Raw genomic sequence first — 111,569 nt, 5'->3', positions numbered from 1 at the left:
TTTAATATGGAATTATCAGTCAATCAGTCATATATAAATATATAAAAAGTGTATATATGTATAAAAAGTTTTTCAGGTAGTCAATACTGCTTTATAACAACACTCTATAAGGATATTACAATTTTGAAAGGAGAGTAGAACAATATAACAGCTTTGTTTGATTTTTATATAAGACAATCAAGTTATGTCAGCTGTTTGAGTGTAAACCAAGATGGTTTGCATGTCAGTAGAGATGGTATATACTATAATAATCACTATATGCTAGTGTGGGTAATTTTGATTCAATCTTCTTGGTGTGCCAGTTACTCAATATTTACTATAATAAGAGCTGTGTCTGTCTGTCCGTTTGTCCACTTGTCCGAAGCCAAGCATAGATGTTAGGAATTAGATTGGTTCTAACAGGATTTGAACTCATGACTATAAGCATGGTAGACTGATGCTGTACCCTCCGCACTAGTGTGGTACGGTGTACTACCTACTTTCGAAAGGTAGGTAGTACTTCCTAATTTCGGGAAAAATTGTGCGCTTACTTATTACAGTCGACGGTTTTTCATGACTGCCACTTGTGTCTTATTAAAGATGAACCTGCACAAAACTGTAGTAAATTTTATCACAAACTTTTTTACCATTCAAGATTAAAATCAACAAAACTTGATCGCAGTTAAAACGCTTCGACCAAGCAAAAGTGCGATTATGACATTTATAGTTGCTAAGAAACTAACAGAATAGAGAGCTTCAACTTAAATGCAATATCAACTATTTTTAACCTTTTTTACCGCGATCAAGTTTTGTCAACTTTAATATTGAAACATCCTGGCAGTCAGATCACCTCAAACATCAAAAACAATTGCAAATAATAGAAAAATGCTGATACTTTCTGATAGAATACACTAAAATTTTGTTTAAGTTCATCTTTAAAACTGCTTGTATATTTCCAAGAAATCGTCTGCATGCCTTTAGGTTGATTAGTGTTCATCTTTAACTGAGATAAAGGAAGTGTAATCGGAATATGCAAATGGCTTGACCGCTCTTAAACAGTATTCAACCGAATAAAAATCACAAAGAATTAAAGAGTTTTTAATCGTTTTATGGTGTTCTCAGCAACTGCCTGTACGAGTTGGTACAATAATATTTACATAGAGGTAATTATTTTATCTAGGTCCCGCAGCTATTTATTTAAAAGGAATAGTTCCGTTCTAGCAGTTCCGTTCCGTTCTAGCAGAATATACATATTCACAGTGGTGACCATAACCATGGGATAGCTGTACAATAAAAAATTTTTATTCTCCTATAGGTTATCTATTTACAAGTTCAAATCCCACGCAATGCAATCTTTCTTTTCAACATACAACTGTAGCTTCAAGCAGACAGCCATGGCTCTTATCGGATTAGATAGATTTATAGCAATATGCTGAGGAGAGTCAAGAATCTTCTACACACTAATACTAGTACCAGTGATTATTTTCGTGTTCATTGTCATTTAGGGTATAAAGTTATAGGCTATCCTTATTATGTCATAACATACAGACTATACATAATTTAGAAGAAAGTTTTGCAGACACACTGGCTGTCACTAAATATTCTAAAAATTACCATCAACTTATTTTTCAGCCATTTTATCCCATCCTCTGATTGACAGTAAGAGCTGAACAACTAGATATTAAGATGATACTATTACTATAAAGGTTACCAATTTACTTTCATATAGTGATGTGTGTTCATATGTTTAATAACCGTGTTGAGCTCGGCCAACTTGGTTGGTGAATATAGACTTTGTTTTTATTGAATTTGTGTCATAATATGTAAATAGAACTGTTACACAATAACTAGGATAAAAAGGCAAATGGAAGCAGGTATTTAAGAATATTCACATGTAGAATATCCTTAGCTTTCCATTTTTGTACATATTGCCATAACTCATTTAATAAACACTTGACAAACTATAAATTAATAACAAATAACATGTTTGTTGTTTGTGGTGGTCCCATAATTACGATCACCATTGTGTATGAGTGTCTTCATATGAAAATCTCCAAGTTTAGCCTGAGCTCCTTAACTTAGTTAAGACGAAATAAGATATTTCTGCATGAAAAAATAGTCTTTTTTAGTCTAAGGCTTCTAACCATATGCAGTAGGATACAATCGATCGTATATATATATTCTCACTCACCTGTTCTGGACCTTGAACCACTAAACGCGGGTAGCAGCTGAGCCCTCGTACCTCTACACCACACCTGCTCCTTGAAAATAAAACCTTCAATAAATGGCAGTTATGGCTACCTCTGCTTCGTGTTGTGTCTCGCTCCCGCTTGCATCGATGGGTCGGGATAAAATAGCAAACGCAGACTTTGCACAAAGCTTCGAGCAGCAATATATCAATACTCGAAGGAGACAACTGGATCTAACTGGTTTTAGCTGGTTCATACGTTCATTGCACTGCAATTAGCTGAACTAGGTGCTGTCAACCTCCAATAGTAATAGACAGAGATATATATACAGTAGCTAGTGTTGTTTGCATTGAGTCTTTATCAATATCGGCGAGGAGGTAAGACAAAGAAACAGCTGATCAAAAGAGTGTCTGATTGGCCATGGGATCGAATGAAAGCAGCTATAGAAACTCACTGGTTCTAGAATTAGATTTACTTTGTTCTGTAGGGTTCAGAACTGGGTTAAAATTAAGAACGGTCAGTCTCTCTTGAATGTTGTGATTCTAGTTATACTAAGACCACAGATATTAGTTAACGTAAACCCTCTATTTGAACCCCACCTTTATTTGAACGCCACCTTTACTAAACCACCAATATTGGGAAAGGGATATGAAATAGAGCACCATGGCATTCAAATAGAGGTTTTACGGTAAGTATCAGATCTGGAGAAATTTCTAGGAACCACAATTGTAATAAAATTTCTTCAAATTTCAACTTAACAAAAACACAGCAATTTTTCGTCAGATTATTATGACTATATTGGCATCTATTTTAATAGTTCACTGAGCTTCGTGGCTGTTCGCTTCATCAAGTAGTTACACAATTCTTGTTATACAGTTTTAACATTGGCTTTTGCTGCCACAGGCCTATTTGTTTAACCAATCATAGCAGTCCTGAATAGGCCTACTGAGTAGGAAAGTAATGACACAACCCTGATCTCCTAATTTCAAACTTCATGACATAATGTGAGTTTGATACGACTTCACCATGATGTACAGTACTGTTGCCATCAAATATTTTTTGAATTAAGTAGAGGCACATTTCAGTATTTTATTTCTTTTCTATAACATTTTGAATATTTTTTTAATTATGCTATTACAAGAATTGTTTAATTCATTTGCTGGCTAATATTTTGTGATTTACAGAATTAATTGTCAACTGATAACCAATTTTATAGTCACAGGTTTCACGGTGTGTTAGAACATTTAAAGGATAAATAGAAAACTCTGATTAAACCTACTTGTAAACGACCTCACTCTAATCCTTAAAGATCGTTGCAGTTTGTTTAAAACTCATGATAGTAAAATTATAAAAATGATTATCAAGTTTTCTCCAGCAAATCTTTTTTTAGCTTGTAACTCCTTTGTCTTTTATATTGTTAAAAATTACCTTGCATAAAGTTTTTATAGATTTTACCAAAAAGTATCAGTCCGTTTCTATTATTTGCGATTGTTTTTTATTGTTGAGGTCATCTGATTGCCAAGATGTTTCAAGATTGAAATCAATAAAACTTGATCGCAATTAAAACGCTCAGATTCAGGCGAACGAATATAATTGCAATATTCGGTCTGTCAGTCTGTCGGTCTGTCGGTCTGTCAGTCTGTCGGTCTGTCAGTCTGTCGGTCTTGTTGCAATATAATATCAGCGAGACCGGCAGAATAGAAACATTAATGCTGCAACTTGAACACAATATCTGATATCAACTATAGCAACGATAACAACTAGCGACATCGTTTTACACATAACTTTTTTCTAAACGTTTTAACTCGATCAAGTTTTATCGATTTTGATTTTGAAACATCCTGGCAGTCAGATCACCTCAAACATCAATAAACAATTGCAAATGATAGAAAATATTGATACTTTCTCATAAAATCTATGAAGCATTTGTGTAAATTCATCTTTAATAACTGATAAAAAGCTATAAGAACATTGTCTGTTTTATGTTCCAGCCATCTTAGTTGCTGTTTGTTTCTTGATAATTGCACCATAATTTTTATGCTTTGATGGCTAGATTGTCCTATTTATTGCCTTTTGTGATATACATTATTTGCTTTTCTCTGAATGGTTATAGGACATTATTACATCACATAATGGACATTTTTTTAGTAATTCCATGGTACTAACCTTTTTGTTTCATTAAACGTAGAGCTGCATTCAGAGTACATGTCCGCATACGAGTGAATTTAGGCCAAGGATAGTATTTATTAAATCCAGAAAGAAATAAAAAGAATGGACACAAAAACAATTAAACATGAACGCAGGTAATTTTATTTTTAAATATATGTAAGAGTTGGCTAATAAAACAATTTCTAGTAACTAGTAGCTATGTGTAGCCTAAACTCCTGTTCTCTCCCAAGTGCTGACCCAATTGAGTTTGGACAATTGGCTTCCAACTCGGGTGAACTTGAAGGAACTTCCGGAAACGGTTTATTGCAATAACAATGCTATTACCTATCTCTTTCGGCCTAGTTATTTCTTGTGCAAATCTCGATCCTCAGTGTATTATTTTATAGGCTTTTGTAAATTTATTCTATTTGTTAGGAAGTTACTAGCTCAAGTTTGTTTTTAACTAGTCAACAGAGAAGCTTCTGTTATTATGGATGCTTTCTGATTCCGTTCTATGCGTACCTTACCGGTGTGTGTCCTTGAAAAATATTGATTTCTGAAGACGAGATGCAGTGAGCACAGTTCAAGCCTACTCATAACCATAAATGTGGAGTTATCTTCTACACGCTCTTTTGATGACAAGCTAGACACAGTGACTACTTTATTGATTGGAGAATGACCTACAGATGAATCTAATACTAGCGTTCTAACTTGCTGTATCTGTTATCATATCAAATATTGACCAAGATCTCATCCAATATTTTTAAGACTGTGCAAAGAGACATTTGCAAACCCATTGTTAATGAGGTCATTGTGATCCAGCTATCGCGCCCTAGTGTGTGCTCTCATTCATTGTCAAACTATATATATATTACTTTATTGGCAATATTTTCATTTTGAACAGCGATTTTGTTTAAATTATGTCGTACAAGAAATGTAAAATAAATAATACACAGCATACGGAATCTCACCTGCAAATATAAGATGGAAAACACCAAAATCCTAAGACGGTCCGGCCTTCCATCCATTGCAGACATCTTGATGGAAAAAGGCCTCAGATGGCAGGGACATGTGCACAGGATTGGTCATGAGTGATTACCAAGACAACTACATGTACTATATTCACAACTCTACGAAGGAAAGAGGAATCAGGGCAGACCTAGACTGAGATACAAGGACATGTAACTTTTTGTTCAGCTGTGAAAGTATGCAATTGCAAACCGATAACCATTTTTCTCATCACCAGAAAAAGGATGGAAATTGGAAAAACCCCACAAAGAAGAATTTATAAGGCAAACAGTCCACTATCCCTGAAAGGATGCTCCCACTATCCATGAGTGCTCTCTGGCTGTGTTTTAGCATCTAATCTTGTGCTCTGTTTATTATGAAAAGCTGTTGTAATCCTGTTACAGTTGTGAGAAATGACTGAAATCTGATTTTCATTCATGTACATGTACACTTCACGTATACCCTTCAGAAGTACTGTATGCTACTCTTTTGACCTATTAACCTTTTGACCTGTGAAATAGATTGCAGCATAAAAATAAAAGTACGACATTACATCTACAACAAAACAATCTTCTGCTGGGGAGCATTCTTAGCTTAACATCATTCTATAGTCTTAGTTCCTTGACCATTTGAGGAATTATGTTACCAGACCTTACGATCTACCAACATCATTCTATAGTCTTAGTTCCTTGTCCATTTGAGGAATTATGTTACCAGACCTTACGATCTACCAACATCATTCTATAGTCTTAGTTCCTTGTCCATTTGAGGAATTATGTTGCCAGACCTTACGATCTACCAACATCATTCTATAGTCTTAGTTCCTTGTCCATTTGAGGAATTATGTTACCAGACCTTACGATCTACCAACATCATTCTATAGTCTTAGTTCCTTGTCCATTTGAGGAATTATGTTACCAGACCTTACAATCTACCAACATCATTCTATAGCCTTAGTTCCTTGACCATTTGAGGAATTATGTTACCAGACCTAACAATCTACCAATATCATTCTATAGTCTTAGTTCCTTGACCATTTGAGGAATTATGTTACCAGACCTTACAATCTACCAACATCATTCTATAGTCTTAGTTCCTTGTCCATTTGAGGAATTATGTTACCAGACCTTACGATCTACCAACATCATTCTATAGTCTTAGTTCCTTGTCCATTTGAGGAATTATGTTACCAGACCTTACGATCTACCAACATCATTCTATAGTCTTAGTTCCTTGTCCATTTGAGGAATTATGTTGCCAGACCTTACAATCTACCAACATCATTCTATAGTCTTAGTTCCTTGACCATTTGAGGAATTATGTTACCAGACCTTACGGTCTACCAACATCATTCTATAGTCTTAGTTCCTTGACCATTTGAGGAATTATGTTACCAGACCTTACGGTCTACCAACATCATTCTATAGTCTTAGTTCCTTGTCCGTTTGAGGAATTATGTTACCAGACCTTACGATCTACCAACATCATTCTATAGTCTTAGTTCCTTGTCCATTTGAGGAATTATGTTACCAGACCTTACGGTCTACCAACATCATTCTATAGTCTTAGTTCCTTGACCATTTGAGGAATTATGTTACCAGACCTTACGGTCTACCAACATCATTCTATAGTCTTAGTTCCTTGTCCATTTGAGGAATTATGTTACCAGACCTTACAATCTACCAACATCATTCTATAGTCTTAGTTCCTTGTCCATTTGAGGAATTATGTTACCAGACCTTACAATCTACCAACATCATTCTATAGTCTTAGTTCCTTGACCATTTGAGGAATTATGTTACCAGACCTTACAATCTACCAACATCATTCTATAGTCTTAGTTCCTTGTCCATTTGAGGAATTATGTTACCAGACCTTACAATCTACCAACATCATTCTATAGTCTTAGTTCCTTGTCCATTTGAGGAATTATGTTACCAGACCTTACGATCTACCAACATCATTCTATAGTCTTAGTTCCTTGTCCATTTGAGGAATTATGTTACCAGACCTTACAATCTACCAACATCATTCTATAGTCTTAGTTCCTTGTCCATTTGAGGAATTATGTTACCAGACCTTACAATCTACCAACATCATTTAAATAAAACAAATAGAAGCAAGTTTATTGCACAGTATTTCGCTTCTGTGTGAGCAAAATACTTATATACTGAAAATGTATGCCTAAAAATATTGTTGTTATAAAATTGAGCTTTTTACAATCAAAACATTTAAAAAAATAAGCTTTTTATTTGATTGCAAAAAGACGTTAATTAAATAATAATAAGAGTTTTGTTTCTGATGCAATAACGGCAAGAGAATATATGACAATATATAACAATAAAGAATATAATATTCAAAATAATGGAAGCATGTTTATGGTGATGAAAGAAGTAAATGCGTATATTTCTACGTACAGCTTGGCAGACCAGTTATATCCAGTTATATCCAGCTATATCCAGTTATCTGCAGCAGTCTGTTATACTGGCACGCTGGGACTTATAAGTAATTGCAAAAATAAATATTTTAATCGCATGACTGCGTCTAAAAATATCTTGAGTAACCGCATTAATTACTTGACATATTGATTTCTATCAATAGCATCGTTAAGGATGAGTATGACCTCGTAAAAATCATCAATGTCATGTAACAGAGAAAAATTGAGGGGTATTTTTAAAGGGACTGTTGTGCTTTGCTACAAGTGTGAAAAACTTTGCCTCAATAAAAACATATTCATTAATTTTTTATTCGACTAAAATGAAATACGCCATCATTTTAGAGATGTTGAATGAAACAAAAAACAGTCAATCATTTAATAATTCTTAATCAATACATGCTTTGCAATAGTAATACAAGCTAGTAATCATAATAATGTGTTAGATGGAATATCAGTTGATTCAACCTCTACATTATTGAACTAAAACAAACCAAAACTTGTAAATTCCCGCAAAAACCTCTAATTGAACGCCACCTTTATTTGAACATCATCTCCACTTGACTGTCACTTTGTCATTCTTTGATTTTTACGAACCCATAATAGCAGTAGAAAAATGTCCACAAAATCATATTAATAATGACTCAGTTGCATCAATGAAAATAAACACTTTCGTGGTTGCTGTTCGTATTGAAGTTCGTTTTCCAACTTCAGAGCTTATCGTTTTTCCGTTTAAACTTTGAAAGCAACACTATAGACATAATTAATAACTGTATCAGGCTAATAGTAGTTCTTTGTTCAACGCAGTCTTGATACTTCGACATATGTGAAAAACGGTTCACATTTATGATAGTATATGAACAACTAGTTTTAGGCTAAAAATTGTGCTCAACTCCCATGCAGCTAAAAGTTTATTATTTGTGCAAAATGCATTGCATAAAAGTTTTGCTCGGCTCAAAAAATTGTTTGAATGCTAACATCAACTTGTTCAGCCGTGCAGAAAAGGAATGTGGTCAGAAGACATTGTGGAAGGTATTGAACAGCTATAAGATGTTCATTCTATTAAAAGCAACAACCAGAACCCAACAGGCCGAGCAAACGATGTACATATTTGTATTTCAAAAATGTCAATCTTTGCTTCTGCATGTATTATGATTATGGTTTGTTCGTGTTGCTTGTTCTTGAATATATATTTGTAGCATTTGATAGATTATTATTGTATAACTTATAAATTTGCATGCATATAAAATAGCATATTATTTGATAGCATCCTTGCAATTATTTTAACATGGCTTACGATGGGTCGATGCTCATAACTCCTCTTCTATTGCACATAAAAAGCCAGTTTTTCTGCAAACTGTAGCAAACATATCAATGAGTGCAATGAGTTTTTATGTAACATTATTAGATATAGTTATAAAATTATGCTTTTAAATTTAGAGTAAAATAAAAAAACTGAAAGTTACTGAATTTTGCAGACCAGGGCGCAGGCTATAATATAGTCTGTCTTGACAAACTGTTGGTTTTGCGGAGTTGTCCCTTGTCGAGCGGAGCGAGCAAAACAACAGCTTGTCACAATACGCACTGCAACTGATGCATCAGCTGTACTGAAAGGAAGTTGTTCTCTTCTGTCTATGCGGTTTGGCTGCGATGTTATGTCGGTCGCTACATTGGTAATCATAACAGATTTAGCCAAAAAATTTATGTGAAAAAATAAGATAAAAACGTTTAACCAGAGACCAGTCTCTGAGGTAAACTTTAGTAGAACTTGAAGGTGACAATAACAACAATTTTGTAGTAACTCCTTCTTAAGGCATGATGATAGCGTTAAGTTATATGTCAGTGTTAAACAAGATATCATGGATATCGTCTGCCGCCACCTTACCAAATTATTCACGTAAGCAAAGATTTTAACCAAAATTTAATTCTTAATATACATAAACAAATAGACCAAATTCTGTCTCTGTCTGTTCATAGAACCTAGTGATTGAAAACAAACAATGATATAATATATTAAGTGTTCTTTATAGACAATTCCATAGACAATTTTTATAGAAAATTATAAGAAGTTTCCTGCTCAAAAATCATTTTATTAGGTAATATTGTTTTTCAAATAAAAAACATTTACAAGTTATTCTACTAAATTTATAAAAGAAGAATAAACAGTATTGTAATTTTTGTTTTCTTTCTTGATAACTATTTAGGTCTGTATGAATATACTAGAGTAACATACAAGTTTAGTGAATATTTACAAGTGCGGATGGTCTGAGTGATTGTTGAACTATTTGGAAATCCATGATGCGGTTTTCCAAATTTTTGGTCATGCTCAAATCAACCAGGCAAAATTAAGTATAGTTTCATTTCTATTTAGCTCAAATTAGGAAAAAAGCAGTTTGCATTTGCAAACTGCAAACTGCACTATTTGCATTGTGCAGTTATTAAATGTTTGCTAGACGTGTCACAACTTGTCATAACTTGTCGTAACTTGTAGTAACTTGTCACAACTTGTCGTAACTTGTCGTAACTTGTAGTAACTTGTCACAACTTGTGTAACTTGTCGTAACTTGTCGTAACTTGTCGCAACTTGTCGCAACTTGTCGCAACTTGTCGCAACTTGTCGTAACTTGTCGTAACTTGTCATAACTTGTCATAACTTGTAGTAACTTGTCACAACTTGTCGTAACTTGTCGTAACTTGCCGTAACTCGTCGTAACTCGTTGTACCTCATTGTAACTCGTCGTAACTAGTCGTAACTTGTCGTAAATTGTCGTAACTTGTCATAACTTGTCGTAACTTGCTATTCTAAAATTTGTTTGGTTTAAACATAGAACAAACAGGTAATGAATTTTAGTATTAGTATAAATCGTAATTCAAAGAGTGTTTGCAATATCATTTATTATTTATGAATGACATGATACCAAGAAAAAAGACTATACTGGTTACTATAGAATTACTTAAAAACAAAATAAAAATTTTTGCAAAACATTTAAAGCTGAACAGATAACAGAAATGACTGACATTCTTCACTTTTCTTATTCGTAGGTCGCTATTATACGTACTTATCTATCCTGAAACAACAGACTATAAACATCACACAGAGTTTATCACGATCTCCCAAATTACAGTTTATAGACTGAAATTATCTATAAGTTTTAAATAATAAAAAAGTTAAAAACAAAATCAAAAATTGGTACATGACAAGTTTTCATTACAAGTTACCATCAAATTCATTTCATGTCTTTATAGACTTTTATAGCTCAAAAAGTCGCATAAACTAGTTGTACTTCAATAAATAAATACCTTAAATAGATAACTATTTTATAAGTAAACAAAATTTTGGAAGACATTTCGCTGTAGCAGAGATAATGTTTATGCAAATTCATAATTTCAAAGTTATTCATATTATTGTATATCAGCATTATAATGGAACACGGCGGAACAGAAGCTACCATATATTTTAGGCGCTTTCATCTTCTTTCGCGTATTACTGATGATGACAGGTAGAATGGAAAGACAACTACATAGACCAAAACAGCCAGCTATAATGATACCGATCTGGTCCGTAGTCAGCTCCGAGATGTACACTACAAATAAATGATATCATTGATTTATATTAGATTTCAGTTTATACTTTAAATTTAGCTTCTTTAAATACTTCAGATTTTAGAAAACTTTGAATCTATTGGCAACAGTAACTTATTTGGGAGTTGTCGGCTCTCTATCAATGACCCACTCAGCTTCTGATACTGCTGTATGTCATAAACAGGTAAATGATACATTCACATACAACTACAAGTAATAAAGAAATTTAAACTGTTGTAAGAATGGTTCATTTATTTGTTTTATTCTCTCATATTTTTCAAGTTCAATACATAAAATTTTTAAATCTGTATACAAGCTTTAAAGGAGGTGCAGCACACAGATTTTATAATGTCTCTATGCAGTAGTAACTCCTTCATGCTTGGACTTATGCCAAAACCGGTTATAGATTTATCTCCCCTGGTTTGCCTTCTTTTGAAATGGTGAAAAAGGTATGGCAGGAAGTTTCTGCGCATCCGTCAATGGCAAAGTAGCTCAATGGGACCACTTTCAAATTAATTCAACTATCCGTCTAAACAGATCAAGGAAGTTTCGAATTTAGAAGCATTTTTATTACTCTGAGCAACATTTCTACTAAAAGATGCTTTATAACTTGGAAATTTTATGGTCAGAATCTTTTGTAAATTGAGTTTCTAATGCAGATATATAAGATATAAAACACCATGTTAAAGTCAATAACAATATAAACATTTTGCTGTGGCTTGGGATAGCAAGCTGCTAATTAAATGAATTATTTGAATAAGTGCGTCTTCCAGGCCAACTTCCAGGCCGACAGAGTGTCGATAAATAGAGTACAATATAAATATATTTTCTAAAAATGTTTTTTGAGGTCTCTGTTTCCTTCTCAATATCTCAGTATATCTCTCATCTTGGCTATATCATACAGTGCGATGTCTCTAACTGGTGTTAAGTATATGTGGGCTTCTTAGTAGTCTTTATAAATGCGACTACAACCGTCAGAATATGCTGACACCCAGACCCCACTGGTTTAGGCAGTATTGAGTCAAAGTTCCCACATCAGAGAGTCAGTAACCTGAACTGACTAAGTACTGAGCCACTGAGAAACCTGTTTTAGTTGACATATTGTTACATCCCCAAGTTTGAGTTTTCCTCCTCCTGCTTCGCATTATATATTTATACCTATAATTTATGCCTGTCAAGTGTGGTTAAAACTGCCCAATAGCAACTAGGCCATCAAAACAAATGTCTTAGTGACGAATCTCAGAAACTCGAATGCTACTTTTATTTTGTTGTTATTCGTGTTCTTTTGTGTCGTGGTCTCTCTTATTATAGCAAGATATTAGCAACCCTTGGATCACAAGCTATGTACAGAAACTCAACAAAGTAATTAGAGAGAACAACACATTACGTGTTCAGTTAAAAAGCTCAGTTATAAAGCTATGAAATTTACAAGTCACACTTTGTCAATGTCATACCTATGAAAGGAGGTGCCAAGAGTGCTGATATGCTTTCAGAGAAGAGATGAAGAGAAAAGAGAAACACCAGGCTGCTTTGGGAGCAGAAATTATTGACAGCTGAGACTAGGTTACCATTACAGCTTCCTGATCCATAGCCCCAGATGCCAGCCAGCAGGTAGAACATTACCTACACATATGTCATAGTTAGATGAGTAACATGATTTGAAAACATCGTTGAATTCCCTCTGCTAAAGGTAAAATGATTATTATATTAATTTTGATTAATAAAACTTTTATCTTTGTAGACTAAAGAGTCTATTAGCCAAACTATGCTGTTACTAAAAAGCATTTGCTTTGCAAATTGATGTATTTCATAAACACATTTGCTAAAACTACAAAAATTATTTGCATGAAGTAAAACCATATATAAAATCCATATTGATATACAACTATTAGCTGTGCTACTCGAGGTTGCCTGGGTAAAAAAAGTCTCTGGACAAAAAATTAATTTGTATTTAACATATGACAACCTTTCCCGTTCTAACTTTCATATTACATATCATGCGATAAGTGTTCTGTGTGGTTGAAATAAATTGAGAGAAAAAATAAAAACAACTGTAAAGGTGTTCAAACTTTGTCAAACAACTTTTAAACTTCATATCATGAAGAAAATTTTTCATGCAGGACAAATAAATTAAAAAAAATAAAACGACTATAAAAAGGTTTAGATGTAAATGCAAAATAATTAACAATTAATAGATAAATTAAGTCAGCTTTGCTGCAATTACAATAAAAAATGATTCGGTAATAATACAATTATTACCAACTGAGAAAACAAAATAAAAATCCTGAATATGTAGAATTAATAATTACAATTCTTGTCTAGAAGTGCGTGTGTATAAAAAAGGTTACGGTTCCACCAGAAGCTATCCATCAAAACCTTGAATACGATGATACTGGTACCTCTCAGTACCGTTATCTCTCGGTACAAATGTAAAAATGAGATATCGTACTGTTTTTGTTTGACCGAACGGAGAGATAATGTCGAGGCTCTTTCCACAGAGACGATATAATTGTCTTCGTACGAAGAATTGGCCTTGACATCAGATATAGTAAGTAAAGCTTACGAAAAATATTTCTCAACAGGGGCATTGTAACGAGTGGCAGCATCGGTAAAATAATCAGCGTGCGCTATAGCTATTGCCAGAATGACAGACAGATCCACACACACAATTTGAGAAATATGTATATAGATATATATATATATATATAAATTTAGGTGTTTGTTTGTCTTTGTATGTCCAGCTAATAGTGAAGGGGTAAAAATTTACTGATTATTAAAATATTGTTTCAGCATTGTTTTCACAGCATTGCATCTGTTCAGCATATCAGGACTGTATTACCACTTTTACTTAAAGCCGCAATTCTAGGTTGCAAGCTACATAAGTAGCTTACATTCTTTCAAATATTTCAAGTATTTCAAGTATTTGAGTTATGCATTGGCCGGAAGTACACAGAAATAAACAAACACCTTCATTTAAAAGTTAGAATAGTAAAAGCTTCATATGCTAAATAAAAATAAATTTTCTCTTCAAAAAACTTTGTTGTTACCGGTGCAATGCTGGGCAGTCAGTAGTACATGCATACATTAAACGACATGAATAGCCTAGTCAGAAAGATAGAAAATTTGATAAACTGATGTGTGGATTTGTTTATGTAAATGAGTTCTTATAGCTAATTTTAGATGGTTAAATCCTAATGTTTAGTGTTTATAAATCATGAAAACAGCACCAATGTCTAACTAGATCATAATCTATATATATTTACAAATAAACTCCTTGGAAAATGTTGTTTGATAAGTAAACATTCTGCCCATATAACTTTAAACAATAAGTAAAGTGATATATGTACATTTCAAAAATACTTTTCAACCGTCCATTAGAAATAAAATCTTTATTCACATAAGAAAGAACTGTTATTTTGAACGCTTCAGATTTTAACTACATGTGATCAAGTTTATTAAAGAATATATGGAGGTGCCTGACTCACCTTTCCGTTGGTGAAGGCCAAGGCTATTGTAGCACTCGCAATAATCAGCACCGTGAGAACATGAATAACAACCCGGTCTACCCTGGTCAAGCTTAGAGCTATTACTGAAAAGCATCCTATGAAATTGCCTGCACCTGTAATGAACAAGTTAACTTAAGGTAATTGTTCTTTGTTTAGTTTGGCTTAGTTTAGATTACTCTAGTTAAGTTGAGAACTGTTAAGTTAGGTTGTAATAGGCTAGTTGACTTAGGTTAGGTAGAATTAGGTCAGATTTGGTTAAACCTGGTTGAAAGTTAGGTTGTTAGGTTGAAGCAGGTTATATAGGTCAGATTGGTTTAGGATGCATTAGGTTTGGTTAGGTTAAAAAAGGTTTAGTTATAGTTACTGCTGAACTCTACAATAATGTTGTTATCTACTCAAGTACTTCCACTATGACCTACATATCCCTAAGGAATAACTGTGCATCTAGAGCTAAACTACCATTCCTTGCTCAGTAGTATTTCCTACTAATTGTTATGATAGAAGACAAAATAGAACAAAAAATTCATTCACCATGTTTTAGCTTCTTATTACACGCAGAGTGAGAACAGTGACTACGTTTCCATACAGCAAAAGCATAGCAACATCTGGGTGCTCCAGTGCCGAAGCACTATGATGGGCCAACAAACAGATTATGTTTTCATAGGGTGTTGTTGTAGAGCGATGGTTGTTCCACGTCTAATGTCAAGGTTGTATTTAGGTACTTTATATTTAAGTTGTAAGCAAGACCTGTGAGCATGCGCAAGTGCGACGCTGTTGGTCGCTAAAGTTGTTTCTATGTTGCCGCTTCCAAACAGCAACGCTAAATATCGACAGAATGATATTGACACGAATGTTTCTGTGATGTCGTTGCAGAGCCGTATGGTGGTGTTTGCTGTATGGAAACTTAGTGATAGATAAAGGCTTGTTAGTTAAAATGTCAGAACAACTTTTCGGGTCATAACTTTATGATTGGGCGCCACTCCAACATCTCAAACTGACACTTGTCAACTGACACTTGTCAACTGACACCTAACACTTGACACGCTGTTTAGTGTAAACATACAAAACAAGTTGTGTAAACTAAACAGCCGAAATGTTATTATAACTAAATTAGAAAATTACCTGAAATAGTCACACCCTTTGCAGCTTCTTCCTCAGTTATATTGTTCCTTCTGATCACAAAATCACTGACAAGGACATAAAAACTAGTGATGTTGCCAGCCCAGAACATGGCATTTAGGAGAAGTGCCCAAATCTACCAATCAGACAAGTTTACAATAAAATGTTAGCCAATAGCTGATAAGGACTCCACGAATCTACCAATCAGACAAGTTTATAGTAGAATGTTAGCCAATAGCTGATAAGGAACACACGAATCTACCAATCGTCATGCAGTTTTGGCCAATAGCTGATGTTAGCGTATAACTCTACTGCTAAGATGGTATTTTACTCTACTTTTGGATCATGGCCAATCAGGAACATCCAAATTCACCAATCAGAAAACGCTGGCCAAATACCAGCCAGCAAATAGTAGGGCACATGTAATAAGGTGGCAGAACAGTACTGTAGTTTTTCACTCTTACCAATGTTCCACCAAAGCAGTAAGTATGGTTGGGAAACAACATGCTGGAAACTAAATTAGTATATATTGGATTATTACTACATGTATATTAATAACAAAATTCAATAATAATGTATAATGCTATATTATTTATTATATAATAACATTCATAACATATACAGTATAATGATAAACAAAGTTGTGAAAAAAATTTTTATCACAGGCTTTTTGTGAACTCAAGTTCATTCAGTGGTATCTGTTTTCAGGGGGAGTTATTTGTACAGCGCTAGTACATAGTGACAAGAAAAGAAGCCCTTTTTATGCAAATAGATCTTTTTATACTATAGAATATTGCTGCCTTGTAACCACAAGCAATATGGTTTAGCCAGGTAATCATTTGGATTGTTGGACCACAGCAGCTAAGTTACCAACAAAGGTCAGAATGGAGCTTTTTGGCGCAGCTGTTCCGATGCAGGACTTTTTCGGCACAGGTTGAAAGTTCAGAATTTATACATTTTTGTTGTGTTTTATTGCTCAATAAATTTTAAGTGAAAGTGAATCACATTTTCTTATTATTTTCCGTGTATTAATAACATAAATAATAGCAGTTAATAAATAATAATAATAATTCTTTTGGTTTAAAATAGCAGCGCTAAAAAGTCTGGGCCAAAAATGTTTTTTGCTCATCGGTTCACAACCAACAATAAAATCATATTGAAATTTTCCTTCAATTTTGTTCAATAAAATTCTAACATCTAAGCAAATCAACAGAACAAGATAACAACAAGCAAAAAGTTAGTTAAATTTAACTTTAATCAAATTAATTAATTTTAAATAAAGTTAACCTTAAATTCCAGCGCTTTTTAAATCAATAATTGTTTAATAGATAAAATTACATAGCAATGAGAGTTTTAGCTCTTTGCAGTCTCACTTCTTGTTATCTCATTTCACCCGTTCCGACTAACCTTAGGATCTCTGAGCAGGCTGACAAACATCTGTCTAACACTCAGTCTACTCTCACTATTTGATGGCACAAACTTCTCCTCCTCAAAGTCAGACGAAGAGCCGTCTTCAGTATCAAGTTTCTTACTGACTTTGCTCTCAGATACCTTTAGAATTTCTTTACTTTCCATCTTTAAAGATAAAAAGACTTGAAATGAAATTTGTTTTCAGTTTTTAGACTTTAGTTGTATTGTGGAGGTGATTTTGAAAACGGTGGCTGTTCGATCTAAAGTAATATAAGACATTCAAATGCATGAAACTAGACATGCATGTGTAAAATCTATTTCAAATAACCTGAATGAAGCTTCCTACACGTCTACTAAAACTCGTTTGTAAAGAAATGGTTTAACCAAAAAAAGTTGAGACTTGAAATAAATTTACTTAGTTTTGAAATAAATAAGATTCCTAAAAAAATTTCATGCAGAAATAAATATAAAAAATATCATGGTTTTTCATAAAATTCCTTCAATATTAATATTTTGTTAAATAACTAAACAACGAGAAATAAGTTTCCCTTTTATGCATTTGTTTTAATGTAATTACCTGTAATACAGTATAATAGTCACATGTTTCAAGCTAAGTGTTAAAGTCCAAATTATTTTTCGAAATGATGCTGAGATGTGGAACGTATCAAGGAAGATAGTATGCATTCTTATGGTAATATTTGCTCAAATGTATAACGATTTTCAATTGAAAAGACGCCTCAAAACAAATTCAGTACATCGAGGTTTACATGTAGCTGTATTTTTAGCGAGCTTTTAAACTGACTGGCTACCTCTCACTGTACCTTATATGTTTCAACTTGTTTTTAAACAAAAGTAAAGATTTGAGTGTAACTTACATTCACTTTTGATTTCTCTTGATCCTTTTCAAGTCTTAGCCCAGAGCTAGAGGGTGAATGAGATTGTGATAAGGAAAATTTCCCATATTCACTCAGTCTGTGTGACTCATCACTCTCATCACTCAGTCTGTGTGACTCATCACTCTCATCACTCAGTCTGTGTGACTCATCTGTAAAGTTCAAAGAGAGTTGTATGAGAATAGAAAACTCAAGTGTGAAGAATATTTTGAAGTACCGTATCAAGTTTAAAATTAAAAATCATTGAAGGTCTAGATTAGACCAAAGAGAAGGGAAATGCAAAAGTGTACACAGCAGTACTAGAGCTTGGAAGCCTTGCTGACACGCTGACAGGCTGATTTGCTGATATGCTGACATGATGACTTGCTAATATGCTGACATGCTGATATGCTGACTTGCTGATGTGCTAAAATGCTGACATGCAGATATGCTGACATGCTGACTTGCTGATATGCTGACTTGCTGATATGCTGACACGCTGACATGCTGACATGCTGACTTGCTGACACGCTGATAATCTGACACTCTGACACGCTGACATAGAGCATGATAAAAAGTCTTCGTAGCTAACCTTAAAGACAGCATCAGATTTCCAAATTTGGATTGTTTACGTTCTATACCCATAAATAAAGATTTTCTTTATAACTTTGTTGTAAAGAATAAATGTGAATACCTGTATTTGTAGAGCTTGAACCATTTTTATTGGAGTTGTATGATCGATCAAAGAATGAAGCTCCAGAGATAAAATGGAATACTTGAGGAATAGACATTAAGGACATAGCTTTGGAGTATCCATAGACATCGATAAGTTTCTGTGATGCAATGGGCCACGCAACTAGGCCAGCGTAACACCCCAACACAGCGGTAGAGAAGGCAAAGTACTTGTATTTACTAAAATAGAGGGAGATAACTTCCGTAGATGCTATATAGGTTTGTGATACTCCAGCGGCTACAAAATAAAAATGTAAACATTTTTGTTATCACAAAATAAACCGAAAATAATTTTCATGCCTTAGTCAAACGGTAGTAAAATGAATCCTTAGAATAAACTGTTGTATTTCTTCGTATACGCGTTTACATGTCGAATGATCCAAACTGAATGAAAGAAACTATTTTGCATGACATACTGCAGGTTGAATAATCATGGTTTACAGCTAGGTTTAGTACAAACATAAAATTCAATTGTTATTTAAATCTTTAAAAATTCTTTATAAAATTCCAAACTATTGATCTGTAATTCAGCGGACTATAATATAATATGTTATACTACCTTATAATATAAATGATCCATTCCAAGAATGTTTACATTATAGGAATTTTACATTATACAAACAGTAAAATACATATAAATTACCTAATCCAATGTTAGATTATTTCAAGCTTTTCTCTTACAAAAAAAACTACACATAACTTTTGAATTTGTCTGTATCGTAACTGTAATATCATTAGTTTGCATCAACAACTTGTCTCCCTTTTCTTGTCACTCATTTAGTTGTCCATAAATATGGTGATTTTACGTTAAGGAGAGCGCATGTCTTCAATGTCACTTTAGATCAATTTTTCACTTTTTACTAAACAACAAAGTCAATCCAGCAAAAAAATAGTGTATGTGTGAAATGAAAAAAGATTTTTAAAAATATTTCAATTGTAATAGGAGCGGTGTCTGTCTGTTTGAAGACAGTTTTAGAGGGATAAAGGATTTCTTTCAACGAGACTCCAACTCGTGACATTCAGTTTAAAAGACCGACACTCTAACACCTGCTCCAATCGACACCTTGAAGTATTTCTGATTAACTGTGCCCACACTTATTCTCTGTTTATTGGCACACCCAATGATCTACCACGGGGAACTAGACTGTCAGGCTACTAGTACATATGATAGAGATAATCCTTTATGTGGTTTCCACTCTTAAGTATGGCAGGAGAAAAAGTATTTTTAAGTCTAGCTATGGAACTAAGGCTAACTATGGAAGTTTGATTATGCAAATCGAGTTTGAGAACTTGCACTGATTTGACGGTTTATGTTATATAGAATTTTCTAAATAATGTAAAAACAAAGATTTTACCTAAGTATTTTATGTTAAGTGGGATTTACGCAAAAGGAGGCGTACATTATAGGAGTACCTACTGCATGGTCAACAGTCAAAAAGAGACTTACATTATACGAGTACCTACTACATGGTCAACAGTCAAAACTCATTCCAGTAAACTATGATATGCACATTATTTTAAAACTTATCAATTTTCATTTAATTTCATTTTCACACAGTCACTCCAGGAGTAACCGAACTCATTTTAGATATAATTGATAAGATTTCTGATATTCTACTGTATCTTGTTTTAATGTATGTCACTCAGTATTAGTTTTAACTTATCACACAGAATACTGAGAGGAAGAGATATTAATCACCAATCAGTCTCTAACATTGAGCTCAAGAAGTCCATGACTTAAGGCATATATTATCAATAATTGTAAACTATAAATAACTGATATCATCCCTTTAGATGCCAACTCACCACACAGGATACTGAAGAGGAGGACTGCGTGCCAAGGTTTAGTAGCGAGGGAGGATGTATTTAGTGATGCTATTATAAGTAGTCCACCTGTTATAGTTGTCCACCTGCATCCTATCTTCTTCACTAGAACTGATGATAGTGGAGCTGAAAGAATAGGAAACAGAACACGTCACCTCATCATTCTTTTTACATAGCTATATATATATATATATATATATATATATATATATATATATATATATATATATATATATATATATATATATGCATATACATATACATATATATATACATATATATAAATATATATATATATTTCTATATACAGTCAAACATGGATAACTCGTCCACGGATAGCTCGAACACATGGTTAATTCGAACATTTCCTTTGGTCCGTTCCCACGTAATGATAAATTGCTATAGATAACTCGAACTCAACACTGTTAATTCGAACTGTTTTTTTGCCCAACGGCTACCGAAACGGTTGTTATCGCTTTAGAAAATCACTTTATTCAAAGCCATAGAGGTAAACTTCATCTTTTCGTAATTCATAAGCGTCGTTATTACCACCATCGACAAAATATTTTTGTCAACGACTTTTCTAAAAGTTTGGTGAAATTTGATTTATACTGCGATACGATGAATAGCACGGGCTAGCCGGGTCACGCGCGCAAGGATTTTCGCCACGCACATACAAAACAAAAATCGCATGTTGTTTTGTATGTGCGTGGCGAAAATCCTTGAGTGCGTGACCCGGCTAGCCCGTGATGAATAGTTTTCCGACGTTGATTCCGTGTTGAAGCAACGTCGGAATGTTGAATGTTTAAAACGTCTTAAAAAATGTTGTAATTAAACGTATACGTTGTCTGAGCTACAAAACAACTATTCATCGTTTAACCTAAACACAGAATACGTGTGTACATTCAATAAGTATCTATTAAAAAAGCGTGAGTGATATAGAATGTACCGTAAAACCTCGTAAAACTTCTAATTGAACTGCCTCGGAGTGTTGCTCTTAACGAATCCCAGGTAAAGTAAGGTAATCTGCATAAACTTCAAGAAAAAACGGCAAAATTGATCGTGGGTAAAACCCCAAAAGAAAAAAATGTCTTTTCTTTTGAGCATTTCAACAACGATCAAGTTTTGCCAATGTCAATCTGAAAAACGTCCTGGCAATAACATCACCTCAAACAACAAACCAATCTCAAGTGATAGAAAAATCTCTATACTTTTTCATGAAAACGTTTTAAACTTTACATTAGAAGCATTTAATTTAAAACAAGCCATTTGTGCTTTTGATTTATATTATAGTTTGTATATGTACATGTATCTACTAATAAATAAGTAAATATATGGACTTGTGACAGTGCTCTGATAACTTGAACGCTCTGATAATTCGAACACTTTTGCTCGGTCCCTTGAAGTTCGAGTTATCCATGTTTGACTGTATATATATATATATATATATTTCTATATATATATATTTCTATATATATATATTTCTATATATATACTGTATATATTTCTATATATAGCTATATATATATATATATATGGAATGAAAAAATATATTCACCTTCTATGTTTGACCTTCAGCAGCTATTGCTTAATACTTTTGAAGCCAACAGAAAGATAAGTAAAAAGCAATTTCAACTTTGACCTTTGACCTCTTTACAACAAATCGATGTTTATTCTTTCGGCTATTGTCTACTACTTGTCTAACACAGAGAATAATGCTTGCCCGAATTATTCACTATGTTTCCATGATGCGCAGTGCTTCGGAGTTGGGCCCTCTCCGAATCAAGGAAACGGCGTCTTCGCACTGAAATCACTGCGTACTGATCAGTGCGAAGCCAGTGCAAATTCGCAGCAAGGAAACCGCTATTGCGCAGTGGCTGCGCATGGCTCTCTTGTTGTGGAGGCAGATTCATCGAGCGCCATAACCACGTACGAAGGTTTTCTCGCGTATATTGTTCTTTCTATTCTTCTGCTCTTTTTTCAATTAAATAATGGTTTGCACTTATGAGGATGATGAAGTGATTACTTTTTTGGACTTTATTATTGATACCAACACTTTTCGAAAGATAGATGGCAAGTCCCAAAGTAATATTAAAATATTCGATATGCTGGCTGCAAAGATGGCTGAGCAAGCTGCGGATGGTGAAGGGAAGTCGTGGAGTCCAAAGACAGGGGCTCAGTGGCGTATTAAATGGAAATCATTGAAGTCGAAATATCTACGCTACAAGGCTGAAGCATCAAAGTTAGGTAAGTAAAAGTTTGGTCAAACAAAGCACCAGATACTCTTTCCTATCACGTAAAATTAATTCTATTTTGCAGATAGTCGGTGATTGACTTACCTATTATGTATTACACGATGTATTATCATTATTTTTGTTAAAAATAATTAACAAAGATAGTTGTGATTAGTTGTGTATGGCATATCACAAAGATAAAATAACATATTGACAAAATGTTACTATTGTACATTACATGTTTTATTGCTATTAGAAAATAATTATTTTTGTTAAAAATAATTATTTTCTAATAGCAATAAAACATGTAATGTACAATAGTAACATTTTGTCAATATGTTATTTTATCTTTGTGATATGCCATACACAACTGCTCATACTCACGCTGATACATTTGTCATTTCCGTTATTAAGGAGCACCAGCACCCTCGTGGCGCTTTCACCAAAAGCTTCAGGAGGTTATGGGTCATAGACCCATAGCTAATGAGATCGACATGGAGGAGCAGGCAGAAAATACCCAAGGTTTGTGAAACATGGTATTTACATACTATACTATGTGCTTGATCTTAAAAATAATTGAACAGAACTTGATTTCATGTAAAACCAGACGTACTAGCTGCTGTTGAATTGTGTAAGGAAGGTGTTGCATTTGAGTGGGGTGGTCCTAACCTAGGGTATCTGGGTCAACAATACAAGACATATTAATAAAATTTTTATAAAATTATTTAAAAATATCCAATTTTAACAGATGTTGACTCTGATCAGGAGAGGCCCAGATCTGCTGTGTCAGCATGTTCATCTTCTTCAACAAACAGGAGAAAGAGGTCGAGAGATGATGGGGACATGCGTGAGTTGGCGAGGATACTAACAGAGCAAAGGCAAGATGACCTAAAGGCTGTTGCTGCCATTATTGAAAAAAGTTCAAGGACAATGTTGAATGGAATTTCTACACCTTATGCCATGCCAAACCACCTCCAGAGCTCTGTCCCTTTTCCGCCACCTCCTAATGATACTTTCACCAGCCCACCCCACACCATCAGTAATACATTTCCTCACACCACCCATTCGTCAAATAATGCATTCGCTTCAAGCATACCACCCCACCACCACAATATTTCCTCTGGTGCACCCCACACTGCAACCAATCCTGAAAGGCTACCTACCTCATTGGCCAGTAATGAATTGTCAGGGTATAATGTGCCCACATTAGACTAGTACTTTGAACTACGTAAAGACTTCACATAAATATTGGAGACAGCTCATGTATGTTCAGTTGAAATTATTATTTACATTATTATTTTCTACTCTGTAAAGATTTTACATAAATATTGAATACAGTAACACAATTAGTTCAACTCACTCACAAAATTAATGTAACAAATTCAAATGTGGTTTTACATGTGAAAGGGACGGAGTAATGGCTGGGTGTGAGCAAGGAACTCTTTGATAGTATCGCGGATCTCAACTGCATCTCTAGTTTGCTCATGATTGAACACAGGTGGCGGCTGTTCACGTTCAGCTGGTTCATCTGCTAGTCTGTTGAGAAGGTGGCGGGGAATCACAACTTTTCTAGTTTCCAGCATGTTATGCATTATACAGCATGTAGTAATAAGCTTGGGCACCAACTTATACTTGACATCAATACACTTTCGCAGCATTCTCCAGCGTGCTTTGAGTCTTCCAAACGCAATCTCAACACACATGCGTGCTTTGCTGTGGTAAACATTAAATGATTCCTTTTCGGGTGACAAGTTGGCCCCTGTGAAACCTTTAATGATTTGTCTAGACATACATGTAGGGTATGCAGGGTCGCCAAGGATGTGAGTGGAAGACTCGCTCCATGAACAATTTTATCCCGTTTTGGCATATTTTGCATCACTAATGTACTCAGCCTTGATCTTCTAAAAACGGCGGCATCGTGAGCACTGCTTGGGGTGTTGGCATAAACGTCTCTAAACAGATACTGAACATCAACCACCGCCTGCATGACAACACTTGGGTACATTTTCCTACATAGAAAATCAGCCATGCCATCAGCAGGTGGTATGATCTCAAAGTGTGTTCCATCGACAGCCCCTATGGCTTGTGGGTATTTGTAATTAGCTTCGATGATATCAGCAATCTCCCCTGCTTCTACATCTGAGTACCAGGTGATGAACTGATGTTTTTTTCTTGACATGGCATGGCAGAAAGCATACAAGCATCGATGAACTGTAGTCTTACTGACCCCGAACACTGTTGCAACTTTGCTATATTCGCAGCATGAAGCCAGTTTGAAGATTGCTATGCACACCCTGTGAATAAGAGAATATTGCCACAATTAACCAAACAGTTTTACAAGACATATTGAAAAATGTACTATTATTCCTATATGGTACATTTGAAGATTGCTATGCACACCCTGTGAATAAGAGAATATTGCCACAATTAACCAAACAGTTTTACAAGACATATTGAAAAATGTACCATTATTCCTATATGGCATGTTTTCCGTATGCCACAATTCCTACATGGCATAATAAATGAATGACATTATCTCTTCTTCAGTGGAACAGGTTCCCGCACACATCTTTCTTGCGGAGACATATCGTCACGTACTAGCTCACAAATCTCATCCACAATGGTTTCTGGCATTCTGAAATGCTGCAGCCACACACCTGGCCTTGACTTAGGCAAAACATTATCATACCAAGAGGGAGTCACCTGTGGGGAGAGAGGAGACGATGAGTAAAAATGACAGAATAGTATGATGTGTTAACACTAATATTTTAGGATATTTATGTTTTAGCACTGTATTTCCAATTATTTTTTATAAATTTTATTGTTATATGTATTGTGAATATTGTTTGAAAAAATAAATGTCATACAGAAATTAAAATAAAAACAACTAAGAGACTACTAATGAATGACAACTAAACAGACTTACACACTGAACAGATTCCCATTCAACAGGTAACTTTCTCTTTCTATTTTGTCTTCTTGTCCTTCTAGATGTAGCTTCTAACAGTATGGCGTGTTGTCGTGTATTACTTTGTAAAAATTGTGTTAAAATTAGTAATACATTGTGAAGGTGTATTGTAAATAAAAGTGTAGTTACGAGAAAAGCATAAAAAAGACGTTTCTGGCATTCGGTCTGCGTGATCGCTGTGCGCAAGCACGGCGCGTGGTGTTCCCATTTATAGACTTTCTCTTCTCCGGCTGTTTTGCTGGAAATCACTGCGCAGCATGGAAACGCCCGATCCCCTTGACTTCGGAGAGCGCAACTCCGAAGCACTGCGCATCATGGAAACATAGTGATAGTGAGGTTGCAGGAGGTGCCAGATTAGCTCAGTTTATTATAAAGATAAACTATTAAGGTAGATGTTATGGGATCGTCCTCCATGTTGGCTTCTAACCTAGCTATCCTGCATGTTTGGAATTTTGTGATCGCATGAAAGTTGGCACATTAGAAACAAGTGCTATTGTAACACAAAAATAAAAGGCTTTGACATCCTTACTGCACTTCAACATCTCTGACAATTTAACACTGATTCAAATGTCGGGATTATCACAGCTGATAACCAGGCCCAGGGCCAAATAGGACCATCTCGATTGGATGACAGTAGCAAAGCCAAGAGGCCGGCTCGGCCCCTCTGAGCTGGTAGAGACTTAAATAGTCTTGCAAGACCGAGACAAAGAGGGACAAAGCCGGCTCTCGACCTGATCGGTCTTTGACAGACGGGCCAGGCCAGCCAGGCCTGGACAGCCAGGCCGCAACAGATGAATGACTGACCTGCTACTGTGCCGGCAGATAAATACCGGCTTGCTATTGAGCCAGCTCTGGTAGAACTGACCTTCTACCGAGTCTACCTTCCTGGCAAAAGAGCAGAGCTGCCTGTCTTAAAGGTCTAAAAGAGTCACCTTTTGTTAACAACAAATCTGTAATTTCTCTTAAATGAATCTCAAATGAAGCTGATTTCAGGTAGTAAAAATTAAAATATATATTTTAATCTGTTCAATGATGACTATTCATTTCAACAGATCAAATGTACTTAAATCATTTCACATTTGTTAATTATGAAGGCTTATAAATGGAGAGAGTAGCAATGATAATTCTCCTAGTTAGTTAGTGTTTAACGGTTAAATTAACAGTTAGCTAATATTTAACATTTTATGAAATAAGTTTTTTTAATTAACATTTATCAACAAAAGGTTAAGGTAACTTGTATCTGTTTGCGGAAATAACAAATGATGGAATAAATTCTACCGGATGCTTATTTAGATAAGTAACATATACATTGTCATTAATTGATAAACCTTAGTATTGCGTAGTTGCCTGCTCTTACCTGTGAGAAAGAATGTAGCAATATGAATGGACGAAATTAGACTACTCTGTGACAGGCTTATGTTAAAGTGTTCCTTATGCGCAATAGTCACGACTCCAATAATTGCATAATTGAAGCCAACGTGCATGCAGTGAGATAGGAAGGACATAACTAGTATAACCCAAGCATAGCCTTTATCTTGCTCCAACTTTATAAACATTTTGATAGATCTCATGCTACAAGTAGACAATGTCATCAACTAAGCATGGGCTAACCTTTGATAAATCGTACAAGGATATAAGCAGCTTATTGGTCAGCACTATTTCAAGGTTTTTGTTGATAGGCTTCTATTTAAGCCTGGTTTCCATATGACAGCGCAAGGTGCGCACACAACGTCATATGTAGGCGGGCTGTGATGTGGAAACCTCATCGCACGACGATCGCATGACAATTGTACGATGATCGCAAAGGTTCAACCGCATGGAACCTCGCGACGGGTGCGTGCAATGATGTATCCCACAATAAACCACTCGACCTTTTCCACATATCCAACAATGCAAACAGAGGGATGTTTTGGCCTGTTTAAGTTTATATTGCAAAGAATTCGGTATCCCGTACAAATGAGTAAGCGGAAATGACCCACCGTGTCCGATGCAAGCATGGCGCCTACCCACGCTATGGAAACACTGTATCACAGCCAACGCAATGCATTGCAGATGGTCGCTTCGCCAGGCACGATCATTGCACCACTATGTGGATGCCAGGCTTTACTACCACAATTGTTACTGTTTTCATGTGTGGAAGTTTCTTTGATTTTTCTAAAGTATAACCCTGAGCATAATCTAAATTGCTACCAGATGTTTCAAGTCTGAGACCTTTCACTATCTTGAGTATACACGAAATAAAATGATGTGCTTTAAAAAGTTCCAGAGTATTACAACTAGTTTAATTACATTAAAACATGCTTAGTATAAAATCAAAACAAAAACTAACATGCGAGTTATGATAAAAACAAAACAACAGACTACATCAAGCTAGTTTCAATTATTTACCAGAATAAATAAGAGCCATAGATAAGTCAATCAGTAGAAAAACAACATGTTGTAGATTATAAATTCCCTCCGTAAACCTGTTACCTTAATTTCCTTAGCAGATTACAACCCTGCTAGAGCAGTTAAGCCAACAACCATTTCTACAGGGCACTGAATGTTAAAGCTGGTTAATATTAATTGCACTGAACTGGATTTTTCCAGTTTTCGATCGATATGTTATTGTTGAAATGGCCTTCACTCAGCTGGGCAGCCATATCAATCATTGCCTTTCTATAAATCAAAAGAATAATATATGCTATTCTATTGTTTCTATTCACTAGCTGTTAGAAAGATTTACATGACTGTTATACAACAGGGCAAATAAAAGAAATGTATTGATTTTGTAATAAGCTCAGCTGTGTAGTGCAGTCAACCGCCGCTTCTTTATATATATACAGTCAACCCTCGCTTCTTTATATATATACAGTCGAACCCGGCTTCTTTATATGTATACACAGTCAACCCCCGCTTTTTTATATATATACCGCAGACCCCTGCTTTATATGTATACACAGTCAACCTCCGCCTCTTTATACATATATATAAATATATATATATACCCAGTCGACCCCGGTTCTTTATATGTATACATAGTTGACCCCGCTTCTTTATTTATATATAAAGTCGACCCCGCTTCTTCATATGCATATACAGTCAACCTACGCTTCTTTATGTATATACAGTCGACCCCGCTTCTTTATATGTATGCACACAGTCGACCCCGCTTCTTTGTATATATATATATATATATATATATATATATATATATATATATATATATATATATATATATATATATATATATATATAGTCAACTCCGCTTTTTATATGTATACATAGTCAACCCCCGCTTCTTTATATGTATATACAGTCGACATCCGCTTATTTATATGTATACACAGTCGACTTTTGTTTTTCATATGTAGATAAAGTCGACTCCCATTTTTTGAACTTCCCTTCAACAGACTTTTAATTTTCCAGACAGTGCCTGAGGTTTAAGATTTCTGCAGGTCCAAAACCAGTTTACCGTAGCTCTGCAGCTGTGTTTGTTTGAAAAATGATGACTTTGATGGATAGGTGGCTGTCGCATATTCTATTGCAATTATTGCTTGTTATTATTACTGTTATTAATATTATATTGCACACTATTGCAGATATACCCATATTTTACTCTCTCATATATACCGTATATGTATATTGTACCATATTTTATTTGTTATTATTACTGTTATTAATATTATACTGCACCCTATAATTTGCAGATATTACTATATTGTACTCTCTCACGTATACTATATATGTATATTGTACCATATTGTAGTCTATGAGTATGTGTACGAGACAATATAGGCTGTTGAATGTACTGTACTTAATTTAAAATGTCCAGACATGGCCCGGTCTGTATTAGTATGAACAAATGAGGATTTGTCTGCACATTGCTTAGCAAAACATTCTCATTGTCTGTGAGCAGTCAGTACGAATATTTTCAAACCTAACAGCACGAATAATTTGAGTCTCTGACTAACATCGCAGTTATAAACTAGAAGGTAAGCGTTAATTAGTTCAGGTGCATGGGGTCACCAGGTCTATCTATTGTCTGTATATATTAGGATGAATGCTTTTGGAAAGACGACTCCACATTTTCTCTTCTGGTAACTGTATCAAATGAATTATGATTAAGGCATACAACTTTTTAATTTGATAAATTCGGAAATCAAGAATAGCATTATGCATTGTTATTTAATTTATTGAGCACATCAGATATATAAATAAATATGTAACCTACATAAATATGCACGACATTTAAAAAGGTGAAAAGCAAAAGCGATAATAGATTTAATAATGCATACAGCTCTTGTCAGTCACCGAATGTGCGACATAAATTAAAATACGCCGGTATTATGTTTAGTAACAGATTTCATCATTGGCTGCGTGACTGGCCAGTTCTCAGGGTTGTATTCTCTTGCTTTGATCTCTTCTTCAGTGCTGCCTCCTTGCACATAGATTGGCTTTTGCTCCCCTGAAAGACTAAGTAATTTTAATTGAAGAGGTCCTAGCTTAAGATATTCAGTCATATCATCATCGTGAAAGCCATAGTAGTTATCAAAGGGGTCATCGGCATCAGTAGCTGGGGTCAAAGGTCTCTCTTCGTAATGCTCGTCTACAACAAAAAGACAGGTTTTCAAAAAAAAAGTATTTGCTATAGATCCTAAAACAATGTCACACGGTTTGAAATTTACAAGCATCTATGTCTCTATGAATATGTATATGGTGTTGTCTTCTACTACTGCACAACTTGATTTTCGGGAAACTGCTTACTAAGAAAAGACAACTCTCAAAGTTATTAAAGCATTATCACATGCACTACTGGTACAAAGCTTCAGCATACACCATAATTTCTTTTAATATATAACACATTGTTTGAATGCCATACCCAATTATTTGAAGTATCTATCATTTCTTTTGGAGATGTGGAGCGGATTACATGTATTACAAACACATATAAAGCTACTTAAAACTAAAGTACTTGTAAAAACAAAAGTAATGAATTAATAACCAGCAAAGACATTATTTTCCATTTTAGTGAGTGGAGTTATCTTATCATAGCTAAATAACTAAACAAGCCTGTGAACGAACTAATGATTGGCCTGTCTTTGCCTTATCTGCTATCTGTGGCACTCCTGGACAACCAAATCACATAGGATACTTTAGTAAGCATCTTTATAAAAGTTCAATCTCATACTAATTGACGATTTAGCAAAAGAAGTTGATTGAGGAAAATTTGAAACTTTTTATAAACTGCAGGAGCAGATACTCGTTACAAGACAAAAAAAGCTATACCAAATATTTACCCAGTTGCTCTTCGGGCTCTGACTGGATGCCAGTGCTCTCAGCACCATCACTAATGCTGTACATTAGCTCCTTAGCTCTCTCCAGCAAGGAAACCTATAGGGTAGCGTGTTAGATGTGTGAGGGATGACTACTGTGAATGCTTGCTAAACCAGTAGGCTAGCATTGCATTGTCAGAGAACTTAATCAAGAGAAAACAACCCTCAATATAATTTAACTGGGTGTCAGAACTGAACAATGCTAACTTTTATTTAAAATTGTCCCCGAACAAAAATGAAACAAAATTATTAAAATAAGGGATTTCAGGTTTAGCTAATTTTATCAAATTGTAAGCAATCAGCAATTGTCAAATAAGTAAATGTTGATGAGCAGATAGTAGAATAAACAGTTCCTATTGGACTAACAGTAGAATAAACAGTTCCTATTGGACTAACAGTAGAATAAATAGTTCTTATTGGACTAACAGTAAAATAAATAGTTCTTATTGGACTAACAGTAGAATAAATAGTTCTTATTGGACTAACAGTAGAATAAATAGTTCTTATTGGACTAACAGTAGAATAAGCAGTTCTTATTGGACTAACAGTAAAATAAACAGTTCCTATTGGACTAACAGTAGAATAAACAGTTCTTATTGGACTAACAGTAGAATAAACAGTTCTTATTAGACTAACAGTAGAATAAATAGTTCTTATTGGACTAACAGTAGAATAAGCAGTTCTTATTGGACTAACAGTAGAATAATCAGTTCCTATTGGACTAACAGTAGAATAAACAGTTCTTATTGGACTAACAGTAGAATAAACAGTTCTTATTGGACCAACAGTAGAATAAACAGTTCTTATTAGATTAACAGTAGAATAAACAGTTCCTATTGGACCAACAGTAGAATAAACAGTTCCTATTGGACCAATAGTAGAATAAAAACTGTCATTGGACCAACTGTCATATTAACAGATGCAATTTAACCGAATCTATCACAGCTCAAGAAATGCTTGATAAGGCTACCTTTTTGAGATCGACCTCAAGGATTCCCCCTTCAGCTAGAGTCTCAGCATCGTCAAACTGAGTGAGGAACAGATTCCTGTGAAGGGCCAAATATATTCATCGACAATTATAAGTCAGAGAACAAATTTGCTACTAAAATCATACCTATTGAAGTTTTAATAACAGGCTTAAAGTCAACATACTTTGTGCCTCGTTCAAATAATCAACTAAATTATTCAAGTGCCAGTATTTCGCATCACAAGAATATTTCGTTTATTGGTATTCGCATTTAAGAATATTACCTTTAATATACATTTAGTTAGTAACAGACCTTGAGAATACTAGTTCAGTCAATAATAGACCTTACGAATACTATGTAAGTCGGTTAATAACATATCTTGAGAATACTAGGTCAGTTAATAATAGACCTTAAGAATACTAGGTCGGTGTTATTACTGTGACATACCTGGTTATCTTGAGATCTTCAACGTTGCAATTGAAGAGCTCACTCATAAGATTCAGATTTTCCCTCTCCACTACTTCTACTTCTTTCTGCATGAGATCACACAACTCCTCATATCTCTCCACCTGCACAATCAATCTAATAATTATTATGAATTGAAGAAATCAATAGCTGGTAGCTGCTGTTTATGTATGATAGTAAACCCTTTAACTGAATAACTCTTTGGGTAAAAGCCTTAGCTGAACAGCTCTATTGGGATAAAAGCCTTAGCTGAAGAACTCTATAGGAATAAAAGCCTTAGCTGAATAACTCTATTGACAGTAAAAGCCTTAGCTGAATAACTCTATTGGAATAAAAGCCTTAGCTGAATAACTCTATTGACAGTAAAAGCCTTAGCTGAATAACACTAATGTAATAAAAGTCTTAGCTGATCAGCTCTATTGGGATAAATGTCTCAACTGAATAATTCTATTGGCATAAATCCTTTAACTGAATATCTCTATTGAGACACTAATCTAAAAATCGGGATTACCTCAACTTTCATCCAATCATTATCAAGGACCTCTTGTCTATCTTTCTTGTCAAGGGTCGCCATAGCCTTCTATAAAAATATACAAAATGATTTTTATTTTACATCATACACAAATAGCCTGAGTTCTATACAGGCTAGCCTATGCATTTAAAGGCTCAGTCTTAGCGAGTAGCTCTATGAATTGATCTCTTTTTTTCATTAGACACTTAAAACACTTTTGGCTACATTCTGACACCTTACCACTTTTTTCAGTTTCCAGCAACTTTTGTAATCAGCAATAGCACTTGACTTGTTTGTTTAAAGACATTTCAAGACTAACTTTTTAAAATCTTAATTAGATTTTCAAAAGTTCAGTTACGAAACAAAAATCATTTACCACTCAGCAGAAGACATTCTGGAGAGTCGCAGTCTCTGAAGCAGCCACAGGAAAATATTATCATATGGTTATTGTTTCACAGGTCAAATCAGCCATTCTGCTATAAAAGCCTTACATTTTTCAGTTTGATAAAGAGTAAACTTGCATCTTTTTTATGTGTGAGGCTGCAATAAGGCAGCAGATTTTTTAGAACACAGCCTACTAAACCATGAAAAGTTTAAAGAAACTTATAAAATTACACGTTGAAGGTTTTATTATTATCAACATCAGTAGCTTTTACACAAATGTGTTTTCATAAATGTTAGATGAAATACAGTAAACGACAACCTTTACTATAATAAGAACCATGTTCGTCCAAAACCGCGCTAAGAGCGTTAGGAAAAAAGATTACACTGCCTGGGAATCAAACCCCAAACCCCAAATGTTCAGATTTAGCCCAGCACCCTACCACTCCATTACTCAATCTCGCCGCTTCATGGAATAATTTTGCACACACTTACTACACACTCTGACACTTATCTCACTGACTCGTATATAAAAACATGGCTAACCTCAGAGGCGCTGTGTTTTTGTGTGTCGAGAGTCCAGTCTAGGTGAGAAATTATCTTCTCTCTTGAAACCTCCAAGTTCCTAGACATGTGCTCTAAAATGGATATGAGGGTTTAAACTCGAAGAAATATCCATTATTTATGGTTTATAAGAAAGAGCCAAGAATCGGTGAACTTTTCTTTGACTGAAGCCTATAATTAATTTTATAAACGGAAACTATTAATCGTGGTCTGCCAATCCCGTCAAGCCTCAGTTTTAGATATATCAAACAAACAAAAAGTTTTCATGTTTCAAGATGTTTTGGCAAATTGAAGTTTTAAGTATAAGCAAGCTGAATTCAGTTTAAAATGTTGCCAACTAGAATAGAATTAAAAGTCTATAGTTAGAGGGCCCCTAGTTATGTCCCCCGTTCTGGTGCGAACTTTGCTAGCCATGACACTAATTAAGTTAAGCCATGACTATTATTCCTCAGTATCCCCTATTTTATGAATTTGATGCTAAACAAAACTTTAAGCCCTCATTGTCTTTAATGAAGCTGGAAGTCCATGCTTCTTATCATAGTCCATCAATTCAACAAAAAAGCACCTGTTATTACCTATCATTTCGTCATAACTCTCCTTCATGTCTCTCAGCTCCTTCTCAAGGAGTTCTATTTGCTTAGCTCTATGATGTGATCCATTAGCCTTATAATCTAGCCACCGAGCTTTTTCCTTGCGAACACGTGATATTGTCTTCTCTATGCTTAGGATCTCAGCCTGCATTTCTAAAAGAATTGAAGGGCACGAGGTGGTTAATTTTGCCTTTAGTTATATGAAATCTATACATATATATACAGTTAAACCTCAATTTTCAACCATAATCCATTCCAGAAGACTGTACCAGTTTCTTTATATTTTTACTATAGCCTTGCAATGCATTAATTATTAGCATTCCGATTTTTTTGCTGACAAGATAGCAGTTACAATCTGATACAATCAAACATTTTATATAAAAATTTAAATATAACATAACATGGGCAAGTAGCATTGTGTGAACTTGTTTTGATGGTATTTTATATGCAACTATTATTATAATACAACTTTGTTTCTCTCGTGTCTTGCCATCCTCCATCTCTCTTTCAGCTTCTCTCGCTATGTAAGCCAGACACCAAATACCTCAGTTTCTCTCGGTATGTAAGCCAGACACCATACCTAATACCTCAGTTTCTCTCGCTATGTAAGCCAGACACTACACCAAATACCTCAGTTTCTCAAACTACCTTCCAGTTTCTTGTCCTCGTCTTTACAAGCTTCCCACTTTTCCTCCAAAGCTTTCATCACATGTGTTTTGCCTATTTTCTCAGCTGAAAGATTTCGCTTTTCAAACTCTTTGGACTGTTTCAGGAGCAACTTGATGTACTGAGACTGTTCTTCAAGCAACCGCTGATTCTGTGAACAGGAAGTAGGATAGACTAATGGGATAGGAGTTAGAATAACGGCCTAGTGGATAGAGTGAGCTATCAAAACAAGCGATCATGTAAGTTAGAGGAGGCTTCTAAAACAACTTTTGTTAGTGTGGTTGTCCTTCAAATTATTAAATAAAACTGTACATTTCTTTTTTATTGATAGTTTTCTAGATGCAAGCTGCTTCCTCCATACCTTGTCTTATAATCAATTATGGGGCTACAACTCGTACAAATCAGAACTTTCTAAATGTTGGTGTAAATCATGACGGATCCACGGTGTGATGATTGTATTTTGTACTTATCAAAATATACCCTCAACAATCTTATTGCTAATTCTTTTGATCTTTTGTTAAAAACATAGATATAGTAAACTCTCTAGATTATTACATAGATATAGTAAACCCTTTAGATTATTACATAGATATAGCAAACCCTCTGGATTATTACATAGATATAGTAAACCCTTTACTATATCTATGTAATAATCTAGAGAGTTTAATATATCTATGGCTAAAAATAAGAAGATGCATACTTAAACTTAGTAGTTGCAAATCTTCCTTGTATAAATTTTGTGTGTGTTTATGACATCACATGGCAATACATTTTTATCTATTGATTTTGCGTGGCACCATATGTAAAACATTTTTCTATAAAATGATTATGGACTTCCCAATAAAAGTTCATACCTATTATATATAAATCTAAAAGTTTGTCTTTATCTGTGGTTATTTGTCTGTTCAGTTATATGTCTGTCCACAGTTATATGTCTGTCCACAGTTATATGTCTGTCCACAGTTATATGTCTGTCCGCAGTTATATGTCTGTCCACAGTTATATGTCTGTCCACAGTTATAGCTATCAAAATCTTAGAATGAAAAGCTCACTTCTTGCTGGATTAGAACTTAAGAAGATTACAACCGCAAGTTTGTAAACCAATCATCTACCTACAAGTCTACGAAGTTCTTACAACTCCATCGCTCTTATTATACACTGCATACCCTTTTTCCGATTGCACACGCTAAATGTTGTATTAATTGATACATTGCACTCACGGATTACGATGCCCCGGTTATAAAATATGTTTCACCTAACTCTATGAAACACGATGCTTTTTTCTCCTCACCATACTAGAGCAAATTTGTTTTCTGTCATACGATATCATCCACAATTTCTCTCAAAATTAAAATTTGGCGATTGATTGCGACAAAATAACAAAAATCTCTATATGCTATTTGCCGAAATACCTTCCACAATGCGGGAAAGAGATATACGTTGTTTGCTATCTCAGCTCAGCACTATTCGTTATGGTAAAAACGGATTCGCAAACAGATAAGTGATAAACTTTTAGTTTAAATGTTTGATGCTTTGTAAAATACATTCTAAAACTTCCTTCAAGTATGTTATTAGTAAGATAAATTTATTTAAGTTCAATTCATCGTTTATGTTACACATCTGTCTCGAAGGTAAAAACTCCTCACGGTATGTTATGTGTGTAGTACATTGTAGTGTAACATTTTTTTGTAGATTATAACCACTAAATACACCAAGTTATTGTAGGTAACTATAGTTACTAAGGTTAGCATATTGTTATTGTAGGTAACTATAGTTACTAAGGTTAACATATTGTTTTATTACTCAATATTAGTGATGATGATTTAGGTGATGTTTACCAGAAGGTGTGTGCATTAGATAGTTAATATGGGTTTCTATACCAATCTATACAATTTTTTCGCCTTATACACTGAAACGAATTAAAATCATAAAACTGTATACAAAATAATTTTTCATCGTAATCATAGCAAAACAGACAATATTTAGCCATTACTTGCTAATAATTTCACATTTAGGATACATTTAATCACTTTTACAGTTTTATTTTTTCTCCCAAATTATTCCAACAAAACACTTCCTTCATGATATGAAATTTGAAAGTTGCAGTTGTTTAAAAGAAAAAGTTTGAAAATCTTTTGAGTTGTTTTATTTTCTCTCTTAATTTATTTGAACTGCACAAAAACACTTTTCTCGTGATATGAAGTTTAAAAGTTAAAAAGGTAAATGTTGTTTATGTTAAATAAAAATAAGTTTTTTGTCCAAAGACTTTTTTATCACCCGAGCACCGCCAGGCATTCATCTAGTATGTACATGTACGTATCACAGCAGCAGCACATTCAAATGGCAGCTGAATTGTTTAGGGAAATGTCGAAAAATATGAATTGAAAATTGTCTACAAATTAAACTAGTTTATAAAACGTAAGACTCAACTTACACGATCTGTGAATCTTTCTTTTTGTTCTTCCAGGTTGCTCTCATCAAATTTGACATCTTCAATCTGTTTTTCTACCAGACCAATTCTGAAAGAGCCAAAAGTAGAACTGCAGACGATACTTAATCTTACACAATCATCTTGTTATGAACTGCATTTACATATGAGTTACTAGAGTGATCTCTTGCAGTCTCTGGAGTGTATTCAATAATTAATATCTAATATCAACAATATACAATATCTATATAATCTATATACATGTGTATCTATATAATGTATATCGATGCAGATGAGGTGAAACAGGAAAAAGCTTGATTAAAGTTAGAATCAAATAACGAGAGTTGTCCATTCTTGTATATATATTAAAATTAGCTCATCCTCAGTTTAGCAAGACTCCAACTGAAAAACATTTTATTGTAACCAGAAATAGACTGATCAAATAACTTAAAAATACTACTTTTGAAGGCAGCAACCCTATTAGAATAAAGAAGCTGCCAACATCTTCATAGGTGTTATACCTGTATGCCAGGATGGCCTCTTGAAAGGTGATTACTGGTTCCTTGCTCTTTCCTTTTTTACCTTTTCCACTTTTTTTGCCGGACTTTTTAGCATTCTTCTTTTTAGGAGGCATGTTGGTAATGTGGCTAGATATTACACTGGAGACTCTCTGATTATATAGCTTGATGCATTATGCTAGAGTGACTGTAAAGACGCAATAAATTTAAATCGCTAAATCATTGACTGTGAATATTTCAACTTTATAATGCATTTTTATGAGAGTCACTGACCCATGTAACAAAATAAAATAAATGTGTCATTTTTAGAAAGAAACTTTGCAAATTGTACAGATTGTTTCATAAATCTTGATTTTGACTAGTTTGAGCAATCTTTAAATTTTCAAAACGAGATTTTAATTCAACACACATTACACCAATTGAGTCAACGTTTACTCTGAAACAGTTTGTAGAGCAAAATTGCAATTAGAAGAGCCTAATTCATTTTAGAAATTGTTGATGATTTAATATTCTTGTTTTGATGTAGCTGGATTCATTGTCTGCATGGCTAAGGAAAGACATGCTAGAGCGCTATATATGCTACATTGTAGTCAGTTCACTACTAACATTATTCGAGGTTTGGTAACAGCTGTTAAACATAAAATAGTAAACCATGAAATAATGAAAGTTCAGGCAGCATATACTAAATCGTTTGGGCAAAAAATTAGGCTCTACAGTTTTGTGCTTGAAGGTTTTTTTCTTTCATAAATGAGCACGACGAGTAACGATTAATAGTAAAAAAGATATGGTCTCTCTCTACTCGAGCCATAACAAAAGGAGAACGTTCAACAATATACACCAACAAATCAATGTACCCTAACAGCTTCCTTCCACAAACTGTCAAAAATTTAAGGCAAAGATTGCGCAATAACTGCATATATAAAACCTCTAACGCAATTTCTTCTAATACAACACTTCTAATACCACATTTCCAACACTGCTACAGAGCCTAATTGCTTTAAAATCCGGCAGATACTGTTAAACACTGGCTAATGACTTTAATTTATGAGGTGCACCACTTGTTCATGCTTTAGTGTGTCCAAAAGAAGAAGAGTAAGAGCGTGAGTAAACGATTGGGTCGCCCGAATGCAAAAGTGCTATAAATTGAAAAGTCTACCTGCAGAACTAGGATGGCTTTAATTCTTAAGCCCTTTCGTGAGTAGGGTATTTTTTTATTAATACTAGGTGTGTTATACGGTATTAACTTAAAATGAAATAGTTTATTCACGGCCGTCTACCAAGGCGTACTGGTGACCTAGTAACCAAAAGACTAAAAGTTGGTAACAAGCGCTGTGGCGTAAACACATTAGAAACATATTGATAGAATTTTCCAAAAATACTAAAATGCAAATTAATTAAATTTCTTAATATTTTTGAAAATATATTTAAAAGCTCCATTTGCAAAAATTGTAAACAATTTAATACGCAGCTGAGTTTTATTAAAAATCAAGTTAAGCTTCATTCTAACGGTTTTATCGGCGATCTAGTAGGGCGCACGCGTCTCTCTAAGGAATGCGACAATTGTTCGGCAGCACCGGTTTGTTCATTTTGGCAAAATGATTTCATAACTCTCAACGTTAATAGCCGTTTCACGTTTACTACTTACGTAAGAATAGCTATGTATATTTGTGGTTTCTAAGGAGTATAGTAAAAACATTGACAGGTTTGACGTTCGAAGAGTTTGTATATCGACAACGGTTGGTCCAATCTCGACAGCGGTTGGTCCCAATCTTACAATAATAAGTACATTTATTAATATTACAATTAATATATTTTCGCATTATTATTTTATTTATGAAAATTCACAGTCTATAGTCGTATTATTTCTTTGTGTTCATTGATTTTCTCAATTTCCTCTTTTGAGCAGTTCATTCACAATTTTGTTATCACCATTATGATAATGATTATGCAAAGGCATGCTACCAATTTAAAACTCGTTTAGCTTAGGCCTATATACTTAATCAGATAACCACCGGAGGCTATTTTTAATATGTGGTTGTAAAATTTATTCTATCACCGTGATATTGGTGTTGTACAGTACAGGATAAATTGTCGATATTCAGACCAACCTTTGTGTAGATTAGGACCAATCTCTGTCGAGATTGGGACTTGTCGATGTTGGGACTATTTCCGTGTAGTGTAAGTGAGGTAAACTTCACTTTAAATGTTTTTAACATGTCTTTCAGATCATGGGAGCTCAACAGTCGGCTCAAAGAGCAGAAACTGTTGTTCAATCACTACCGATAACACCTACACAAGAAAATAAATCAGCTACTACTAGCTCTTCAAAAGGATCTTGTCCAATAGACCACAAACAGTCAACCGAAATCACACCAAATCGTCCTTCAGGTGAGTTAGCTCCTTCATCAAGCTTACATACAACAAATAAATTTTGCGTTCTTAACTTGTCTATTATGGCATAACTGTCTTTAAAACAATTTTACTTGGATAACATGCTATTAGTTTTGCACTCGACCTGCTTGTTATTGGCACTCAGCCAATGTCCAGAAATCTAGTCATTCGTATTATAATACTTTTAGTATGCCCCATACAACACTCCAGTGGCAGTCTTGCAGAAACACAGAAGCAATATCCTAGTGAATGTCCAATGAATGCAGCCAATCACAGCGATTACATTGATCCAACAAATATGGTTAGTGTGATTCATTTCCTGAACTGATCTGTTTGTTTAAAGATTTAAGCAGTGTTTTTTTCCAAGTGTTTTTAGTCTATTCAACTAATTCTTGTAAAATTCACCAGCAACTGATCTCTAGTTAATGTTCAATTAAAAGGTATGGATTTACTTGACTATAGAAGTACAGCTGAACATCTAAACAGTTGGTGAGAAATAATAGTTATTAGCTTTATTTTCTTTGTACTAGGGAATAGAATTTTCCATCATACGCACCTCTAGTATTCATCTTATGTCTGATTCGGAAACAAATTTTCACAGAACTGATCATTCACGTGGTCAATGCAAAATACTCCTACACAATTCAAGACATTGTCACTTTTCCAAAATTGTAGATGCCGGCCCCTAATCAACGGCCCGCACCAGACCAGCCATTTGATCTCTCCAAGGATCGAGAAGTTTCCACGATTCCAAATGCAAGTGGAGGTGCTTGGACTTACCCATCAGAGCAGATGTTCTGGAATGCTATGCTTCGCAAGGGTAGGAAAAACTGTTGACAGGTTTTTACGTATTTGAAGACTACTGCAACGTTCAAGTGTCCGTGGTTGTGTCTCAGCATAGATATTAACTATATATGGCAATGAATTAAAGTCATGTTATGTAGCACTGCTGTATTGTCAGTTAAAACTTTACAAGTAACTCAAACAATCTTTGAGGAGAGTTTTTTGAACTACACAGTTTATGATTAGGTATGAAAGCTTCATGAATACCTGCAGAAAAGTTAAATGGAGAGCTGCATTAATGGAAAATGGACTAAATGTAATATGGACCATGAGTGTAGGCAATCATTTGGTGATCGAGTACAATGTTTGCTTTGTTTACGGCAAGCAGAGGCTATGCTTATTTTAAGAGTAATTTGCGTGGACAATGACTCTGTGATCTTGGCTGGACATGTGGTAAGGGAGGCTTGACATCTGTAGACACATCCAGTCGTAGGGAGCTCTTTAATGTCATATGCCATTCATGGCACCACTAGTAGCCTGTTTTGGAAAATTAACTCCAGCCTCATGTTCAAAGGTCACAACAAACCACTAGGTCATGGTCGCTCAATATAGACAAGGAGTGGTAAGGCATCACTGAAACTCCAATTATCTCTCATTAGTAGTTTGGTGGAACTCGCTGTGCTTATTTGCTTCTTTGTCTGTTGAAAAGTTGTTATTATCATCTGCGAGTGTTTCACATTGCTTTTTGGGGAATGGGTGTCAACCGGGACGAATGAAGACTAGAACCAGTGCACGATTGTACCAATCTTTTTACGTTTGTCTCATTCAGCAAAAGCTTGCCAAATTTTTAGGATCTTGTTTTGTTTAGAAGTTGAAAACCAGCAGTGCTCGTCTGTTTGGGCGGAAATGAAAACTACCTATATCTCTTGTGAATATATATATAGTGTCTCTTGTAAATTCAACAATAAATTATTTTAGTTTTTCACCCGTTGTAAGTCCAGCAATGCTTATGATTTTTGAATTTTTATTAAATAGTCAGCATGTAGGTGTTTAAGGGACTGGTTCACAGCAACCACATGAAAGCAGTTTTGAAACTAAATATTTTTAGTTTGGCTGATCTGGCTGACGGCACGGAGCACATGTGTGTCATGTTGAGCAGAAATCGGTCAAACAATGTGGAAACACAGTGTTTACTTGGACTAACAGATGCCACACAGTGGCAATGTGGGATTTATTGATGTATATTGCATAATAAATAAATAATAATAATGCACAAATTACCGATGATGATTTTTAAAAACCTTATAAATATATATATATATATGTGTTTATTTGGTTATTTCTGCATTAGTTTGATGTTGATATGACGCTTGTCAGCAGCTCATAAACAGAAATCACTAAAATCACAGAAATCACTAACAGTTTCTTGTTCATTAATTTTTTGATTACTTTTTTTCAAATTTTCATTAAATCATATAAAAACTGGAAATTTGCAGCGTGTTTTCGTAGGCACACAATTACAAAGTGGAATTAGCTAATATCGATTATAAGAGTGGTGTACATTGTTGTTCTACACAGTGGTGCTGATAATGGATAGAACTTTGTAGGATGGAGGTGGAAAGATGAAGAGATCGAGAGTAAGGACATGACAAATATAATCAAGATACACAACGCGAACAATGAGCAAGCCTGGCAGGAAATACTGAAGTGGGAAATTATTCATGCCAGGTAAGTGAAGATAACTCTTACAGCATAGCCATATTCAGATAACCTATTAGATTGCTATTTCATGGTTACAGTCAAGTTGTCGATTGGTCAAAAGCCGCAGCTGGATGTTAGGAAAAATATCGCATCGTGTGGGATTTGAACTCCTGATTTTCAGCATGGTAGACTGACACTCTAACAACTGCACCAATTAGTAGTCCCCTAGCTGTCCACAATAATTATACATATGGTTATCACACCGGATGATCTCTCACAGCACACTGGACTACCAGAGTACTAGTAATGATAAAGGCTGGTAGCAAACATAAACTATTATTGCATTAACGTGATAACGTGACAGGCGGGGTTTTAATATTATTTTTGTTTAATTTGGACCAAATAAAAGGTTTTCTCCACATTGTCAATCGTGAAAATGGAAAGAAAGATCTCTGTAAATTATTGACTGGAAATGGCTGCACACTATATCGCTATATTCAGTATTGACTGGAAACGGCTGCACACTATATCGCTATATTCAGTATTGACTGGAAACGGCTGCACACTATATCGCTATATTCAGTATTGACTGGAAACGGCTGCACACTATATCGCTATATTCAGTATTGACTAGAAACGGCTGCACACTATATAGCTATATTCAGTATTGACTGGAAACGGCTGCACACTATATAGCTATATTCAGTATTGACTGGAAACGGCTGCACACTATATAGCTATATTCAGTATTGACTGGAAACGGCTGCACACTATATAGCTATATTCAGTATTGACTGGAAACGGCTGCACACTATATAGCTATATTCAGTATTGACTGGAAACGGCTGCACACTAGATAACTATATTCAGTATTGACTGGAAACGGCTGCGCACTATATAGCTATATTCAGTATTGACTGGAAACGGCTGCACACTATATCGCTATATTCAGTATTGACTGGAAACGGCTGCACACTATATAGCTATATTCAGTATTGACTGGAAACGGCTGCACACTATATAGCTATATTCAGTATTGACTGGAAACGGCTGCACACTATATAGCTATATTCAGTATTGACTGGAAACGGCTGCGCACTATATAGCTATATTCAGTATTGACTGGAAACGGCTGCACACTATATAGCTATATTCAGTATTGACTGGAAACGACTGCACACTATATAGCTATATTCAGTATTGACTGGAAACGGCTGCACACTATAAAGCTATATTCAGATTCCTTACCTTTAAACTGAATTATCTAAAAATTGTTCGTTCAAAATTCTTATTCATGGAATTAGAGCGTGTATTAATAGTTTGTTAAAAGATGACTTCTGAGAATAGCAATTTTCTATGGACAACTTTGTAAATTTGAAGTAAAGCTGTAGATTTTGTGCTAGCACACTTCGCAAAATGTACTCACAAGCTGATTAGTGTCATTCTATAACTACCGCCTGAAGATTATTGCGGTACGCGTAAATACAAGGTAGGCATTTTCGATAATTGCGGAATCTGCTGCTACCTTGCGTTGTATTGATCCGCCATGTTGAGTAACCATAACAACGTAGCGAAGTGACTAGATTGAAGAAGGATTAATGAGAGTGACTCCCATCAGACGTGATTTTGACTCGCATTCACTCATTGGCTAATCGTCTGCATTCGCTCGTATCTTATGTCTGCGTTTTGCAAAAAAACTGACCACCTTATGTTCGAGCTTGCTTTTCGAGTCTTTTGTCTTCAAAACCGGTTTCTTGTTTTTCTAACACGAAAATAATTGCTGCAAAATAAAATATCATGATTTCATTGCTATAAATATACCGTAAAACCTCTTTTTGAACATCTATTAAAACCTCTATGTATTTCCGAAATTATTGACTAGTTTCCTGCACAACGGAAAAAACAGTCAACACAATAAGTTTGTTTTCACCTTGTTTCCTGTTGGCTTTTTTGAGGTATTGTTATTGTAATTCTTTGTACTGTAGGAACTCATTCTATTATAGAAGCTGTAAGAGGGAGGTGTCTGGGTGAAGAGTTATTTAAACATTATATACTGTCATTTGCTGTTGTAAAAGGTTTTAGTAGCAAACTATTGTCAGGTTCTCTTTTTAGATCAGATGATAGCCCATTTCCTAAGTTAAAAAGATTCGGAGGGAGGGCTAAAGATTATACACCGAGAGCTAGGTTTCGTCATCATATTCTCAGGTAATGCATGCAAAGCCTTTATCTTTCATAGGGATCGGTCTATATGCGTGTTTCCATTACTGCTGAACAATTGAAAGGGCTCATGTCTTTCATGCTGTGAACAGCTGGAACAAATGCTAGAGTAACCAAAGCTAGGGTAACTAAGGCTAGGGCAGGGGTCGGCAACCTGCGGCTCCGAAGCCGCATGCTGCTCTTTCATTCCCTCGCTGTGACTCCCTCTGACTTTGGAATTTTCTCCTTTTAATACCATATGCCAAGTAATTCATAGAAATATGAAAATTTTATCACTAGATTTTGTAATATAATTTAAAAAGTTGTAATTATGGTGATAAATCAAACATTGCCGCTTGCTATGCGCCATTATTTACATTATGTTGTATTATTAGTACCTTATCACGTGATCGTCACATGACTGTAACATAAAAGTACCGGAAGGCCAGACCGCTACGAGATACCTTCTGATATTATGTCAACGAACTGGGTTAATTAAACAATTAGAAATCTAGTAAGGCTGGCCAGCCACTTAGGTCTGCAATATCGTCAACAACGCTACTGACAAACAACAACACTAATACACCTAGTACACTTTATAACAATTTATGCGCCAATAAAACCACTGAAATTATTTTATTGTTCTTTGCAAAAGTGTAATTTTGTTTTCTCAGCAGTTAACTCATTATACATGCCACACCTTTACGTTTTATGATGTAAACATTGTATAAAAACATTAAAAGCTAAACAAAAAAGTTACATGTGGTATTTATTTTTTAATTTGAAATATGAAGGGGGTTTGTTGCTCCCACTGCAGTCTTTCCTGTGGAAAATGGGTCCAAATGGCTCTTTGAGTGGAGAAGGTTGCCGACCCCTAGGCTAGGGTAACTAAAGCTAGGGTAACTAATGCTAGGTGTTTAGAACAATCATTGCATTTATTTCAAGGCCTCTCCGTTCATTCATAGAAGTATGAGTAGGAAGAGTGGCTCCTCGATGAGTTGCACGGAGTGGACAACTCCTTATTCATTATGGTGAAAACTTTAAACAGTCTCAATCATCGTCTGAGTTTCCTAATCTAGTTGAGACTCTTATAAATTCTATAAAATTTAATACATAATTTTGCTAACATACCATCCTGTTCTTAGTACATACCATCCTGTTCTTAGTACATACCATCCTGTTCTTAGTACATACCATCCTGTTCTTAGTACATACCATCCTGTTCTTAGTACAAACCAATAATGTATAAAATTAACATTAATAAATCCTTCTTTGTCACAGTGTCTGTCTGTTAGTTTACATAAATGCTATAAGTTTCCACATTTTCTGACAAATTTCATCTTAACCTCACACGCGTATACTCCGTGCCGCCTACCGAAAATATTTGGTTTAAAAACTCCATCATGACAATTGATGACATGACAATATGAGAAATTGTCGACGAATTTGATTGTGTTGTACACAGTAGACTTTAGGATGTTTAATTTTGCTGAGGTTTCCCGTATTGTCATGTTCTCCTCCGTGTAAAGATGCACTACGGTAAACTTCTTAAGCGTAGACATTGTGAATGAGTGACATTCTCTCAACAGCTTACAGCCAATTTATACAAAATTGGCCAACTTGAGTATTCAAGTTATGCAAGAGTCACAGACAACATGCTTTGAGAAAGTACCGAACATCTATTGAAGTTCATTTAGAACTTCAAAGTGATTCTGAGAGATGAACTAATCCTGCTGTGAGTGAGTTTGAGTAAACTTCTTAAAATTTGACTCACAATGAAAATTGTTTGGTAAATGGAGAGAGGATTAAAATATTCCTTTAAAACAAGATTAGTTGGGTTTCCTAGAGTGTAAGGATTTCATTGACATATTAATACTAGCTGTGCAACCCGCGTTGCCTGGGTAATAGAAGAGTCTTTGGACAGAAAATTGATTTGTATTTAACATATAACAACATTTGCCATTCTAACTTTCAAACTACATATCATGAGAAAAGTGTTTGGTCTTATAAACAATGAGAAGTCGGGAGAGTTGCTCGCTATTAGCCAGTTTAATAATGTGAGGGAACAGCTTCTCGTGATGTTATGCTATGACCCGCATCATACGCAAAGCAGTTAGGTATTTGCTCTCATATAATGACTTATATTGGCAAGCTAGCAATTCGATTTCTGTAGTCTAGTGGGTAAGGTGTCAGACTGGTGAAGGACAGGGCCCAAGATCAAATCTTGTTCAATACCGAATATTTATTCCAAGATTTTAAGATCTGTAGCTGGACACATACAAATACACATCCTACAAATACACATACATCGACCAACTTTGAGAAATATATATATATAGATGCATAGTTACTAGATGTTAAACTACCAAAACTGTGAGAAAACAAATTAAGTAAAAATTTGGTGATTCAACAATTGCGTCCCAACTATTTTGTTCGGCACTGTACATGTATTGCCATTTGTGTTTGGACAAATCAGTTTATTTACTTTCCTTGGCATGTGGGTCTAACAGTTGCTATCATCGAGTCTGTACTTGTATCAGTTGTCTGCACCTGTATTTGCAGGCAAAGTCTTCCATTTGATAGACACGACTGGGTTGTTGACCGCGGTGGAAAGGAAGTACGCTATGTCATCGACTACTACGATGTGGGCCCCGTCGATAAGGAGACCATGTGTTTTGCCGAGCTAGATGTGCGGCCGGCGCTTGATAGCTTTGAAGCAGTTTGGACAAGAAGTTATGTTTGGTACTGGAGGTGGAAGTCCTATCTATTTGACTCGGGGCGTGACAAAGTGATGGGGGCGTCAGCAGAACCCTCCACAACGCTTAGCGATAAGTGATCATCTAAGACTAACTTTTTTGGTCTTTGTTTGCTTTCAATGGCTGCTGGCAGACTAAATAGAGGGTTGTTGATCACGATATTGTGAATATGCTTCCTGCTGATAAATCACTGTACTGGTAGTCTAGGGTCGTCTGTGTGATCGGGCTGTCGCTTGCTGTGAAACTAATGTGATCGCAGTCCTTTCTCGGTACTATGCTTGGCAGCTGTAAAATGGAAAGAAAACACTGTACCATTGGTGTGTTAACTTTGTAAAGTTTTTGGCCACTGATGGATTTTATGGATTGAGGTTTTTATTTTAAATTTTGTGTTGATTTCACGCATATGCTCATTAAGTTAGTTTAAAAGTTTATCTTTGTACAGGAGTGCGAGTGTAGTCAATTACTTTCTAGCAGTAGACAAAATTAGTTGCTGTTAGTAGGGCAGGCTGTAGTAGGAGGGCTCGTAGCCTGAGGTTCATGAAAACTGATCGAATGTTGATTACATTATTCCGCTCCACTTCTATTTCCTGTGTATTCACATACGGTTGGTATGCGTGAAGCTTGGGTAGTGATTTTTCTGATGACCCACTGTAGGCTGAGTAATTTGAGGGTGTGACAAAGTACGAAGGCTATGTTATCGATGTGACACTATTTATTAAATTCTCACCTATACTTATTTTATCCAAGATGTCTAGAGATGAAAACTATACATGACCTATTCCTAAGAGTGGTTTGTTATTCCTGTGTATTTGCTGTCTTCAACAGTGGTTATAGCAGATAGCGCCTCATCTCTGAGTCACTCCTTTACCATCTTATTCAGGGGTTTGTAAAACCACGTCTAGTTATTTTAAGCAAACTTATTAAATCTTTTTCGCAACATTTACAGAAAGGGTATAGAATGTCTGACCAACTAAAGTTTACAGTATGGTTAAAAACCCAGACCAAAATTTATAACTCGAGTAGTAAATAAGAACCCCTACCAAAATTGGTCATCCGGGTAGAAGCTCCGGCTTAAAAATTCATCATGCATATAGCCTATAGAAAGCTTAGTTTGCAGCCCAATGATTTCTGCTTCTGTTCTGCTGGAATCTAGTCTTATCTGAATAATTTCACGGCTATTCAAAGTTGGCTTGGCGTGATTTTACCTAACAGTTCCTTGAAAATGTGTAAACTCTATGATTCCATTATTTTGCTTTCTGTTCTGTAACTATCAAAGTTTAATTCATAAAGTTAATTTCAGTTTTTTGTTTATAAATTTTCTTGTATTCAGTATGTTGAGTTAGATTATCAGATAGCTATGCTCTGAGAGTTATCTTTCACCAGCGTCAGTAAATTTGGTACAGAATCGCATATTCAAAATATTGTTGTGTTGACATTACTGCTGTCCATAAATGTTGGCTGGAGGTTTTAAGGCTTGTTCTCTCTTCTCAAAAGGCCGCGGAAACCGCTGCAGAAGACAAATGGCATTGAGAGTAATGACTAATGAGGTCTCGAAATGAAGTTTAGGTTTCAAAAATTCTTTGACATACTTTTTGAGGTTCACTCGGTTGATCACTATATGTGATACACTCCTTTTGACACGACTTACTCCTTGCCGTGTAAGAATTCCTTGTCACAAGCACTGGCTACTAGCATCAGGGTATGCTTATGGCAAGCGCTGACAGCTGGTATCAATGTATGTGGTCCGATGCTGCCGCATGAATTAGATCTTGTGAAGTGAAGGTAGTAGTGAATTTTGTCAATCTTATTTGAATAGAGAAAAATAGGCTCATCAAGCTTTTCACAAATAAACATTGCTGGTTGCTCAATAGCTTAGTTTTCCTGTCAAGTCATCAGGAGTCGTGAGGTATGACATGCAACTGCCCGCAATGGAAGCCTTTTGTTATCTTATTGCTCCGTCTAACCTATAGGTATTTCTTGATGAGAACTTGTCATCTTTACTATAGAGAGTTGACGAGATGGTTTATTTGAATAGGAGCCATACGATGGGTTATATTTGTCAAGCTGCTTGTAATAGGATTGCTAATTTAATCGGCTCTGGCAGTGCTTGAATAATTGCATTTTCCAGTCAGAGCCAGCAAGCGCGGTGTCAGCCATGACATGCACTTATTTCTTATTGTCGATGTGTTACTGATACAACCAGAGGCTTTTCATTCGGAGTCGCGCTACTATCATAGACTAGACTTGCTAATTATTCTGTTTCCAAGTCTTTGGCATAGGCCTGTAACACGGCTTATTGGCTTTTACACATAGATTTGTAATATATTCTTATAATCCCATATGATACTAAAAGTATGTTTGCATAATGCCTTCAAGTGTGTTCGAAAGCATTTAGTCTTTTCTGGTAATAAGATTTTTCCTGGAATTTGTCAAGGATAGATAACTACTAGAAACCATTGTAAAATCCTCTCAGTCAACTAGTAGAATTAAGTAGACTGCATAGATAGGTCATAGTCATGTAACAACGTCTGTGAGTTGTGTCTCATATTATTACGGTCATCAATTATGGCATTACGTAATAGTTAATTCCATTTGCGATGCCTATTCTGTGTCACCAGCAAGCTCCTCATATACGAGAATGTAAAACTGTCATTGTAACTATTTCCCTAGCAGAACCTGATCCTTTATAAGTAACATATATTCCTATGCTTACCTTTATATCATTTAACAAAATAGTTGATCCTAGTACTGGCAGCATTCTTATTCTACAGGTTCTATCTGCATTAATATTTGTGTTGCGCCGGTATTTGTATGGATGGATTGTTGTATATGGTTTATTGTATATAGACAAACGGCATAAAACGCTCTCACACAGCCATTCCTCATCTCATCCCATTTTTGCTGCCCTTGTTCTAGTTTCTCTGCTAACCAGCTTCGATAAATGGTCTCTTCTCTCATATTATAGGCTATGTTTAGTTACTAGTTCAGACAGATAAAGACATCATATATGAGTGTTTTCAAAGGGCTTCAAGCTCCCGGCCCTATTATAACTTTGCACGATAATAGGTAGTTATTTTTTTAACAATTCTCTTGATTCAATAACATTTGATATCATTTCTATATTAGTGGACATTTTGTGGGTTAGTAATGTGGGGTTTAAAAGTTTGGTTATCAGGATGCATAAGTGAAGGCAAAGAAACAGCAACATAACACAGAGTTAATTTTCACCTGCAAACCATTGATTTTCTAAGCGTGGCCTGCAAAAGGTTGGCAAGTTGAAATGGCTTATAGTGAGAGTTTTGTTGAACTATGGTACCATGGCAACGTGATCAAGGTCATTTGGTTGCACATGTCTACGTTTTGAGCTGGTTGACTAGCATCTACATCATATTGTAGGTTCATTACCTACTCTTGTTATTGTGGAGGAGCATCGTGTGAATATTATACTTTCTACATTGACCAATATGTGTATAGTTCAGTTCCCATTGAGTGGCAGCTATGTTCTTATAGAGCAGCAATCCTTACTCCATTGAGTAGTGGTAAATCATCGTGCCCAAAAATGGTTTGCCTTCCCATTAGAACCAGTTTCATAGAACCAGTTTGCAAAATCAAAAGTAAATTACGAAAAGCTTATCAGCTTTACTAAGAACAAATATTTGCACCCAAAGATGGCGCAGCACGTGCCTTGCTACCCTCTATTCTTTAGGGATGTTTATGAAACTGGACCCTGACTCGAAAGTCATGTTGGTTATAATAGACTCTGCATAATAATAAATAATGTAAGGTGGCGTAATGAAATATCAATACCGACCTTAACACCATCAGATGGCAGGCTGATGATCAGCGAGGCAACGATAGAGGCTGCCATCCCTTCTAGCCATGCGTGTCTTTTTTGTTATCACACTGCTTCTGAGCCTCTCCACCTCTCAACACTTCAAGATTGGTGAGTGGAAGTTTCTTTTTTGTCTTATATAATGTTTTTATTATTGGTAGAGTGAGGATTTCAATGGCATAACATTGTTTTTTGCTTCGGTTTGTGTATTTTGTAGTCCTTTCGGGGACACGCATCATGAAAGTCCATCATAATTTGAGAACAAATACCATTACTCACATCACCACTAATTTTCAACCCTCATCCACTGGTCTTAAAGTAAACGCAGCCATCTGTAGCCCATTGCGATATGCTATCAGATATAGATGGAATAGTTTAATATTATTTCTGTTTCTTTGTGAATCCGCACGTAGAAAGTTTTATTTAAAAAGTTATGATTTAAAGCTGTAGTGTTAATGCTTCGAATGGAGAGGTTTTGGCTCGGACATTATTCAAAAGTGGCTGTGGTGTCACTACTGCAAATGGTATATCCTGGTAGGCAATATATTGTGACCTTTTGAGGTTTACCACTGCAAATGGTCACTGATCTTGATACCATTTGTATGTTCTGACATTCAAAAATGGCAGTGGTGTCAGACTTGCGCTAAAGTTTTCATTAAAGACATTAAGTTTGTTTTTCTGTATCTTAATGTTTTGTGTGAAAAGAACATAGTCTTACATTATTAAGATTCTTCATAAAATAGTGCAAAATTATTCAAATTTAGGTTCTGGAATATCAAATAATGGTAAATCTTTGACTATTTAGTCGCAGAATTTATTGAAAAATATGTTTAAAATGCTAGTGCGTGGGAGTACAGTCTGTCACCTATACATGTTTTCAGTACCAGCCACGCAAGTGACTTCTGGTTGTATGCATGAGTAAAATAATATAAAAACGTATGATTTGTGGTGTTAGCATTTGACACTGTTGTACTTTACAATGTTTTTTGCATCTAGTGTAAATTTTGGCCGTTAAAATGATCTACTAATTTCATTTTCAACTTTCACTCATCGGAAGGCCTCAACTGCAAAGCGATCTTACATCTACGTTGTTCTAGTGTATGTGCCATACCTAAGTTTGTGTTTGTAAAACCTTTAACACTAGGAAACACCTTCACTAAAAAGTTTTTATATTAGTCCAGTTGCTATATTTTCAGGTATGATTGTCAAAATTTGATTCTGGGCATGTTATGTAATGCTTAAATGTACTAGAGTCTGTCACTATGTCAAATATAAAATATTTAATTATTGTGTAATTTATTTACTGTGTTAACATGTTACACTGTTGTGTAACATAGGTATATATACATTGTTGAATACATTGCATATGTTACACTGTTGTGTAACATATGTGATAAACTTTGAACATAACAAGCTTCCGCTGCGGCTGTAACCTTTTTTATACATACACTGTTATGTAGTCATTGCTATTATTATTTCAACATATTCATGATTTTTCTTTTGTTTTTTTCAGTTCTTACTTATTGTATTAGCATCAAATCATTTTTCATTGTAATTGTAGCAAAATAGACTATCCAGAAGTTACTTGCTAATTATTTCACATTTAAACATATTTACTGTTTTATTTTTTTCAATTTATCCGAACTGCCCTAAACACTTTTCTCATGATATAAAGTTTAAAAGTTTGAATAGTAAATGTTGTATATGTTGAATAAAAATACATGTTTTTGTGTAAAAATTTGACTTTTTTATTACCCATGCAAAGCAGGGTATTCAGATAGTTTTTATAGAGTTTCAATTCTTCAGCATATTCTATAGCATGTAGAATCTTCTCAGAAGGTTGTGTGTCTGCCGCTGCCGCAGTAGTCATTGATTTTTCTAGATACGCTGATGCTCTGCTCTGTTGAATATTAGGTTTTCTCTCCCCGGCATCAGACTGCTGTATAAGACACGTGATAGAATATGCTGTCGGAACTAGTCCGTTTGACTACAGCGAAGAAGCTTTTAACCTTACCTTGACTTTTGAACCTGTGATTGTGGAAATAAGTGGAAAAGACAGCTCCTATATGGTTGCGCAAAAAGGTCAGAATCCTAAGTTGTTAGCCGTTGGCTGATTTTTAAAAATCCACAGAAATCAGTCAATTGTAATTTATTGAATAATGAAGTTGTTCAAAAAAGGTTTGACGTGAATTCTCCATTATGTAGCCAAAATAATTTTTCTATTATATATTTTGTAAAATATTTTTCTTATATTGCTATTGTGCCACGCGAGATGATTCAATCGTCATGCTTTGCTTGTCTTCAAGATGCTAATAGCTTTTCCGATATATCAAGATTTGTTCAATAAATCTTTGAATCAATTTTCATGGCTGATACAGTTTGAATTTGATTGGCAATTATTGGCCACTCATAGCCACTGTACCATCAAATACTAAGCAGACAGTCATTTGAAGGCATCATAACAGCTTGTTGTTACTCTGAATCTGTGTTAGCAACTCTTGTTGATCAAGTTTCAAATAAAATTTATCCATAAATCTTCGGTCAATGCTGTTCAAAACAAATTAAACCATGAGAGACAAACAATAAAGACTAGTAAATTAATATTATGCATAATAAAAGAAAAAGCTCTTTTTGCATAACTTTGTCCTATAATGTGGATTGGTGAGATGTTTGTGTCTTGTATAAGGTGTAGTGGATTTTCTAGGGAAGTAGGAATGTAACGAATGGGCCGGCAGATTGGAGATGTGATCTGAGTAATACTTGTAAAGCTAATCATGTTTTACAAGTGGGCTTTTAGCTAACATTATTTTTGTATGTTACAGATAATTATAGCTAACATGTTGTGTGTTAAAGATAGTTATATAGCTAACATGTTGTGTGTTAAGGATAGTTATAGCTAACATGTGTGTTAAGGATAGTTATAGCTAACATGTTGCGTGTTAAGGATAGTTATAGCTAACATGTTGTGTGTTAAGGATAGTTATATAGCTAACATGTTGTGTGTCAAGGATAGTTATATAGCTAACATGTTGTGTGTTAAGGATAGTTATATAGCTAACATGTTGTGTGTTAAAGATAGTTATATAGCTAACATGTTGTGTGTTAAAGATAGTTATAGTTAACATGTTGTGTGTTAAGGATAGTTATAGCTAACATGTTGTGTGTTAAAGATTATTATAGCTAACATGTTGTATGTTAAGGATAATTATAGCTAACATGTGGTGTGTTAAGGATAGCTATATAGCTAACATGTTGTGTGTTAAGGATAATTATAGCTAACATGTTGTGTGTTAAGGATGTTTATAGCTAACATGTTGTGTGTTGAGGATGTTTATAGCTAACATGTTGTGTGTTAAGGATAATTATAGCTAACATGTTGTGTGTTAAGGATAGTTATAGCTAACATATTGTGTGTTAAGGATAGTTATAGCTAATATGTTGTGTGTTAAGGATAGTTATATAGCTAACATGTTGTGTGTTAAGGATAGTTATATAGCTAACATGTTGTGTGTTAAGGATAGTTATAGCTAACATGTTGTGTGTTAAAGATTATTGTAGCTAACATGTTGTATGTTAAGGATAATTATAGCTAACATGTTGTGTGTTAAGGATAGTTATATAGCTAACATGTTGTGTGTTAAGGATGTTAATCATTGCTTACATCTTGTTCTATGTTGGTAGCTATTTGAACACCATAATAGTCAGACTCCACTCTTTACGTATGTACAATCTTCAATGACTTTGAATTCTAAAAATGGAGTTGTTTGCCTTTGCCCATTCACACTACCAACTTCATGAGTAAGCAACTCCTTTGTCGAGTTCACATCCACCCTATTGTTTCTATTCACTACTGATAATAAATAACTGTGCACTGTGTATGGTCAAACCGGTGCCGCATGATTGGCTGATTCCTTTCTTTCTCATATTCTTGTGGGACTATATTCTGATAACAAATAAATCTACAATAATTTGTGTAAATAAATACATCTACCTCTTGGTCTTGTTCCCGAGCAACCACGCTCTACTAAATTTAATAGGCTTTCATTAAACCTTAAATTGTCTTAATGTTTGCAACCTTGTAGATGTCATGAGGTGTAATTGTCTTAATGTTCGCAACCTTGTAGATGTCATGAGGTGTAATTGTCTTAATGTTCGCAACCTTGTAGATGTCATGAGGTGTAATTGTCTTAATGTTCGCAACCTTGTAGATGTCATGAGGTGTAATTGTCTTAATGTTCGCAACCTTGTAGATGTCATGAGGTGTAATTGTCTTAATGTTCGCAACCTTGTAGATGTCATGAGGTGTAATTGTCTTAATGTTTGCAACCTTGTAGATGTCATGAGGTGTAATTGTCTTAATGTTTGCAACCTTGTAGATGTCATGAGGTGTAATTGTCTTAATGTTTGCAACCTTGTAGATGTCATGAGGTGTAATTGTCTTAATGTTTGCAACCTTGTAGATGTCATGAGGTGTAATTGTCTTAATGTTTGCAACCTTGTAGATGTCATGAGGTGTAATTGTCTTAATGTTTGCAACCTTGTAGATGTCATGAGGTGTAATTGTCTTAATGTTTGCAACCTTGTAGATGTCATGAGGTGTAATTTTTTTTACATTCATCTAAATCACAAATTTTAAGCAAACTAGAGATATACACAAAAAACTTGTTTTTTTTTCCATTAACCAGCCTTGTTGGTTAATCTGGATGTTTCGTAACCTGGGTTCAACCAAACTCTAGGGGTTCGGTGAATGAGGTTCAGGGGTTCAGTGGGTTCGGTGCAACAACAGAAATCTCACTGGTTTCCAGGGTCATATTTTTGTAAAAATATATGTAATTTGTTGCGAGGTCGTGTATTGTATTAGTTGTTTTTTAACACAGTGATGTTAATGCACTGTTTCTTTTTGCACCAGTAACAGATATACGTATCCTTAAAATGCGAAGAAACATTTTTTTTCATTAAAGTAAGGTTTGATGAAAGCGCATATGAAACTGGTGAGTTTAGTACAGTGGGCAAGGTTAAGAACCACTGATTTATATAGACTAACAACTTGTACTTTTACATTTGCAAATAGTATTTTAACCAAAGTTGCTTATTTGAATGAATTGTCCACTTAAGCTGGATAATTCTATTAAAATTCCCATAGAGTTTGCATTAATGTTTCCACTTGTTTATTTTCTCTGTAACAAAAGTTTTGAAGCTGATGAAGTAACCTGACTAACTCAGACTCTCTTTGTCATTTCAGTCTGTGATATGCTCGAGAAGAATAGGCTGTTAGCCATATTCAACATGGATTCTAGAGTTGAGGACGGGTTCCTTGATTCACTCTCCTATAACTTGGAGATTCCATATATCAAGGTTAGTTGCTATGCATAGATTAAATGTATATGAATGCATCTATAGGATTGTTTAAAAGTCAGCTATACATATTTTCGATGTTTACTGTTGTCAGTTTTGTAACCTGTCACAGGGTATTTTCAGTATAGTCATTAAAAAATTGACCTGAATCCAAGTGAAGTCATCAGAAGATTTACCTAGTTTTGAAGTGAAGCCATCAGAAGATTGACTTAGTTTCGAAGTAAAGCCATAAAAAGATTGGCGTAAATCTTAAGCATCTATTTTGTATGGCTTTTATTAGTCCACTATTAAATTTATTGTAATACTTTTAGAAAGTTTTCGATATCCTGTTCGTGATCTCTTTACAAAAGATTCCTTTTGCTCAAAAGGACTTTTGTGGATTCTGTTTATTTGCTTTTGTTGACCTCTAATTGATTATTCTAGCATGCATTAGCTATCTTCGCAATCCTTTGAAGGTAGCAAGAGATGAGAGTTACTTCCTCATGGATTCCACCATTCACTTTCACCCTATGATTGATGTCTCAATACAGAGAGTGATGAGTCAATTTGGGTGGTCAAACATTGTCCTTATCTATAGTGGACACGCAGGTATATCCAACGTTCTGGAACAGTTGAGAAGTTTTTTGTAATTCGATTATTTCTACTTGTTATTTGTATGACTTTGTCTAGCTAAGTCGGAGCTATCACTCACGTCAAACGGGATTTGCTTAAGCTTGCATCTCTGAGTGTGCCCCATAATAAGAAAATCTCTTATGCTTTTGGCTTGTTTTGAAATAAGCTCATCTATTGTGCGAACAAAAGTGCCCTCTAAAGATTTTTATGTTATGGGGCAGTTTTGTCAACACCTATCTGAAGTTTGCCATTAGAATTAAAAAAATAAAAATAATGGTATTAATAATTATGTTGTTGTATTGTAATAGAAAAAGTTAGGCAAATTGTCTTCCCATATCCATCAGTATTACCTAGTCTAATATTACATACGAGTCGTCCTTAATTCTCATATAGATGTACACACCTCCTGGTATCATTGACATGATATTTGGAAATACTAACGAATAGCCAATCGCAGTCTGACGAGCACCAAACGTGAAACAACCTTGTAGCTGCCACAAGCAATTGTTTTCGTAAAATTTGTCTAGTTTAAATATACTCAACTCATAGCACTTAGAATTCTCTCTTTTAACTTTATTACGTTGAAATAGAATATGTATCTATATATATATATATTTCTCTATGTATGTCTGTGTGTCGTATATCTGTCTGTCATTCTGGCTATAGCTATTGTTAGAATAGCTGTTGCTGGACAACAATGCTGACGCAAAGTCATGGCCTACCACCATTAGAAGCCTAGCGCCTATGAACTAGCAAACTGGAATTACTAGCTTACTTAGTTTATAAGCTGATTTTTAACACCTGGGAAACACCGGGAGGCACAGCTAGTACTGTATATATGTATGTTATATATAATATATACTTTATATATTTACTTTATCATGCACAGCTAGTTTCAAGTTTCTGACTGGCTCACATCATGTAAGGCTTTTCATATTAATGGCTCGGCTAGAGATCTATTTGTTATTGTGTCCTCTGGCATTCTTCATAGATATTTTAATCACCTCTAGACATAGAGCTATTTTTGATGCTATCTTTTTTATGTGACAACTATCAATGTCTAATGTCTCTCATCTCAGTGCTTCCGATATATCCATTCATCGTCAGTCACCGCAGAAACACACATCTACTTGCTGTTTAATAAGTGGTGTCTTCAACTATAACTTGTTTATCACTAAACAAAACTACTAAACATTTGTACTACTAGCATGTGGTTTGCTCGAATTGTACATTTTGTTATTCCATCACTAATAGGGATTTATGAAACAAGTTGTGAACTTGTTACTGCTACAGGGTATACACGGTTGGTAAAGCTGTCAAAACTCTTGTTTGCGGGCAAAATGATGGTGAGACTGAGAGAGGTGTCTTCAGAGGAAGACATCCACGAAATGTTCAAATTATGCAAGGTGTTGGACTACAGGGAGTATGCTGTGGACCTGTCACTTGTCAATACCGAAAGATTCCTCAGGGTCGTAAGTTCAATGCTGATGTCTTGCTCGGAGTTGGTAGAACACTTACAAAATATCAGCTCAATAAACCTCTATGTGCTGTAACAAGGATGGAAAAAACATTTAAAAATATTGAAAAATGAGTCTTTTGTCCATTCCTTCCATTGTAAGATTCATAGTTCCTTATTCTTCATTGAGCAGCATGTCTGCGGCATCATTTATAAATATAGATTGTCTTTACTTTGGATGCCACATTCTAATTAATGCTATTATGTGATGCAACAATGTATGTTCAGGAGTCGCCTCACTAAAGTTGTCTCCTCATTGTTTTACAAGATTAGCTTGTGTATTGACCGTAGTGTAAAGCCTGGTTCCCATATCGATTGCTAGACGCCGGTGGTAACATGCGCAGCCAAACGCTTGCGACGCTAGGCTCTGCGGGATATGTTCACATAAAGCCACATCGTTAATAATATCGTAAACATAATTGCGTAATCAAATAAAATTTTCGCTCGCCATGCCGTTCCTATAATGGTGACCTTTACCCGTACAGTGCATTTCGGGAATGTTTTCCCTGCGGCCGTTTGCAAAATTTGAACATGCGCAAACTCTTGCGTTGACCGCCGGCATCCACCGCTGGTGCACTGCGATCCGCGGCGTGTAGGTTCCCATTTTACCGCAATAGCCTGCGGTGCTGTCGCCGGTGCTTTGCGGCGTATATGGGAACCGGGCTTTATAAACCTAAATTTCGTAATTTTTAGTTGTCATATCAACACCAAAGCAGACTCTCAAGCTAATAAACTGTATTTACTTGGTGAGCCTATTCTGGTTGTTTGTTGCAGCCAATTTACTGTAGAATGTCAGCGACTATCTAGAGGTCATTTATATTTAAAAGTTGTATTAATTGAATTTTACAGTTTTAGTTCAAAATACAAATTACTTTACATTGGCTTTCTGTTATAGCAAGTCAGGAGTCAGTGTTCAATGCGGTGTATGAAATAATTTATGGAATCATCAAAGGTGAATTGGAGGATAGCGAGGATTTGCAGAAGCCATATATTTGTATGAAGAGCTTCTGCGTTTTTTTTAATTGTTTTGAACGCTCAGGAAACCTCCAAACCAGAGTACAATCTGTTCATAGCTTCAATCATAAAAGTAGGTAATTAGGTTAGCTTTGTTCTCTTCAAATGACTCTTTGCTTTCAAACAACAAAAAACTTGCATTGATTGAGGGCGTAGTCAGTTATCAGGTTAGAATTTGCAAAGAACTTTAAAGTGAAAATAACTTTTGATCAAACTTATTGCAAAATGAAATGGCAAAAAAATAATACACTGTATCAAGATAAGCAACTTTCATTCTAGTCGCAAATAGAAATTCTGAAAATTTGTTATAGTGAAGGTAACCAGTTCAAATCTCTCTTTTTCATGGCTCTAATATCGATACGTGAAACTTCTTTTGCCAAATTTAAAAACCTTACACAGCACTAGTTATTAAGACAGGCGCAATCCAATCTTTAGCTTAAAGGTTGACTTGCAACAAAATTTACATTACAGACGGTTCCCTACTTACGAACATTCGAGTTACGAACAACCCGTACATACGAACAGGTCTGCGCGTATGTCCGCCGCTAATACCGACGGTATTACTGACGTATTAGCGGCGGAAATAGGCACTACTCAGAAGCCCAATCCAGCATCCACCTTTCTCTGCCCAGTTCGTTGCAGCGCATAAGTGCGTGAACGTATCTCCAGTGCGCAAAGAACTTTTTTATTTTTACTGTACGTATTGTAAAGGAATTTGCCGGCCTTTACTTTATTGGTTACCCTACTAATATAGCACTGAAGCAACTTACGAACAAATTCACTTTACGAACAATCGTTCGGAACGTAACTCGTTCGTAGGTTGGGAACCGTCTGTACAGTTATTTGGTATCATAAAATTCACCATGTCTTACTCTGTTGTGTTGTAGGAGCAAGATATATGGAAATGTGATTACAAGCTCTTAAAAGCTAAAAACGAACAGTTATTCGCAGCCATACAAGACCGCCGTAGTTTGGATTCCCTTTCCAAAACGGCTCAAATGGAACATAGTTGTTACAAATGGTTTCTGTTTACACTTTCATGCAACTTTATTCGTCGAAATATTTTCACAAATATACTTCACGCATTCAATAAAACCATGTCTATTGTTCTTACGCGTCTGTTTTATCGTCATTGTAATGCTGTCACTTTTAGCAGTGATATCTTATAACTTACTGTAAAAATTCATTTAATTTTTTAATCTTACCTCGAAGGAGTACATATATCATTGTCTGATAATCATGACGAGCCTGTTGGTCACCTATGATAATCGAAAAGTGCTGCAAAAATTATTTGCGAAGTATTGGGTCACATGATCAGATTACGACTTGATGATTAGACCAAACCGAAACAAAACTGTAAAGTAGCGAGCATCTATATTTGATACGGGGTGTTCGGTAAAACCCGAAGTGTTTGTCATAAACTAGTGCTATGATAAGTTTTATATTGAGCTTTTTATTGGCCTTTCAATTCATGTGAGAACATCACGTGACAAGACGATAACCAAACTGTAATGACTACGTCAGATAAATAAAGAGATTCCAATCTGCGACTGCTTTTCGTTTTTGAGCTTTAAGAGCTTATAATCACATTTCCACATATTTGGCACCTTTAACACAACAGAGTAAGACATGGTGAATCTTTAGATACCAAATAACTGTAATGTGAATTTTGTTGCAAGTCAACCTTTAATGAAAAAGCTGCCACGAGGTCATTAGTTGAAGGTGTCTCTGGTCATCAGCATTTGTTAAACATAAAAGAGCGAATTGCAATCTTGGATCATGGGGCTTTGCGTGTTCTCTATTGTTAACTTTGTGTTCAGTCAAGACTATTTTTTTGTTAATTTATCGATTATTTGTAATAGATTATTAATTATTTAAAAGTATATGGTTTGCAGTTACCAATATCATGAACTTGGTATAGTTGGCCAATGATAATGTTGATCCAAATCATTTTGTAAATCATTTGAGCAGGTTTAATTCCCTGGTACTTTTTAATGTTTCATGAATCTTGTCATTGACCTTGGCAGAGAGCCTTTCTTCATAAAGAGCTCTTAGTCATGCTGTAATGGTGATAGCAGAAACACTAGATTCCTTTTACTAGGTTTTTCCATTCAGTGTCTGTGCTCTATGGTCCTCCATCAATAATTTTAGAACATTCTATGCAGTTGATAATGAGCAGAAAAGCATTTTTAGCTAATAGTAGTAAGCAGAAGACAAAGTTATGGAATGAGAATTAAAAGTAATATCTGAGTTGTCTTCTCTTTGCATGCATGTAATGCATACTGGTAGGTAGGCATTTTTGCAGAGAACAGTCTAGTGTATTAGTTGTCTGCTCGTAACATAGCTAATTTGAGCTTCACATCTTCTTTAAATGTCTCTAGTTTATGTATTAGATCAAGCAACTGTAGTTACAACATAGTTCTCAGTTCAAAGGTCTGTTCTCAGCATCTAGCTTCTATTGCTGTCAGTCATGAGGTTTAGTTGGTTTAATTATTTGCGGATTTCTCATCTCCTATCTCACCTTCACATCGCTCTCAAAGTTTTGCTATTCTGCTGAGCCATTTCCACAAGATATAATTTGTTGTCATGTAAGTTCCCATATATTACAGAAATATTGTGTCAGAGTTTATCTCACACCTTTTGTTTTCCTTACAGGCTCTCATGGAGGGTATGATAAGCGAGGCATACAGTTACCTTCTCCTAAACCTGGTAATGTTCTCTCATGCACTAACAATACTTCAAGTCTGCAGTAGTTTTAATTAACTTTGTCGAGTTACTCCACCATAATACAATAGACGCTCCCATAACGTAACGTAAACCTCCTTTTATGTAAATTCCACTTAACATGAATAATTTGTGAAGTTTTTGCTTGGTACAGTGTAAAAAATTCCGTAAATAACGTAAAGTGTCAAGTCGGTGCAAGTTATCAATTTGGATTTCAATAATGGGAGTGCCAGAGTTAAAATTAAAAATATCACTCTCTCTTGCCACACTTGGGTGAGAAAATGATGTATATGGGTATCACTATTATATACGAGGGCGATTCGATAAGTAAAGATAATTTTACAATAAGTCAAGTTGTAGTTGAGTTAGATACTTTTTTTCAACATAATTGCCAGACAAGTCAACACATTTCTGCCATCTTGGTTCCAGTTTCTTGATCCCATCTGCACAAAATTCTGCAGATTGCCTTCGTAACCATTCGCTCACAGTAGCTTTACCTCGTCATGAGTCTCCATATGAATCCCTCTGGTATAGGACTTTAGAGCACCAAAGAGATGATAGTCAGAATGTGCAAGATCAGGGCTGTAAGGTGGGTGGTCCAACAGTTCCCAACCTAGTTGGTTTATGGTCTCAATGGTTCGAGTGGCAGTGTGGGGCCTTGCATTGTCTTGGTGGAGAATGATGCCACGAGATTGCATGCCTCTTCTCTTGTTCTTAATGTCCTTCTTGACTTGCTGTAGCAGTTGGCAGTAATTTTCCCTGTTTACCGTGTTTCCCTGCTCAAGAAAGCTTACTGTAATGGGGCCTCTCACATCCCAAAACACTGTCAACATCACTTTCTAGACACTTCTCTGTGCTCTGAACTTCTTTGTGACAGGAAATGATGGGTGTTTCCACCTCAATGACTGCTGCTTTGACTCTGGCTCATAGTGTGCCACCCAGGTCTCATCACAAGTCTGTTTAAAAAGGAATCACCTTCTTTTTGAACCCTGTCCAGATTCTTCCTAGACATTTCCAATCGCTTAGCTTTGTTGGCATCACTGAGCATTTTGGGTACCCACCTGCAGCACACCTTTGAGTACCCTAGATCTTCATGAAGAATGGAATGCACTGTTCTAATGGAGATGCTCAATGATTCAGCAATTTCCTCTACCTTTATCCTCCTGTCCGCTCTGACAAGCTTGTCCACAGCCTCTAAATTGGATGGTGTGGCTGCCTCTTGGCCTGCTTGACCTTGGTTCATTCTCAATAGAGGTCCTTCCTTCCTTAAAACTGCTAGCCCATTTGAAAACTCTGTTTTGGTTTAAACAACTGCCACCATATTGAGCTTTCATTCTCCTATAAATGTCACTTGGTCTGACTCCTTCACTTGACAAAAATCTTATTACAGCTCTCTGTTCAATATGTGAGCAAATTTCAAGAGGGCAGCCATTTTGAGATAGTCTCCAAAAAAATTTATAGCCTCAAAGTTATTAAAAAAGATTACAGTGTGAAGACAACACCTAAAAGAACATAACTCCAAAAAGTTATGTTTGTATCACAATAATATTCTAACTTATAAGGAAATTACCTTTACTTATCGAATCGCCCTCGTATATTACTACCCTGACAGTTTAGTGTGCCGTGGGAGATCATCAGGTGTGTCGATAAAGCACGGAGAATAAGGATGTGCACAATTATTCTAAAATACCTAAATCTTTTATCCTAATTTTCACCCAGGCCTCGTACAGACAAATGGACACACAGGCACGGCTCTTATAACAGTGAAGATATATTTTGTTTTACTTTATTTTAGAGTAAACTGTTTTTTGCAGCATAAACCTTGCTGTGTAGCAAAAAAAATGAAAAGAGTCAATTTAAATTGGTATTGAAGATGTGCGCCCCTTAATTCAATGTAAAATTACCATAATCATAGACCCTGAATCAAGTAAAAATGATAACAAAAGAGAGAAAAAGTGTTCGATACAAACCAATAATAAGACAGTTACTGTTCAGTCATTAAATTAAAACATCAAGTCTAGTTTTTTTCCTTTTTGAATGGGTTATAAGGATGAGTTTGGAAGGATCTTGGAACGGATTAGGCAATTTACATCTATTGTACTGTTCATATAACGTAAAATCGCTATAGCATAAATGTTCTTGGAACAAGTTACTTAGGTTGTAGGAGCGTTTTCCGTACTATAAAGTCACTCATAAAGCTTTTGTATTGCTTGAGATGAGCATTTGAAATGCCATTTTGTATCAGTTTTAGGATCTACTGCTATTTAATCATGTTTATCTGCTAACTGACTGTTAGAAGCTTTAGTGTGGAGCAAATCTACACTAAAGTGGTGAGACTTACATTTAAAGAAATGAATTACATAAAAATAATGTATTTTATCTAATTCAGAAACTTTCATTCTAGCAGCAAGCAGAAAGTCTGAATGAAAGCTTCCGTCTTCCCTTTTGCCTTCCCCTGTATCATGATTCTCTCTGTATCATGATTGCTTAATTTAAACTAAAAATGGTAGCCAACCTTAACAAGTATCTTTTATGTCAGCTCTGCGGATACATCGGCAGGCCTATACATAGTCAGCCATGAGAAAAACACCGTTCTTCATCTATTGTGTAATATATAGTGCTTTAACTTATTATAATTCAAGGTTCCGCAGTTTGACCTGTGATATCTCTTTGTAACTGTTGATAAACATCACAAAAGCTGCTTTGGATGAATTTTTAAAATTAGTTCAAATTGGAGTCTTGCTTGCCTCATCTTCCATCTTGCCTCAAGACTATAAATTATTGACTCAGTTCAATTAGTTTGTCATGTTTTACTAACTGACTATAGTATTGACATATTGACCTCTCAGGTTGTCAAATGCTACTCCCATAGTTATTATATCAACCTCTAGCTGAGCTGGTTTATCATGCATATGCTAGTACAGCTAGTACGACTAGTGTAACTAATACAGCTAGCATAGCTAGTATAGCGAGTACAGCTAGTATAGCGAGTATGGCTGGTATAGCTAGTATAGCTAATACACCTAGTATAGCTAGCACGGCTAGTATAACTAGTATAGCTAGCATGGCTAGTATAACTAGTGTAGCTAGTATAGCTAGTACACCTAGTATAGCTAGTATAGCTAGCACAACTAGTATAGCTAGTACAGCTAGTATAGCCAGTATAGCTAGCACAGCTAGTATAGCGAGTATGACTTGTATAGCTAGCACTAACAGTACATCACTATAATCACTATCGTTGATTCTTGTGATAATTCGTGGGATCTGAATAGACCTAGTCTTATACTACATATGCGTCATTCTTCAATACCTGTGATATAAAAATACTTCCTGGTATCATTGAAATGGCATACATGGTCATACCGAGTAGTAAGGTATTATATATTATACTAGTAAGCAGATAACAAGGTTATGATATAAATATTGGTGATAATGTTGGGGTTGCCTTCTCTTTGTATACATTAATTTAATAAGGTTTTAATCTTTAGCTATATGAGTTGTTTGGTTGTTTTAGTAGCATAAATTTTAATGCTTTAGATTAGATAAAAGAAAGCGCTTCCCTTTGTTAATATAAATTTGTGACGATTTAGGAGGAGTGTAGTGAAAATCTTACACTTTAAGTTTTTTTTGGTTTTTCAAGTTTTTTCATGTACGATAAGTTTTCAAGCCGAGAAATCTGTTTCAATATTCAAATAATTCATTACTGATTTTTACCTTTTTTCAAAATAACACATAATATTTTATACATGGAAGTAATAATAATAATACATAAAAGTTATTATTATTGTAAAATAGTTGCTAAAAAGGATGCAAAGGTTTTCTATGATGGGTAGCAATTTATCCATGGCATGGGCTAATTGTTCAAGTGACCAGTCTCTGCATTGTAGAAGGTTTTAGATTATTGCTTTGTGTTTTGTATTGGCAGGATGCCAAGCTTCTAGACCTTTCTCCATATCAACACAACTCGGTAAACATAACGATCCTCTCTCTCCTCGCTGACACCGAGAGTAATGTCAGCAGACTCAAGGACATCACTCAGCACTTCAGCGAAAAAGGCAGAAGCTACATCACTGATTCACTCTCTGTAAGACTCTTATTCTTTTGCAATTCATCATGACTTTGACATTGTGGTTCTTTTGCAAAGAGTCAATCATAGACAAATAGATTATGTAGTCTATGAGCAATGTTATGTCTGTAGATAAAGATGACTATGGAAATTGTGTGTATTCCAATCATTAGTGTTTGATCAAGTAGTAATACTTGTATGTCATGATTGAATAACAATGAAATTGAGTGAAACCTTACCTTTTGCTCAAAAGAGTAATACATCTGTCTCATTGTGTTTGTGGCGTTTAGACAAGAGTAGTATCTTTGATGTACTGTGCATGTCATCTGTGCACTGGGCTATCTAAGCGATGATGTCTAACTAATTACTCTAATTAAGCGCTAGACACCTATCCACCTCTTTTTAGAACTTAATTCATCCTTAGTTCATCCTTTTTTAAGATTAAACTCTTAGTGTTTATTTCTTTATTGGCTAGAATCTATTTTGTGTGAATTCTTAATCTATATATTTCTCAAAGTATGTTTTATGTCCGTATGTCTATGCACCATGTGTCTGCATTTCGGCTATAGTTATTAAAATCTTGGAATAAAGAATTCGTTGGGCAGAAGATTTGATCTCAGGCATTACCATTTGCCAGTCCGACGCCCTACCCAATAGGTCACAGAGAATGAGTTGTTAACTTGCTGATATAAGTCGCTATATGGGAGCACACCCAACGGCTTTGCATACCGCGCAGGGTAATTGAGTGATTGTCATTAGTTAGCTTACTCAAATTTTTCATTGGTAATCTGCCAGGCTAATAGCAAGTGGCAGGCAACTTTCATTACTTCTCATTGTTTATAAGCTGATTTTTAATACTCGGGCAACGCCGGGTAGCACAGCTAGTATATATATTTCTCTGTCTGTTGTCTGTCATCATCTGTTTACATGGATATCTGTCTATAGCTATTGAAATCCTGAAATTGAAATCTCGCATCATGCTGGATTTGAACTCGTGGCAATTGCAACCGCGAGTTTGTAATCCTATATAAACACACAATTATTTGTGTACATCTGAAAACAAAGTGTCTAATACGATTTTGAAAAACTTTGTTTTTAAACATACCTAATTTGACTAAAAATCACTAAATGAATATGCTGTAATAAATATGTCTGATACCCGTGAGAAAAATGATGAATTTACAAAAATTGTAAAAAAGTTTACAAAAATCTATTTTAAATCAAATTTGAAAACAATTTCAAAAATATTGTTTGACAGCCAACTTGAAAGATCCACACAAAAAGCTACATAGATCCGTATGCGGATCTAGATTCGCCATTTGCCCACAGCTGATATACACTATCTCACACTAACTGGGTCGCTATAATTAGGTCAAACACTGACTTTCAACAAGATATTAAAATGACCGCTAATCTTCACTATGATAAGGGCTATTATCGAGTGGCTATACGGCTACACTTGATTGTTGCAGACTCTTTCTATCCTCACATTTGATGCTGTACAGATGTTTCTGAGGGCCATCCACGGAGTTAGCTATGGTAACAACATGGAACTGAATAAGGTTACGTGTAACAATGAACAGACACTTGAGCTAGGGCATACCATATTCAATTACCTCAGTTCGGTATGTACTCCCTGTCACACCACTTTATCACACAGTTTATAGAGCTAAAACGCGATTCACATTTGTCTTAGCATACAAGTTTTCCAACATAGTGTAGTGAGAGGTACTGTTGCTTGTTTATATTCATATTAAAGGTTGATTTATTCTTTTCAACTCTGTACTTGCACAAGTTCATTTATTGACGATATGAAATAAAACAGTCCCTAAAGTTCTAAACCATGGAGTACAACTGTATAATAGTATAGTTATCAGATACCAATCTCTGACTAATTCTATTACTAATAGAGTTAGTCAGAGATTGGTATCTGATAACTATAAGATTATACAGTTGCACTCCATGGTTTAAAACTTTAGAGACTGTTTTATTTCATATCGTCAATAAATGAACTTGTGCAAGTGAACAGTTGAAAAGAAAAAGTCAATTAGTGTTGTCTGCGGTATATGTAGATATAAGCAAGCGTTAGTACTGTATAAAAAAGAACAGTCTCTAAACCATGGAGTACAACTGTATATCAGATCTCAAATTCAGACCGACTTTACTACCGGTCCTTTTCTCCCCTAAAAGTAGAGCTCCCTTATAAATCATGAAAATGGCTGTTGCCGGCGGATAGCGGCAGATGTCGGCAGGTACGGCTAAAATGGCAGATATTAGGGGTTCCAAAATATGAGTCATCGCACTTATTGAACTTTAATTAACAAATCAAAAGCACAATTAAACACTAAAAGATATGGTTAACTAAATCCTTAAAAGTAGTTATAAAGATTTTTCAAACCAAAATGAGTGTTAGATTCATAAATATATAAAATAATAGTCGGGCACTATAATAGAAAGTAAAGTTTCAGGAAATATTCATTTAATTTCCAGCATACCACTTTGGGAGTTTTTGGAAACACTGCAGTTTGGGAAAGAAAAGGTAAGCTTTTGGTGAAATTGAAAAGAGAACGTAAAAATAATCTAACAAGTCGAATTAGTCTAACCTTGACCTTGAGTTACTTCGCGTATCTCTATCACCCCCTCTGCCTTCTGACCCGCGCATCGCTTGAGCTTTCACCAACATTTGGGTGTATTTAAGGTGCTCTCACAGCATCTCATCTATTGATATTGCTTTTGTTTATTTTTTTACTTGTTTTGCAGTTTTTTCACATATTTTCATATAATGAGTGCATTACTATAGGAGTGTTTGCTCCAGCATGCAGTGGTTTTTTACATATGAAATATATTTTCACGCAAATCGACTATGTATACAGAAGTTTGCCACCCTGGAAAAACAGAAGTTTGACTGTATCGCCTATCACTCTTTGAAAATAGATTTGATAAGATCTAAACCCATATCATGCAAACCTTTTTCTTATTTTATGGCAAATGCTTTTCGATTTTACTGTTAATCCTTTTTGTGGAAGCTATAAATATAGCTAGAAGTTTTTAATTGGGTATACACAATTTTGAAATTATATATTCAATAGTAGCTTTTTCATTTTCTAAATTTTTGTTGACAGACAAAATGGGCAGGGCTTAGCGGATTCGCGAGGTTGGAGAAAGGGAACAGAATGGACTACACCATCAACATATTACAACTTGTAGAGCACCATGGGCTACAGAGGGTCTCACCTTTTATTCACTTTCATTAAATTATGCTACCTGCCAATTCTGTGACATACCTGTGATATATTGTCATCATCTTTCAAAATCACTGCTGGCATGAATCAGCAGGTGTCTGAAATTAGATTTTAATTTTTTAGCTTGCTGAGTATACAATCGAAGATGGGGCGTATAAGCAAGTGGAGAGTACTCTGCCCTCAACCCAAGCGATTAAATTCAAAAGTTTACACATAACTGCCATCATTGTGAGTATCGTCTGCATCGGATATCTTGGTCTGTCTGAGTTTCTTAGACACTCATGAAGTAGCGATGTCTTCATTACAGTGACATACAGTGATCTCTCTTTGCTGTGGTTAATCGGGATCAGCACACCCGGCGAACAGTGAAATTCCATAAAATAAAACCTATTTTTTTAAGTCACACTTTCATCAATCATAAGGTTATGTAGATACATGACTTGAAAAAGCAGATAAAAATGTATGTGGTGTTATCTTCTACCATGAAAAATTAAATGTTTTAAATTGGGCTTACATACTCATTCAAAAACAATTTTACAACTGTTTGGTTTAAAAATTTGAAATCGGGTCAAAATGAGGATTAATTTAGTACAGTAGGCGCTTCTACAACGTGAATATTCCATTTCAAGAATGTTTACGTTATTACGAGATTTTATGTTATAAGAACATTAAAATATGTGTAAATTGCCTAATCAGTTCCTAGATCTTCCCAAACACAACCCTTTGGCCATACAAAAGGACCAACTAGACTTGACTATTTAATTTGTGGGCTCTACCGTAACTACAGTTTTATTGGTTTCTATTGACAACTTTTCATCATTTTCTGATATGCTTCACCGGTTTTATAGACTATGATTACGATAATTTTACAATAAGTTGATGGGAGTACACATCTTTGATGTTTATTTGCAACAATTTGCTTATTTTTTCTAAACAGCAAAAAGTCTGAAAAGTAAAGCAAACAACTGCTTTATATGTCTACAATAAAGCAAAACAAAAAAATACCTTTACTATAAAAAGAGCTGACTGTTTGTCGTCTATCTGTACCCAGAAGTCAAGGTTGGGATAAAAAATAACTTTCGACGATACTCCAACTCAGGACATTCAGATTGGTAGACTGACCCTGTAACCGATTGCCTTAAGTATTTATGAACAATTGTGCAGCTAGCTACACTATTGTCTGTTTTATCGACACATCTGATGATCGATCATGACGAACTAGAATGTCATGGAAGTTGCATATATAATAGATACTAGCTGTGCTATCCGACGTTGCCCAAGGAATAAAAAAATCTTTGGACAAAAAATTGATTTGTATTCAACATATAACAACATTTGCCATTCTAACTTTCAAACTGCATATCATGAGAGAAGTTTTTTGTGTAGTTGAAATAAATTAAGAGAGAAAATAAAAACAGCTGTAAAGTTTTTCAAATTTTGCCAAACAACTGTAACTTTCAAACTTCATATCATGGGGAAAAGGTTTTGTGCAGGACAACTAAATTAAAATAAATGAAACAACTGTAAAGGTTTTCAAACAACTGTAAATTCAAATTTTCATAACTTGAAATATGTGTTTCGTTGAAATAAATTAGAAGAAAAAATAAAAATGTAAAGGTGTTTAAATATAAATGTGAACTCATTAGCAAGTATATGGCTAAATATAGTCTATTTCGCTACGATTACCATCAAAATTATTTGGTATACAATTATATGATTTCAGTTTGTTTCAGTGTTGGCATGCAAAAATTGGCATGTTGGCTAATATCGTAGGCTATAGATACTAATCATCATCATTAAAAATAGTGCCAAAATACTATGTTAACCTTAGTAACTATAGGTACCTACAATGACTTTAGCGAATTTTGTGGTTACCGTATGATCTGCGAGCCCAAGATAATATAACATTACAATGTACAGACGGTTCCCTACTTACGAACATTCGAGTTACGAACAATGGTACATACGAACGTATGTACCGTTGTTCGTAACTCGAATAACTTTCGAGTTATTTGTTTGAACTTCACATACGTATTGTAAAGGGATTTGCCGGCCTTCACTTGGCACGATCTATACTACTAAATAAAGAGAAGAGAGTGCGTGTAATTTCATTCAGCTTTTAATTAGCGAAGGAAATTACACTAGCTGAGGCGCGTACGGCTATCTGCTCTGCTCAACTAAGTGAGCGCACTCATTTATATGGAATAATATCAACCGTTCCGGCTAACGGCAAACGGTAAGAACACCGGCTAACAAGGTGAATAAATAGGACCGCTAGTGCGTTGGTATGACAACAATATAAGTGACGATAAGTGATAGTGTTATGACGGTATATCAGATATAACAATAGCATAACGAGTGAAACAACGATATAATAAACGGACAACACATACAAAAAATAAGACAACAACGATAAGTTATAGCATAACGATTAAAACAACAATATAATAAAAAGGACAAGTCATACAATAAATAAAAAATGCAGTGTCATGGCCCGGCGTCCACCAAAGTATTATCTCCATTTTATTAAATATTTTTTTCAGTACAAACCAATACAGGTTACTTATACAAGCCTTAAACATACTTATATAAACCTTCAATATACTTATATAGGCCTTAAACATAAATTATAATACAAAATATAGCACTGAAGCAGCTTACGAACAAATTCACCTTATGAACAATCGTTCGGAACGTAACTCATTCGTAGGTTGGGAACCGTCTGTACTAATATGGAGAGTTTCTACCTTCGAGACAGATGTGTAACATAAACGCTGAATCTAACTTAAATGAATTTAGTTTACTAAACACATACTTGAAGGAAGTTTTAGTTTGTATTTTAGTAAACCTTAAACTTATAACATTAATTTTACCATTGCGAAAAGTTTTAATTTTAATGGATACCTGGTATACCATATAGCGGATACGGATAACTCGCCATGGCAAGTTCAGCAATGTATATCTTTTAATAATGTATATAATCAGTACACTAATTGGCAAAGTTTAAGTTCGAGATAAATTATTGTCGATATCATTTCGGGCCGAATAAATTAGCCCTAACGGAAAAAAACGAAGAAGCATCATGTTGCATAAACTTAGGTCCCAAAATATTTTTTAACAGCGGTATCGTAACGCATAATCGCAAGACTAAATAATTAGCACGCGCATGGCATTCGCGGTATATAAAAACTATTTTGATCCCTTTGCCGTTCTAGCTCAGTGGACAGCTCTGAACACCAAACTCGTTGATGCATTTGTCGTGAGTTCAAATCCATCAGAATGCGCAATTTCAATATCAAGATTTTAATAGTTATAGCCGGAACGACACACGACATGCAACATACTTTGAGAAATATATACAGTGAAACATGGATAACTCAAACTTCACGAGACCAAGCGAAAGGGTTTGAGTTATCAGAGCGTTCAAGTTATCAGAGCACAGTCACAAGTGAATGTATTTATTAGTAGATACATATACAAACTACATGTATATATAAAACTAAAGTATAGGTTGTTTGTTGTAAGTTAAAGGGCATCTGATGTAGAGTTTTAAAGTATTTATCAGAAAGTATAGATATTTTTATACACTTGAGATTTGTGTGTTGTTTTAGGTGATGTGACTGCCAGAACTTTTTCAGATTAAAATTGGCAAAACCTAATCGCGGTTAAAACGCTCAGAAGACATTTTTTCTTCTGAATGTTTTACTCGAGATCAATTTTGCCAATTTTAATCTTAAAACGTCTTGTCAGTCACATCACCTAAAACTGCAAACAAATCTCAGCCCAATAGAAAAATATCTATTCTTTCTGATAATTTTTAAAACTGGACATAAGTAAACATTTATGACCATTGCAAAAAAGCATGCTTTACATCTGATCAGTTGTTTAATTTGAAAAACTTATCGAGTGTAGTCTGTGACAAGGTATTTTTTGACAAAGATCGACAGTGTGACTTATTGTAGAAATAGATTTTAAACAGTTATTATAGTCCTTAAAAACTTGTTAGCCTTTTCTAACAAAATTGGCCCATCGGTTAGGTACGCCTTCACTACGCATTTGTCTAAACCAAGTCAATAATACACCATCCAAATCATCGTGCGACGTTGAACGATCTCTTAGCCTTGATGAATTTTGGTCACATAACGATCTTATTCTTTCTTTTTGTTTAATCCATGTTGACACTGTACTTTTTGGAAGATTTTCTTTTTTGATAATGCTGATAGCTTTTGTCCTGCTTCGATTTCCTCGAGTACTTTAAGTTTGTCAGAAGGTTTCCACGCTTTTCTTTGCTTGCGTGATGCCATCGTAAAGCGGATGTCTGTTGTAGCGGATGCCAAGCCACGAGCCTATTTGTGACATTTTATCTTTTTGTATCCGCATATAATCACTGTTACAATATGTATTTTGCATGCTGTGTCTATCTTTATTAAATTTTTATCGCTAATACCTTCTTACGTTTATAGCTTGGCCATAACTAAGCGAATGTCTTAGCGACCCTATTAATCATTTTTATACGATTTCTTTTTCGGTTCCATTATACGGTACGGGGGAAATTATATGCACACTATACGCGTATAAAAAGCGCTTTCGTTAAGAAAGCAGAGTAGTCTCAGCTCCACGACTTGTAGAAACTCCTTCGAAATAAATTGAATGGAAACCACGTTTGTGAATTCGGCAAAAAACTGTTCGAGTTAACTGTGCCGAGGTCGAGTTATATAAAGCCATTTATCATTGCGTGGGAACGGACCAAGCAAATCCATTCGAGTTAACCATGTGTTCGATATATCCGAGGGCGAGTTATCCATGTTTCACTGTATATAGATAACGTCACGTACATGTTTTTTCTCTCATAAGGGTGGCAAGATAGGTTATCATTCGAATTGAATTTGAGAACTTGCCTGACTTGACACTTGACATTATGTGGAATCTTTTACGAAGTACGAAGCAAAGACTTCACATAAACTCTTTACGCTATCTGGACTAAGTTATAGGTGTACTTTATAGGAGCATCTACTATGTAAAGTTTATGACTATGGTTACAATATCCTACCTGAGAGTTTTAGTTTCCCATCAACTGGGTCCATTTAATTCTCACACTACTCCAGCATTATTACAATATATTGCATCTCTTATTGTATTGCTTCATACCAGGTACTACCTTCCATCATATAGTATCTCGGTCAAAACATTTTTGTCACATTTTTGTTTGTGTAGGAAGAACCGTTTCTCATGCTTGCGCCGAATTATGAGAAACTTCATGGGAATGCTAGATTTGTGGGATTTTGTGCGGATCTTCTATTCGAAATAGCCCGAGATCTTGGTTTTACGTATGAGATTGAAATATGTAAGAACTGCACATACGGAGCCCCTGATAACAACGGTGAATGGGATGGCATGGTTAGGGAACTCATGGATCAGGTGAGTACAGAAATACTGTTAAGGTGGTCGGCTTCCTTCTGGTGGATTCAGACAACCATAGGGAGATACAGAAGCACATCACTATAACCATAGTAGCTAGAAATGGTCAATTGGAAAACAGTTAGGGTATACCATAGAGACATGAATATGGTGGATCAGGTAGCCTGGAAAAAACTGACTTTGGTACGATCGGTGTTAGACCAATCATACCAAACCTATATAATCACACAACTGCACCGCATTTCTTCATGCATCCCTTTTTAAGTTCACTAATCAGTGTATGAATTGCTTTCTATGAGTTAAGTGTATAATCAGTCAGTGTATAATCAGTCAGTGTATAATCAGTCAGTGTATAATCAATCAGTGTACAATCAGTCAGTGTATACTCAGGCATGTAACTTCAAAATTATTGTGGTATGATTAGGGCAAAAATCGTAAACGCCTTTTTATGACTGAGTCCATTCATTTTTATGCATTTTTAGTTTTATTTGTAAAACATGAGTCATATCAGTTGACTGGTTTAGCCATCTATAATCAATAATGATTCATGTCATTCTTTAGATCTAGGAAACTTTATATGGGAACATCTAGCTATGTCTTTGCTGATCACTACATGCAGGATTTCTCATCACCTGTTATATTGCAGCTCCTACATTTCCACGAGTTAACATATGGTTAATCATAGGTGATGCTGTCAGCTTAATTAATATACTTTTTTAATTAATATAAATCACAAGTTAAAATTTACTATCTTTAGTCGTATTCTTCTCTAGAAGCTGTTCAAGATATCAGACAATCATAAGCGGTATGATGACCAGATATCAGACACTCATACGCGGTATGATGACCAGATATTAGACATTCATACGCCGTATGGTGACCAGATATTAGACACTCATACGCGGTATGGTGACCAGATATTAGACAATCATACGCGGTATGATGACCAGATATTAGACACTCATACGCGGTATGAAGACCAGACTGAAATAGATTATCAGACCTAGAGTTTTGCCATCTTTCTGTGCGCAAGAAAATTTTTCCATTAGCAGTATTTATCTATAATTATTCTGCTTTTCAAAATGTTCTACAGTTTATATTTTTACAATTTTTCGATTTTGTTCATTTAGCAATTCTTTCAATTTTGAGACTGCTATCTTTTAAAAGTAATTGGGTATCGTTACTTATGTTGAGTCATATTTCTCATTATATTTACTTTTGAAACAGATTGTTACATGTTTCTTTGTCTGTTATATTTTGATTGTAAGACGGAAAGAAGTACAATATGTTCCGTAGACTTATTCTGATTTTGAATGACCTATTCTTTCCATAGACTTATTCTGACTTTAAATGACCTATTCTTTCCATAGACTTATTCTGACTTTAAATGACCTATTCTTTCCGTAGACTTATTCTGACTTTAAATGACCTATTCTTTCCGTAGACTTAATCTGACTTTAAATGACCTATTCTTTCCATAGACTTATTCTGTCCTTAAGGGACTCATCTCTTCTCTTTACTCTGTTCATGAATTAAATTTATATGCCATGGTTTTGAAGCATGGACATAATTTCCTGAAGCATTTTTTGTAGACTGGAGTTGAGTAACCTGTTTCTTGCTATTGTTGTCTGACACCTACATGTTTGCTATGCAGATTTGACATTACCTTGTAGGGTGCAGACATAGCCCTTGGCTCATTTACCATCAACTACCAGAGAGAGCAAGTTATCGATTTGACTAAACCCTTCATGCATGTTGGTATCAGTATTCTTTATGAGGTAGGATCTCAGCTAACTCTCTAGGTAGTCCAATATAATGCGCTCGTAAATAGGTAAACGCATAAAAAGGTAAAGTTATTGCTTATGAAATTAATTTGCGCTAGTACTCTTACAGTCCCCTGCGTTGTGAGAGATCATCAGGTGTAATCACTATGTGCACATTTATTCCATAATGCTGCAAGGTGGTCCAATGGTACAGTCGGTAGAGTGCTTTGCTGCAAATCTGGATATTCAAGTTCGATACCTGTATGGTCTGCTTTTCTAACGCTCTTATTATAGTAAGGCTTGGTGTTTGCTTGACTCTGTTGTAACAACAGATTTTTTTTGGTTGTCAATAATTTTCTATTTTAAGATTTCTATGGCCAACAAACAAATTTGACTCAAGAGGCTGGTTCACACTATATGTCGGCATTGTCCTCCCGGTGATTATTCATCGACTGCGCATCGTAACCTGGCATCGTCGAGGCAACGTAGATACGTTGGACAAGTTTGCAGCCATCAAACATTCCTGCTAGTCCGCCAAGAATCCACACAGCGTATGCAATGGGTGCCACTTCGAGGATTATGATTGGCTGTCGTGGATTGTTCGATCAATTTTTCTTCATGACAGTTGCTGGGTAACTAGTAGTTTATTGTTTCTGTTATATTGTATAATGAGAAGGCTATACCGCAAACTATTCGCTGATGTAAACACGGCTGGGCTTGAATAATGTGAACGTTGTTATTACCGTCGATCACCAAAATGTGACACTTTGACACGTCACACTTTGATCGTGTTGATTGTATGTCAGTGTTGATCACACACCAAAGTGTGTGATCAACACTAACATACGGTGATATAGTGTGAACCAACCTTGATTGTACCGAAGTGCTCTGTTAACCAAATAGGTAACTCCAGAGTCCTTATGTCATGTTTGATGTCGCTGACCATTTTATGCCATTCTATTTTAGCACATTTGAACTGCTTCTTTACTGTATTGGTTTTTTGCCAAGGAATTGGTTTCTTGCCAAGGGATTGGTTTCTTGCCAAGAATTTGGTTTGACTAATTTATGAAAGATCTCACTGATTGATCTCAGGTTTCCAAGAAAGAGACACCTGGACTGTTCTCATTTATGGAGCCACTCGCTGTGGAAACATGGTTTTATGTGATACTAGCCTATGTTCTTGTGAGTGTCACACTATTTCTGTTGGGACGGTTCTCTCCGTATGAACATGTAAAGTAAGTTTTGAGTTTATTCTTTCTCTTTTTTGTTACTTACATATTCAGTGTTAAGATCAGAGTAAATCAATGATGTACTCTCAAACACAATTGTATGTATGTAAAAATATGAATGACTATGATGCTATTACCTAAGTTTTTACTGTATGACAAAGGAAAACTGGTTGCTTGCGCACAATTTCTCACATACAATAATTAATTTACCATAAGATTGAAGGAGCAGCATATGAGCTGTCTCATGAGGTCAACATTAAGGCTGTAAGTTTACACATTACTTGGTTGTGTTGTCTGCTGAAGTTGATTTCCATTTTCTGCTCAACACAGTGCTAGTAATATTTGGTGCTAGTTTCTCATGGTTATTTATGTAACTGGATGGCATTGAAACTAACGGTACGTCAGCATGATCATTAAAGGCAGCGTCTCTAACTACCAAGATTGTTATCTAAATTCAACGTGTTAGAGTGAGTATTGTGCCTCAAGTCAGCGTGTTTCTTGATGTCAGCGTGTTGGTTAATATCGGTGTGTTGGTTCAAGTGAGCAAATCATTCAAACTCATCATGTAGTTTGAAGTTTTAGTTAGGTCAGAGCTTTGGGTCAGATGGGTATCCTTTGGTGAAAATAACTTTTACCACTTGATATTGTCGATAGCTAGTGGGGGAACTTGGATACCGAATTTGTTTATTTGCTAGGTTTCCATAGAACGATAGCGAAGGGACACACCCCTACATGGAGCTGCAATGTCATCATGGAAACAGTCGTGTTACTCTAATTCTTTCATCATTGAGTATGGTTGTTTGAAAGCGGAACACCCGTGCAATGTGCCATCTTATTTTATCTTGTGTGGCACTATGCATGCACATAGGTCTTGTTTCCTGTTGCATGTGTCACACAACCATCGCTCTGCTGTGGCGCTTTAAGGAAACATCTGCTTGTCAGCCCAGTCCAGGGCTTCACCACGGGCGTACCCGGGCGTTGCTAAACTATCGCTGTCCCATAGATTTCTGGTAATTTTAACTCGCTGTAGACTTGCATGAATAGCATTGGTTGTCTTATTGACAGTCCGACATCTAAGCACATGTGTGATTTTATGTTCTTCTCCGCAGAAAAACCATAAGAAGTGAAGTTGATGGCAAGGATATAGTAATCAAAGAGTTTAGACTCAGCCTGGCTGATGGATTCTGGTTTGCAGTAGGTACGCTCATGCAGCAAGGTAAGTGTATTGTACGGTGTTATATTAACTGCTTGATAGTAGTTTTAGCCACTGATCTGCTGTATAGTTAGCGTAATGTCATTCATCTTCTCTGCAGCATGTTGGAGTAGATGTTGTTGTCATGCTTTGTCCAAAATCAAGTTGAAAAACTTTTAGTAAATCAAATTAAAATCAACAAAAAAATAATAGTTAGTTTCAGGCTGATTGTTTGGTTTATTTGTAAAAAGTAAATGAAAAATAAAAAATTCATTTCGGATGATAGCCTAAAGACTATAGAAATGTCTACTTCTGGTTAGTTTCCTCTCTACAGTGGACCTCGCCATATGACATTAAACCATAACTACCATGTACAGCTTTTATCGTATTTTTTAGGTAAATCAGACACATTGATTCCGATTTTGTACTCAAATAATTATTGGTCCACTAACTTTCAGGGTAATGAAGGCTTTTTTACAGTGTTTTAATATCGGTTTCGAAAACAACACGAACGACACAACTAGCTCCGCCCATAAATATGTGACGTAGCCTAGCTTTTTAGGAACAGAAGTTGGGGATGTTTAGTCCGATCTAGAATGATAGAGATGGGCGTCTTAAAACCCATTATTCTCTAAATTCAACTTTCAAAATAATCTCAGTCTTTTATGAAAGGTAAACTATTTAAAATTGCTCATAGCTTGTTACATGATGTTTAATAGGCTAAACGCCAAAAAAACGAACTCAAAAAAGCTCGATTTTATCACAAGCTAGCGTTGTTATTGCACTTTTTTGAGCTCATTTTTCTCTTTTAACCGTGATCAAGTTTTATCGATTACCTTGAAACATCCAGGCAGTCAGATCACCCCAAACATCAAAAACAATTGGAAATGATATAAAAATACCGATACTTTCCGATAAAATCTACTAAAATTTCGTGGAAGTTCATCTTCAAGCCAGTCATATCACTTTTAGGCGAGCATTTTATGTTGAAGCTACATGTACTTCCATGGAGTTAACATATATTTACTAATTGTTGATTTACTACTATTTATTTAAACAGCTACCCTAGTCATTGAGTCCTTGTTGTCCCTCACCATATTAGCTCTGTTGTATTTAGAAGTAGCTATAGTTACAATGGCACATAGTTTCACAGTCAAACCTCAACTCACGACCATTTATACATAAGAATTTTTTTATGTGCGACTTAGAAATTGAGGACATTTTGTTTCGACATTTTAACATTTTATCTCCCAAACCTACACACTGCCAAGTCTAGACTTCTGTTCATATCTGTAAGGAAGGGTGAAATTAACACCCTCTTTTTACTGATTATCAATCTATCAATTTAGATTTTACATTTGCTTTGGATTTTTGAATTTAGTTTTAAATTCAAAAACTTTTTAAAAAAAATTATGATTTGAAAAGGCTTTCAATTTTGAAAACCTTTCAATTTTGTATAATTTGGAAGCTATAAAAAGCTTTTTTAAAACCATATGTAGTTATTTCTCAGAGTATTTATTATTGTTTTGGCTCCTCGGAAAAATTAAACAAAACAAAATGTATTAGTTGATGAGTACTTACTCCAACATCAATGGTTTAAACATATGAAACTATATCGGAATAAATGAACATTGTATATTGAGGTTTGACTGTTTTTATAAACCTGGCTAATCACACCCCGTAGTCTTTGATTTTCACTGTAGTAGTTTATGTTTGGAGTTGTCTCATACCTTGTATGTTAGTAGTCATAGGAAGACAATTTCTTGTATGTATCATGAAACCTTTTTTGACTGTTCGATTGGTAATCTTTTGAATACAGGTTCAGAGGTTGCTCCAGCTGCCATCTCAACTAGAATTGCTGGTGGATTCTGGTGGTTCTTCTCTCTTTTTGTAATCTCCTCTTACACAGCCAATCTGGCAGCTTTTTTAACTGTTGAGAGGACAGTGATGCCAATAGAAAATGCTGATGACCTTTCCGCACAGACCGACATTGAGTATGGAACTCTGATAAATGGATCAACCATGCTGTTTTTCAAGGTAACAAAAACTGGGTAGGAGAATATTGAAGTTGGTAACTATAGGATTTTTTGGTGCCGATATAGTTAGAAATGTTCTTAGTGTTGACCTAGTCTCAAGAATCTCTGGCCCAAGTACTTGGAGAGAAATTTACACACATCATATGAAACTAACTGTCATACTACTTGAGAGTAAAATATTAACAGTAGACAAACTGCAATAGAGCCTTTATGGAATTGAGTAGAGTTGTTTACTTTTCTGCTGTGTGGTATGGTGTAAATCTTAAGTATCTGTGAGTCAGCATTTAAGGTAGGGAAGCAGCTCCACTTACCAGGTCAGTAAACCATCATGAATTGCAGGGAAGGTAATTTTGCTAGCCTGTATAGCAAACTAACTTACAAGGCAGGAGGAGGTAATTCTAGTAGTTTGTTTTTGTGCCAGGGGAGATAATTCAGCCAATCAACTTTGAGGTCTCTCCAATATATTTACAGGAGTCAAACTTAGAACCGTATCAACGGATGTGGAAATACATGTCAGCCAATCCCCATGTCTTTGTCAACTCTTATGATGAGGGGGTGGAAAGGGTTAAGAATGGAGGGTACGCTCTATTGATGGAGTCAGCTGCCCTTGACTATAGGTAGGTTGCTTACAACGTCCCAAGTATAGTCCACATTTTGGCTCACTGCATCTCTATATTAGCGAATGTAGTTTAACTTCATCGTACCAATGTATTAGTAAGCTGTATCTGTACCTAAATGTTTTCATTAAAATGATTAGGCTGCATTTTTATTCTTATCCAAATTCTATGAAAAAGAACATTTTTTCAGTTAGTAACACCAATCACCGGTATATTCTTTTCACACTTGAAACCTGTTTTTACTACTTTCTGACACATTCATCGACTTTCAAGCAAAAGTTTGCAAGTTTTTACTTTTTAAACGTTTTGCTGTTGGTGGTATATACGCACTGAATTTGTACTATTAAGTAATCTCGTTTATGGTTTCTAGTGATTTTTTGTAAATGTTCACAATACTACGATAAAAAAGGTGAGAGAATGCATAAGGCTATCCCTCCTGTTGTGGACATATAGACTTGTACTGTTCCTCCTATTGTGTATATATAGACTTGTACTGTTCCTCCTACTGTGTATATATAGACTGGTACTGTTCCTCCTGCTGTGTATATATAGACTTGTACTGTTCCTCCTACTGTGTATATATAGACTTGTACTGCTCCTCCTACTGTGTACATATCGACTTGTACTGTTCCTCCTACTGTGTACATATAGACTTGTACTGTTCATCTTACTGTGTATATATAGACTTGTACTGTTCCTGTTACTATGTATATATAGACTTGTACTGTTCCTCTTACTGTGTATATACAGACTTGTACTGTTCCTCCTACTGTGTATATATACTTGTACTGTTCCTCCTACTGTGTACATATAGACTTGTACTGTTCCTCCTACTGTGTATATATAGACTTGTACTGTTCCTCCTACTGTGTATATATAGACTTGTACGGTTCCTCCTACTGTGTACATATAGACTTTTACTGTTCCTCTTACTGTGTATATATAGACTTGTACTGTTTCTCCTACTGTGTACATATTGACGTACTGTTCCTCTTACTGTGTATATATAGACTAGTACTGTTCCTCTTACTGTATATATATATATACATATATATATATATAATATATATATATAGAACATACATATATATGTATATATATGTATATATATATGGAACATACATACTTATATATATATATGGAACATACATATGTATATAAATAAATATATATATATATATATATATGGAACATACAAATATATATATTTATATATATATTTATATATATACTTATATATATATTTATATATATATTTATATATATATATATGGAACATACATATATATGTACATGTATGTATATGTACATATATATGTATGTTCCATGTATGTTTGTACTGCTACCTCATTGGCTAGGGTAAAGAAGAACTGTGAGACACTAATGCAGGTTGGTGGACTTCTCGACAGCAAAGGCTATGGCATCGGCACCCCTAGAGGTAACCTTTACTTATTGTGCTACATATTTATTCTCACCAACTACTGTTCTGTCTTTCCTCAGGGCCATGACTTAATCCATTTTAGTTACAGGATAGGACAACTCTAGATGAGCTAATGATCTGTTAGACTAAAATCAAAACTTTCATTAAGTAATGGTATGTCAATGATTAGACTATGTATACGTCGGAAATTTGGTCACGCGATGTTGCATCGACCTTGGCAAGTATTTGCTATACACAAATGTTGGTCGATGTATGATCAAAACCTGACCAACAGTCGGTAGCTTAACAGTTTTAGTGTCACAGATGCATCGTAGAGCTGAACTTAATCCTACGCGAAAAGTGTATTTTAATGGTGGCAATGTTTTTCATGTTTTAATATTGTCTGTGTGATGTCATGTAATCTCTAATATGTGAGAGTTTGCGATACTGTACAGGGAGTGTAGAGCGGTTACATTCATTTATACTATTTTTAAATGTTGATGAGCTGATTCTTTGATTGCCCATAAAAATTTGGTAATAGATAGCTTTATCCTGATAATAAGGGTTTTTATCCTGATAATGAGGGTTTTTATCCTGATACTGAGAGTCTAGCTTTGTGTGAATAAACAAGAATAATTAAATACTGGCTACTTTTGGAAAAATAGTTATATGCGTTTGGTTGAATATTTATCTTTATCATTTAATCTAAATAACTCATTATTTATTTGTAAGTTTGATATAAAAGCGGTATAATCCAAATATTATACCATATTATCCAAATGATATAGTATTATACAAATGTGACACATATTATCCAGATATGATAGTATTATTCAAACATTGTTATCGATTTTGAGTCAGTTCTAAAGGATGATCCTTTGCATTATAGAATGCAGACATATTTTTGAGTTCAACAAATCACTGATCAAAGTAGTCATTGTGTAGTAGCACTAGACTTGGTAATCAATAATAATGAACATTCAAAACCAGTAGTTATCCTGGTAATGACATATCATTGGAACACACTAAATATTTTTCTGATTGGGTGGTTTTATCTTTTCGTTCTGCTTTCCTAAGTTGCTGTGAGGTAACATAACCACAAATTGTTAAAATATTAAAACGGTCTTATGACAAGATATCATTATTACTATTTCATGACTTTGTTATTCAGCTACAAACTCGCGAATGTTCTAGAATATTGGAGAACATTCTCATGGTTGATTTAGAAGTGTTATGGGAGGAAATAATGAAAAAACTATGTTTTTAGTTTCAGTATTGGCATTGGCCTTTTTCAGTATTCAACAAATCTTTTGGTCATCTTGGAGTTGTGTTACAATGAATAATTCTGCTGAAGGCATTACAAGTTTTGTTTTATGAAAGTTTCAAAGAGAGTGAGGTATGTAAATTGGTTTTTGAGAAGTTGTTTGCTCTTTGTACTGTTTACCATAGATTTAGGTGAATCAATAGAGCTGCTGTGACTCATCTACAGACTCGCCTTGGAGAGATCTTATGTCTGGAGCCATCTTAAAGATACAGGAATCGGGGGATATCAATGAGATGTATGAGAGATGGTGGAACAGCAATAGAAATTGCAACATAGATCCTACAACGACTGAGCAGCTGGGCCCTCATCCCCTTGACCTAGAAAATGTAACCTAATTTGCTTATTTCCTTAGTATTTTATATTAAAATGGTTAGTTTTAGTGTTGACTATAAGAGGAGCCGTGTCTGTTTGTATGTCCAAAGCCAGGTTCAAAGTGTTAAGAAAAAATTCCCTCACACGGGAATTCAACTCGGATACTCCAATTTAAAGTCCGGCGTACTACCACCACACCACTCAGCTGCCTTGGCACTTCACTAACTAATTATTCACATACCGATTACTCATTATGATCTCTTTTGGTGCATGAAACTCCCAAGCGTTCTAGTATTTCTGTAAAAATATTAGTAAATGTAAATTCAAATCTTTTTGTGTGCTTTGAAGTTTTATTAAATTTGAACTTTCAACCTTGTACATTTGATTATGTTTGCTTTAAAAGTTTAGTTTATGTCGTCTCTCGCCATTCAATGGTATATTATATATTATTATATTATATGGTATCCAAGATGTTCATAAGTATGCAAGTTTTTTATCCTTTAGCCTGCTTAGGTTACTAACCACTAAAATGGATCAAAGCTTTTATGGCCGGTAAGGTTCAACTAGTGGCCGGATTTGCAAAACAGTTTCTACTTTAAAATGGTTTGTTGCTAATTTTATGGTTCATAATCAACTTTCAAACATAAATGGTCATGTTAAAGGTGAGCTTACACCATTGAAGGGATGAAAATGAAAGTAATATACTCATGAAGCTACAACATCAAGCTGCAATCTGACGTATATTTTTGTCTGTGTAAACCCACCTAGTCTAGAAATATATAGTAGTTTGAATGAGATCCTTTCTTGGAACGCTCTGAAGTGTGACTATGATGTCTATTGTTGCACTTCGGCAAAGAGGTCGACAGAATAGAAACGAGCAATGCTGCAACTTGAACACAATAACTGATATCAACTGTAGCAACTAGTGATGTCATTTCGGCACCTATTTTTCATTCGAGCATTTCAACCACAATCAAGTTTTGTGGATTTTAATTATTGAACATCCTAGCTATCAGATCACTTCAAACATAAAAAACAATCGCAAATAATAAAAAAATAATGGTGCTATTTTATAAAATCTACTAAAACTTTGTGTATGTTTGTCTGTGTGTTCTCTGATATTGATTGTTTACTAATGACCTTTATTAGCCATCATCAAACATGCTGTTGTCCTTGGTTATAAATCACTTGCTTAAGATGCGCTCTCCATGAAAACTCGGGTTGCAATTCTCTTGAGCAGCATTCATGACTCCATAAGTCTACCTTCATGCATGCCAGCTGCAAGGAATAAAGCTACGTATTTACTGAATGAGAGCATTATTTGACATTTAATACATATATTTATAAGATCTATAAAACTGGCTGACCCTGATGACTGTACTGCTGCCTGTAGACAGGTTATGTTTATTTGATAGCCGGTGTCCCTAGTGGTACAATATTGTTATTTTCATTAGCTGCTGTTGTAGTTTTTAGTGTATTTGTAAATATAATGCCATAATATCATAAAATGGATGATAATATAATGACATTTAATTGTAGGTTGGCGGGATATTTATTATCCTTGTTGTTGGCCTCACCCTTGCCCTTGCTTTAGCTCTGCTTGAAAACCTCCACAAGAAGGCCTCAGATAGTGGGAGAATTTGTCGCACTGATGCTACTATGCAGGTAGCTATGTGTACAGTATTGACTTCAATTAGGTTGGTTTCTGCGCGACATTCTAGTTCACTTCCAAACTAATATGAGCAAATTTTTCATACCGACTACTTCAGAATTAGATCATAGGTGAAGAAAATGAGATTATAGCTATATGGCACCTTTTTCTATTGTTACAAGAGTTCGGCACCCACCCCCCCCCCACCCTTCTCACAATAGACAGTTCTTGAACGCTTCAATTTGCTTAACTGATTTTAACTAGATTGCAGTGAATGCGGGAAAATTATCGATCCTATTGGAAAACCGCTGTTTCCGATTGAGTGAGTATCCGGTTTTACTCGCTGATTTCTTGTGCTGTCGTTGTTACGTAGATACTACGTGTTGTGGTGACAATGATTGTAAACTAATGCACCTTCCCTGCAACCAACCAGGGACTCCGAAGCTAAGGGTTGTGGGAATGATGAGTGAAGAAGCAACAAAATTTATTATTCTATCTCTCTAGCAAAATTAAAAGTTTACTACACCGCAACTATAGCCTAACTATAGCTAACGAGCCCTATCATGGTCCGGAGTATATACATCATAGATATATAAACCTAGATTGGCCAATAATAGCTATTCCTACCCGTTGCCTTGTCAGACTTAAATAGCATGACGTAACGTCATTGTATTGTACCTCATGCTTGACTGCACTGCTGGTAACAATGAAGCTTATGAGGAGAATTTGACAAAATTACATTTATTTTCACATAAAAACCTTCTTGGATACATAATCCAGTAAACTAAAGCAATAATGTAATAATATCTGATAACCACCTTAGATTAAAACTATAAAAGCTATGAATTGTTGCACACAAATCATGAGCCATCAGGGCTTTATTTGCCCACCCTCTCCTATCCCTATTCTCTCCTTTCCCCTTCTCCAAAGAAGAAGTGAGAAGGGGAAAAGAGAGAAGGGAGAAAGAAAATGGGGGGGGGCAAATAGCCCACCCACTCAAAGAGTCAGACCCTGGCTAGGTAAATAGACTAATATCATGCTGAACTAAACATGACTAAATATGATGAGTATGCAAGTATGTCTTAAGTCAAAAATGAGACAAAATGATTACTTTACAGTTGGCTATGTAGCTGGCTAGGTCACCAAAGCTGAAATGTAATGATTGTATCACTAGCATCGTAGATGTTACCAACTATGATGTCAACCAAGCAACAAATTCCGTAATCACAGTTAAGAATCGTGGTGGCTTGACTTTGTCTTCGCCTGTGGTGATTGAGGTTTGCAACCACAGTGAGAAAGCGACGAGAGTGTTGCTTAGTAGTGCTGGATTGGTGAAAAACTTTCCCAGGCTAGCACTAAGTGCTACCATGGAGAAGTTGCTGAGGTTCAACATCATGCTATTGTTTAAAGGTTGACTTGCAATAAAATTCACATTACAGTTATTTGGTATCAAAAGATTCACCATGTCTTACTCTGTTGTGTTGTAGGTGCCAAATATGTGGAAATGTGATTACAAGCTCTTAAAAATTAAAAAACGAACAGTTAATTGCAGCCACACGAGACCGCCGTAGTTTGGATTCGCTTTCCCAAATGGCTCAAATAGGACGTAGTTGTTACAAGATGGTTTCTGTTTACACCTTCATGCAACCTCATTCGTCAAAATATTTTTATAAATATACTTCACGCATTCAATAAAACCATGTCTATTGTTCTTACGCGTCTGTTCTATCGTCATTGTAATGCTGTCACTTTTAGCACTGATATCTTATAACTTACCGTAAAAAATCATTAAACTTTTTAACCTTAGCTTGAAGGAGTACATATCATTGTCTGATAATCATGACGAGCCTGTTGGTCACCTGTGATAATCGAAAAATGCTGCAAAAATTATTTTTGAAATATTGGGTCACGCGATCAGATGACGACTTGACGATTTAATAATGCCGAAACAAAATTGTAAAGTCGCGAGCATCTATATTTGATACGGGGTCTTCGGTAAAACCCAAAGTGTTTGTCATAAACTAGTGCTACGATAAGTTTTATATTGAGCTTTTTATTGGCCTTTCAATTCACGTAAGAACATCACGTGACAAGACGATAACCAAACTGTAATGTCTACGTCATCAAAATAAAGAGATTCCAATCTACGGGGGCTTTTCGTTTTTGAGCTTTTAAATGCTTGTAATCATCTTTCCACGTATTTGGCACCTACAACACAACAGAGTTAAACATGGTGGATATTTTGATACCAAATAACTGTAATGTGAATTTTGTTGCAAGTCAACCTTTAAGCTACAAAGAACGATCCACCTCAATACTATTGAGGCATTTACAACGAGGGCATCCTAAGGAATTTAAAAGCGCTTCTTTAAGAACCTTCAATCCAGCAAATTTATTTTATTTTTAGTTTCTTTCACTAATACCAGAAGTTTTAGGGAAGTGATGGATTTTTGTTTTCCACTATGCTGGGTTATCTATTTCTATATTTGTAAAGTATTTCTTAACTAATCTCTTGTTGATTATAATTGCAGTTGAAAATAAAATTTGTAATAAAAACACTAGCCAAATCATGCCATTAATCTATCACCCATTGAATAGCATTGATCCACCAATGTCTAACCATAAATTGTAGATTGCATCTATAAACCAAGCCACAAAATATAATGATTGGTGTGATAAGGGTTTCTTCTATCTCAGTTTATTGATGTAACAACATTAGGCTGTAATAGAACTATCTCTTAACCTTAAATGAATAAAAAATCGTGCTGACCCGGTCCGACCCGATGTTGGCCCTCATTGCTGACCCCGAGTCTGGTCCGACCCTGCATTCCTTGGTCTTGTTCCAGCTCTAGCTAAGAAAGCCGTTGGTTCCATTTCCCTGATCAGATCAAAACTTCACAGGCTCATCATATTTTGTCATGTTTAGTTCAACATGATATTAATCTATTCACCTAGTCAAGGTCTGGATCTTTGAGTAGGTGGGCTATTTGCCCCCCCCCCTCTCTTTTCTCCCTTCTCTCTTTTCCCCTTCTCACTTCTTCTTTGGAGAAGGGGAAAAGAGAGAATGGGGATAGGAGAGGGTGGCAAATGAAGCCCTGATGGCTCATGATTTGTGTGCAACATTTCATAACTTTTATAGTTTTAATCTAAGGTGGTTATCAGATATTATCACAGAATTGCTTTAGTTTACTGGATTATGTATCCAAGAAGGTTTTTATGTGAAAATAAATGTAATTTTGTCAAATTCTCCTCATAAGCTTCATTGTTATCAGCAGTGCAGTCAAGCGTGAGGTACAATACAATGACGTTACGTCATGCTATTTAAGTCTGACAGGCTTTTTCCCTTTTGGCCAATCTAGGTATATATATCTATGATATACATACATTCAAACTATAGCTAACGAGCCCTATGGCCAGGAGTATATACATTCATGGATACTGGAAAGGTTTAGTTGGATGGTAGAATTGGATATAGTAGGACATGTAGTACCGTCTAATAGTAGTTGTATATACTATTAGACGGTACTACATGTAGATTGATGGAACTTCAGTGCAAACGCGCAAACAACATCAGTTTGGGTTTCTATGTTTTCAGCAAGCCGATTAAATTTTATTGTAACAGGAAACAGCGGTTTTCCAATAGGATCTATAGTTTTCCGTGAATGCGAGGCTCAACGATGCATACGTACTGTAAATCCTTTTGTATAAGCCGCGCCTGTGAACTTAGAATTTTGTTTCAAAGTTTAGGATGCTTAGGTAGTTTAGGTAGCTTATACTGAAGTTAGTAATTTTTTTCTTTGCAAAATGTCTTCATAGCGAAATGGTTTGCACGTTGTTAGGTAATGGTAAGTCCATTGTAATTAAATAGCCTCTTAATTAGCCTACTAACATTGCATCATCCCTTTTTAAAATCTGGCTGTAGTTCAGCTTACGTTAGGAGCAAGTAAAACATTCATTACTACAAGTTACTATCACAAAAAATCTCCAAACTTAATAGCAAATGCTTTTTTTCTCAACAAAAGTCACAGAGTTACTGTACTGAGATAACACATGTTCGGGGCTTTCATTAGTTTTTACGCCGATAAAATCATCTAAAAATGCCAAATGCATGCATTAGATCACAAATAAATAAAATTCATATGCTACTATAGATCCGCCTTTCGTAATCTCCTTCATCCAGTAAAGAATATGTTCTTGCAATCGTTTCCTCCATCGTAACCTATTTCAAATGAACTTCGAACCCAAGGAGTGAACCTTTTAGCATTACCAAACTATCGCTTTGGTATGATGCTTGCAAACGTAGAAGTGGTGTTTTGAGGTAATACCTTTTAGATTTTATCATATATCCAATTCATCTCTTAATGATTGTGTAAAAAGAAGTCGTCATGGAGATAAATTGTATTTCAGCAGCGCTATGAGACAGGAAAGGTTAAGAATGGTGTAACATTAACTAAAATTACCCAATCAGAAAATAGTTGTGAAGTGGCACCTGCTGAACAATACGCTGACAGCAGTGACAGTCTGATAGCCAATCAGCAGGTAAATATCTGTTACTCAGGTATCAGCAGGCAAATATTATCTGTTACTACGCTCTCCGCAGGCAAATATCATCTGTTCCTACACTATCAGCAGGTAAATATTATTTGTTACCAAGCTATCAGCAGGTAAATATCTGTTACTCAGGTATCAGCAGATAAATATTGTTTGTTACTATGGTCTCCACAGGTAAAGATTGTCTGTTACTAAGCTATCAGCAGGTAATTATCTGTTACTATTGTCTCCGCAGGTAAAGATTGTCTGTTACTAATCTATCAGCAGGTAAATATTATCTGATATATATGATCATGGTTAAAATGGTCAGAAGAAAAATACATGCAAAATGATGTCACTAGTTGCTATTGTTGATACAGTTGATATCGGCTATTGTGTTCATGTTGCAGTGTTACACGTCTCTATTCTGTTTATGTCTTTGTAATTATAAATGTCAAATTGCACTTTGGCTGGATTTGAGAGGTTTAACCATGATCAAGTTTTATCAAGTTTTGTCAAGTTTAATCTTGAAACATCCTGGCAGTCAGACCACTTCAGACATCAAAAACTATCGCAAATGATAGAAAAATATGGATACTATCTGATAGAATCTACTAAAATTTTGTGTAAGTTCATCTTTAAGTTCTATAAACCTGCTATAAACATGCCTGTCTGTTGCATGGCATCAATCGTGTGTCGAGTCGCCTTTTAAGGGGGGGTTTATGAATATCATTATACCACCTTTCCACCATAGGCTTTCCTTACAGAGATGATTTTACATTTTGATAGGATTTTGATCTCAGAGGTGTTGTTAAGTTTTTGTTATATGAGAGAATGTTTTATTCAGGATTTAAATTTTATTATTTAAAATGTTATTTTAAATAACAAAATTTTATTAGAATGAGAATTCACACCTAAAAATTTTATTTTATCAGGTGTGATATTAGATTTTCATTGCATTAAAGATTGTTACTACATACCTTCGTTATTCTAGATAGTATTTGTAATTTTTTAATATTAAAAATGGTTTTATGTTTTCATTTTATCCGTTGTTTTAGGTTCTCAGTATATAGAGGTGTTTTTAAGATTTAAAATTAAGCAAGATGATTTCTGGTGTATTCTTAGATTATTTGTTGCTTGGAGGTGATTCTGCATAGAGAGCTGAATGACACATAGGAAGCAATTATTTATCTAGAAGCCTATTAGACGCTGAAAAATGTGAAATCGGCAATATTCTTATGATTGCAGAATAATGGCAGCGTAGGAATTAGTGCTAGGAATGGTGGTTGTCAGCAATGAGGAGACAAGCATATGACATAACAACCTCAACTGACCCCTGAAGCAAACAGCTCTGTTTATATATTACTTAATAATGAAAAATGGACATATCTTACAACTGCTGATTTTCTACTATCTTTGGTGCACTATTGTCATGTTTATGTATTTTGTATCGCTTACCTATTCAATTTTACTATAAATCTTTATGTATAATCAGCCATATGTATACATGTAGCTTCTTCATCTTAGCTTAATGTTTACTTGTTTACCAGCAGTTTTACTAAACCTCTCTAGCTGTCCTTTCTGTCAGACAAAGACCGCTTGGTAATCAGTATTTTAATTCTTATAGCCAATGAAAATTGTCGTAAAATAATATATCAAATATGTTTTCATACACTACAAAAGCAAGTGTTAGGCCACGTTTATCCGATCTTGCATTAGACTGTATGTCATGCTCAATGAAAGAAAACAACGCCTCGATTTCGGTTGAAACACTTTCCACGCAATGAAGATGGATTGTTTAATATCTTTGTGATGGTGCAGTTAAAGGAGTTAGTTACAAGAATTTACTGCACTGCATATAAAAAGAGTACAGGCCAGAAAAATACAATATGTAGGATAAAAATATGTGTCAACAGCACTGGTAAGAAAGGTCAATGTCACTAGATAGAAAAGGGAAAGGATAGCGGGCATCGAAGTCTAGTTGAGTAGGGTTGCTCTTAGATTCCCTATGCTTACTTCAGAGTAGTTTGCGTTACGGACTACCAAAAATATTATCTGTCATGGATTGGAGTACTTGATAAGCAATCATGGATTCTTGCATATAATCAATGCTGTACGATCCACCTTCAGAGTGACCATTTTTGGGATTCAGACAGACTTCTGTCTGACCAACATGATAATTACTCTATCAAGGAGTTGTGAATGAAGTCAATAAAACCTTTACTATTGTATAGATAGTACAATAATGGTACATGTTTAGTATGGAAACATTCTCTGCATGTCAGTGTAGTGCTTCGAAACTATTGCACCGCTACTGCTATGTGGAAACTTAGTATATGCCAGTTATTAGTATATACACACAAGTATACACTGTATATACTAGTGGATATATGCATATATACACTAGTTTATGTGTATATATATACACTAGTGTATGTCTATACATGTATACGCTAGTGTATGTATAATATACATTTGTGTACAGTAGTATATATATACATATGTATGAACTGGTGTATATATAGATAGACAGATATAGGCTTTGTAGATAGATATATACTTTGTAGAAATATATGTACTTTGTACATAAATATGTACTTTGTAGATAGATATGCACATTGTAGAAAATATACTTTTTAGATAGATATGTCCTTTGTAGATAGGTTTGTACTTTGTAAATAGATATATACTTTGTAGATAGATATATACTTTGAAGATAGATATATACTTTTTAGATAGATATGTACTTTGTAGATAGGTTTGTACTTTGTAGATAGATATATACTTTGTAAATAGATATTTACTTTTTAGATAGATATGTACTTTGTAGATAGGTTTGTACTTTGTAAATAGATATATACTTTGTAAATAGATATATTCTTTTTAGATAGAAATATACTTTGTAGATAGGTTTGTACTTTGTAAATAGATATATACTTTGTAGATAGATTTATACTTTATCAGATAAGTATATACTTCATAAAAGAATACAAAGTAAAACAGCAGCTCAATATGGCTCAATGTTTTAACCATGTTTACAGAGTTTGCGTAGGCGAAGGAAGTCTGACCACCATAAGCTGATAAAGCACAATACAGTCCAACCTCTCTCTACTTGACGTAAGATATCAATATATGCCTTACTAAGCAAACCATGTGTGTTTATTCATCTCTATTACAATCAATATAATAGATAAACATCAATTGAAAGAGCGATGTGAGTCTTTTCTCTTTCAAATCTTATTGTTGATCCAATTTGTATCACTATACACAGGCAGTGACTCCGTGAAAACTATTCCATTGTGCTCAGATTTGCAAAGCTTATAGATCCAGTTTTTGTAGCGTTATTTTGGTGGGTTTACACTAATGTGCAGTGTTATGCTTTTTGTGTTTGGATAATGAGCAATAAAGATGCTAGTCACCAAGGTGTTTCAGCGTCATCTCCTTTAATTGGTTTGCTGCCGGTTAGTTCATGCGTTAGTTAGACCATTTAGCCAAGTGGTTTCTATTGAGTGATGAGTTGCGTTTGCTAGTTAAATTGAACTGCCACAGTAAATGCTCATATAACATAAACCTCCGGTTGACATAAAAATTTATGTCCTTGCTTCATACTCCATAAAAAATTTTAAATAATGTAAAGTATTAAGTCAGTGCAATCCTCAACTCCGATTTAAATAACTGGAAACTTAAGATTAGCCTTAAAATTATCGTTTTCTCTCTTGTCGAACTTGAGTGAGAAAACAATGTAAAGGGTATATCTATCATATGTACAAATACTCTGATAGTTTAGTGTACCGGAAAAAATTCTCAGGTGCGTCCATAAAGAATGGAGAATATGTATGTGCACAACTATTCTAAAATACCGGAAGGCGGATGATTAGCACAGGTGTTAGAGTATTAGTCTCCAAACTGAATGTCACCAACTTTAATTCATACGAAGCGACCTATTTCTGAACCTCCAACTGTGGCGTCGGACAGTCATGGCTCGTATCATTGTAAAGATTAGTAAAAGTGAAACCAAATGTAGTTGTGTCATACTCTTTTAAATGCTACGGATTATTAGTTCAAGGTCAACTTTTTTTCAACAAGCATTATTTTCTCAGTAAGAACAGTCTTTAGATTGTATCGACCAAATTTTTATTTCGATCATGCGTGGTAGGTGACAGTATGTGTGATGTTTCTATCAATCTTTTAATCAGTGAAAATTTTGTTATTCAATTTTGTGTCATTGTTAGAGACTGAATGCCAGCTCTATCTACGATTTTCTCCTTGTTATTTGATGTTTGCTTTAATGAGAAGTTATTAAACAAGAGAGAAAGGCAGAGCAGTTTTGCGCCTTGCTTATACTCGTATGTGGACAGCTATATTTTGTGCATGTTCTTTGTACAGCTCTATGTGTACATTGTGTCAAATGTGTACATATGCCCTATGTGTACATTGTGTTAAATGTGTACATATGCTCATGAGTACATTGTGTTAACTGTTTACATGTGCTCTATGTATGTCAAATTAATAAGAGTTTTATATTTGCAGAGTTGATAACAAATATTGATCATGTTTGATACAAATATTGATCAAACAAATATTGATCAGCCAGCAACCTATAGAAACTTACAGACTAAGTTACTTTCGGTTATTCATCTACAGCAAGTGTTTATAACCGGAATGTTCAACTTGTGATAGGATTAACTATTTGCGCCTTATCTTATTCATATTCAATTATGCTATATTTTAGTATAAATATATTATGTTTTTATATATTACAATTTATTATATTTGCTGTATCGTATTGTTTTATATATTATTATATACTATATTATTGTCTACTAATATATTGTTACATTTACTTAACAATTTTCATTATTATTATTATTAACATATTAGTTTTGCTACAACCATCTTTTTACTTGATCTGCATTTGTTCAGCATTTGAGCCATCTAGCTTTCAATTCAAATTATTTCTAGGAAAACCTTCTGAACTAGTTTAGATGTATGTAACATACTTCAATTTTACCCCAAAGCTAGAAGCACGATACATTTGAACTGTAAATACTAAATGCACTCTGGTAATAACAAAACTAGCTGTAAAAGTTATTTAGAAGTAAGTGGGTGACCTACTGGGTTTACCATCTCTCTATTTTATTAGCTGTCATTCCTAAAGGAAACCTCAACCTTACAAAGATTCAGCAAAAATTACAGCAGGTTTAATTTGATACCCGCGTGATTAGGATATTATAACTTACATATTTTTGTTATAGAATTTTGATTGCTAGCAAGGTTGCTGGAAATCGATCAGAATTAATAAAGAATCTACCAATTACATGCTTTGCATTGAACGTCATTTATCCCTGTGCCGGTCACAAGACAATAACTTTTATGCAGAAAAATAATACATTTTTTTGTTTTGTCCACTAATTTCAGTATTTCGTACCTTTATCAACTACGATGCTTAATTTTCTCTTGTTTTAGCAACTAAACTAGAACACTACAGCTTTCTATCAATTTTATACTTGTATTTTTATTACACACTATCCACAATTACCCAACTTGAGAACTTTAACAATTATATGATAACACGCGCAGTAAAATAATCTATAGTAAAATATATATTATTCTAACTACTCTGGACTTGGATTAGTGCCGTTTGTATTAGTTAAAAGAGAGAAGCTCAAGGATTGTCACCAGTTTCATAATGAGAGATACACCTTGTATGAAAATGTTCAGTTGGGTTACAAATTATCTTTTCTTTTTGAATAGCATGTCTTTTATTTCTGGTATTACTAGTCATTAGTTGTCATTAAAATCTGCTCGAGCTCTGTGAAATTTTGCTCTAATTTCAGAATTTTCAATCTCTCTCATCGCAGATCTAAAATACAAAAAGGTTGACATGATATCATAATAATGATCACTAGCGTATGACTTCAGTAATGTCTACACGCATCAAAGCTGTTTAGGCAATTGCTTTGTTGATACATGTACTTACAGAATTTGCCTTGTGGTAATTTGGTATTCAGGGCTACCATTTGTTGTAGTTTGTCGGATTACTTGCAAATTTTCATGAATTTGTCTCCATACAGCCGCATTTGCTTCATGACCATCTGCATTGTTCCTTCGAAAGATTCTTTCATACTCTTCATCATACCCCTGTTTACCCTCATAGTAACGTTGATCAGCCTCCAATAACTCAATATCACGAGTCAGCCTGCTGCAAAGCAAAGTAATAAAATTATTGCATTCTAGCTCTCGCTAAGTACCATGACTTGTGAGGATGTTGGTGATTATGATTCTCTACTACTTGCTATCCCTTGTTCTTTTCAACAATGCATGCTCTGATACCTCTGTTCTTTCTCTTTCTGGTAGTTGAGCCGCTATCCGTTTATGGCATTAAACCTTAGTAATGTCTTCATAATTTTTTTAAAAGGTTTCAGAAATAGTTCCGTAACAAAAATGATATACAGCCTCTACAGGGGGCTGTATATCATTGGTAACAACAATGCTGCCTTTGATAAAATGTTTCATTTTTGAGCCAATAAATCTGCACACTAGGATAAAACTAAAATATCCACAAAGGCTAGCAGTTCAGCTAAAGTTTTGGTGAAGTAATTTGGAGGGTTAGGATTTCTGTTTAAGAATAATTAGAATTATTATAATAATACGAGTATAGTTAATATAATTGTAGCTGTGAACAGCTGCTAAAATGTTTCTCTTCCTATAGTCATAACTGTTTAACATTGACAAGTGGAGTTATTGTTCCATTGCATGAATTATCTGTCAAATATTCCTAACTAGATTTCAAGTATGTGGTATACTATTAGAAAGTAGCAAAAATTACGCGCAATGTGTCTATTTGTTGGTGTGACTTGATTTGTAAAGATTGTAATTTGCATCTTTGCAAGCGTGACATCTTAATATATAATTAATATTTATTGATTTAATAAATATTTAATTACTTATTTAAATTTAATAAGTGATTCAATGAAATAAATGATTTATTAAATAAATAAATTTATTATTTTAAGTAAATAATAAATTCTTCATTTGATTTATTTAAAATATAAATAAATATTTGTATGTATGTATATGTATCTTATTTATATTGTTTTTTCCTGCAGCTTGATTTGCTTTTTTAGCATTGGTCAGTGAATAAAATTAAGATCACTCAGACTACCTTGTGTAAAATAGAAAGCAAAATTTTAAGTTTCATTTATTTTATTTAATTGACTAAAAGTTGCTCAGTTTGATCCTCTGAGGAAATGGTTTGTCATCTAGTTGCTACGCTTACAAAGTTCAGCAGTTTTGCTGCTAACAGTGTCTACTGGAGCACTGTCTAAAAACTAAACTTAAGTTCTCTCCTAAATACTTACAGTCGTTTGAGCCCCACAGCGGTTTCTCTCTCTGCTGTTAATCTAATAATTTCGTTCTCTATATCATCAAGAATTTGTCGATCAGTTCGTCTTAGAGCCATTTTCACTATAGTTAGAAAAATATATGCGAGTGAAAAACAAGGAACTGTTATGCTGTATGAGTGCATACAAAATGACTTTTAGTGTTTTATCCAATAGATACTCTGTGATTGGCTCAAATACTAAATAGGTGATGCTCCAATAATATACCAGAAGGCAGCCGAGAACCAATAAAAATAGGCCTGTCCTAAACGCTTAGTTTGTATTGAGCTATTGGAGATGTGTAAAAAGAATGAGCAGCTGGAGACTTCGCAAAAAAACTGCCTTCGAGCTGTGTTTAAAATGGAGGCAGCGCCTTTGTTCATTTTATTGCTTGCAGTTACTAGACACAAGTTGCTATTATTTTATACTAGCAGTAAACCAGGCGGTGCACGGGATGTCTTTCATATTCAATCAGATAGTCAGCAGGAGGGTGTTAAAGAGGCTGATTCTCATGAACCAGACAGAGTTTTAAAAAAGGCAGCGTTTGAACGCAGCCTCTTTTGTAATGATGCGGCTAAAGGCAGCGTTTGAACGGGGCCTCTGTTTGACCACCGGGACCAAACGGGCCTCTGTTTGACCAACCAGAAGGGTTGAAAAATAGAGCGCCACCTTTTACTTGAACTCCACCTCCATTTGATCGTCACTTTGGCAATCTTTGAGTTTTAGGAGGATGTAATATTAAATGACCAAGTAGAAAAGTGTTCACAAAGTTGTATTAATAATGAATCGTTTGCCTCAATAACAACTAATTCTCTCGTTATCCAACTCTAAAACTTTTCTTGATTTTTTCGTAAAAACTTTAAAAGCCACACCTTAGAAATAATTAATAACTGTCTCAGGCTAATAGTAGTTCATTGTTTAACGCAATCTTAATACTCTGATGAACATATATAAAAAACAGTTAGCAAGTTTTAGACCAAAGGTTACGTTTAGTGAGCAAAACTTTTACGCGTTGCATTTGGGCTAAACGCAGCGAGTAAAAGTTTTGCTACGCCAAAAAATTGTTTGAACACTAATATTGACTAGTTCAGCAGGTCAGAAGAGTTGAGGCCAGAAGATATTGTGGAAGGTATTGAACAACTACAAGATCTTTGTTCCATCGGAAGCAACAATCAGAACACAGCTATCCTAGCAAACGATAGCTGCATGTAATATACAGTTGTAAATATGGTTCATTTATTTCCCTCGTTCATAAATATATATTTGTAGCCTTTGGTAGATTATCATTATATAACTTATAAATTTGCAAATTTATAGCTTATTACTTGATAGCATCATTGCGTTTATCTGATCATACTATAGGTCAACGCTCGTAACTCTTCTACTATTGCACATAAAGAGCTAGTTTTGGCTGCAAACTGTAGCAAACAAATCAATGAGTGCAATGAGCTTTTATGCAACATTGGTAAATATAAAATAAAAACATGTCCTTGAATTTAAAGTGAATTAAAAATTGAAAGTGCCAACAAATTGCAAAGAAGGACACAGGCTATAATATCAACGTAGGTTAATTGCAAGCAATAGATATCAACTGGTAGAGATATTTCTCGGTTTCTCAATGCATATTTATTAAGAGATCTTTGACAAGTTGGTGTGGTAGCATATTTATTGCATCCAAAAGAATTAATATTGCTCCAACGCAAAAGAGGGCAAAATATAACTGACATTCGCTTCATCAGTAAAAGGGATAAATTTATCTTCGCAGAATTCTGACGAGCTATTTGAAAAATACGCCGCCAGCCTCTATTTGACCGCCTCCAATTGACCGCCACTATAGAAGAAGGGTTAAAAAAAGCGCCATGCCATTCAAATAGATGTTTTTATGGTAAATCTCAAAGTTTGTGTGTACATGTCCTTCAGTATGTCTGGCTATAGCTATTAAAATATTGGAATGAAAAATCCATATGACAGAAGATTTGATCTCGGAATCTCTCTTTCCCCAGACAATATACTAAGTCGTTGAGCTACATGAAATTGATGGAGTCTTTGGGCGATATTTGTTACTATGTGGGTGAAAATGCACTACCGCTCTCCATTACGGCGCAACATCATTCTATGTGTTATTAATAGCTGTAAATAACTAGTTTAATTAAGCTAGCCATTGGCAATATGCCAGGCTAATGGCAAGTGGCAGTTTATAAGCTGAGTTTATGGGTGTGGCATCGCTGTCACGGCTTATAAGCTGATCTTTAAAGATGTGGTTGCGTCAAAAAGGTCGATTTAATGAAATCAAAACCAATAAAAGGCTAAAACATCAGCGACAATTTGATGTCATTTTTGTCTTGGTAGACCAATCCTGTCCAGAGATATATGCGTTTGAATGAGGCCATCTTTTAACAAGCTCATATTCCAGCGGGTGCTTCATTCGTGACGTAACTAGTGATACATCTGAAAAGAGTCCACGAGCAATAAATATAAGGTCGCTTCATTAGCCAATCATCAGCACGAAATTTTTATATAGGTCGTAATAAATGTTATCACTCGTAAAACGCGTTGTCTGTGATCTCAAATTTATGACTTTGAGTCTCTTATAGATATACTGTTGAGTTTACATTCCGATTATATTTCCCTGTTTGAGGTTATAATGTAATTTCCTGCGCGTGTGAGATACGTATGTACAGTGAGTTCTTGACGGCTTCTTTTTAATCCATACCATCTAGCAATACAGCGGCTTAGATTACGAATATACTAAAGGTAATATTTTTAGTACTCATTAATACATGTACTAATTAATAAAATTTTAACTTTTTGCTATCATGAATCATTGTTTTATAATTTTTTATTGCTTCACTGAGCTATATTTGCTTCAAATCTTCTGTGGCAGTTTTATCTAGTAAATTAGATTTATGATTTGACTTTAGATGCTCACTTCTCACTTGTAGAAAGTGAAGAAAATTGATTGGTCAATGCAAATCTTTAACTTCTAGAACCAAAGCTTCGAATCGTTGGCTTGGCGTACTTATGCTTTTGTTAAACATTTATTCATTTTTAAAATTACACTCGCAATCTATTCAACTCCCAATTTGAAAGCTTTCAATAGATACGCATTAGAATGACATATCTATGAATGACATATATTTATTGCATTTGTTTTACTGATTACAGGATGTGGTCCCACCAGCCGAAGCAGCTTTGTTAGGGTGGAAACTGCCAAAAATGGGAAAGAGAGACTTGAATGTGTGCTGCATAAACCATGATGTTTTGTTTGAGTTTGCTGTAGTAGATGAGTTTGTCTTATTGTATGAGCTGAAACTATGTGAGTGGCCACGACTAGATGGATATTTTTAATAAAAGCTTTATGCTGAGATGACAATTTATTTGCTTGTAAAAATCATATAATAAAATAATATTGTTGAAGATAATGCAAAACATGATTTGCAGAACATTGAATACACCATAGCCCCGTTTTGCATAGCACGACTATTCGTTCAGTACTTGAATCAACTAATCAAATGTGACCAGTGAAGTTGTTTCTACACATTGATACCAATAATGACTCGATAACATTGACAGTCAACTATACAATGTACATGACATTTAGAGATATAGTTGGTTTCCCAATTTATTCCATGGTATAGCCAGTTGGACAGTGTAGTGAATTGGATATATGGATGTCTGCAGAACTGGAGAATGTGAGTTCAAATCCGGTTTGCAGCAGATTTCTCATCCTTAAAACTCCATCCTTATGTATACTCTTTTCAAAGATGCAGCTTGCTTATTTTACTTACGGTAGTAAGAAACTAGTTTTTGGTGTGGGCAATGATATACAGCCCCACCCCTAGAATAGGCGACGAGCATAATGTGGGCGGGGCTTTTGAGAGGCTGTATATCGTTAGTGTGGGTAGCGACGGAACTGTGCCGATACAAAGACCTTATTCTACATAGTTTGCTTGACAGAATTACTGCAGACCGGTAGAATTGGTTAGTCGGTGCTAAGATGTTTACACAGCATTTAGAAGAAGCTAATATGACAAGTTTTTAATTTTCCTTGTTTGAGGCCTTTGAGACATTAGTAATAATGTATCTGTAGCTGAATTTAAAATTTTATTCTACCCAACACGAGCAAATACAAGAAAAAATATATGCCAATAGAGCCGCGTAGGACTAGACTTTTATCGCAATAGCCGATGTGTATACGAGAGATGGAGACAGGTTGTATCACGCGTTACATCATTTTGGGCAAGTCTGGGCATGTTTTTTTGACTTGAATATTTTTACCGCAATCAAATTTTTTCGATTTAATTTTCAAATATCTTGACAATGAGATTGCCTAACACAACAAACAGCATATCAACTGATAGACAAAGGAAAATATATTTTTTTTAAATCAACTCAAGTTTGGTGCAACCACATCTTTAATACCCGTGCAACGCTGTGCGTTCACCTAGTATTAGCCAAAGGAACTGCCAGAAAGTTTGAAACTAGAGACAAGGCAGCCCTGTAGTATTTATATATACTAGAAATCCTCAACTTCCTTCACCAACTCACCCCATGCAAACTGTGATACAAGTATATTGAGACGACAATTGGTACTCAGACTTTCCCTACCAAACCACCTCAACATACTAGCATCTTTCTGTTCCCTGTCAAATCTAGATGAGGGTTGTTTCAATATACAGCAGTTTTAGTCAACTTTGTTTTCATTTACATATGGGTAATATCATTACAGCACAATAATATTTTAGAGTTCCAAGTCTGCCATTGATTGCAACATATATAGTTTTATGCCAAGAAGACCTTTGTTGGCATAACGAATCAGTCGTAATGATGGAGCCCATTTATACAAGACATAAATTATATATCTATCTATACATTTTTCAAAGTCCGTCTGTGTGTTCGGAAATACTGTAAAGGTTTTAAAACTTTGTCAAACGACTGTACCTTTCAAGCTAGTAGCCAGGCATATTGCCAATAGAAAATTCCACTAAGCTAGTTAATAAGGTTAGGCTTCCAATGACGATAAGCCATGACTTTGAGTCTGCATTGTTGTCTAGCTCAACTGTTCTAATAATAGCTATAGCCAGGAAACAGACGGACTTTGAGAAATATATATATATAGTTATATATATGACTATATATATATATATATATATATATATATATAGACTAGCTGTACTACCCGGGCAACCGTGTAATAGAAGAGTATTTGAACAGAAAATTGATTTGTATTCAACATATAACAACATTTGCCATTCTAACTTTCAAACTATATATCATGAGAAAAGTTTTTTGTCTTGTAAACAATGAGAAGTAGTGAGTGTTTTGCTATTAGCCAGTTTAATAATGTGAGCGAACAGCTTCTCGAGACGTTATGCCGTGACCCGTATCCTACGTAAAGCAGTTAGTTAGTTGCATCGTGTGTACTATGTTGAATTGCACTTATACTTTTATTGTGTGTCATTATACGTCGCTTGGACTATACTAATTGCAAAAGCTCCTGGAACCGTGCACGCTAGCACGATCCTCGCAGCGCAGAATAATTCTGTGTGTTTCAATCATTTCGTGATTTTTGTTAGAACCAACGAAAAATTTGTTACGTGTAGCCATACCTGCCAACTCTCACGCATTGGGCGTGAGATTCACGCAATAACCCCAAAGAGAAAAATGGAAATGCGTGAGATTTTTGCCCCAATTTCCACAATTTTATATATACTATCATTGATACATCAATTGCCCCAAAACCAAATCTCACGCATTGCCCCACTCTTAAGTTGGCAGATCTGCGTGTAGCCGTACCTTTACTAATGTTATATTGCTGGGGGAGCAATAAAGCACTCACCGTGAATTCAAGATCACAAGAGGCCGTCAGCTTGGTCTCCAGTCACTATATAGCGATGGGGGGTCACGTGTCTCCTAGACGTCTAAGCCGTAGCCTAATAGCTATAACTTCTAGTAGTCTATTTATCTTGTGGTTCTTTATTCCTGAACGTGTTACAGTATTAATATATAACATGCCCTTTTTTTTCAAGACTACACAGCTTAATCTAAAATCCAAATACGAACTCTAATTCCAATACACTCAAATTTACCCAAGTGCAACCACCATTAGCAGAACAAATAATCTCTCAAGAGGAGCGTTAAATTCAATGAAGCAGGGTTATCAAGCCAAGCAGGTTAGATAATCACAAAAGCTTCAAATCATAGTTACCGTTTCGAAGATGAGATAAATATTCCTCTACCAAAGAGGAGATCCAACCTGAAACCTCCGTTGTGAGAGTAGTCCCTAGCAGAGATGCTAGTTGTGAGGAGAGTAAGGTTGAGGAACCCAAAGAGGAGGTCCAACCTGAAAGCTCCGGAAAGAGTGGCAATGACGACCAGCTTGCTGGTTCTGAGCCAAAAGTTCAGAGTGGCAATGACGACCAGCTTGCTGGTTCTGAGCCAAAAGTTTCAGATAACCTGGTGGCAATGGAGGAGGAACATGAGAAGGCCGATTGGTATGGGGATACTGCCAGTATGGAGGAAGGTGATTTGCTAAATGGAGATGAGGTAGATTGAGATGGATTGGGGTGCGATTAAAACTGTTAAATTTGCGATAACTGATGACTGAAGGAAAGAAGAGTAAGTAAACAGAATATTGGGTGAGTATAGAGATATTTATCTCATCTTCGAAACGGTAACTATGATTTGAAGCCTTTGTGATTATCTAACCTGCTTGGCTTGATAACCCTGCTTCATTGAATTTAACGCTCCTCTTGAGAGATTATTTGTTCTGCTTTAACAGTTTCCATAGCTCTTTCTGAATCTCTAGCTATTTTTTTAGCTCTCAAGATACCTGAAAACTTAGTCCAATTCAAGTCATTTTGTTGCATCAGTTGGGATTGAAGAGAAGATTCTCGCAACCCATTAACTGCAATAGCTAAAGCAAATTCTTGTCTCAAAGCATCATGTTCAGTTCCAAAAGTCATTTTTCTACTTAAATCTTCAATTCGTAACAAATAGTCATTTTCATTTTTTCCTATAGCCTGACTAGCGGTTACAAATTTCATTGTTTTAACATAAACAGTTTCTTCAGATTCATGAACAGTTTTCAAAAGTTCCATGGCTCCCTCGTATGTAGAAGTTGCACTTTTTTGATCAAAACCTAAAGATGTCAAAGATGCTCTACCTGCCTTACCCACGGCATTCAACAAAGATACTAATTTCATTCTACCTCTAAATACATCAACAGTTTCTTCCTCGCCCTCTATTGTAACTTTTTCTTCACCTAATTTCAGTGTGATCATTTCAACGCTTAGATCAAACTCATTTAACCAATTTTTCCATGATCCACCAACATCGTCGCTTTTAATTACTAGTTTCGGAAAGTCATTAAAATTCAAATTTCTAGCCATATTCAAAAATAGCTTAAACTTACCTCCGAACACCCTGCGGAACCTCTATAACACGGTGTGATTACCACTCACCTTGTATAGTATCACCCACTTATCACAGAAAATACACCACGGAAAATCACTAACCACTGTATCACCACTATCGATCGCCGATATCACTAGTTATTCACCACTACACCACAGTATAATAACGTATCACCGATCACAATTCTCCTCGAACAATCCTGCCTACGACGCCATGTTATATTGCTGGGGGAGCAATAAAGCACTCACCGTGAACTCAAGATCACAAGAGGCCGTCAGCTTGGTCTCCAGTCACTATATAGCGATGGGGGTTCACGTGTCTCCTAGACGTCTAAGCCGTAGCCTAATAGCTATAACTTCTAGTCACTGAACTTAAAACCCCTGGAATGGCAAGAGGTCATTCGCGAGTACGGAAATCCGGTCGCGTGATTAAAAAAGTCACGTGATTGCCATTCCAGGGGTTTTAAGTTCAATGCTTCTAGTAGTCTATTTAGCCTGTGGTTCTTTATTCCTGAACGTGTTACAGTATGAATATATAACAACTAACTTATTATTTGTCCATAAATCAACATGTTCAACCGAAACTTTACTAGTTTGTGTTTGAAGCATCTGGCCCAGCATTTATAGACTGCCATATAATTAAAGTAACCAGCAAAGAAATGCCACGACATTGACAGCAAATCCATTTCCAAGTCTATGACTGACAGTGATTATGAAAGACAATCTCGGTCTATTTTCAGTACAAGAAATGTAGCCCTAAAAACCCAAGACGGCTGTCACTCTTCGCGGAGTAATCAGTAAGACTCCCAAACATCACTAATAAGTTGGAAGATCGCTGGTTTAGCCATGCTTTTGGTTAGCAGAAGTTCAAACTGAGCAAGTTTCAGGTTTTAACGCAACCCAGTGCCACCAGAATGGATATTTGTATTAAAATAACGAATGTGAAAAGAGAGGTTGCTTTGGTTACCAACTTAAAAAGGTGACAGTGATTTTAAAAGTGGCGTCAGTGATTTTAAAAGTGACGACAGTGAATTTAAAAGTGACTATTCTGACGACAACTTTGTGTGGTAGGACCCCCCAAAGGTACAGTTGTTTGACAAAGTTTTAAAACCTTTACAGTTGTTTTTATTTTTCTTAATTTATTTCAACTACACGACACACTTCTCTCATGATATGTAGTTTGAAAGTTAGAATGGCAAATGTTGTTATATGTTAAATACAAATCAATTTTCTGTCCAAAGACTCTTCTATTACACGGGCAACACCGGGTGGCACAGCTAGTAATCTATATTTTTGCCTCTTGCTTAGGTTTCTGTGTGAATGGAACAAAAATTAGTTTTGTAATGTTATTTTGTAGCAAATTGCTGTAAATTTGAAACTCATCTCATTTTACTGAAGTAATAATTCAGTGCAACAGAGGCTACTGAGAACAGCCTTTCCTTACGATAGCATAGTTAGAGTAATGCGTTATTACAAATCCATCCAACCTGTAACACTCCCACAGGTGTTCACTCAGTCTAATCTTCAAAGCACTTGGAGCCAAATTTGGCAAATATTTAAGATATTTATTATATAATAGCACAGCTGAATACAACTGTGATATCTGCCCTTTGTTTGTCTTAGACTTTTTATATGTAAAACATCTTATTAAAACTTACATATCAATTATGTAAGTTTTAATAAGATGCATCAAAAAACGATATTCAAATAATATTCTAATCTTTACTATAATAAGGGCAGCATCTGTTTGTCCGTCTGTCCGAAGCCATATTAAGTGCATTAGGAAAAAAGATTTCCGCGCACAGGCCTCAAACCGGGCATCAAACTCAAAAGCATGCGTGCTACCACTACACCACTCGGGCACCTTCCTTCTTCAAATTATAATTCTCCATGAACTGTTTACTCATGACGATCTCTCACTGCACGGGACTGCCAAGCGTACTAGTACTTTTTGCCATTATAGCCTTTTAATACTTTTAACTGTTATTGAATGCTTTTAATTTATTTTTACGCCGACTATTAAAAATATTTTTTAGCCAAAAAACCATTAGTCTTTTTATACGATCAGTTTAGTAACTTTATTTATTTAAGTTCTTGTTTATAAAAAACAAGAAAGTAAGCTACTATGAAATTATAAGACTTATGCTTAAGGAAGCTGTAATGACGTACATTTGGGATCCTAAAGATGCTGTTCAAGCATGAGCTATTTAAAGCTAATGAGCTTATGTAATAGATTGCTGCATTCTGTTCAACATGAATGCAGGGATATTTATAATATGATCAGATCTGTAATAAACAAACTGATAATAGTTTTACATAATTGTAGTTGTAGATCATTACTCTAGATAAATTGCATCTATAGATATAATCTATAACCTAGGTTATGCAAATAATATATTTGTTTGTTGTGGTTGCTTTAAAACCTGCAGAGATTAAGAATTAGTCTGAGTTACCATAGGACACTTATGTATTCGCGTCATCTAACTTTTGCATTTTCGCGGAGTCATCCTCTCGCGAAGATTTCATGAGCGAAACTAAACTATCATAACGAACGAGCGAAAACGCGAAGTTAAATAGCTTTATTCATTGATATCCACAATAAAATCATCCTAATAGAAATGCAGGTAATGTTCGTGTGTGGTTGGGCTCAATACGAAATTTCTGGTAAACTCATTATAGCTAATACACCAACTGAGCAGCATGGCAAAGCAAATTAAGATGATGATATCAGTTTAGTCACCGAATTTGTAACTGATGAGGATGAAAGTCTGGTAGGTGAAGTCATAAAGCTGAATAATAATTATTGTAGTGATGAATTTTATTACCAACCAAAAACAACATCAACCCTCACCTGGTCTAACCACGTTATACAGTTTTAGTTGTGAAGTTGGTTGTTATCTATTTTCTTCTTCTTGGGACTTGAGTGTGAAATACATGTGAAAGCCATGGCGGGAGGGACCTAGACAACATTGATATTCCAAGAAACAAATGACAACAAGTGATCAAATTGAATTATCGATCTCACCCACACATTTCAACCTGCGGTTTACAAATACGAACTAGTCCCAAATTGAATTTTTTTTCTTATTAGAGAACTGGACCTGAGGAATGTAATCTGTTTGTTCTACTGCATTTATTTTCCCATCACTATATTTTCGCACTCATCAGAGCCGCGAAATTAAGTTGCAGCGAAATTTTACCTTGTGTGCTACTCATGAAACTAAATTCTAGCAAAATAAAAGTGTCCTAGGGTAATCATTTCCTTCGTCAAAGCAATTAAGGGATGAACAACTCCAGATATATTAGTGAGAAAAATCGACGTTTTAGCTTTATTTCAACTTTCCCATTAGTTGCAATAAGTTCCCATAAGTTACATCTGCTGCAAGTTTTTTCAACTATGTACTTACTTTGTTACTATTTTTAAACAAGGGACCCAAAAGATGCTAATAATTTTAAACAAATGCAATAATAACAGGCAAGAAAAAACATGCGCAAGAATAAAAATGAACAAAAATGAATCATGTTTTCACTCTTATTTTCTTACATAAACTTATTTTGTGTTGTCTTCACAAGTTGACAATATTTGTGCTACTGTGATGTTTTGACCAAATTTTGCTTTCATGTTTTGCCCTATTTAGCATTTACGATTCTTTCATAATTTGACCTATTTCTGTATGCTGCTATAATTTGACCTACTTCTGTACTGCTGCTGTAATTTGACTTACATGTACTTCTGCAATGATGTAATTCATTTGGGAAAATTCATCTAATTCTCCATTGCTGTCAAAAGTTGACATATTTCTGTATGTGGCATATGTTGACATATTTTCTGTATTTCCATTGTGACCTATTTACTCTTTTTTGAAATATTTATTTACTTTTATGTAACTTAATCATTGCCACTATTTACAGCCCGTTATTCATCTATAATAAACTGAGAGCAAACCTGAACAAAAGGAGCTTCTAGCAGATAAATAACATGTTCAAGTGAAGACAACTACAACAACAAGAATTTTCTAAGATTGACCTTCAGCAGAGCCAAGAGAATTATTTCATATTTCATAACCATAGTCAAATAAGGAAAATAGTGCTAAAAACTTGATATTTTCTTAATATAATTTGAGAGCTGAGATGTCCAGGAAAGTTCTAATAATTATTCAAATGCTATTAAATATAATTTTTTATACATGTATGTCATTTTAAATTAAAGCATTACCTGCTGGTGAAGCCAGAAAGTAGCATTTCTTACGCATGGTAAACACATTGCTAGGGATGATGGCAAGGATATATAGTTTAGAACTTGCATTAGAGGCATGGCACAGCCATCTCCACAAATTAACATAAATATCATAACTCTATATTTTATACTCAGAACAAGTATCACCTACTGACCTCAGTAAATAATGCATTAATTACTGCAAAGATCTAATTAGTAGCCAAGGAGCAAAACTTGAAACGAAGATGCAGCTAATCTGTATACATAAACCTCAATGTCTGTCTGTTCGTCCAGTTATAGCGACAAAGTTTGAGGAATGAAAAACTCGCTGCATAATAGATTTGAACTCACAACCTCTAGTTCTGCAGACAGGAATCTATTCAATACACTAAGGTGTCCGACAGGCTATACTTGCCACACTTGCCAATCTTTTATGGCTTCACGCTTGCTACCCAGCTTGCGAAA

The 111,569-nt window shown here is 35.1% G+C and overlaps 4 protein-coding genes and 1 long non-coding RNA gene across 7 annotated transcripts; 2 read left to right on the top strand and 3 right to left on the bottom strand.

Moving 5' to 3' along the window:
- Positions 1-30,268: 30,268 nt before the first annotated feature.
- Positions 30,269-39,687, bottom strand: LOC137408507 (coiled-coil domain-containing protein 83-like). The gene is made up of 11 exons (XM_068095059.1): positions 39,568-39,687; positions 38,415-38,598; positions 37,900-37,984; positions 35,448-35,616; positions 34,785-34,952; positions 34,192-34,283; positions 33,265-33,333; positions 32,736-32,857; positions 32,291-32,366; positions 31,285-31,378; positions 30,269-30,593 (listed from the first exon to the last, which is right to left on the bottom strand). The coding sequence occupies exons 2-11, from the start codon at positions 38,525-38,527 to the stop codon at positions 30,316-30,318; spliced, it is 1,266 nt and encodes a 421-aa protein (XP_067951160.1). The 5' UTR covers positions 38,528-38,598; positions 39,568-39,687; the 3' UTR covers positions 30,269-30,315.
- A 240-nt stretch (positions 39,688-39,927) lies between these two features.
- Positions 39,928-48,821, top strand: LOC137408263 (holocytochrome c-type synthase-like). Of its 3 annotated transcripts, none has more exons than XM_068094712.1 (7): positions 39,928-39,987; positions 40,637-40,799; positions 40,991-41,103; positions 41,478-41,622; positions 43,193-43,313; positions 45,399-45,491; positions 48,045-48,821. In XM_068094712.1, exons 2-7 carry the CDS (start codon positions 40,640-40,642, stop codon positions 48,316-48,318), a joined length of 906 nt encoding a protein of 301 aa, XP_067950813.1. In that variant the 5' UTR covers positions 39,928-39,987; positions 40,637-40,639; the 3' UTR covers positions 48,319-48,821. The 3 variants fall into 3 exon arrangements, with proteins under 3 accessions (XP_067950813.1, XP_067950811.1, XP_067950812.1); XM_068094710.1 differs by having other exon boundaries at positions 39,977-40,056; XM_068094711.1 differs by lacking the exon at positions 39,928-39,987 and adding an exon at positions 39,994-40,193.
- A 14,952-nt stretch (positions 48,822-63,773) lies between these two features.
- LOC137407851 (histone-lysine N-methyltransferase SETMAR-like) lies at positions 63,774-64,534 on the bottom strand. Its single transcript, XM_068094231.1, has 2 exons — positions 64,267-64,534; positions 63,774-64,114 (listed from the first exon to the last, which is right to left on the bottom strand). Exons 1-2 carry the CDS (start codon positions 64,532-64,534, stop codon positions 63,774-63,776), a joined length of 609 nt encoding a protein of 202 aa, XP_067950332.1.
- A 2,101-nt stretch (positions 64,535-66,635) lies between these two features.
- Positions 66,636-88,691, top strand: LOC137407850 (glutamate receptor ionotropic, kainate 2-like). The gene is made up of 15 exons (XM_068094230.1): positions 66,636-66,665; positions 67,217-67,375; positions 68,830-68,982; positions 70,480-70,584; positions 70,723-70,827; positions 75,814-76,017; positions 77,691-77,795; positions 78,873-79,015; positions 80,119-80,225; positions 82,021-82,238; positions 82,709-82,854; positions 84,213-84,292; positions 85,764-85,924; positions 87,450-87,575; positions 88,680-88,691. Exons 1-15 carry the CDS (start codon positions 66,636-66,638, stop codon positions 88,689-88,691), a joined length of 1,854 nt encoding a protein of 617 aa, XP_067950331.1.
- An 8,935-nt stretch (positions 88,692-97,626) lies between these two features.
- On the bottom strand, positions 97,627-99,542 carry LOC137408806 (uncharacterized). The gene is made up of 3 exons (XR_010980136.1): positions 99,453-99,542; positions 98,072-98,293; positions 97,627-97,954 (listed from the first exon to the last, which is right to left on the bottom strand). It is a non-coding gene; the product is annotated as an uncharacterized lncRNA (long non-coding RNA).
- Between the last annotated feature and the right edge of the window lie 12,027 nt (positions 99,543-111,569).

Source organism: Watersipora subatra, chromosome 11 (genome assembly GCF_963576615.1).
Source record: "Watersipora subatra chromosome 11, tzWatSuba1.1, whole genome shotgun sequence".
NCBI classification, from domain to species: domain Eukaryota; kingdom Metazoa; phylum Bryozoa; class Gymnolaemata; order Cheilostomatida; family Watersiporidae; genus Watersipora; species Watersipora subatra.
The sequence above is the reverse complement of the archived record's forward strand: the minus strand, read 5'-3'. Positions and strand labels throughout refer to the sequence as shown.

Excerpts from the sequence above, each read along its gene's own strand:
- LOC137408507 (XM_068095059.1), bottom strand. The coding sequence starts at position 38,527 with ATGCCTCCTAAAAAGAAGAATGCTAAAAAGTCCGGCAAAAAAAGTGGA. Across the intron at positions 35,617-37,899 it reads AAGAAAGATTCACAGATCGT|AATCAGCGGTTGCTTGAAGA; the intron begins GTAAGTTGAGTC and ends TCCTGTTCACAG. Across the intron at positions 34,953-35,447 it reads CGAGGACAAGAAACTGGAAG|AAATGCAGGCTGAGATCCTA; the intron begins GTAGTTTGAGAA and ends CAATTCTTTTAG.
- LOC137408263 (XM_068094712.1), top strand. The coding sequence starts at position 40,640 with ATGGGAGCTCAACAGTCGGCTCAAAGAGCAGAAACTGTTGTTCAATCA. Across the intron at positions 40,800-40,990 it reads CACACCAAATCGTCCTTCAG|TATGCCCCATACAACACTCC; the intron begins GTGAGTTAGCTC and ends TAATACTTTTAG. Across the intron at positions 43,314-45,398 it reads TGGGAAATTATTCATGCCAG|ATCAGATGATAGCCCATTTC; the intron begins GTAAGTGAAGAT and ends TTCTCTTTTTAG.
- LOC137407851 (XM_068094231.1), bottom strand. The coding sequence starts at position 64,534 with ATGAACCAAGGTCAAGCAGGCCAAGAGGCAGCCACACCATCCAATTTA. Across the intron at positions 64,115-64,266 it reads GGACAGGGTTCAAAAAGAAG|TGTTTTGGGATGTGAGAGGC; the intron begins GTGATTCCTTTT and ends TGATGTTGACAG.
- LOC137407850 (XM_068094230.1), top strand. The coding sequence starts at position 66,636 with ATGGCATACATGGTCATACCGAGTAGTAAG. Across the intron at positions 70,585-70,722 it reads AGCACCATGGGCTACAGAGG|CTTGCTGAGTATACAATCGA; the intron begins GTCTCACCTTTT and ends TTAATTTTTTAG. Across the intron at positions 85,925-87,449 it reads ATCCCCTTGACCTAGAAAAT|GTTGGCGGGATATTTATTAT; the intron begins GTAACCTAATTT and ends ATTTAATTGTAG.